Consider the following 139,020-nt stretch of genomic DNA (forward strand, 5'->3'; position numbering starts at 1 on the left):
TTTATAAGACACACACTATATATACACACAAACCAAATGCAAGAAACACCCCCATTGTTTAGCCATATAGATAATAGCGGCCAATGCGTAGAGAGCACTTATTAAGGTCCAGGGCCACATCACACGAGGGGGTGGTGTGGCCAGGGAAGACAAAAGACAAAGGTCCCCCGTATAGCCTGTAACAGACTGTTGGTGCAAGTGCTGTTAAGCGAGCACCGACGAAGGCCAACATGGCACATGGGGGGGTGGGTGGTCAACACCGAGTGGTGATGTTTACACACCAGGTACTCATTTGAAGCTGAGTTAACCTAGGGGAGGCCCAGGACTGGTTCAGATAATCTTCACTGATGTTGGTGGCCGTCAGCGGGAACCGAACCTGGGTCTCGAGGTTCGTAGCGCAGCGCAATAACCGCTACACTACCGCTCCCCACACACACACACACTCGTAACCTCAAAGGAACGAGTACACATACACACACACGGTCTGTTGTGTCTCTTATAATCACCTGCATCTCACTAAGTGAGAGTTGTGACCTGGACAATCTGAGGGATGACATCCCCTGCACTCAGTGCATTGGAACCTTGATGAGCCACCATCCATTACACCGGCATTGACACTTTGACTGCTTTGACACACACACGAGCGCACGCGTGCGTGCGTGTGCGTGCGCTCGTGTAAGTGCGCACCTACAAACATAAAGATTCTGCCAAGTACCACCCACCGCACCGCGTAGAGCACTAACAGATTGCTGAGGCAGCTGCCATTAGCGAGCACCTATGAAGGCCATGCACAGCAAATAACGTTTAAATGTGATTCGGTTCACGGCACTCGGCAAAATGTGTTCGAGGGTTGCCAGTGGCCCCGTGGGTGCAGAGGCCGGAAACCTCGTCTAGCCAACAACCTCCAAGCAGCCTGCACCACTCTCCGAAACCTTGTGTCTCCCCAGTGCACGGATTCTTTCACACCGCACCAGGTGCGCATTTCAAATTTGAGACTGAGTCGACCTATGAGAAGCCCCAGGACTGGTTCAGATATTTTGTAACTGATGTTGACCCGTCAGCAGAAACAGAACGAGTGCACTAACCCCTGCACCGTTCATCCACACCGTTCATCTACACCACACACACACTCACATATATACATACATAGACCGCCCCCCCCCCCCCCCCGTATAGCCTTAACAGACTGTTGGGGCAAGTGCTGTTAGTGAGCAACTACGAAGGCCGAGGCGGTGGGTGGCCAGCACCATGCCCAGCCGCCTTTGTCTCCCCAGTGGCAATGTTTTTACGCACCGCACCAGGTACTCATTTGAGGCGGAATCGACCTAGAGGAGGCCCAGGACCGATTCAGATAATCATTACTGGTGTTGACCGTGAGCGAGAATCGTACTTGGGCCGCCGGATTTATAGCGTGGTGTGCTAAACGTTGCACGAACGCGTCCCATAAAATATATACACATACAAAGACCCCCCTCCGTATAGCCTTAACAGACTGTAGGGGCAAGTGCTATTAGCGAGCAGCACCTATGAAGGCCGACACGGCACACGAGGGGCTGGGTGCCCAGCACCACGCGCGGCCGCCTTTGTCTCCCCAGTGGCGATGTTTACACACCGTACCAGGTACTCATTTGAGGTTGAGCCGACACACGTACACACACACAAACTCGCACACGCATATCCACTCGGACACCTGCACACGAATATGACGGTAGTTTCACTGTTGTTTTTGTTGTTGTTGCAATGTTATTTGGTTCACGGCGTTCCGCAAAATGTGCGCGAGGGATGTCTGTAGCCCGCAGGTTGCAGAGAAGCCGGGAACCCCTTCCCCTCTCGCCTACACCCCTCCAAGCTAGCAAAGGGACACGGCCACACACGGCCACATCATTCACACTGAGCAACCAGTCGAACCCGGCTCGGTTGTAACCCAGAGATCACAGTTCGTCTCGGCTGCCCACTCCCCCCCCTCGCCCCCCCACAACCCCCCCCCCGTCCCCCCCTCCGTCCCCTCAACCCACCCGGCGCCGTGTGATTTATTCGGTAATCTCCGAGACGTATCGGTGCCTCTGCAGCCAGTTTTTCCATCTCGTTACTGCCCGAGCGTCACCATCGGTTCTCAATTCTCGATTAGTTTTTTTTTGTTTTCGTCCGAGACGACGGACAGCGAGCCTGAGACTAAGATGATGGGAAGTAGGGAAGATGGATCTTGAACAGAGAACTTCTAGAATGAAGAGGTGTGGGGGGGAGGAAGAATATAGGGAGCAATTGGGACAAAATTAGGAAAGACAGATGGATATGGTGTCGCCAAAACATATCCCGGAACGGCGTTCAGGATTGTTCTGACTGAAATTAACGACTGATTATCATAACACATCCTCTCCCTCCTGTCTCTGCCCGCGTGCCGCCCCGTGTCTCATCTCCCACATGGCCACCGCACGGCCGTGTAAAACTTCCATCAATAAAGCCGCCGCCGCTGCCACGGGCACCGTGAATGATTCAGCGGAGCAAGGCGAAGCGCTTCAGACAATGACTGCAGTCACAACCTCCACACGTCACAGTGATTTTACTCGCTCGCGCCATTGCTCGCTCGTTCACTCATTCAACGGAACACAGTCTGTGTCGCACACTTTTGGACACCTATTGTCTCTTTACATTATTAGTACACTAGCCACCCTATATCTAGTCGATGTTTCTGTAGCTTAATTTTGCAATTGTGCTGCGATCAGTCGAATATATTCTGTAATTTTTGCCAAAAATAACGATAGTTATATAAAAGTAAACATCAAATAAATACAGCAATGAAAAGGACAACAATGCTTCATGGCTATACGGTTATTTGAATATTCTTAGGTTTTTTCGGTAAAGTCACGTAGGTAAAAACATTAAAAAGTAAAATAAAATAAAAATCACGACGTTTCGGAGGCAACACAAGCTTCCGTCTTCAGGTGGTACCGTCACAGCCACGACAGCTGTATCAAGTAAATGAGAGATTGCAGGAGTTACCACTGCGTGTGTGATACAGCTGTCGTGGCTGTGACGGTACCACCTGAAGACGGATGCTTGTGTTGCCTCCGAAACGTCGTGATTTTTTTATTTTTTTATTTTACTTTTTAATGTTTTTACCTACGTGACTTTACCGAAAAAACCTAAGAATATGAATCATTGCAGTCACGAAAGCTTCAAATCTAGGTTATTTGAATAATTATTTTAGTGACCCGGGTCACTCTCACACACGAGTCTCATCCTGGCCTCGCGAAATCTCACCCGATTAGACAAACTTCACTTTCCTGTCGGTTTGCCTGCCCATCTGTCTGTAACATGGGGTCTAGATAACTTTGGGAAAGATGATTAAAGACAAACTAACCTCGAGTATAAAGTTACGTTACTCTCAAACGTTGTACCTGTGCCACAATGCAAGAAGGGGAGTAGAGTAACGGACGGTATCAAGAGAAAGAATGGGAAGGGGATGCCGGGATGGAAGTCCTCAGGATGGACAAAGGGGAGGGCACGGCTCAAGATATGAACCAGAGAAAAAGGAGCGCTGGGCAGGAAGGGGAGGAGGTTGAGGTAATGACCAGACCAAGATGCGAGACCGAAGTGAGCTGCACGGAGCAGTGTCCGTTGTCGTAATGGGCGGGGAAAGGGGAAAGATTCAAAGTGGGATGGGCACACACAAATCATATGATTTGTGAGAGGCTTGAGGCGATTGAGATATATACGGTATAGATGATTGAAAACAGGACACACATATCCTTGGTTCTTTCGGTAAAGTCACGTAGAAGGGAAATAATAATATATATATAATCATCATCAGGTGTGAAATCCACAGCAAGAAAATTTTCTTGCTGTGGATTTTACACCTGCGGATGATTGCTTGTGTTGCAATCGAAACGTCGTGATAATTTTATTGTTTTATATTTTTATTATTTCCCTTCTATGTGACTTTACCGAAAGAACCAAGAATATGAATCCCTGCAGTCACGAAAGCTTTAAATCAAAACAGGACACACGTTCATCAAATGCGAGCCCAAACCCCAGAGACACAACGTGCCAGGGGTTTGCATCACCCATAGGCTGTGCTGCTCCCAGATAAAGGGGCAAGCACGCTTCTCCTTCAGTGCTGCATTCAAGGGGGGAGATTTAAGTGCCTTGTATACCGGGCCACAGATCTCCCCATGGGCTCTCACCTGGCGAAGTAAAGGTATGTCTGTTAAACTTCTCTTGCACCACAAGTAGTCAACTGCGCTAATCGAAGGTGATGTGCTGAGGAGGCAGGTTGTACCCAGGTCTCCCCATGGGCTCTCACCTGGCGAAGTAAAGGTGGTGTGTGCTCGCTAGGCATGTTGTGACACATCGATCCACCATCCAAAATAGACTCTGACCGTTCACAACACACGATTACAACTACGACGAATTGGCACGTTCTGTTCACGTGACAACCCTTACTAGATAGCTGTGTCGGGTGGTGGCGGGTTTTAACGACACATTCATACATTTACGCGATCTAACCCAAAAACCTCTATTATGGCCACACATCTTGGAAGAGCTGGGAGTTACCTACACTTCACCCTACCACACGCGACCTGCTGATCGAACGCCTGCCGTGGACTCATCTACACACTGCTGGGTGGACAGAGCGTGGAGGGATTTGATCAACTAGGCCCCCAGTTGTTTCAACTGCCGCGCTCGAACCTGCAAAGCACCGGATTATTATGCTAACCATTACACCACCGCCGCGGTAGGTTTCCCTGTAACTGTGTAGGTATTAAACCGGGGTGGTAAACCTGGCCCAGCGGTAACACGTTTTCCGCTTGTCGCCGAGGTTTGCGGTTCGAGTGCGGCAGGCCGCCCTGGTTAACACCGTGTGGGGTATTATAGGCGTAGAAATAAAACTGCGTGCCGGCCGCTTCCCAGTGGACATCTAGAGGTCCCGCGGCGTCATTGGGAATGGGTGGGGCCACTTGTGTGCCGGCATCGCGGTCCCAAGCTTGCCGAATTTGGAAGATTACACCGCAGATTACTCCGCTGGGATCGCACGTGCGCACACACATCCACATGAGCAGCTGAAGCAACATCGCACCCCCCCTACCCTCGCGAAACTACGGCAGGCCGTGTCCACGAAACATAGCGATGGCGCCTTCCTCCGCGACAACCGCCCTGCGCTATTAAGAAAGACAGCGCCAATGCCAAAAATGAACCAAATATATTAAATTGTCAACAAGACCAAATCAAATAAAAAACGGTAATTTCCCGAACGGAAGCACGACCTGGAGTCGTGAGCTGTGATCGGACACCGCGTCTCGATCGTCACCACATGCCCAGCCACCTCCCTCCCGCACGCGCACGGCAATTGTCTTGAGTGCATTCCGGGGGCTCCTGGGTTTTCAAATAAAATTCAATCAAACGTAATAAATAAATAAATATTCCCTTCACCCACACTGGCGATCATCAGTACCACGTGGCGCAGCTACCCTACTCCGGCACACTATTGCTGAGGTTTTTTTAAACTCCCACAGATGCTGTGCAGCCTAAATATATATTTGTATGTATTTATATGTTATAATATTTCGGTTTTTCCCTGCCTCAGATGGCATGGCGTACGGAGAGGCGCATTCATCCGACACACGGGGGACACGGAGAAATTGGGACACGTGGACGATGTGAGACATGGGGACATGTGACAATGTGGGACACGGGGACATGTGACAATGTGACACATGGGGACATGTGACAATGTGGGACACGCGAACACGTGACCATCCTGGAACACACGACCTGAGACACGGGGGATACCGGGTCACGTGACGTGGGCACACAAGACATCTGACCACAAGGACACACACAGAGTTCGGTGGGACACGGGACGACACATGGGAAGAAACAGCAATCGGGACATTGCAGTGGGGAAGAAACACACTGGAAGCACACACGGTGAAGACACGGTTCATACAGAACACTCAGTGAAGGCACTGAACACACTGGCAATGCAGACACTGAGCACACAGCACCACCTTTTCACCAGCACAACTGAGCCGGGGCCGTCGCGTGCCGAGACGAGCCAGCCTGGCAACGGCTCAGGAAGCACCGGGTTTGTTTTTTTCCACTGCAGGAGCCGAGCCGTGCTGCTGAGGTCACGCGAAATGAACGCGCAACGCTCGAGCGTAATGACTGACGCAAAGTTATGACGACAAATAAAAACCTCGCTCCTTGGCCCTGCTGAGCCCCCCCGAGTCAGATTCAGAGGTCTTGCAAAGCCAGAGTTTCACGGTCGGGCTTTGCGGCAGGGCAAATGGCCAGTGGGAAACCACCCAGTACTGAGGGCCCTGGGCTGGCTTGGATCAGATGTTCCGGTAGAAAAGGTGTATTGGTGAATACACTTTACATAGGACACTTAGTGACAAAGTCACTGTCATGTACACAGGAGACTCATTGAAGACACTTACAGTGAAGACACTGTCATAGTCACAAGGGGACTCTGTAAACACAACACTTACATGTACAGAACACTCCGTGAAGAAACTCCTTACACACACTTCACACACCGCACACTCACACATTTCACACCACACCAAACCACACGTGCACGCCTCCACACCCATTACCACCTCCCCCCACCTCCTCACACGTACATGTGAATGCGCTTTTGTATGACCTGCCGGCACAGCGGGCACTGTGCCAGGCCCGGTGCGCAGGCCCCGCACGCACCGTGCCCGCACAGGAAGACGATGTCGCGGATCTGGTCCATGCACACGGGGCACGTGAGCCGGCTCTCCATGTCGCGACACCGCCGCACCAGCTCCGCCACCTCCTCCGCGCCTGCGCCGCTGCCGGCGCCGGGGTCGCCCACCACCGGCAATGCCGCCGACGGGGTGGGGGTGGAAGTGCCATCCCCGCCCCCCACCATCAGCGGTAGCCCCGACGAGGACGGCGAGAGCGACGATGACGGCGTCGGCGTCGTCTGAAGAGACGCGATGTCGAGCTCCGTGCCGTCTGCTTGGAACAGAGGACAAACGGACGGATGGACAGACGGATGGATTGGACAGTCAGACAAACGGATGGATGGGCAGATGGACGATGGGATGGATGAACCGACAAGTTACATGGACAAATGGATGGATGGGTGGATAGTCGGAAAAATGGAAACATGGACAGACAAATGGACGGATGGATAAATGGATAAACGTACGGATGGATGACCGGACGGACAGACAGTTGCATGGACAAATGGATAGAGGGACAGTGAAACAAACGAACAGATGTTCAAGATAGGCCATACCCATTCGAAAAAAAAGCTTTCCAGGACAAATGAATGCTGGATAGCATTACATAAGGTTTAGGTGTTTAAAAAACAAGTTGTATATGGCGTCGTTCGTGCCACCTGCATCTCACAAGGAACTACATTCGAGCAGGAAGGCAGCAGCCAGGCGGTGAGCCGACTATAGCAGCGGTTGCCCAAGCTCTGCAGTCCCCTATGCATCAAGATGTTCTCAAGCAATTAAGGCACATTCATACATGTGGGAGGAAACTGTAGCCATGTGAGCAAGGGGGCAACACTCTATCCCACACAGAAGGGTCACATGATGATAAGTCCGCACTTTGCCACACTGCCTTCTACTGGTATGGATACTCCTCGACGCCCACCCACGGGAAGGGAGTTGTTGTGACATTGAGCGATCCGCCAACCCTCGCTGCTTCCATAATGCCGGGTTACACGTGCACACCAGCGCGTGCGCCAATGCCGCCAACGCATACGCACGACTTTTTCCTTGCTCGTTTGAAACAAATAAACCAAACATTCTCTTTCTCGCACATTCTATTCCATTCGTGCTGCTGTCGGGCGTCGTGATCAGAGAGACGCGATGGGGAAGCTCCCACTGGGATCTCGAGCAGCGAGCAGTGCACCACCCTAAGCGGTGGAGGAGGAGCGTAGAGATGTCACCACTGACCTGATCGCAACTTCTTGACGATGGTCACTTGGCACGAAATGCATTTCTTCATCTTCACTGTGCACTCTGTAAGGGTGAGTGCGGTGGGGGGGGGAGAGCGGGAGTCAGGTTAATGTGGTAAGAACAAAGATCCCCCGTGTAGCCTTAACAGACTGGTGGAGCAAGTGCTGTTAGCGAGCACACACCCACACACAGGTGAACGAATGAGTGAGCGAGTGAGTAAACAAACAAGTGAACGAGCGAGCAAGTGAGTGAACAAATGAGAGAACACTTAATAGAGCGAGTGAATGACCGAGCGAATATGTGACTGATAACGAAGTGAGCAACCTAATTAATTCATGAAGGAGCAAGCAAGCGAGCAGGGAAGTGAAGCAGCAGGCAACAGGGAAACATCGTGAACAGACGAGTGAACAAATAAGCGAGCATATGAACAAACGAGCGGGCAAGCGAGCCAGGGGAGCAGCACGGCCTCAACCGCGATGTTGCTGCTGCCGCACCTTCGCACGCGACGCTGTGCTCGCACGGCAAGAAGCGCACCAGCGGCGCCACCTCGTTGCACACCAGGCACTCGGCGTGCTCCACCACCGCCATCGCCGCCATCGCCGCCGCCACCACAACCGTCGCCGGGGGCTGCTGGGGCGACGGCGCCACCATGGCCAGGTTGGTGACGGTGTTGATCGGGTTGGGAGGGGGCGCGCGGCGTGGGCTGGGCGCGTGGGTCCCGGCGAGACACTGCAGCGGCGGCCCCGCCGACGGCCCCGCCGAGGGCCCCACCGACGGCCCCGCACCGCCACCGGCGAGCGTGGCCTCTCGCCGAGCCTGCTGGGCCCTGTGGGAGAGAGACGAGCCGCGTAACCGTGCCAGTCGTGGTCTTTGTGTGTCTGTGTGTGTCTGTGTCTGTGTGTGCGTGTATCTGTGTGTGCGTGTGTCTGTGTGTGTGTGTGTGTCTGTGTGTGTGTGTGTCTGTGTGTGCGTGTGTCTGTGAGTCTGTGTGTGCGTGTGTATCTGTGTGTCTGTGTGTGCACGTGTGTGCGTGTGTGTCTGTGTGTCTGGGTGTGCGTGTGTCTGTATGTCTGTGTGTCTGTGTGTGTCTGTGTGTCTGTGTGTGCCTGTGTCTGTATGTCTGTGTGTCTGTGTGTGCGTGTGTCTGTATGTCTGTGTGTCTGTGTGTGCGTGTGTCTGTATGTCTGTGTGTCTGTGTCTGTGTGTGTCTGTGTGTGTCTGTGTGTGCGTGTGTCTGTGTGTCTGTGTGTGTCTGTGTGTGCGTGTGTCTGTGTGTGCGTGTGTCTGTGGGTCTGTGTGTCTGTGGGTCTGTGTGTGCGTGTGTCTGTGTGTGCGTGTGTCTGTATGTCTGTGTGTCTGTGTGCGTGTGTGCGTGTGTCTGTGTGTGCATGTGTGCGTGTGTCTGTGTGTGCGTGTATCTGTGTGTGCGTGTGTCTGTGTGTGCGTGTGTCTGTGTGTGCGTGTGTCTGTGTGTCTTTTGTGTGTGTGCCTTTTTCTTTGTGCTTAAGGCGGCCGGGCGTGGCGCTGGCCACCCACCCCCTTTGTGTGCCACAGTGCCGATCTTCATCGGTGCTGCTCGCTAACAGCACTTGCCCCTACAGCCTGTTGTCTTTGTGTGTTTCCGTGTGTCTTTGTGCTTAAAGCATCTGGGCGTGGTGCTGGCCGCCTACTTGCCCCAAAAGTATGTAAAGGCTATCTTCTTGGTTGTTTCGGTAAAGTCACGTAGAAGGGAAGTAATAAAATAATAAAAATAAAACATAATAAAATTAAACAATTCTCACGACGTTTCGGCCACAACGCAAGCAGCCGTCCTCAGGTGAAGAATGAGACACTTCAAGCTAGGAACTTACATATAAGCTGGGTTGGGGGTGGTAGAAGAGCGCCTTAACAAAAAGAATGTGCATATCAAGATGAGTTTAGCATATACATGGGAAATGCGCAGGGGGCGGGGGGGCTTCAAAGTCATACCATGCCCACGCACTATGCAGGATCAAGAGCACCAAGGGGGGGTGCAGGGATTAGCATTAACAAAGGAAAGGAATGCCAATGATATGTAGCTGCAGTAACTAAACAACACCGTAGAAAACTAAGGTATAAACTACATACAAAGACTAAAATATAAACTGCATAGCACCATCAGTATACTTACTATACTCTACAATAAGCTGAGTTACTAACAGCAAGTAATACATTACAATACTACGTCGTAAAAGTTATATAATATGCTTCCATCTAAACTTTATTCTCTTACATCAACCGAGCATATACCGTACTATATACTGCCATAGATAAACCCAACATTAAATTATATACTGTATTGCAATAAACCACATTTCAACATAACACTATGTATTATTCTACCTACCCTAATGTGTATCAAAATGGTTTATTACGTCCATCCAATGATTGCTAAGCCAGAATCCATCTTCTCGATTAAAATTGTCTCTGTGTTTGTATATGTGGATCGCCTCATGAACGAATCTCTCATGATAGCCAGGTGGCTTGCAGAGAACCTCTGTCTTGGAGAAGTCAATGTCATGTGAGCCCACTGAGTTGTAACAGTGATCTGCCACGGCTGAGGTGTTTGTCCTACCGTGTTTCAGGTCAGCTTTATGTTCACGGATGCGGTCCGAGACATGTCGTTTGGTTTGTCCAATGTAACTGCTACCACAGAGGCAACTTAGTTTGTAGACACCAGGGTGCTGTATGTCTGGAACCACATCTTTTACAGACGGTACCAGATCACGGATTTTATGTACTGTGTTGAATCGGACCTGGATCTTGTGTTTAATCAGGATTTTGGAGATCTTTTTTGTGACCCCAGCAATGTAAGGTAAGGTGATGGTCTTGAAAGGCTCCTCAACAGGATCCTTCTTGATGGTTGGAGAGATGGCTTTGCGGATTGTGTAGTCGGAGTAACCATTAGCCTTAAGAGCTTGGCGTATGTGTTTGAGTTCACTGGAAATGTGTTCATGGTCGGATATGCATTGGGCTCTATGATATAGAGTCTTGATGAGGGAATTCTTCTGGGATGGATGGTGGTGGGAATCCGGTTTTAGATAAGCGTCCGTATGGGTGGATTTCCTGTAGACAGAGTGGCTCATTGAACCATCAGGTCTCCTTTTGATTAGGACATCCAAAAATGGTAGCTTGCCATCTTTTTCGACTTCCATGGTGAATCTGATGGCTGGGTGTATGGAATTGATGTGGTCAAGAAATTGGTCTAGAGCAGGCCGGCCATGTGGCCAGATGACAAAAGTGTCGTCTACGTACCTCTTCCATAAGGTCGGGCGTAGAGTGGCAGTCTGGATGGCGTCCGTCTCAAATTTCTCCATGAAGATGTTAGCTACAACCGGAGATAGGGGGGAGCCCATTGGGGTGCCTTCAATTTGCTTGTAGAAAGTTTTATTCCAGGTGAAGTATGTATTGGTTAAGCAGTGTCTCACCAGGGGGGGTACCCCAGCATTCAGTCCCTGATGAACCAAGTCTTCAATGATTGCGATGGTGTCAGGTACAGGAACCTTGGTGAATAAGGAAACCACATCAAAACTGACAAGCAGATCGTCTGGGGACAGGGCAATCCCCTTGATTGTCGATACCAGGTCAGTAGAGTTTAGTACCGCAGAGGTGGTTTTTCCAGTGAAAGGCCGTAGGATTTCAGACAGAAAACGAGCCAATTTATAGGTGGGGGAGTTGATAGTAGAGACAATGGGACGAAGAGGTGTATCTTCTTTATGTATCTTTGGTAAGCCGTATAATCTTGGTGGCCTGGCTGCAGAAGGTTTCAACGAGAACTGTTTGGTCTGATCAAATAAAGCGGTTGAATCAGAAATGATATTGTTGGTTTTAGTGACAAGGCTGTTGGTGGGGTCTCTTTTTATTTTTGTATAGCTACCATCGTTGAGTAGTTCTTGAATTTTGTTGTTGTATTCTATTTTGTCCATGATGACAGTGGCATTGCCTTTGTCAGCTGAGAGGATGACAATGTCATCCCTCTTTTTTAATTGAGCTAATTCAAAACGCTCATCTTTGCTGATGTTGCTAGCTGGCATCTTGGCGTTTTTGAGGGTTGCAGAGATTTCGGATCTAGCTACGTCTGCAGCGATGTGACTCAAGCCCTTGAGAGCTACATCTACTCGAGCAATTATATCATTAACTCGTATGTGTCTAGGTGTGACTGCAAAGTTTAGTCCTTTAGCTAAAACGGATTTCAAACCTTCAGAAATAGGTTGCTCGAGTAGATGTAGCTCTCAAGGGCTTGAGTCACATCGCTGCAGACGTAGCTAGATCCGAAATCTCTGCAACCCTCAAAAACGCCAAGATGCCAGTTAGCAACATCAGCAAAGATGAGCGTTTTGAATTAGCTCAATTAAAAAAGAGGGATGACATTGTCATCCTCTCAGCTGACAAAGTCAATGCCACTGTCATCATGGACAAAATAGAATACAACAACAAAATTCAAGAACTACTCAACGATGGTAGCTATACAAAAATAAAAAGAGACCCCACCAACAGCCTTGTCACTAAAACCAACAATATCATTTCTGATTCAACCGCTTTATTTGATCAGACCAAACAGTTCTCGTTGAAACCTTCTGCAGCCAGGCCACCAAGATTATACGGCTTACCAAAGATACATAAAGAAGATACACCTCTTCGTCCCATTGTCTCTACTATCAACTCCCCCACCTATAAATTGGCTCGTTTTCTGTCTGAAATCCTACGACCTTTCACTGGAAAAACCACCTCTGCGGTACTAAACTCTACTGACCTGGTATCGACAATCAAGGGGATTGCCCTGTCCCCAGACGATCTGCTTGTCAGTTTTGATGTGGTTTCCTTATTCACCAAGGTTCCTGTACCTGACACCATCGCAATCATTGAAGACTTGGTTCATCAGGGACTGAATGCTGGGGTACCCCCCCTGGTGAGACACTGCTTAACCAATACATACTTCACCTGGAATAAAACTTTCTACAAGCAAATTGAAGGCACCCCAATGGGCTCCCCCCTATCTCCGGTTGTAGCTAACATCTTCATGGAGAAATTTGAGACGGACGCCATCCAGACTGCCACTCTACGCCCGACCTTATGGAAGAGGTACGTAGACGACACTTTTGTCATCTGGCCACATGGCCGGCCTGCTCTAGACCAATTTCTTGACCACATCAATTCCATACACCCAGCCATCAGATTCACCATGGAAGTCGAAAAAGATGGCAAGCTACCCTTTTTGGATGTCCTAATCAAAAGGAGACCTGATGGTTCAATGAGCCACTCTGTCTATAGGAAATCCACCCATACGGACGCTTATCTAAAACCGGATTCCCACCACCATCCATCCCAGAAGAATTCCCTCATCAAGACTCTATATCATAGAGCCCAATGCATATCCGACCATGAACACATTTCCAGTGAACTCAAACACATACGCCAAGCTCTTAAGGCTAATGGTTACTCCGACTACACAATCCGCAAAGCCATCTCTCCAACCATCAAGAAGGATCCTGTTGAGGAGCCTTTCAAGACCATCACCTTACCTTACATTGCTGGGGTCACAAAAAAGATCTCCAAAATCCTGATTAAACACAAGATCCAGGTCCGATTCAACACAGTACATAAAATCCGTGATCTGGTACCGTCTGTAAAAGATGTGGTTCCAGACATACAGCACCCTGGTGTCTACAAACTAAGTTGCCTCTGTGGTAGCAGTTACATTGGACAAACCAAACGACATGTCTCGGACCGCATCCGTGAACATAAAGCTGACCTGAAACACGGTAGGACAAACACCTCAGCCGTGGCAGATCACTGTTACAACTCAGTGGGCTCACATGACATTGACTTCTCCAAGACAGAGGTTCTCTGCAAGCCACCTGGCTATCATGAGAGATTCGTTCATGAGGCGATCCACATATACAAACACAGAGACAATTTTAATCGAGAAGATGGATTCTGGCTTAGCAATCATTGGATGGACGTAATAAACCATTTTGATACACATTAGGGTAGGTAGAATAATACATAGTGTTATGTTGAAATGTGGTTTATTGCAATACAGTATATAATTTAATGTTGGGTTTATCTATGGCAGTATATAGTACGGTATATGCTCGGTTGATGTAAGAGAATAAAGTTTAGATGGAAGCATATTATATAACTTTTACGACGTAGTATTGTAATGTATTACTTGCTGTTAGTAACTCAGCTTATTGTAGAGTATAGTAAGTATACTGATGGTGCTATGCAGTTTATATTTTAGTCTTTGTATGTAGTTTATACCTTAGTTTTCTACGGTGTTGTTTAGTTACTGCAGCTACATATCATTGGCATTCCTTTCCTTTGTTAATGCTAATCCCTGCACCCCCCCTTGGTGCTCTTGATCCTGCATAGTGCGTGGGCATGGTATGACTTTGAAGCCCCCCCGCCCCCTGCGCATTTCCCATGTATATGCTAAACTCATCTTGATATGCACATTCTTTTTGTTAAGGCGCTCTTCTACCACCCCCAACCCAGCTTATATGTAAGTTCCTAGCTTGAAGTGTCTCATTCTTCACCTGAGGACGGCTGCTTGCGTTGTGGCCTAAACGTCGTGAGAATTGTTTAATTTTATTATGTTTTATTTTTATTATTTTATTACTTCCCTTCTACGTGACTTTACCGAAAAAACCAAGAAGATGAATCCCTGCAGTCACGAAAGCTTTAAATCGAAAAATATGTAAAGGCTACACACGGGGATATTTGTTTTTGTGTGTGTCTGTGTGTGTCTGTGTATCTTTGTATTTAAAGGCTACACGGGGGGGGGGCGGGGGGGGGGGACACCTTCTCCCATCGCACCAGTCAGCGAAGTCCTTGAGCAGCTGCGCCAGGCGGGGGTCGTGCACGAGGTCGAGCGGCGCCTTCCCGCGCACGTTGGGCAGCGCGATGTCGGCGCCCTCCTGCGCCAGGAAGCAGGCGATGGCAGCGCCCGTCGTCGGGTCCGTGGGGCCCAGCAGCCCTGTGCTCTTCAGCTGCACACAGGGACGGGAGATCCCCCACAACGCTGTAGCCGGGCATTTTTAGCGAACGCCTGTTAAGGCTGGCGCTGCGCACGGACGTGGCGATGCGGTTGAACGCCACGCTCGGCCACCTTTGTCTTCCCACTGCTGGAGGTTACACACGGCACCGAGCACTCATTTGTTGAACTGCTTTCCCTCCGTATGTAGCCAAGCGGGCGAATCGGAGGTGCGGGCTAGGGGAGAGGGTGGCCCCAGGACCGGTCCAGACATTCGTCACTGATGTTGGCCGAGAGCAAGACTCGAACTCGGGCCGCGCCGGGTTCGCAGCGTGGTGCGCTATCCCTGCCCATGCCCCGCACCTCCACCGAACACGGCTGGGCTACGTACGGTGCGATAGAGGTTCAACGTACAACAACAAAAACAAAGATTCCCCGTATCGCCTCAACAGACTGTTGGGGCAAGTGCTGTTAGCGAGCACCTATGAAGGCCGGCATGGCACACGAGGGAGGGGGTGGCGATGTTTACATACCAAACTAGGTACTTATTTGAGGCTGAGTCTACCTAGGGGAAGCTCAGGACCGGTTTAGTTATTCGTCACTGATGTTGGCCATGAGCGGGAATTGAACTTGGGTCGCCAGGTTTGTAGCGCAGCACGCTAACTGCTACGCTACCGCTCCCGACAACAACAAACACGTGCGCACACACGCACACGTACATTGCACAAGCACTAGCGTATGCGCGAGGAAACTCCACGGATCCCCGCAAGTCACCGTCTCCCCAGCGGCTCACCCGGTTGACGAGCGAGTCGTTGGCGGCGCGAGTCGAAGACTGGGCGCACTGCCCAGCGCCGGCCGCACCGGCGGCACCGCCGCTGCCCGACCCTCCAGCGACTCCGACGACCCCTGCGGGCACCACGGCCACATGCGTGCGGCCCAGCGCGAGGTGCAGCGCCGTGTCGCCGTCCTCGTCACGCGCGTTCACGTCGCAGCGCTCCGCCACCAGCAGCTGCACCAGCTCGACGTGGCCCTGCAGCACGGCGAGCAGCAGCGGCGTCTGCGCCCGGTTCGTCCGCACGTCCACGTCGCACTGGCCCTGGGCGCGCCGCGGCGGGGGAGGGAACGGGGTGGGGATCGAGACGGTGTGGGCGCGGGCGGAGCCGTTGGTGCCACCGCCGCCACCACCGTGGAACCTCGTCGCAACATAACGCGTTCTACGCACCCCCCCCACCCCCGCCAGATCCCCCAGCTCCTGTGCAGGAGACAAGCGGCGACCTCCAAGATCTGCCCTGACCGTATCCATCCTGACCTTAGATAGACTCAGAGACCCACAGACTCGCACAGAGACCCACAGACTCACACAAAGACCCATAGACTCACGTGAAGACCCACATAGAGACCCACAGACTCACACAAAGACCCACAGACACACACAAAGAAACCCACAGACTCACATAGAGACCCACAAACGTACATTGAGCCCCACAGACTTATATAGAGATCACAGACTCACATAGAGAACCACAAACTCACATATAGAGCCACAGACTCACAGACACCCACAGACTTACAGAGACCCACATACTCACACAGAGGCCCACAGACTCACATAGAGACTCACCGACTCATATAGAGACCCACAGGCTCACAGAGACCTACAAACTCACATATAGACACACAAACTTACACAGAGACCCACAGACTCACACAGAAACCCACAGACTTACAAAGAGGCCCACAGACTCACATAGAGACCCACAGACTCACACAGAGACCCACTGACTCACAGAGACCCAATAGGTCTGTCCTAACAGCATCCCCACAATCTGGTCTTCGGTATTTTCTTTCCCTCGGTCGCCAGACTCGTGGAGGCCGATTGAATGTCCAATCTCGGTAAATCGGCTCTCACCCATCCTGCACGCACGTCTCACGCAGCGCTGCCGCGATTGTGCACACGCACGTAAGGACGTTGAACTTCTTTCGCACCGTACGTAGCCAACCGTGCTAAATGCAAGTGAGGTTGCCAAGCCTTATCTCCAACACTTACCACCCCTGCCCCATTCTCTGCTGCACGTCTGCACTGCTCATCCTATCTTGCCAAGATATTCTTCACATCTGTCTCAGACACCTGCGGTCAAAGGCTTGCTCTTCTTTTTTCTACAGTAATAATAATTTAAAGTTATAAAGCGCCCTTAAACAATCGTTCTCAGACCGCTAATCCAGAGTCGTACAGATGGAGGAAGTGGAAGGTTCACAGTGGCCGTGTCGGAGACACCAAGCCGGCACAAACTGCCACTAGAGTCCTGCATCACGGCCAGGAATCGAACCCGCATGACACTTTGGCAATAGGCCACGCCAAGGGATCGTGGGGGTTGTCCACCCACCCCATGATGCCTGGGGCTGGGTGTCTCTCTTTCTCGCCGAATGATTCACAATGGCCGTGTCGGCTGACACTCGGCCGGCACCAAGCCCACACCCGTCGAGGTCGTGTGACGGCCAGAATATCGAGGCTGCGTCATTGAGGAGGCACGCGGAGGGGCAGCCCACCTCTGCAACGAGGATGCGGGCGACCTCTTGATGGTTGTTGAGGGCGGCGAGGTGTATGGGGGCGAAGCCGTCATCCTTCTTGACGTCCACCAGCTGCCGCGCGCGACCCAGGATCTTGTGCGTGGCTCTGTGGTGCGCGGAGGGTCGGAAGGTCTCAAGTTGATTTTGTTTAACCAGGGGAGAACTCAAGAGACCAGGTTGTACGAGTGGCATGGCTCGAACGTCAGGGTCAGCAGTCAGGGTCACAAGACGTGCATGCCACCTACGTGCAGACGCTCACCCAATCACACCCGCTAACACACAAAGACCAAGATCCCCCGTATAACCTGTTGGGGCAAGCGGAGTTAGGGTGCACCTATGAAGGCCGGAAAGGCACATGAGGGGGTGGGTGGCCAGCACCGCATCCAGCCACCTTTGTCTCCCCAGTGCTGGTGTTGACACACCGCACCAAGTGCTCATTTAAGGCTTAGTCGACCTAGGAGAGACCCAGAACTGGTTCAGATATTCGTCAATTGTGTTGACCGTGAGCGGGGATCGAATCGGGTTGCCGGGTTCGTAGCACAGCATGCTAACCGCTGCACTACCGCTCCCTACAAAGACAAAGATCCCTGTAAAGCCTTAAAATACTGTTGGAGCAGATGCTGTGAGCAAGCAGCTATGAAGGCCGGAACGGCACAAGAGGGGATGGGTGGCCAGCACCACGCCCGGCCGCCTTTGTTTCCCTAGTGGCGATGTTTACTATACACCGCACCAGGTCCTCATTTGAGGTTGAGTCGACCGAGGGAAAGCCCAGGACCGGTTAAAATGATCTTCACTGGTGTTGGCCGCGAGCGGGAATTGAACTCGGTTCGCTGGGTTCACAGCGCAGCGCGCTTATCGCTACACTACTGCTCCCCACACACACACTCACACACGCATGCACGCACACAACCGCCATTCGCCACTCAGTGCCAGTGACGTCACATCACTTGTGCCAGAATACGTGCACGTTAAGGCCTGCTGGTAGGAGGTCACGGGACAGACCCAGATGCCATGGGTTGACTGACTGAAATGACTGGCCGATGTACCACCTGTGCCCCCGACTGTGTCAATTTGCTGCGTTGTAGCCGCCTGGCGCTCGTTGTGAGCGCCGTTCCTATGCTCTCCGTTGTTGCTGGAGGGCGACTACCCAAACTGCCCAGTAGCGTCATTCATGGGAATGCGGGCTACATGACCCAGCCAACGCAGCCCTGCCTGCCGGAAGAACTCACTTCTTGTGGAGCGACAGACCACGTAGCGTCCACACAGCAGCGTTACATAGGCAATGAAAAGGTAATGCTGCTTGACTGATTCGGAATGAGACCTTTGCTGCCCAGGTATGGACAGTGTGCTCATAACATTCGCACGCACAAATACACGCACGCACACAAACGCACTCATGTTCACACACGCACTCCCTCACTCGTCAACTCACATGGCACTGCCCTTAAGTGCCGCCTGGTGGAGCAAATTGAAGCCGCGGCGGTTGCGCAGAGAGAAGTCAGCGATGGGCACGGCGCTCAGCTGCTCCACCACGTCACGGTGGTCGCGCGAGATCGCCTCGTGCAGCGGTGTGTCGCCGTCCACGTCCTGGCCGCACCACCGCCGGCGGGTGACAGAGGGGGGGGGGGGGGCGCATGGGATCACGAAAGCAGTGAGGGGAAGGGGCGTGGGTGGCACAGTGTAGGGACATAAGGGGCACGGGTGAGAATTTGGACAAGGGGCCAAACCCATAGCTCCATTCACGTTTGCGTCCGTTTGTCTTTCCATTCGCTCGTGTTTCCTGTTCATCTCTCCACCTGTCTGTCTCCATTCATCCACCTGTGTATCTGTCCATCTTTATTCATTCGTCTGTTCACTAACCGGTCCGTCCGTGTGCGTCTGTCTGTCAGGTCTGGGGGTCCTTGCCGCTCACCTGCGCGTTGACGTCGGCTCGGTGAGCCAGCAGGGCCATCACCACGTCCGTGTGCCCGATGCTCGCCGCCACGTGCAGCGCGGTGGTGCTCGCTTTGTTGGCCGCATCCACGTTCGCACCGGCGCCCAGCAGCGCCGTCGCCGCCGCCGCGCGGTTGCTGCGTGGGGGTGAAGGGGAAGGTCATTAACAAGCGCCCACTGAGGCCGGCACCACATGACATGTCACGACACGAGTGTTGTCCTGGCAAGGCCAAACCCAAGCCACGTCGCCACTGCGTGGCGGTCGGCATAGTATCGGACTCAACTGGGACATGCAGTGAACCGTCAGCTCCTTCCCTGATCTGTCCTGCCCACTTTAACGTAGCCCTGCCCACGCGGTCGCCAGAACCGCCCACTTTGACGTAGCCCTGCCCACTCGGTCGCCAGCACCGCCCACTTTGATGTAGCCCTGCCCACTCGATTGCCAGCACCACCCACTTTGACGTAGCCCTGCCCACTCGGTCGCCAGCACCACCCACTTTGACGTAGCCATGCCCACTCGGTCGCCAGCACCGCCCACTTTGACGTAGCCCTGCCCACTCGGTCGCCAGCACCGCCCACTTTAATGTAGCCCTGCCCACTCGGTCACCAGCACCGCCCACTTTGACGTAGCCCTGCCCACTCGGTCGCCAGCACCGCCCACTTTGACGTAGCCCTGCCCACTCGGTCGCCAGCACCGCCCACTTTGACGTAGCCCTGCCCACTCGGTCGCCAGCACCGCCTACTTTGACGTAGTCCTGCCCACTCGATCGCCAGCACCGCCCACTTTGACGTATCCCTGCCCACTCGATTGCCAGCACCGCCCACTTTAACGTAGCCCTGCCCACTCGGTCGCCAGCACCGCCCACTTTGACGTAGCCCTGCCCACTCGGTCACCATTACCGCCCACTTTAACGTAGCCCTGCCCACTCGGTCGCCAGCACCGCCCACTTTGACGTAGCCCTGCCCACTCGGTCGCCAGCACCGCCCACTTTGACGTAGCCCTGCCCACTCGGTCGCCAGCACCACCCACTGCTCAGGTAGCCCTGCCCACCGCTCAGTCAGCTCCGCCCTTTTCCCAAGTCGTCACGAGTTGAGCATGAGGCCAGAACATTTTAAACCGCCAATGAAGGCAGATTTTCACAGGAGCTTCAGGACACCGGAAGAGGTTTACTGAATCCACTGGGACTGTCTCAGCCAAAACGGGCCATTTGGTAATTTTCAATTAACCAGGCCCCATCAATCCTAACTTTCCTAATCAGACAGAGTCAGTGGCCCATGTATTACTAGTTATCTTAACTTGGTCTAGTTGAAACCCAAGACAGTCCAAATTTAGAGTATTTGGCTGCTATAAATGTCCACGTGAGGATAAGCCACTTTGATGAGTTATCATTTCTGATAAACAAGGTCGCTTCTGAAAAAGAGCTACATTGCTCAGTGGTCCTTATCTGGATAAAAAAATTGTTTAAGTTTAGTTTATTCTCAGTAAAGTCAGGTTTCTTTTTCAAATCAGCCCCTGTCAGTCTCCAGGTGTTCCTAAGCAACTGCGAAGCAGTTCTAGTCTCGGCCTCTAACACTCTGGCTCAGCTATGGTTCAGCCTCTATCACTCAGGCTCAGCTCTGGCTCGGCCTCTAACACTCAGGCTCAGCTTTGACTCGCCCTCTAATACTCAGGGCTCAACTGTGGCTCAGCTTCGGCTCAGCTTCTAATACTCAGGGCTCAACTGTGGCTCAGATTCTCACACTCAGGCTCAGCTATGGTTCAGCCTCTAATACTCAGCTCTGGCGTGAACTGCTCGGTGGTTCCCAAAGACTGCGTGAGTGAGCGCCTCAGCTGTGGCTCGGGGCTCATGCTCGTAAGAATCCTGAGCACGGCTGGGACCGTGCTCAAAGCTATCTCAAGTGAAGCGTGGTGGCTCTGAGCCGACTCACTGCAGCCAGAGCCAATCCTGAGCCGAGCCGCGACTAATAATATCGGGGCCGTCCTTCGTCTTCCCGGCGGTGCCCCCATTGCCATCTCCCCCGCCTGCCGGCCCGCCCACACGTGCCAGTGGGGGTCAGAGCTGGCGGAGCGGCACTCACCCGAAGGCAGCGTAGTGCAGCGCAGCATCACCCTCGTCGTCGCGCACGTCTGTGCGGGCCCCCGCGCGGAGCAGGGCATCCAGCAGGGCCCCGTGGCCCGCGAAGGACGCCACCTGCAGTGCAGTCTTACCCTGGCTCCGTCCGTCCACCTGCAGGAAGACAAAGACCCCCCGAGTAGCCTTAACAGACTGCTGAGGCAAGTGCTGTTAGCGAATAGCATCCGTGAAGGCCGGCGCTATGGCAGACGAGGGGGTAGGTGGCGATGTTTAGGCCCAGGACCAGTTTAAATAATGTTGTATTTGGTTTACTCTCTAACACACGACCGGTGTGCTGAACTAGTAACGGCATTGGCACACTTTGTTTACGTGACAAACTCCTTACTGAATAGCTGTGGCAGGTGGTGGTGGGTTTAACAACAATAATATTTACACAATCTTCAAACACCTATTGGAATAGTGAGTGGGAGAAGAGGGAGGAAAGAGAGGAGAGAGAGTAGTAGGAGGGTTCGTAGCGCAGTGCGCTAACCGCTGCACTCCCGTTCCTAACATACACACATAAAAGACAAAGATCCCCTGTATAGCCTTAACAGACTGTAGGGGCAAGTGCTGTTAGTGATCACCGTTGAAGGCCGGAAGGGTACACGAGGGGGTGGGTCGCCAGCACACATATACACACACGCACACACATACGTACACACAAACAGACACACGTGTACTAATTCTAGATTTGAAGCTTTCGTGACTGCAAGGATTCATATTCTTAGGTTTTTTCGGTAAAGTCACGTAGGTAAAACATTAAAATTAATGAAAGTAAAATAAAATAAAAATCACGACGTTTCGGAGGCAACACAAGTCTCCGTCATCAGGTGGGACCGTCACAGCCAGATTTGCTGCATCAAGTGAGGCAATGATTCAAGATGTAATCCCTTAAAAGCAAGTTGAGGGGGGAGGAGAGGGGGGCGGAGCTCATCAGAATGTGGTAGCCAATGAATGGAACGCATCGGGAGGGAGGGGGGCGCGGCTCAAAGACGGCACGACGTGGATTGAATTCTGATGTACCTGCGCTGGTTAGGCATTGCCTCACCAACACCTATTTTACCTGGAATGGCACCTTCTACAAACAGAATGAGGGTACCCCTATGGGTTCCCCCTTGTCATCAGTTATAGCCAACATGTTCATGGAAAAGTTTGAATCAGACGCCATCCAGACATCCACCCTGCGTCCTTCCCTGTGGAAGAGGTATGTGGATGACACTTTCGTCATCTGGCCACATGGCCTCCCAGCATTGAACCACTTCTTGAACCACATCAATTCTAAACACCCATCCATCAGATTCACCATGGAAGTGGAGAAAGACGGTAAACTACCATTCTTGGATATTCTGTTTGAGAGGAGGACTGACGGATCCTTGGGACATTCTGTCTACAGGAAAGCCACCCACACAGATTCCTACTTGAAACCGGATTCCCACCACCACCCATCTCAAAATAATTATCTCATCAAAACGCTATACCACAGAGCCCATGGCATTTCTGACAAACACCACCTGACCGGTGAATTAAGACATGTACATCGGGCCCTCAGGATGAACGGATACTCTGACCGTACTATCCGCCAAGCTGTCTCTCCCACCACACAGAAACAGCCACATGAAACTCCGACCAAAACCATCACGTTACCATACATAGCAGGCGTGACCAAAAAGATCTCCAAAATTCTAAACAAACATAAGATCCAAGTCCGATTCAGTACAGTGCATAAAATCCGTGATCTGATTCCATCTGTGAAGGATGTCGTTCCTGACTTACAGTATCCTGGAGTCTACAAATTGAGTTGCATTTGTGGTGATTGCTACATTGGAGAAACGAAACGTCATGTTTCTGATCGTGTCCGCGAGCACAAGTCAGATCTGAAACACGGCAGAACTGATTCTTCTGCCGTTGCCGATCATTGCTACAACTCGGTGGGCTCTCATGAAATTGTCTTTTCCGAGACCAAGGTTCTCTGCAAACCTCCCGGCTACCATCAAAGGTTTGTACACGAAGCCATACAAATATACAAACACAGACATAATTTCAACCGTGATGATGGGTACAAACTTAGTAATCATTGGAAAGATGTTATGAACCACGCAAAAAAGACTTAATTACACATTTTTGGACCATCTTATCTGACAGGCACTATTTTACTTTACTTTACCGAGTGTTAACATCTCCAGTGTTCAACAGTACTCTCTTCATTGTTCAGCCAGCACTGGTATAAACATGGGCATTTTCGTTCTTTTCTATCATGTGTATCAACAGGTGCTTGTACACACACGTCCACGTACACTTGCACCACACTCTCGTTTGGCCTCCCCTCCCCCTCTCTGTCCAATGCGTTGGCGTGTGCAGCAGTAGTTGCTTGCGCACAACCACGTCCACGCCGTCGACGTGTACCACGTCGTGCATTCTTTTGGCCCCGCCCCCCCTCCCCCTCCCGAGGCGTTCTACGTGGCACGTCGTGCCGTCTTTGAGCCCCGCCCCCCTCCCTCCCGATACGTTCCATTCATTGGCTACCACATTCTGATGAGCTCCGCCCCCCTCTCCTCCCCCCTCAACTTGCTTTTAAAGGATTACATCTTGAATCATTGCCTCACTTGATGCAGCAAATCTGGCTGTGACGGTCCCACCTGATGACGGAGACTTGTGTTGCCTCCGAAACGTCGTGATTTTTATTTTATTTTACTTTCATTAATTTTAATGTTTTACCTACGTGACTTTACCGAAAAAACCTAAGAACACGTGTACTACTAAAACAACAACAGCCACCGTTCGTTACCGAGTGGCGGCAATGTCGCCACGGTGCTTGTGCCAGGCTAGGTACACTCTCAGGCCGTTGCGTGATGTGCAGAAGCCTCGTTGGCAGGATGTCACGGGGATGTGACCGAGTGAGATGGCTGGCAAATGCATCACCTCTGCCCTCCACTGTACAAGCTTGCTGTGTTATGGCCGCATGGCGCTCCGCTAAAATGGCGCGGCATGGGCTAGAGAATAGATGGAGTGATGTGGTACAGGAAGATGTGGAGCTGAGTGAACTTGCCGTTTACTGGTACCAGCGGTGTCAAGATTAGCCTCTGTTGAGGAGGCTTGTGAAGGACGCTACTGGGCAGTTGGAGGCAGTCGCCCTCCAACAGCAACGGAGGCCGGAGAAGCAACGCTCACAACAATGAGTGGAGCACCGGGTGGCTAAAGCACAGCCAGTCATCTCAGTTAGTCGAGCCGTGGCACCTGGGTCTGCCCCGTGACCTCCTGCCAGCGGGCATTCGACACTTCACGTGGCCTCAACGTGCACATAGCCTGGCACAGGCGTCATGGTGACGTCACTGCCACTTAGTGGTGAATGGTGGTTGTTGTGTTTACTTGTGCATTTATTTGTGTGTGTATATGTGAGCGTGTGTGTGCGTGTGTATGTTTGTGTGGCTCACCTTGTCTGGAAATCGCTGCAGAATCTCCACGACCCTGCCCAAGTTGCCGAGCGACGCCTCGCTCACCAGCTCCGACACGCCGCTGCTGTCCTCTGTGGCCACTCCGTGCACCGCCATGCCGTCCTTCTGGCACACCATGGCTGCCCCTGCGCCACCACCACCACGGCGCACATGCACGCCGCTCCTGGTTCGACTCCTTGCCGTGGCTCAAAGCTAGACGGTCAAACGATTGACCGATTCCTCTACACTGAATGTCAGTGCGGGTGTAGGCATGCGTGTAGGCATACTTGTGTGTCTGTTTATATGTATGTGTAATAAACGACTTCCACGACGATCTTTGCCAGAGTGCTTCTTTATTAACTGTGGTACTGTACAGCTCCGCTCCCCCGGTCTCGCCGTTGGCTGGCGGCACGCCGGAGAGAAGAGACGAGCTCCGCTGGGGAACCCGCCATGTCGTCGGTGGCGCAGAGAGGAGTTGACGAGCAGCGACACAGTCCGGACCCAAGGCTCCCCACACCGACCACGAGTCCTCCCCTGCCTCTGCTTATATTCACCCCGGCAGAGCTAGGCTCCGCCTCTAGCCACGCCCCCTCAAGGAACCTTGCCGATGGTTCCTGAAGCATCCTTCCCGACTCCGCCCGTCACCTTTGGCCCAGATGTTATTCCCTCTTAGGATTGGATGCCGATTACATAATAGTGCCTGTACCCAGTTACCCTCTGGCACCCCACCCTCTCATTACATCACCCCCCCCCCCCCTTAATAAAAAGACTAGCCATCCCGGCTAGAGATAAAACCCATATAAGTGTAGTGGCTAATAAAACTGGAGGAAGCTTTCTCTGAGGCAAAACGTTTATTACTACACCAACAGACTACAATACAAAGGGGTAATGGTCCCTTCCACCTGATACTCTATGTAGGGCGTCCCCCGGACTAGCTCGCCTCTTACTGGCAATCACTACACCTACACTGCTGTGGCTTGAGTCTTCTCTTGAGTCTTCACTGGTTATAAGCTGGAGCTCTCACTGGTACGAGCTCGAGCCGACCCTAGCCAGGGGTTCGGCTCTGCCCATTGGGCTCTTCTCTTCAGGGCTCCAGGTGAGGCTCTTCAGTCTTCGGCCGGACGATGACGGAGCTGGACACTCGGGGACCTGGCTTTTATACAGGATCCCGGGTCACTCCACCCCTGGCCACGCCTCTCTTCCAAAACCTTCTCCAAGGGCCTGGAGAATGACCTCATCCCCCAGCCCCCTGCCTGGGGTCTGGGGTCCCGACCGTTGGTCACGATGCTCCCCCCTAGGGATTGCCTAGGGCCAATAGCCCATCATCACTATTAAGCCGGTCCGGCCTCTCTGCTGCTCCCTACTGGCACGAGCTAGTACTGCCCGCATCGGCCGGCAAAACAGATTCCTTCGGGCGTTAATTCCGTAACCGCATCTCCCCCGGTCCGTCGGACACGTCAGACCCAGGCAGTCCAATTTTTCGAGGTGAAGGCACAATACGCGGAGGGATAAACGGTTTCAACCAAGAGGGGTGGACGAACCAATGCCGGTGGCCTGCCCGGATACGCACACACTGCGGACGTTTGATCTCGACCACCTCCACTGGGCCATGCCAGGGCTTATGTAACTTAGGGGAGGTGCCAACAGGCACCTGAGGGCAATGTAGCCAAGCCTTGTCACCAATGGACCATGACATGTCACGGTCAGACCTGCGTGCATAACGTTCATTGTGCACCTGCGTCTTGGCGGTGTTCATCCTAGCCGCCTCCCGGACCTCGGAAACACGACGCAAGGAATCGCGAACATGTTCTGGCAGTTTAGATTTAACGTTATCAATCAGTGCTCCCAATTGGGTATTGAGAGGGGGAACTTTTTCCCACCCATACATAAGGAAGAATGGCGAGAATCCCATTGAAGCGTGCAGGGCCACCTATACGCAGCAAGCACGCTCGACACATGTAAATCCCAATCAGCTTGCTTGGCATCCACCGTCTGACAAAGCATGGCGGACAAAGTCCTGTTCAGACGTTTGACCATCCCATCTATCTGAGGGTGGTACGGCAACGTCCTGATTTTCTTAGTGCCCAATGCGTCGCAGACCTCGCGCAACAACTTAGAGGAGAAGTTCCGACCTTGGTCCGTAAGCAGCTGTTCGGGAGCACCTTTGTCCATTACATACCCGTAGAAAAACATGTCGGCTATGGAAGCCGCTGACTGATCCGGCAGCGGCCAAACCATCGGCCATCGAGAAAAATATTCCACACCCACCAAAAGGAATGTGTTACCCCTGGAAGTGACCGGAAAGGGCCCAAGGAAATCGAGTGCCACCAGTTCGTTAATACGCGAAACCCGAAATAGATTGCAGCGGCGGATGACATTCTGCTGCGGCGGTTTCCTCTGAGCACATTCCGTACAAAATTTAATCAATTTGGAAACATCGGCTGTCATCCCCGGCCAATAATAATCACGCTGAAACATAAACAAGGATTTATGGACCCCAAGGTGCTACAACTTCTCCTCGTACAAAGCCGTTACGGAGGGCAACGGGAACAACTCGCCAGCGATCCAGCATTTCCTCCCTCCACATCAAAAGGCCGTCGTGAAGAATCAACCAGCCCCCTTCACTCGAAGCGGGTCCGGCCTAACGCCGCAAACTCCCTAAGTAGTCATCCAGGAGCTGCTAGAGCACCCACACGGAGCGCGGAAGCTGCAACATGCTGTCAACCGACGCATCTGCATCCAGAGGTGTCGAACCGGCTACGGCAGACATGACAGTACGCGGTCGTGACACAACGGGTCCACGACGGCTCGTCCCAGACAAACACGGGCAATGAGGCGACTGCGGCAATCGCGACAAGGCATCCGCGTTGCAATGTCGAGAACCCTTACGATACACCACGCTGAAAGAGAACTCCTGTAAAATCTCGAGCTAACGAGAGAGTTGGCCAGCTGGCTGCTCGACTTTCAAGGAATATTGGAGGGCCGCATGATCAGTGCAGACCACAAATTCCCTGCCATAGAGGTAAGGCCTGTATTGCCGGACAAAATAAACAACGGCCAAAAGTTTTCTCCGGGTGACACAATAACGACGTTTCGCCGGGGAAAGGACACGGCTGCCGTACGCGACCACCTTCTCAACACCGTTTTAACTTGAAATAGAACGGCGCCGATACCCGTGTCGCTAGCGTCGGTGTCTAGGATAAATGGCAGAGAAAAATCTGGATACTCGAGCGTGGACGCGTCCGACAATCGTTCGCGGAGGGCCAAAAACACCCCATTTAAATCTCAGATTTTTAGCAGTTAACGCATGCAAGAGTTTAGCGACCGTAGCAAAATGTGGCACAAACCTATGGTAATAACGCAAATCCGACGAAACTGCGCACATCACCCACACACGTGGGGGTCGGCCAAGCGCGAACACAGGCCGTTTTTTCCAGGTCCGTGGCGATGCCCTCAGAGCTGACAATGTGACCCAAATAACACAAGGAATTTTGCAGCAAGTGACATTTAGCCGGTTAAAATTTCAAGTTAGCAGAGCGCATTCTATCGAAAACGGAGTGCAACCGGCGAAGATGTTCATCAAAAGTGCGGCTAAAAACAATAACATCGTCTAAGTAAATGAGATCAGTGTCCCACTGTAGGCCGGTCAAGACGAGCTCCATCAGCCGCTGAAAGGTAGCCAGAGCCGAATTCAAGCCCATCGGAAGGCAATTGAATTGAAAGAGTCCCCAAGGCATGCGAACGCGGTTTTCGGCTTCGACGAGTCGTCCAGGGGCAGTTGCCAAAACCCCAAAGACAAATCGAGAGTGGAGAAATATCGCGCCCTGGACAAGGAGTCTAGACAGTCGTCCATGCACGGGAGCGGATATGCGTCGGCTAGCGAAACTTTGTTCAACTTGCGGAAATCAACGCTGAGGTTACCAACCTTCTTCATGACAACCACAATGGGCGCACCCCAAGGGCTGTTAGACGGGAAAATAATATCGGTGGTCAGCATGTCGTTGACCGCTCGTTGCACACATTCCTTCTCCACCGGGCTCAACCGGTGACGAATAGGACTGGCCTCACCCATATCAATGTGGTGAGACGACAGGGATGTACGACCTAGATCGAATTCATTCTTACTAAATACGTCTGAAAACTCGCATAGAAGTGAACGCAATCTGTTCCGTTGCTCGGAAGACAAGGAGTTTTCCCCGCACAACGCAGCAGCCCATCGATCATCCGCAATGTGACAAGGGTGAGCCGCTCCCACCAATTGCCGCGGCTCAACCTCGTCGTGGTCCGAAAACGCAGTGGTGGCGTAAGTCAATACTGTACCAGCGGGAACTACAACAGCGTCTGGGCCCCCGTTAAGAACCTGCAAGAACGGGGCTTGCCCGGAGCGAAGGATGGTCTGTGCACCGACTAGAGCCAGACCCCGGGTCGCAGTATTAGATGGGGTCAGAAGGACCCCAGCCGTCGAATCAACACATCGGATTCCCTTACGATAACGCAACGGCACAAGCATTTGGTATCCCGGCGGAATCTCGACCCTGACATTAACGAGGGCTTGTACAGCTGCGCTCGGTGAAGAACTCAACAACGGCAATGGCAAAAAAAAACAACTTGCGACCCGAGGGCATTTCCAAGCAACCCTGATCTACCAGGATCTTAACAGGCATCCTTCTAAGTAAAGCAGTACCAAGAAAGCAGGGCACAGCCAACGACCTAGAAATCAGAACCGGTCCCGATACGGCCACATCACCGATGACAACGCGGGCTTCCACCTGCCCAATGATGAATTAGGCCAACCCCAAGTAACCGAACCCGATTGCATAGTGTCAGCAAACGAATCGTGCTGTGAACGAACGAACCCCGTGTCATGAGATGCATTAGGTTGCGAAATGGGCCGGGTGTCCAACGTGTACCGACTCGCCTGTGGAGGTTGAGCCGTCGGAGGAACAGCAGGAGCTGAAGCAGCAGCCAAAGTCGGAGATCGAGGGTGACTCCGGCATTCCCTCGCGAAGTGTCCCAGCCGGCCGCATCGGTAGCAGGCTACGGACGGCCTTTGAGCCCCCCAGACCTCACGCTGACGTGGTCCCTCGAACCATTGACGACGTGCAGTGTCGCCCCATCTTCGATTCCAGCGCTGCCAGCTCTCGTGAGCGTGAAGACATCTGGCTGCCCAACGGGATGATTGTACATCGTGGCCACACGCAGGCAAAACCACCCCCATGACCCTCGCCAGAGCCAGCAAACGGTCCATAACAAGCGGCATACGCCCCTTGTAAAGTTGCCTTCTTCTCCTGAGGGATCGACCTGAACACCGCCAGGGCGTCGTCATCTAACACAGTCGGTAGAGCGACGAGCGCCTCCTCCTCCGACCAGCGCACCGAACGGAATGCCGCCTCAAACCTCCAAGTGAAGGCGCTCCAGTCGCCGCCGGCCGCGACGAATTCTTTAACACCAGGGAGTCGTCGTGTGCGATCGGCACCGCCTCGTCCCACCTCGCACCTCGCACACCACGCGGCCCATCCAAAATGGCAGGCTCCGACCGCGTCTTCGCGGCTCCGTCCAAAATGGCGGCGTCTTGCACGTGGCGTCCTCGGCGCGTGTAATTGCGGACGTCTCTTCAGCGCCAGTAATGGTGGACGTCGCCTCTGCAGGAGAACCTGCCGAGACTCCAGCCTCGGACCTCCGATTGCCATCCCCTGGCGATGCTTCAGGTGGACGCCCCACCACCGTAGATGTCGCAACGAGCGACACCAACTGAAGGAGAACCGTCCGCAGCGACTCTAGCTGCTCCTCCACCCTCCTCCAGCCGTCTTCGGCTCGCTGGGGCGGAGATGCCGCGGCCGTGCCGACCGCCTCCGGTGCAGCGATCTCACCAGCCGTGGTTTCTGTGACCGGGACCACAGATCCCCGCCTCATTGTCGTCGGAAGACGCTACAAGTGGGTTCTTCTTCTATTGAAGGACCACTTCTGACTCCAATGTAATAAACGACTCCCACGAAGATCTTTGTCAGAGTGCTTCTTTATTAACTGTGGTACTGTATAGCTCCGCTCCCCCGGTTTCGCCGTTGGCTGGCGGCACGCCGGAGAGAAGAGACGAGCTTCGCTGGGGAACCCGCCACGTGGTCGGTGGCGCAGAGAGGAGTTGACGAGCAGCGACGCAGTCCGGACCCAAGGCTCCCCACACCGACCACGAGTTCTCCCCTGCCTCTGCTTATATTCACCCCGGCTGAGCTAGGTTCCGCCTCTAGCCACGCCCCCTCGAGGAACCTTCCCGATGGTTCCTGAAGCATCCTTCCCGACTCTGCCCGTCACTTTTGGCCCAGATGTTATTCCCTCTTAGGATGGGATGCCGATTACATAATAGTGCCTGTACCCAGTTACCCTCTAGCACCCACTGGATGGCGCTCTCTCATTACATATGAATGCGGAGTGGTAGTGTAGCAGTTAGCACCGAGTTCGATTCACGCTCATGGCCAACACCAGTAACGATTATCTGCACTGGTCCTGCACCTCCCCATGGTCGACTCAGCCTCAGATGAGCACCTGGTGCGCTGTGTAAACATCGCCACTAGGGAGACAAAGGTGGCCAGGCATGGTGCTGGCTGGCCACCCACCGCCTTGTGTGCCGTTCTGGCGTTTATAAGTGCTCAGTAACAGCACTTGCCCCAACAGTCTGTTCAGGCCATATGAGGAATCTTTGTGTTTGTTGTTGTGCGTGCGCATGCGTGCGTGTACGTGTATGCGTGTGCGTATGTGGGCGTGTGTGTGCGCGCGTGCGAGTGTGCCCGTGCCACCCACCCTCCCTATGCTCCGTGGACATGAGGTTGTTGGCGTCGACGTCTCCGAGTCTCACAGCGCTCGCGCACAGCGCATTGAACGTCCACACCTTGTCCCGCACACACACACGCAGGTCCCCATCCGTGTACACCTTCACCACCTGTCCCACCTGCCCCACCGCCTGTCGACACACACACACCAACAAAATAACTAACCCCAAATAGCTTTCAATAGCTGTGGCGGGTGGTGGTGGTGGGTTTAACGACAAATATATTTACACAATCTTCAAACACCTATTGGAATAGCTAGTGGGAGAAGAGGGAGGAAAGAGAGGAGAGGGAGTAGTAGGAGGGTTCGTAGCGCAGTGCGCTAACCGCTGCACTCCCGTTCCCAACATACACACATAAAAGACAAAGATCCCCCGTATAACCTTAACTGTTGAGGCAAGTGCTGTTAGCGAGCACCTATGAAGGATGGAACGGCACACGAGGGGGTGGGTGCCGAGCACCACGGTCGGCCGCCTTCGTCTCCACCGTGGCGATGTTCACACATTGCACCAGGTACTCATTTGAGGCACGCACACACTAGTCACACACACACGTACAGATCCCCCCTGTCGCCTTTAGTACACTACAGAGTTACTGAGTTGTTACGGTGATACTACTACGGTGATAGGATGTATCGTAATATCGCTTTGTTACGGTGATATTACGATACATTGTACAACATAAAAATCCACAATGGTACTGTCCATTTAGCAAAGCAATCATGCTTACACAATTCTGACAAAATACAAACAGGCGATAACTCCTGGAGCGATGAACGGGGTTCGCGATGGCGATTACAACGTCCTAACCTCACAACCGCCCGCCAAGTGTGGGGCGGCACTCATTTCCAAAGCCCGTTGGTGGAAATTCCACGTTGCCATGACAGGGGCTGTTGGGAGGAACTGACCGTTCGCATGGCCTCGTTCCACTCGCCGTGGCCGACCTGGAGCTGCTTCACGCGATCCTCGTCGTCCAGCACGCGCACAAGGTCACCAACGCTGAACGTGTCCACCTGACGGCACGCACGGTGAGGAGACATTGTGCACACACGTATGTGTGTGTGTCTGTGCAAGTGTGTGCACGTGTGTGTGCACGTGTGTGTGCAAGTGTGTGTACGTGTGTGTGTACGTGTTGACACAGTAGGGGGCACAGGTGGTGCACCAGCCAGTCATCTAAGTCGACCCGTGGCACCTGGGTCTGCCCCGTAACCTCCTGCCAGCGGGCGTTCGACACTTCACGTGGCCTCAAGGTGCACATAGCCTGGCACAAGCGTCGTGGTGACGGAACCGCCACTTAGTGGCAAATGGCGGTTGTTGTTGTTGTGAACTTGTGGATGCGCAAGTGTGTGTTTGCACGTGTGGGGAGCGGTAGTGTAAGCGGATAGCGCGCTTTGCTACGAACCCGATGACCCAGGTTTGATTCCCGCTCACGACCAACACCAGTGACGATTATCTGAACCGGTCTTGGGTCTTCCCTCGGTCGACTCACCATTCGGGAGACCAATGTGGTTGGGCGTGGTGCTGGCCACTCACCCTCCTGTGTGCCATGCCGGTCTTCATCACGTGAACTCTGGTCATCAATGCAGCGGTTTTTAGCTAGCCATTGAACAAAGACGGTCACTGCATCGTGCAATTTCAGATGCGCTTCTGCAACCATCTCAAACGCCAATTTAGCTACGCGCTTTTAAATTTTGATTGAAAACTCCGATTAGCATGTTTGGTTATGTACGGTGAGAAAGAAGTTCAACATACATACATATGTAGTGACATAGAATGGGTTACTAGGGTGCGTAGCGCTGGTTACTGATAGAGAGCGGGATTGTGGGTGTATTAGCCCGGTCCACCAGCAGGGCAGGTGAAATGTGCCACTGGAGCGCGTAGCGCCGGTTGCTGGCAGAGATGGGGGATCTGAAGACACAGCAGCCGGTCTGCCAGCAGGGCACGTGATAAGCCGGGGTTAGGGATGTAGGGTAAAGGTGACAGAGGGGACACGTGGGGCGAAGCCCAGAGCCTTCTGGTAGGTTTCAGAAGGGGGCGTGGCCGTGGGCGGAGCCAGGCCACGCTCGGGAGGATAAAAGGGAGGTCCCGACGCTGGGTTGGAGCTGTCGTTTGGAATGGAACCCGTCGCCTATGCAAGTCTTCGTCCCCGACTTCACCTCCTCGGCGTTGTGGGTCAGGTAGTGTGCCGGCTGTCCTGACCCGTGTGTAGTTATCCCCTGTACTGTGGAAGTGTAGAATGAACGTGTGTGCCTCCTACTATTAGTGTCTCTGAAGTGACTACTACACATACATAGGTGGTCGCTAACAGCAATCGCCCCAACAGTCTGTTAAAGCTAAACGGGGGATCTTTGTCTTTGTGTTGAGCGGTAGTGTAGCGGGTTAGCGTGCTGAGCTAACGAACCCGTCAACCCGAGTTCAACAGCAGTTACTAATATCAGAACCGTTCCCGGTACGATGTGTAAATATATAAATATCGCCATTCATGGTGTTGGCCAACCCACCATCAGTGTGGGGAGTGGTAGTGTAGCGGTTAGCATGCTGTGCTCCCAACCCGGTGACCCGAGTTTGATTCCCGCTCACGGTCAACATGAGTGACAAATATCTGAACTAGTCCTGGGCCTCCCCTAGGTCTACTCAGCCTCAAATGAGTACCTAGGGCGGTGTGTACACATCGCCACTGGGGAGACAAAGGTGACCGAGTGTGGTGCTGACCACCCACCCCCTAGTGCGCAGTGGAGGCCAGAATAGGTGCTCGCTAACAGTCTGTTAAAGGCGACACGGGGGATCTTTGTCGTTTGTGTGCACCCGCTGGCTCTCACCTTGGTGAGCGCCCCCGAGTGGTAGGTCCACCTCATCTTGGTTCCCCCGTACTCTACCCGCACGTCTCCTCGCTCCGTGATGCGGTGCACCGTGCCGACCTTCCCGATGAACTAGCGCGGAGATGCAGGGACACGCGGGGACACGGGGTAACGGGGCAGGGGGCGACAGTCAACGGGACATATGCGGACAACTTGGAAACACCCAGGGGGACACAGCAGGAGACACACGGGGGCAGGGGGACAAGTCGTACGGCACGGGGATATACGCAGGGACAGTTGGAGACACACACGAACAAAGACAAAGATCCCCGTATAGCCTTAACAGATTGTTGGGGCAGGTGCTGTCAACGAGACACACACACACAGGATGGCAGTCACACCATGAGAAACACAGAGGCGTCCAAAATCACATCGCACACAGTGGAGACAGAATATTTATTATTAAGTCCGTGCAGTGGACCAGACCATCAGAGACACACATACAAACAAACCATCAGTGACACACGGAGAGATACGAAGATCCACGAAGACATCCAGACCATCAGGGACACACAGAGACACACGAAAATACGCAGAGACACAGAAAAGAGATGCGGGAGCCAACCACTGGCCTCACGGCTTTGTCCACATGAATCACCCACCTCAGCCATCTTGGGGTTCCAGCCACCGTGTCCGTCCTGCATCTGTCTCAGAATGTCCTCCTCCAGGAGGCACTTCACCTTGTCGCCCACCTGGAAGGCGCGCTCCTCCTGCATCTCCTGGCCCCTCACCTCGGCCGGCTCCCCTGGGCACCGCCACACGCGACAATATGCGTGACAATACACGCGCGACAATATGCGTGACGTGCGCGGCACTTGTGTCAGTCATGCTGTCCCCCCGTGCGTCTCCATGCTGCTGTCCCCACTTCACGCACCATACGCAGCAAGTGTCACCTAAGAAGGCGACGTACTGTAAGCTGCAGGAGATTTGTGGTGGGAGGGGTGGTGGTGGTGAGGCGATGCTGCTGCTGTGCATAATCACAGCGATTTGTGGTGTCGTTTTTCAAAGTTGCCAAGTGTGGACCATGATGCCGGCACACGATGACCCCGTTTCGAACGACGCTGACGCAGGCGGCGTGTCGTAGTGCCGTCATCACGGTTAACATGCAGCCGTAGTGTTAACCAGGGCGGCCCGCCGGATTCGAACCGCGAACCTCTGCAACAAGTGCCGACCACGCCACCGCCTGGCCATGTAAACCGCCCCTATTTAATACTGATATTGTTCATGTAACAATTATTATTAATCGATATATTAATGCAGGAGAGCCCCACAGAGTGGGTTGCACTCTATGTAACTTGCTGACCCGTCCCTGCTGGACATCTGTGACCCCCTACTGGACATCTCTGAAAAAGAGCTTCACAGCACATCGGCACTCCAGGCTAAATAAAGATTCTGATCTTGATTTCAGGAGTTTCCTGCTGCTACATTGGGGATTTTCAGCCAATGAACGATGTTGATTATTACTGTAGTATTATTACTGTACCTGCGAGGAGGAACCCGAATAAAACCCTTACGTAGTAAAACAATACGAATATATAAAATTTGTATTATTATTTTGAACCCAACGTGCCGAAGGCACGACCACTGGGCCGCATCACTGGGCCCAGGGCCCCCCATCTCCGCCTCATCGGTGGCGAGATGTCAACTACCTCACCTGGTACACAGGAAGTCGTGGGTTCGATCCTGACCCTGACGCCTGCTGCTGTATATTTGGAGTTTGCGGCGTCTCTCTCCCAATGGTCGCGTGGATTTTTCTCCGGGCCCTCCGGTTTTTCCCCTCCACATTTAGAATCAATGTCACACGTGCAGAGCGTCTGGCTGCTTCTATCCATTTCCACGTGATGACGACGAGCCAACTTCGTTGACCTATACACTTGTGACAGGCAGGTCTCTTCTGAAAAAGAGCTACGTGGCTCAGTGGCGCGCCTTACCCTGGGGTCAAATAAATAGCAGCAAATAAATGGTGAGGTGTCGCCATACCCAGCAGGGGCAGGTGCTCGGCGAAGTAGTATCCCCCGTGGGAGTCGGCGATGCACTTGAGGTCGACCTTGCCCTTGTGCCCGACGCGGTACACGTTGGTGGAGCCGTTGGCCCAGGTGACACAGGCAACGCTGCGCCACGACTCGGCGTCCCAGCCCCGGATTTCGTTCACCTTGCCGTGCTTCCCATCGCCGCCTACAGACAAACACAAAGGTCCCGTGCCACCATCACCCCACCCCCCAAATGGCATAGAGCGTGAATAGACAGCTGGTGCAATTGTTGTCAAACGAGTAGCAGCACCTACGAAGGCCGACATGGCACACGAAGGGGTGGGTGGCCAGCACCATGCCCGATTGCCTTTGTTTCCCCAAGTGCTGATGTTTACACACCATACCAAGTACTAATTTGACGGCTGAATCGCCCCAGGGAAGGCCCAGGACAGGTTCAGATAATCGTCACTGGTGTTGGCCGTGAGCGGGAATCGAACTCGGGTGGCCGGGATTATAGTGCAATCCGCATACCTACACTAAACCTCCCGATGATGACAACAGCCGCCATTCACCACGAAGTGGCAGTGACATCACCGCTTGAGAAAAACATAAGTGCCCTTTGAGGCGAAGTGAAGCGTCGAAGACTCGCTGACAGGTTATGGGACAGGCTGAGGTGCCTTGGGTTGACAGACCTGGATGACTGGCAGATGCACCACCTGTCCTCCCTACCATGCCACCTCACTGCGTTTCAGCCGCCTGGAGCTTCGCTCGTTGTTGTGAGCGTCATTCCTCTGCCCTCTGTTGTTGCTAGAGGGCGACTGCCTCCAACTGCCCAGTAGCGTCCTTCATGAGCCTCCTCCATGACAGACAAAGTTAAAAGACTTGGGGTAAGTGCTGTTAGAGAATAGCACCTATGAAGGACAGCATGGCACACGAGGCGGTGGGTCACCAGCACCACACACGGCAGCCTTTGTCTCCCCAGTGGTAATGTTTACACACCACGTACTCACTTTGAGGCTAAGTCTACCTAGGGAAGGGCCCATCACCATACTCTTTGGTTCTTTCGGTAAAGTCACGTAGGTATATTATTTATTTTCTATCTACGTGACTTTACCGAAAGAACCAAAGAGCATGGATTCCTGCAGTCACGAAAGCTTAAAATCTAGATTGGCCCATCACCAGTTCAGATAATCGTCACTGGTGTTGGCCGTGGAATCGAACCCGGCTCGCCAGGTTCATAGCGCAGCGCGCTAACCGGTACACTACCGCTCCCAACACATGTGTGTACACGTGTCCGCAACACGGATAGCTTGCATCGTGTAACTTGTCGAGGTGGTAAAGGTGTAGATCCCCCTTGGGGGAGCGGATGAGGGGGGGTGCGGAAGCAGTGACTTCAAAGTCCTCTTTCTCATCAAGCATGCTTTAGACTGGCGTCAGACAGCCCGGGGACGCACGGGCCTGGGCGTGTACATGCACGCACACACGGACACACACGCACACACGGACACACACGCACGCACACACGGACACACACGCACGTCTGTTCCTCTAACATGCCTCTTTCTTTCACATTAATTTACGGGGCAGCAGGGAGGGAGCGGGAGGAGATGGTTGCCAACATAAATTAGCTCTCAATCTCATTGCGCAGTGACGCACGGTGGGGGGGGGGGGCGGCAGGCAGCCAAGCGTCGTTATCGTTGCCCGCTCGGCTGCAATTTACTAAATTGGCGAGCAGAGTGGGCAAGAGGGGGAGTGGGGGACAGGTAGGGGAGGGGAGGGGAGGGGTTGTGAGGGGGAGTACGTGTGACTTTCCTTGCGCCTGTGCCACTAATTAATTGGCACGGGGAAACGGGAGCCAGCGGAGGGGGTGATGTTCACTGGCGGGCTGACCGAGTGGGTGGTGGGCGAGCGCGCCAGTGAGTGAGTGGGTGAGTAAATGGGTGGGTGAGTGAGTGGGTGAGCATATGGATTGGTGAGAGATCAGCCAAGTAATTGAGTGGTCGAGCGGACGAGAAAGTGAGTGAGAATGTGGGTGAATGCGTGGGTGAATAAGTGGTTCAGTGATAGACAGTGGGGGCGAGAGTAGGATAGTGCACGAGAGAGGAGTGAGTGTAAGAGTGTGGAGCGAGCGAGTGGGCAAGTGAACAAGTGTAAGAGTAAGGGAGGTGGATGCTTTCGGTGAGCAAGCGGGTGGGGCGAGTGAGCAGGGGAGTGGGAAAGGGTTGCGGTGCGTAGAGCAGAGAAAGTTTGGGGAATCAAGAGGGCAGAAAAGGCATCAAAGTAGCGCAAGGGGCAAATGGCAATGAGCAGTAGGCAGCGCAACAGTGGGCAGCGCGGCAGTGGGCAGCGCAACAGTGGGCAGCGCGGCAGTGGGCAGCGCAACAGTGGGCAGCGCAACAGTGGGCAGCGCAACAGTGGACAGCGCAACAGTGGGCAGCGCAACAGTGGGCAGCGCGGCAGTGGGCAGCGCGGCAGTGGGCAGCGCAACAGTGGGCAGCGCGGCAGTGGGCAGCGCAACAGTGGGCAGCGCGGCAGTGGGCAGCGCAACAGTGGGCAGCGCAACAGTGGGCAGCCCGGCAGTGGGCAGCGCAACAGTGGGCAGCGCGGCAGTGGGCAGCGGAACAGTGGGCAGCGCGGCAGTGGGCAGGCCGGGCCGTCCGTACCGTCCTGGTTGCCCCAGTCCCAGTCGGGTCCCCGCACGACCTTCGCCCCCTGGAAGAGGCCCCGCAGCTGCACCCGCTCCAGCCCGGCACGGGAGCTCACGGGGACCCTGCATTACACCGCACCGCGTCATACCACGGTGTACTCTACAGCACCACGTTTATCCACAGTGTTCTCTACAGCACGAAGTGATACCACAGTGTACTCTACAGCACCGCACCACATTATACCATACCACAATCCACTGTAACACACCGCACTACACTACACCTGTTGTAACAGTGGCCCACACTACACCACACCCCTTGAAACACACCGCACCACACGACACCTGCTGTCACACACCGCACCACACTACACCACACACCATGTAACACAGTGCCCCACGAACGCGGGGCGCCCCGGGTCCCCGAATCATCGCTGAGCATGGCCAATGGCGCAGCCGCCGACGCCACACAAACTCTGCATTCACAGTGCTCACACCGACGGCGCACTCCCGCGACTTCCTGCCAAGGGCAAATCGAACATTCATCTTCATCCGCTTCCCTCCCCAATTACATTTCTATTGTTCCGCTCGCGTTCATTGTTGTCATCTAAAGGAGGACATTTTCATTCAGAACCTGTGCGGTGACATCGCCCCCCCCCTGACCCCGCCGTCCTCCACCCCCTGAAGAAGACGACCTCCGGAAGTGGATATCACAGAACTCATTTCGGAAGTCCCTGTCATTGGCCTCTTCATCCACACGGAGGGAGAAGGGGGTGGAACACGCTGCAAGGCGCTGCTCGCCGTATGACAACTGCAGTGGAAGCTGACCGGAATTTAGAAGCCAGCCGGCTTTGGCTATGTTGACGATGTTGCAACATGGACGTGACCGTCCTATCGCTAAACCCGAGAAGTCGGTTTTAATTACAGTTCTTGTTCGGTTGGTTGGGCGGCTGAATCCCAGATTGCAACCCAGGATAGGAGCCACGGTGGCGAGATGTTAACTACCTTGCCTGGTCTGCAGGAGCTCATGGGTTCGGTACCGACCCTGACGCCAGTATTGTTGGCGTTTACGTGTATCTCTCTCCCCGTGGATTTTTCTCCGGGTCCTCCGGTTTGTCCCTTCACATTTCGAAGCATGCATTTAGAGTATTGGGCTGCTATAAATGTCTGCGTGATGATAAGCCACTTTGTTGAGCTATCATTGGTGGCCAGGTCGCTTCTGAAAAAGAGCGACACAGCTCAGTGTGGGCCTGACCTGGTAAAGTAAAATAAAAAAAATCTTCACGGCACCGGCTCGGCAACGTCTCCACGTAAATGAAGCGTACCAGCCAAGTTGGCATGTGCCCTCATGCTAGCAATGAAACGGGGGGTGGGAAGGGGTGGGCGGCAGGCGGGGGGGCTACCTACTCTGTCTCCACTTGGTGTCCCTCCCAGCCCCCCCCCCCAATAACCGGGCCACGGCCCCCCTCCGGACGGTATTCCCCCCCCACCCCACGTCTCCCACCTCCGCCCCCTCGCCCGTCATTCCGCTGACGAGGCGCGAGCGATGGAGACGGGGGGGGGGAATGTGCGCATCTCCTTCTCCGTAAAGCGAATTGAAACGTGATTGATGGGCACACGGGCACGGCCCATGTCCACCCCCTCGCTGCCTTCTTATCCGCCCTCTCCTCCTCCTCTTCCGCCCCCTCCTCCTCCTCCTGCTCGTCGTCTGTCTCTGGCACTGACGGTGATGCCCGTGTGCGCCCCCTCCCCCTCGCGGGGGGTGTGTGATGGAGTGAGTCTGAACTTGCAGGCGTGTGCGCCGAGCGTCTGAATTTATCGGGATGATGGAGCAGTTGCCAGGCCCCCCCCCCCAACCCCTCTCCCCCACAGATGGGGACAACAGGGATGAGTGGCGGCAGGAAAGACAAAGGGGGATGAACGGACGGGCATGACGATGTGGACGTGGAAGCACGCTCACTCGGGATAAACGGACGCAGAATTACTCATGCACACAAATACTCTCACAAATTTAGCTGCAGACACACACTCAAACACACGCTTGGATACCCAGAAATGCTCACACAAACTCAGATGGGCTAACACAAAGATCCCCCGTATAGCCTTTAACAGACTGCTGGGGCAAGTGCTTTTAGCGAGCACCTTTGAAGGCTGGTATGGTTCACGAGGGGGTGGGTGGCCAGCACCACGCCCGGCCGCCTTTGTGTCCCTAGTGATGATGTTTACAGATCGCACCAGGTCCTTATTTCAGGCTGAGTCGACCTAGCGGAGGCCCAGAATTGGTTCAGATAATGGTCACCGATGTTAGCCGTGAGCAGGAATCAAACTCAGGTGGCCGGGCTCGTAGCGCAGTGCGCTAACTGTGATGCTACAACTCCCCACACAGGCTAACATACGTACAAAGATCCCCATGTTGGTCGTGAATGGGAATCGACCCCAGGTCACCGGGTACTCACTCACATATGTACCCACTCAAACAGACCTATTCCAATACACACAACTCACACTCACAGACTCACACATGCAAAGCCATCTACTAAAGAAAAGGCTTTCCCCATCTAGCAAATGCACACACACAATGTTCTAACAAAAAAGGTCTCTGTCACACTCACACACACCGATCTCTGTGCAATCCACCAACCCCCCCCACCCCACGGCATCCCAAGTTCCACACCGCAGGGGCGCAATTCATGAACACCGGGGCGTCACCAAGACCGGCAGGGTGAGCATCACCAGGGTCTCACCGCGTCCGAACGCTCCGCAGACACCACGTCGGCAGTGACGGCCGTTTCGTCAAATCAATTACGGGCGGGGAAATCGCGCCGCACCAAGGCGTGGCGTGATTTAAAATTGTCGGCATTCGAAAACCGCTTTCGCGTACGGGGGAGGCGAGTGACACGGGCGCTGGAGCAGAGACACAAACGAAATTCCACTGCTGGATGATGTCCTCCCTCCACAAGCCGTGTTGGGTCATTGGGGTCGCTGTAACGACTCACTTCACCACCCCGGGCCACACGGGTTGGTCCAGGATCAGGTAATCACCGATGGGGCGCCATGGTGGCGAGATGTTAACTACCTCGCCTGGTACACAGGAGGTCGTTGGGTTCGATCCCGACGTTGACGCCTGCTGTATATTTGGAGTTTGCGGTGTTTCTCTCCCCGTGGTAGCGTGGATTTTTCTCCGGGTCAACGTCACGCGTTTTTAGAGTATTAGGCTGCTATAAATGTCCATGTGATGATGTCAGCCACTTCGTTGGGCTACCTGTGGCCAAGTCGCTGAAAGAGAAGCTAATAGCTCAGTGGGGCTTTACCTGGCAAAAAATTATTTTTCTTCGTAATTTACTTTCCTTACTTAAACTTTGCACTCCTATCGTATATAGCTCAGTGGGACTGAGTTGGTAAAATGAACATAGTTAAAAAATAGGATTTAGATGCGTGCCGTGGCCACGAACCAACCTGCATAGACCACGGGGGCCATTTGACCATACTTCACCGTGCCGGCTCAGTGCGGGTTGGTGAAGCGGAGGGAGCGGGGGATGGGGGGGAAGCCCGACGATCGAGTCGCATATCGATATTGCTCGCGACCGGTGCGGTGGCGGCCGTGGCTGGGAATGGAACTCGGGTCAACGGTCTCGGAGCGCGACGCGCTGACCACCGCGCCACAAGACGTCCCTGACCACGACACCTGGGTAAGAGTGATACCAAATAGAAATGGGTTCTAACACGTCGAGGGATGGCCACACTGTGCTTTCACCTGAGTGCCAGTGTCTGACCGGGTCAGGTTTGATCCCCCCTCCTCTCATTCCCCCCCCCCCCTTCAACCCTAACTGAACAAACAAAGAAAAATTACCGAGTCTGGCCCAACGAGAAAAACAAAAGAAGGCGAGTGGCCGCTTTGGCCGCGATTTGCCATCGATCTGAGTCCTGCCAAGCCAGTGGGTGATGTTTGAGTGAATGACCGCCGTGGTGTGCGTGAGTGTGTGCGTGAGTGTGTGCGGATGAGTGCGTGCGGGTTAGTGCGTGCGGGTGAGTAGGTGCGGGTGAGTATGTGCCGGTGAACGCGTGTGGGCGAGTAGGTGTGCGTGAGTGTGTGCGGATGAGTGCGTGCAGGTGAACGCGTGTGGATGAGTGAGTGCGGGTGAGTGCGGGCAGGTGAATGCATGCGGGTGAGTAGGTGGGGGTGAGTAGGTGCGGGTGAGTAGGTGCGGGCGAGTGCGTGCGGGCGAGTACGTGCGGGCAAGGGAGTGCTGGTGAGTATATGTTGTGCAGCGGTAACGTAGCGGTTATCCGCGCTGCGCTGCGAACCCGGCCACCTGAGTTCGATTCCCGCCTATGGCTATCAACACCGTTGACGATTATCTGAACTGGTGCTGGGCTTCCCCTAGGTCGACTCAGAGCTCAACTGAGTACCTGGAGTGGTGTGTTAACATTGCCACTGGGGAGACAAAGGTGGCCAAGCGTGGTGCTGGCCACCCACCCCTCATGTCGGCCTTCATAGATGCTCGCTAACAACACTTGCCCCAAGTCTGTTCAAGGCTACACATTGGGAACTTTGTTGTTAGTGTGAGTAAACGAGTGAGCACGAGAGCGAGTGTGTCAATGAGTGAGAGAGGCCAATGAGGGAGCGAGCGAGGATGCGATGGGAGCGGGTGCCACCCACCGCTGGGGTGACTCACAAAGAACCCCCTGGCCCACTCAGCCACCCACTCACTCAGGCGCCCACTCACTCAGCCGCCCACCCACTCAGCCGCCCACTCAGCCACTCACTCACTCAGCCACCCAGTCTGCTTCATCCCTCGCACCGCTCAACTTCGGAAATTCCCTCCCGTCATCTCTTTTCTCTCCCAAGATCTTACAATAACAACATCACTCAACTCAAAAAACATCGCACGCTCTCACCGTCATCTACCTACGGATGTTGAACTTCCTTCGCGCCGTACGTACACAGCCAACCGTGCTAATCGGAGGTGCGGTACAATGGTGCTGGTCGTTGCTGGCCATTCATCACTAACTTTGCGATGCACGCATCGAACATGCACCACAAACATATATTATCAGAGCATGTTTGTTTGCATGTTCACCACAAGGACGTGTGGTTAATGCAGACTTGATGCCTTGCAAAATGTACCTATTTGGTATTTGAACATCTTAACACCTGTTTTATTATTGACTGTTTTATTGCCAGAAAGCGTAAAATAGAATTGAAAATATTGTGGTTTTAATCTTCAACACACCGGTTTGCTGAAGTAGTAACTAATTGGCACGTGTACAAACAGGCTACGTTGGGTGGTGGCAGATTGAAGACACATTTATATTTACGTGACCTAACCCAAATAAATATCTACTGTCGAAATTGGTCGCGAAAGCGTGCTGCGCATTAAACTGAGGTGCCACACGCTGGCTCGCCAGAAGACAGTGCTGCATAATAATGTAGACCAACAACATCTGCCCCTTCTGTATAGGGAATGTAAACACTCATTCATTGGCTGAAAACATTAATATTTTAGAGGACCGCAGAGCTTTGGCAACTGTTGACAGCACCGGCTCACCACCGCTCGTCTGTGGTTCCTCCCAGCTCCCCGTGAGTCGTTCTCTCTCTACGGGAGCGAGCGAGCGAGCACAGTTTGGCTGTGCTTTGCAAGACGACGTTGTTATCATTATTACATTTGGGCCTAACCCAAAAATATATTTACAAATCATAATCACTGGCTTGCGAAAAACCCTACGTGTTAAGTAATCCCTTCCTCTTCCTCCGACAATCCTCGTCCTCCTCCTCCGACAATCTTTGGAGTTTCAAGGACAGGAGCTGCCATGGGAGAGCACGCTGGCTAAGGGGGGGGGGGGGGGGGTCACCGAAGCACCCCGCCGGAGCCGTTACGTCCATCCCAAATGCATCACCACGAACAACAACTATGATCCATCACAAACCCCATTACAGCACGCGCACCCCTCTCTCGCCACAATCCCCCGGCCACACAAATTAATGTTCCCGGCGTGTGCCGGCCGAGATTTGCCGGGATGATCGATGGTGAATGAAGAGGAATAAGCTTTGATCCGTCAGACTTCCGTTGCTGCCACTGCTGATGCTGCCGGTGATGGTGATACCCTCCGAGTTTTTTTGTTTTTTTAAAGATGCCCTCCGAATTGGGTGCACCGGTGGCGAGACGTTAACTACCTCACCTGGTGTGCAGGAGGTCGGGGGTTTGATCCCGATCCTAACGCCTGATATGGAGTTTGCGGTTTCTCTCTCCCTCCCCGTGGTCACGTGGATGTTTCACCGGGTCCTCCGGCTTTTCCCTCCACATTTAGAATCGTTTAGAGTATTTGTCTGCAATACATTTCCACGTGATAAGCCACTTTGTTGTACTATCATGTGGCAAGGTCGCTTCTGAAAAAGAGCTACACAGCTCAGTGGGCCTTACTGGGTAAAATAGAAATAGTTGTTTTTTTTAATCACGGTTTTCCAAGTCATTAATTTAAAGGCCCAAAACGTCCTGTGGCCAGCAAACAAAAAGCACTATTGGAGGAGTGATGCATTGCGTGCATTCAGATGCGCTTTCTGCAGCCGTCTGGAATGCTCTTCCTTCCGATATTATTTATTTAGAATTGCTTTTGTGTTTAGTGTGTTGTCCTTCCCCCTCCGTACCTCCGATTAGCACGGTTGGCTACGTACGGTGCGAAAGACGTTCAACATACTTACGTACACAACAGAAAAGAGGTGATACGGTTTGTAATACGTGGGTTTCAATGCTCCCCCCCTCCCCTGGGGGACTGCGACCCACGGGTTGAGAACCACCGCTCTATGCCGAAGTGTCTCTAGGACGTCAGCTCGTACGCTGTGCCATGCACTCTGTGCTGTGAATGCCGTGGCAGGGAAAGTTTTTGTTTAATCTGCATGAGGCAGCGCGAGCGTCACTTTGCGGCGATGCACAACGTGAACACAAAACACGCTCATACACAATACCAACACAAATGCCTTCCGAACACAAAACTTGCTCATATACAGCACGAACACAAATGCCTTACTAAAAGTGTGTTGACTAGAGACGTGGACTCTCTGTGGACTGTGGCCTCAAAAGTCACCTGATGGGCGTGGGGACCCAGTTGCCTTGATTGGGGGGGTTGCCGGGGTACAAAGAGGCTTTGAATGGTCATGTTGCTTTCTCTCGGGAGAGAGTCATTCCTTCCTGAGGGATGGTGGCCGCAGCAGTGTACGGACGGATTAGCAGCTGCACTCGACCTGCAACGCTGAACGCCACCAGTTCGACCCCATGCACCTGGTGTGGTGCAGCAGTTGAAACAACGGGAGCCGAGTTTCTTTAATCACACCCCACCCACCCCCCCTGCCACCGCCCTCGCCAACCGCCTGTGTCCACCCAGCAGTGTGAATGGGTACAACCGCAGTGAGTCGATTGGCAGGTCGCGTGCGGTGGGGAAAGGTGTGGGTACTTTCGCCGCTTCAAAAAACATCTGGCCAATGCAAAAGAGTAGGCCAAAGTCTTGACGGGACTCTCTTTCGAGCGCCCTCTCTCACGGAGGGTGCTTCCGCCAGCAGGACTGTGAGCAAGCAAATCCTGCGCTGCGCCTTTAGCTATAATGTTACAGGGTTAGGCTGAGCTATAAATGGATCGCTTCGTATATATAATTTTTTGTGTGCGTGTCTGTGAGATGGGAAAAAAGCGAAATGCAATTACGCGGGATGAATTGCCCCTGCGTGTGCGCGAGCGTGCGTGTGTGCGCGTGGGTGTGTGCGTGTGTGTGACCCCTGCGCACTCACAAAGACACAGAGACGGTCTCAGGTCGCCAAATCCCAAGGGTGGGGTACAGCGGGGAGCTATCCACGGGGAGGAGCGGTGGGGGGGGGGAGGCCACCGAGAGAGTGGGGCAGTGAGCGTGGAGACAAAGGTAGAGGGGGAAGCCAGAAATCCTACCGACCCCACATGACCTACCGCACAGGAAACCACATGGCAACGCACAGCCACCGAGGAGCAGAATCTAGGTTAGGATCCGGGGTCAGGGTGAGAGTCAGGGTAAGGGAAATGATTTAGACTCAGCGTTAGAATTAAGACTATGGGTTAGAATCAAGATTAGGGTCAGGGCTATGGTTCTGACAAGGGTTACAGTCAGTTGGCTTCAGTATGAAGAATACGGACACCGCACCTCCTGTATAGGGTGTGGCGATACAGACAGCTACGTAGCCTCATGCAACTGTCGTGTTAAGCAATGGTCGCAGGGGCCTGGGTTCAATTTCGGACTCGGGCGCATCCCTGCGTGGAGTGCGCACGTTCTCCTAGCCCGGTGCTGTACCGGCGTCCTCCGGTTTCTCCGGTTTCCTCCCATAGCAAAATAATAATAATTAAATAATCATTCTACGTAACTGGTGTCGGCCAAAACAATCCCAATGCTGAATAGAAAAAAAATCACCTGCAAATCACTCAATTTGGACTTCACACATCAGCAGCGTCATTGACGCCCAGTGGAAGCAGTGCGGGGCAGTTACAGAAATTACGGTTGGGCAACCAGGGGGGCAGAGGGGTGGGCGGAGGGGCGGGGGGTTACTCACGGGCGGGAGAGCGCCGTCTCGTGCCTCTCGAAGGCGTGGCCCAGATCGTGCTTGTTGCCCATGTAGCACTGCGTGCACAGGTCGAAGTCGTAGCACACGCTGCAGCGCCAGCGCATGCCCACGATGCCGTGCTTCTTGCACGAGTCGCAGATGATGTTGGGGTGACGCACGCCTGCACGCGCGGGCAGCGGGAGGGGGCACGTGCAAGGAGTCGAGCACGGAGACGCGTTGAGCTCCACGCGTGGCGGGGTACGAGGATGAGCGCGTTTGCGAGTCACCCCCTGCGGTGGGAGTATTCAGCTCAGTTGCCACATGCGAGCGAAGATGCGAGCGAGCACGTAAGCAGTAGCACACAGGCATTCGTGGAAACATGCAAGTGGACATGCGGAGACACACGGAGACACACGGAGACACAGGTGAACGGTGATGATAAGGCAGACACACACCCCGCACTTTGATGATGATAATAAAAATGCAAACACCCCGCCCCCATCATTGTCCATGGCCTATGCACTGCTGGCTGAAGGCCCTCCATCTCCGTGGCGGGTGTGCCATCTTGAGTGTATTCCTTCTTTTAGCCGCTACTCCGGCATTCATCTCTACCACAGGTCATCATCCCTCCTGGTGACGTGTCTTGCCCAAACCCCATGTAAATACAGGAGAACCCCTCTTGACGACCACCCCTGTTAACGACGAATCGCCTAACGAGGGACCTCCAGGGAGCCAAATGTGTAGTGCATAGTGTAGTGTATAATAGTCTATAGTAGTGTAGTGGATAGTAGTGTAGTGTGTCGCATGCAATACCTTGGAGTCTACAAACTGAGTTGTACCTGCGGTAGCAGTTACTTTGGGGAAACGAAACGACATGTCTCGGACCGTGTTCGCGAACACAAGGCAGATCTGAAACACGGCAGAACCAATACCTCTGCCGTAGCTGACCATTGTTATAACGCTATGGGCTCGCATGATATTGTTTTTTTCTGAGACCAAGGTACTCTGCAAACCTTTGGGCAACTTTCAAAAGTTTGTTCATGAAGCCATCCAGATATATAAACATAACTTCAACCGAGAAAATTGAGCAATCATTGAAAGGATGTTATTAACCAGGTAAAGCCTTAACTGGTTGTGGTTGTTTCCACCCTACGTGCCGTTTACTAGTACATTTTTCCTATTTACTCCCCCCCCCGTATCCCACACTCAGCTTCCCACTTCTAGCCCCGCCCACTTCCCCCCCCCCCAGCCTCACTTCCTCTCCCCCGAACGCTCACCCCCCCTTCCCCACCCCCCTCTCTCTCCCCCCTTACCGCCCCCCTTTCTTACCTATATAACCTCTTGCCACGGCAGCTCTCTCGCCTACTTCAGCATTTTCTTGCTGTGGTTGTTCCACCTGGTGAAGATTGCTTGTGTTGCGATCCAAACGTCGTGATTTGTTTTATTTCTACCTACGTGACTTTACCGAAAGAACCAGAGTGTGTAGTGTATAGTAGTGTAGTGCCTCCATAGAGCCCAATGTGTTCCCTTACCAACCATTCCCCTGTTAATGACGGGCTGTTGTAGGTACAGTAAATATGAATTAATGCCTTGATTATCCACGTTATTTTTAATATTATGTATTTATAATGGTGTTAGTATCTTTACGTATTATATCCATTGTTTAAATACTATAAAGTACAATTTTTGGGTGAAAAATAGTAACTTTCGAAGCTATCGGAATGAATTATGTCTTTGACATGTATTTTTGATACTCGTTTAATGACCAAATCACTTAACGACCGGTTTTGCAGAACCAATTACCTTCGTTCTAAAAATATATATATATCCACGTGATAAGCCACTTCGTTAAGCTATCATTTGTGGCCAGGTTACTTCTTAAAAATAACTCTATAGCTCAGTGGGCCTTACCTGGTAAAATAAAAAATAGTTTTTAAGTGATTTGTTTACCTTTCCTATACTTTGCACTCCTATCATGTGTTTGCATTCTTTGTTTCTAAATGTCTGACCAGCCCTTACTGGACATCTGTGACAAAGAGCTTTGTAGCTCATAACATTCCTCCTGCAGTCTAAATAAATATTTACATATTTTTATTCAATGATTATGATGATAGTAACGACGACGCTTATGATGCGCTGAGTAAACCCTCGACCCGAATGATGGGAGGTCGACAACTTTGACCACAGCGCCACTGTGGTCACGAGAGGCAAAGAAAACACGACTGAGGAATGACAAAAACATACAAGACAACAATTTGTCATGCGCTCAGCAGTTTTCGTTCACTCTCAAAGAGTGATTCAGAGGCACGGGAACTAGAACTGCCGCCACCAACAATTTCCCCAAGCTCCGCAGCCCAATCATTGAGACGTTTGTCAAACTCCATTGATGAGCGTTTAGACATAATACACAATGTGACGTAGGCCACCGCGTGAACGAAACGACAGAGAGAATATTCAACTGCTACCTAACAAAGACAAAGACTACGCCCCCCCAAAAAGCCTTAACAGACTATAGGGACAAGTGCTGTTAGCAAGCACCTATGAAGGCCGGCACGGCACACGAGGGGGTTGGTGGCCAGGACCACGCCCGGCCGCCTTCGTCTCCCCAGTGGCGGTTTACTCCACACGGCACCAGGTACTCATTTGAGGCTGAGTCGACATAGGGGAGGCCCAGGACCGCTTCAGATCATCATAACATTCTACTGCAGCCAAATGGACAAACGCAACAACACATTACTACTGTGCACGTACGGCTACGCACGCGTGCGTGTGTAGTGACGTGGGGAGCGGTAGTGTAGCGGTTAGCGCGCTGCGCTAAGAACCAGGCGATTCGAGTTCGATTCCCGCTCACGGCCAACACCAGTGACAATTATCTGAACTGGTCCTGGGCCTCTTTCCCTAGGTCGACTCAGCCTCAAATTATTACCCGGTGTGGTGTATAAAAATCGCCACTGGGGAGATAAAGGCAGACCGGGCGTGGTGCTGGCCACCCACCTCCTCGTGAACCGTGCCGGCCTTCATAGGTGCTCGCTAACAGCACTTGCCCCAACAGTCTGGTAAGGCTATACGGGGGATCGTTGTTTAAAGTGACGTCACCGCAGCGTTGCCACCCTGGTTTATACTCTGTGACCCTCGACACTCCAAGTCACTTATTTTGTCATTCGCCAAGCTCGGGAATTCACGCAGGACAGCACAGGGCATACGGAACACCGCGTGACGAGGCTACGAGAGACGAGGCTACGAGAGACGAGGCTGTGCGCTGGGGATCTTTCGGCACACGATGTCTGATGTTTCGCTCCAGGAGCTTACTCAAGAAACTGAACTCCGGAACAACATTCAGCAAGCGAGCTGCTGCATTCTGATGCAGCAGCATAGGATGACTGAGAGAACGAGGCCGTCTGAGGCAGAGCGTGCTGCAGTCGTCCAGTCTGGATGAATTTATGGATTGATGAATCTCGCAAGGTCCTTGCGGACTGGCCTTGGCTCAGGAAATGATTAAGTTTCCTGCGTGACGCGGGTCGTGCCGCACGTCCTTCGGCACGATGTCAGACGTTTCGCAAAACGCAGTGGGAGATTCCTCTTCAGAAACTGATCCGAGATTTGACGAGATCAGAAACAGTTCCAGAAGAAGCTCCCAGGGCGTGTAGGTATGTATAATGTTGAACTTCTTTCGCAGCATACGTAGCTGACCGTGGTCATCGGAGGTGCGGGGGAAGGACGTGGAGTGAAACGTCGGACACTGTGCCGAAGCACATGTGGTACAACATGAGAAAGCTACGCAGTAGTACAACACATTATTCTACTGCCACCTAACAGTCAACGCAATCAAACGACATGCAGAGCGCAGGAATGGACATCGGAGACACACGCCAAACACGCGGTGCTGGTGCTGGCATTGTATATCATGGCCGCAAATTGAACCCCGACAGCTGGGATTGTGGCACAGAAATTCACACGCACACATCCACATATTGTTCATGCCCATCCGTACACTCGGCGTGTAGATGTTCGCTCCCTGCACAACGTCAATGCGTTTGAAACCGGTGCTCATGAAACTGGAACCGAAAGTCGGGGAGTTAATTTCTACACGTACAACCCGATTGTCAATCCACTGCTACATGGAGAGGGGGGGGGGTCTCCCCATGTGTGGATAATGGGGGTTATTTGATACTTCACCACACTCGTCACTGCAGGGTGGTGAAGGGGGGCGGCATAGGAGAGGGAGTAAAGAAGTACAAAACAGCGGATGTTGCTGCACTGCCCTCTGCTGCCCACGACATGGCCCGGCAAGCCACGTAGCTTGCTTTGCGTGGTGGGCACCCACGTACAGCAACTATCCACACTCGACGCGGCTCATCTCCCGAGATCCGACGAGGTCGAGCGCCTTGCCAGTGAATTGGGTCACCAAGGAAGTGCTTAATTTGTAAGGACTAAAATGACTCGGGAACTCCCCGAGCAAAGGTCGCCTGGTACCCCGTTGTTCCTGTGTGGGAATGCAGGACCCTCTGAATCGGCATCAGTAATGAGACACAGTCTCAAAAGAACTGGGGGGTTCCAGAGTTGAAAGTCTTGGAAGAGTCAAGACTCCGTAACTCACTACTGGATGAGACGTCTCTTAATGATTTAGGATTGTTAGCATGCACAGCTTTCATTCACTCTGAGACAGAGGATGATTCAGCAGTGTGGGGAAACAACAGACAAGCAGACATAACTGGTGCCAGATATTTAATTGAGGTCTGTGGTCCTATACTGGAATGTTTTGGCCAATTACATTCAGAAGTGTTTATTACATGTGGGAGAAAACCGGAATACCCAGGGAAAAGCTGTGCGTGCAAGGAGAGTAACACTCTATCCCCATATAGATGGAATGCAGATGGAAATGAATCCTCTTACTGGAATGCCATCATACCCTGGCATGACAGAAGATGTCGACTCCACGAATGTGTACGATCTACCAACCCAGGCCACATGAAGCATTGTCATCAGCGCCTGTCTTGCTTCAATGCGAAGCATCACGTGCTTCGTGGTTAACCACATTTCTGATTAAGGTCGTGTGCTTTGGGAATCAAAGGTGTGTTGCGAGTATTAAACAACTTGTGTAAAATGGTGTCTGGCCCATGAGGGTGAAGGTTGAATGTAAAAACAATAGTAATAAAAATACACACATCAAACACACACACACTACACACGTATACAAACACAAAGACCCCTCTTGTAGTCTCAACAGACTATTGGGGCAAGTGCTGTTAGCGAGTAGCACCGATGAAGGCCGGCACGGCACACGAGGGGATAGATGGCCAGCACAACGCCAGGTGTCCTTTGTCTCCCCCAGTGGCGATGTTTACACACCGCTACACTACCGCTCCCCATACACACTCACCTACACATTCACACAGACATGTTACACAAACGCATAATCGTGAGTCATATAAAAACTAAAGTTTCTCACGGTAGGTTCTCCTAACCCCTAAACCTAAACACACGCACACCTACGCACACTTGTGTGTGTCTCTCTCTGCATGTTTGTCTGCCTATGCTGTTCCCGTTGTCTCTGTTTTATCATTCATTCTTATCTGATGATGGTGCTTGTGTTGCAACCGAAACGTCATACTCTATTATTATTTGATTTTATTTTCTACGTGACTTTACCGAAAGAACCAAAGAGTAATTCCTGCAGTCACGAAAGCTTCGAATCTAGTTTGAAGGTCCTTAATGATTGTGAGCAGAGAGTCAGGGACTCCGAAAGCATGAAGATCAACCTAGAGCCCAGGTCTACTGATGGTATCACAGGCCTTCACCAGGTCTTGTTGGAATTTCCTACACCTCTGGTGCAGCAGCCGGACAGAAAATATGGCATCTGTGCAGGACCGCCCATTCCTGAAACCATATTGGGGCTCCGCAAGCCTTTCCTCAGCGTGCCTGGCAAGGTGATGTTGAATACGTTGCCAGGACCTTTCCCGGCACATTGAGAAGGGAGATGTCCCTATAATTGTCACAGCCTGTACGGTCCCCCTTCTTAAATAGGCAGACCACTTGGGCACCACACGCACACAACAACAACAACCACCATTCGCCACTAAGTGGCGGACCCAGGTGCCATGGGTCAACTGAGATGAGTGGCTGATGCACCACCTGTGCCCCCTACTGTGCAAACTTGCTGTGCTTTAGCCACCTGACGCTCCGCTCGTTGTTGTGAGCGTCGCTCCTCTGCCCTCCGTTGTTGTTGGAGGGCGACTGCCTCCAACTGCCCAGTAGCGTCCTTCACGAGCCTCCTCCACAGAGGCCGATCTTGACAGCGCTGGTACCAGTCATCGGCAAGTCCACTCAGCTCCACATCCTCCTGTACCACATCACTCAATCTCTTCTCAAGCCCGTGCCACGCCCGTTTAGCCCCCTAAATCCGGCCGAACAAAAGCTACATGGCCCAGCCAACGCAGCCTTGCCTGCCGGAGAAGCTCACCGATGAGACTTTGTCCAGATCTTTCAAGGATTTGGGAGCTCCTCACACAATCCAGCCTGGTTAAACCCAGGATGGATCGTACACAGGCCAGCCTAAATGTTTCTAACCGGCAAAGATGTTCCATTAGGGGGGTTCACATTTCGCAAGCGTAGAGAAGGGAGGGAATGACCATAGCCGAGAAGACCTGAAGCTTCGTATGGAGCGACAGACCAGGTAGCTTCCACACAGCGTTACGCAATCGATGAAAAGATAATACCGCTCGACTGATTCGTAGCGAGACTTCTGCTGTTAAACCAGAGCCGGTCATAAGCACACTGCCCAGATATGGGAAACTCTCCACTCTCTCCACAACTGCCCCATCACCAATTGGGAGTTGTGGAGGAGGAGTGTCCGATGGTACAAAATACCCTGGCAGGTGCCTAGTTTTGGTGGGGCTGATGGTAAGGCCCCACCTCTAAGCTCCAGGTTTAGCAGCAGCGCCTCCAACTCTTCCTCTGAGTGAGCAGCGATTACCAGATCACCGGCATACGTAACATGGTTGAGCAATAAGGAGCCATCCCTTGACCGCACCCGGGCATCGATCAGCCTCCCATTATATCTGTACCAGATGGAAATTCCTCCAGTACAGCTATTGAAGGCCTTACAAACTACGTGGTCAAAATAAATGTTAAATGTGGGAGCCAGAGGACATCCCTGTCGCACCCCAAGGTGTACAGCGAATGGCTCCGACTCCCGGCCACGTAGTTTTACCCGGGCCCGCTCACCATCATGAAGGTCCTTAATGATCGTGAGCAGAGGGTCAGGGACTCCGAAAGCACGAAGAACAACCCAGAGCTCAGGCCTACTGATGGTATCACAGGCCTTCACCAGGTCAATAAAGCAGAGATGTAGGTCTTGTAGGAATTCCTTATACCTCTGCTGTAGCAGACAGACAGAAAATATGGCATCCGTGCAGGACCGCCCTTTCCTGAAACCACATTAAGGCTCCGCAAGCCTCTCCTCAGCGTGCCTAGCAAGGCAATGTTCAATAATCCTTGCCAGGACCTTTCCCAGCACACTGAGGAGTGAGATGCCCCTGTAGTTGTTACAGTCTGTGCGGTACCCCTTCTTAAAAAGGGGGACCACACGCACACACACGTATTCACACATACGTACGCACAAGCACGCACACACGTACGCACACGTACACACACGCACCGATCTGTGCGTTGTCATAGAGCCGCAGGTCGTACGCGCCCTGGTAGCCGGCGCGGTAGTTGGTACGCACGCCGCCGTCCCACTGCACGACGGCGGTCCGGTCGGGCGTGCAGGCGCTGCCCTGGCGGCCGACCTCCACCACGGTGCCCGCGTGGCCCTCACCCTCGTCCTGCGCGGCCCACTTCCAGTCGGGCCCGCGCACCACGCGCATGCCCACCTCCATGGCCGCCGCCACCGCCACCGCTTCGACCGGCGAGGGGGGGTGCCGAGACGGTGCACGTCGTGCGTGGAGGGCACAGGCGGGCAGGGGGATGCTCGCGTCCTAAGGCACAGGTAAAGACGCAGCACAAACGGGAGGGGGGAGGCGTCGGGGTGGTAGGTGATCGGTTGTTGGAATGGTCACACGTTATGAAGGTTAGGTAGGTCAACTGTTAGAGTGTGCAGTTTGGGTCATTTTATGCAATGGCTTCTCTCTTGAACATGGCGTATGGGAAAGTTCGTAATTCTATGGGTCTCTGTACAAGTGTCTGGGTCAGTCTATATGGGTCTTCATAGGAAGTCTGTGTGCGGGTCCATGGGCCTCCATGTGAGTCTCTACGGGTCTCTGTGTGAGTGTATGCGTCTAACTTGGATTCATGTAGAGTCTTAATGTGCCAGCATCTCAAGATGCTGTACAGAAAGTGAGTACACAGGATTTATTTTATTGAGGCAGTTAGTCACAGGCAGAAGAGAAGGGGAAAGGAAGACCTTGATCGTGGACTTGAACCGTAGCAGGGAGTCAACTGCACGGATTGCTGGGGGAAGGAAGTTTCAGACAATGGGGGCAGCAGAGGAGCATGAGCAGCCTCCCACTGAGAAAACATTACCTTGAAGCTAATGGAACAAATTAGAAATTAACTTGAAAGATGTAACGATATTATACAATAACACGATTTGTATAATGCAAAATACCACTAATAGCTGTTGAATTAGAATTATCCAGAAAAGTGTCAGTTAACTACCACGACCCCTACGAGTGTAAAAAAGAAGTTGTCTGTGAATTATAATTAAATTTTGTTAACAAGAGTGGGTGGTGTTTGGGCAGGACGCATCATGGCTATAGACAGGATGATGGCCTGTGGTCTTAATCCAGCAGTGGAGTGATCATGGCTGATGAGGATTACAATTCATTTTCTTCACCTATTATGGATATCAAAAACAACATCATTGAACAGAGTGCTTGAAATACTTGGGTTTACTGACGGATTCAACCTCCAGTGACCCGGTTGCTGCTGCGGGGTCTACTTTCTGCCCCCCCCTTCCCTCACCCCCCCCTACTGCCGAGGCCTACTATATAACCTCGTTCCACGGCAGATCTCTCGCCTACTTCAGCAGTTTTTTCTTGCTGTGGTTGTCCCACCTGATGACGATTGCTTGTGTTGCGATCGAAACGTCGTGATCTATTATTTTTCTATCTACGTGACTTTAACCAAATAACCAAAGAGTAAGAATGCATGTATTAAACTTGATATGGAGCTTTCGTGACTGCAGGAATTACTCTTTGGTTATTTCACGTAGAAAGAAAATAAATTAAATAATAGCATACGACGTTTCATTTGCAACACAAGCAATCATCATCAGGTACAAATGAAAGAGAAAACAAACCTCGTAAACTTAGAAATATAATGCAACACAACACAGAGAGTCGGCTAACATAAGTCAACACCCCACCTGGTTGATTACGTTCTTCCAAAGATTGCTACATTTTAGACAGACAAACACAGACACGGAGACACATACGAAGAAAGAGATAACAGAGACACACAGAGACACACACACACATAGGCACACAGAGAAACATTTCTTAACTTCTAATTTAGCAATCTTTGGAAGAACGTAATCAACCAGGCTATGCGTTGTGTGTTGACCGACTTTCTGTGTTGCATTGCATTACATTTCCAAATTTTGCTAAGTTTGTTTAAGTGTGTTTTCTCTCTCTCTCTGTGTCCTCGTGTTGTAGTATTTCCTGCAGTCACGAAAGCTCCAAATCTCTCATTGACATGCTGATTTCTCTACCCCCCCTCTCTCTGCCCCCCTCTCTATTTCAGGCCTCGACACCTGAGCATTGTTTCTCTGTGTGCCTATGTGTGTGTCCCTCTCTGTGTCTCTGTGTGAGTCTCTCACTGCTTGTGTGTCTGCCTATGTGCCTCCGTGTCTGTGTTTTGTCTCTCTCTCAAATTTAGCAATCTTTGGAAGAACGTAATCAACCAGGTAGGGTGTTGACTGTTATGTTAGCCGACTCTCTGTGTTGTATTGCATTATATTTCTAAGTTTACTAGGTTTGTTTCCTTTCATTTGTACCTGATGATTGATTGTGTTGCAATTGAAACGTCGTATGCTATTATTTAATTTATTTTCTTTCTACGTGACTTTACCGAAAGAACAAAAGAGTAATGCATATATTACCAGAGTATGTTTTTTGTTTGCATTCTGACCACAGGTATTGTGGTTAATGCAGACATGATTCCTTGTAAAAGGTTTCAGTTTGGTGTTTTAACAACTTATCACCTGTTTTGTTGCCAGAAAAAAGGTGAAAACCTATTATCATATATTATTGTGTTTCTCCCTTGTGATGGGCCTTTATAGGATGAACGTTGAGAATTATGAGGGCACGGGGTGACCAATAAGGTCTGACTTGGTCTGTAGTAAGGTGGGCACTAATACAGGGTTGACAGGTAAGAAACACCATTAATAATTAGTATAATTTAATTAACACCACGGTTATTATATAGTAAAATTGAGTTTAAAACACGAATAGGACCACGATGGGCTGCACCTGGACTCGGTTCTTTAAATGAAATCGTGAATTGTCACGCGAGGCGACGAGGCTGTGTAGAAAAGTTAAACTTCGTTAAGCCTTGAAGATTCAAAGACATTAAGCCTCAAATATTCCAAAGAATATAAACAAGACAACACGGCAAGTTCATTGAAAGTGTGTAGTAATATTAATAAAAGTGTATCATAAGAAGTGGCAAAGCCTTTGTCGTTGCAGCACCGACGTTTTGGAACAAGCTTGTTTCCTCCCTTAACATCATAAATCTTCCTTTGAAAATATATTTTGAAGTAGATGACTAGTGCTGGATACAGCCACATTTGCAAGTGTGATTTGTAGATTTGATTCTTAGAAATGTATCGTGCAATTTGTATGAACAATTTGTGTTGTCTTGGTGGTCTGGGACTGTTCTTACTGCTGTTCCACTGCCTTTCCCAAGCTTGGGAATTGATGTACTCACGCAAATTTAACTTTGTATGGTTGAGATGTTAGCTACCTCGCCTGGTGTGCAGGAGGTCGTGGGTTCGACCCCAACCCTGACGCCTGCTGCTGCTGTAAATTTGGAGTTTGCAGTGTCTCCCCGTGGTCGAGTGGATTTTGCTGAGATTATTTTGCTGCAATACATTTCCACATAAGCCACTTTGATGATCTATGTGGCCAGATCGCTTCTGTGGGACTTACCTGGTAAGAAGAGATTTGTTTACCTTTCCTATGCAGTATTTTGCACTATTGTGTTTCTGTAGTTTGTTGTTGTAAACGCCTGACCCGCCACTACTGGACATCTGTGAAAAAGAGCTGTATAGCTCATTGGGTTTCTCCTGCAGTATAAATAGATTCTGAGTGTTGTTTATTTAAATCAAAACAGCAGCACCGCGGCCTAGCAGCACGAGGCCTGCGGCAAGCACGCCCTCGCCTGGAAGCGCTGCCGCCTCCCACACCTATAGCTCCGGCCGCGCTCATTAGGCCCCCCCCCCACTCCCGCCCCTCTCAAACACATCAAAATAAATCACAGTAACACATATAACAGGAACAAAACTGCGCAACTTTGCACTTCTCATTAGCTCCGGGTAACGGTTGTTATATATATACACTTCAGTATATGACTGTACTGTCAATAGACTGGAGCGCTTTCGAGAGGACGACCACATGGGGTGAGCGGGGAGGAGATGGAGTGACATCGCGGGAACCGGGAGGGCTTCAATCCAGCAGTGGAACGACCGTGGCTGTGGCACCGAACCCCAGGAGGAGGAGGAGGCGGCGGTGGCCGTGATGATAAACACGAGAATTGCGCGTCACTCACCACACAAGACGGAACGGCAACCCGGCCTCTGCAGCAGCAGCTGCTACGGCTATCGCTGTTTATTAAACCCTCCTCCTCTCGCGCCCTCTCTCTCTTGGCTGTCGCTGACGAAATTAAGTTGTAGTTTATTAATTTGCAGGAATCCCGAACGCGATTTGCAGATCCGTAAATTAAAACGCGCGAGGCACGCGCGGCCCCAACGGACGCCGCGGCCTCCGTAGCGACGTCACGCGGGAGTGGAGTCACTTCCGGGATGCGCGGTGACGTCACCCGTAGACGCCACGTGCGAATTGGTCCAAGCATAATGATGATCTATCATTCATATTATCGATCGTTATGAAAATGAAGCATATTTGGTATTCACACACTATTCTTGAAGCGCAAGGCTATCATCACGAAAGGAGGCGCTTGCTGTGTGTTCACTGACGCTGTCATCCCTGAAACATTAATTGGCGCTGTGATTTTCTAATTTGACGCCGGCACACAATGGCCTACTCCTCTGTGACGACCTCGCTAGATCTTTAGCATCCACCGTGAAGCACGCGGCGCGTGTGTGCATGGTATGTGGTTTTGTAAGCAAGAACAGTGTTAACTCGGGCGGCCGGTCGGAATCGAGCCGCGCACGTCTGCAACAAGCGGCGAACTTCCCTAACTCGACCGGGCAAAGCCAGCTGACCATAAAAAAAAACATTTGCAAATAATATGGGAGTAACTGACGTAACACCAAGCACTGCAATATAATTGCATTAAAATAACTCCATGTAAAGATGTAACAATAAAAAAAATCAATAAATCACCGTGCTGATCACACTTCAGACCGAATTTGACTCGAGGCCCACGGCTTCATATCAGTCGCAACTGATAACTAACCACGCAATGATTCCCCAATCGAACGGCTCAAGTAAAACAAAAGCCCGTTGCTTCAAATTAAGATTGAATCCCTTTGCATTCAACGATGCCTGTCTTTGGTTTTATAAATGCGGCCCGTCAGAGACAGACCTACTCGACAAATAATAAAAAGCTTATAACCAGTAATGAGTGCGTGCCGCGCAGAGCTTATATAGGAAACCCAACGACCTTTACGCCATGGGGCCTGCTTAAAGTAATATTTTTATATATTATTAATTAAATGGCAAATCAATAAAAAATGTTAAACAATATTAAACAAAACAATTCAGGGTTTTATTATATGAACAAAAAACGTGGACTTGCTTTCATTTTAAATCGTAACGTTTCTAAGCTCGTCTTTCAGCATATGATAATGTAACTCGAAAGCGCAATTCCCATTGGTCGAAACTGTAAAGGGGCGGGGTTTCTCACGTCACGTGCTTGATATTGTAATGAGAGACGAGAGAGATTTAAACTCTCGAGTCGAGAATCGGCGCTGAGTCTTTGGAAGTCTCCGCGTCGTTTGCAATGCAGAGTTACTACAAGTTGGCAATTCACGACGTCTAACCAACAAAAAAACAATCTGGTAATCGGAAATGCTCCCTACGGGGGAACCAATCAACGAGCGTACGTTCAACAATTCGATTCAGAATGATAATCTGTATTTATACTGCAGGAGGAATCCGATGAGCTATAAAGCTCTATTTTCACAGATGTCCGGTAGGGGCACGGGGTAAGAACGTTACAATAACAAACAGTTACAACAAAAAACACGACAGGATTGCAAAGTACAAGAAAGGTAAACAAATCACCAAAAACACATACAAATGATAATAACCATCGGGGCCATCCATAAATGACATCACGCACCTGGGGGGGGGGTCAGACATTTGTGACGATGTGACGAGGGGAGGGGGTTGAGAAACGTGACGTCACATCAAAATGCGCAACTTTAAATAAATATAGACAACACATTCTAGTTCTAGTTAATGAAATATACTTTTTAATAAATGTTTCTCCTACAACATCAGAGTGCAGCGGCACATTGAATACGCACTACAATGACAATAGTTCAAAACGATTTGAAGCATGTTTTATTTTAGGGGGGGGGCAGAGCTTTGTGACGTCATATTTGAGGGGGGGTCTGACTTTTTGTGACGCCGTGTAACGACGGAGGGGGGGGGGTCAAAAAACGTCCAAAATCGCGTGACGTAATTTATGGACGGCCCCATACGTGTGACCAAACAAAAGTGAATAAATAACACAAATGCATAACACATTATAGAGACGTTGATCCAAAAATGAAAAATTATTGCTGAGCAGTTGAGATGGCGCGGTTAGTAATTCGCGTGCCGTGTACTTATGTAATAAAGGACTCTTCCACACTGTCTGTCTCCGTTGTCCTTTATTTGGGTTCTTACAACTTGTCCCACACGGCCCTCGCTCAGAGCCTCCCCGCTTGGCAGCTCGACAGCTGCCGTCGCTCCCGTAGCCTTTCTCCACTCCGATGCAGCTCCGCTGCAGGCTTTCTTGTGCAGTCTTTCAGCTGCCCTCGCGGCAGCTCCACCGCTGCTCTCCGTTCCACCGGTGCCCAGTCACCGCTGGCCGACGGTGCCGAGTCTCACCGCGTGGCGATCTCGCCACTCTCCACCCTCTGCCCTGCGTGGCCTCACCCTGTCTTTATTCCCACACTCTCTTCCTGTCTCTTCCGGTTCTCTCCCTTAAGAGCTTACCCCTCTCTCTCCCACGTAACCTAACCCCTCCCCCCGTGACGTCATATCCGCGAGGCTGTTTACGCCCGCATTACACCACCCTCCCCCGTAGAGAAAATTCCAGCCGTCCTCGGCTGAACAACAACAACAACAAGTAATGCGAGCGAACACAACCATCATACATGCGAGGACAACGAAGCATACAATAAATATAACAATAACAACAAGAACACGAAAAGTATAAATCAACAAAACGTAAGGGACTTAGACCGCGTGCGGGTCGCCGGCCCGTCCCGGACGGGCGGCGGCCCCCCTGCAGACCGGGAACGCGACGGGGTTTTAAGAGCGACAGGATCAAGTCTTCCTGTCGCTATTGGAGGCCCGCCAACGTCCCGGTGCCGTATCCCTGAAGGCCCAGAGTCCGGGGTGTCCCGCAATCATGTCTGCGGCGGGGTCGGAAGGGCGGCAGGGCTCGGTGTCCCCGCAGCCGTGGTGGGCACACCCCGAGCAGAGTCCCCTGTCTCCTGCAGTGTCACGGCCGGCTTGTCTGTAAAAGGCAAGACAGGCGCTCTTGCAGGGTCAATAGGCACAGGCAAGGGTGCGTCGGCAGCAACAGACCCCGGCAAGGCAAAATCAGGAGATGATGCATCCGTTCGAGGGGCCACATATGGTTTCAAGCAAGACGTGTGTAAACGTAACAACGCCGAGATCCAAACCGAACGCGTGCAGACTGTGGGTTGGGAACCTCGATGAGGCGAACAGGCCCTTGCCATGGTTTATGTAATTTAGGAGAAGTCCCTGGCCGCACCTGTGGGCAATGCAGCCAGGCCATGTCCCCCACCTTCCAGGGGCACTCCCCCTTACAGCGTCGAGCGCACCGTTCGTTCCGGGCCTGGGCTTTGGCCGTAGCCATGCGGGCCCCTTCCCGCGCCTCAGTGACACGGCGAACGGTGTCCTGAATGTAATCAGGAAGAGGCTTAGTAGGTCCCCTCACTCCTGTTCCCAACTGCACATCCATCGGCGGCACGTTTTCGCGACCGTACATAAGGAAAAACGGTGAATATCCTGTAGCCGCATGCGGCGTCATCCGGTATGCCGAGAGTACCCCAGGGATATGCAAATCCCAATCTGATTGTTTTTCACTCACCGTGTGACACAGCTTGGCGGACAAAGTCCGATTTAGCCGTTCGACCATACCATCCGTCTGTGGGTGGTAGGGAGATGTCCGTATCTTTTTAGTTCCTAGAGCCGCGCACACTTCCCCCAACAATTTAGAAGAAAAATTTCGGCCTTGATCTGTGAGGAGCCTCTCCGGCGCCCCCTTGTCCATAACGTACCCAAATAGAAAGGCGTCTGTAATGGACGCCGCCGACTGGTCGGGCAAGGGCCAGGCCATCGGCCAGCGGGAGAGGTACTCCACCCCAACTAGCAAGTATTTATTACCTTTAGCGGATGGCGGGAAGGGTCCCAAAATATCTAACGCCACCAGTTCATTAACTCGAGACACCTGAATAGACTGTATCGGTGGCACATATGGGTGTTTAGGCGGCTTCCGCCGGGCACAATCGGGACACGCGCGAACGTTTTCGACGACATCTGTTGTCATGCCGTGCCAAAAGTAATCTCGCTGCAACGTCAATAGGGTCTTCTGCACCCCCAGATGTAAGAGCGTGTCGCAATGCAGAGTCCTAATCAATTCGTACCGCAAGGATGCCGGTACAACAAGACGCCAGCGTTCCTGTAACCTTCCCTCCACATCAGCAGACCATTGCGGAGAGCGGTTTCCGGCGTACCCCCCGAACCCGGTCCCCCACTCTCCTTCGCAGCCCGATTCCGTAAGGTCACCAATGAATCGTCCAGCATTTGTTCCCGAATCCACACAGCCCTTGGAAGATTCAAAACCCCATCAGCCGGTCCCGGCCCCATTGGAGCCTCAGGCACCTCGACCGCCAACGCAACAGGCTGAGGGGGATGCTGGATCGGCGCACACCTATGCGTCCCGGACGCGCACGCGCAAGGGGATCGCTGCGGCAACCTAGAGAGTGCGTCCGCATTCGCGTGACGCACCCCCTTCCGATGGTGAATTTGAAAGGAAAATTATTGCAGCGTGTCCAACCACCGCGCCAGCTGGCCGGATGGTTGGTCCACCTTGAGAGCATACTGCAAGGCCGCATGATCCGTGCACACAATAAACGAACGGCCGTAGAGATACGGTCGAAATTGGCGGAGAAAGTAAACAATAGCCAAAAGTTCTCGGCGAGTGACGCAGTAGCGGGTTTCTGCGGGAGACAAAACCCGGCTACCGTACGCCACCACGCGCTCCACACCGCCTTTGGACTGAGACAACACGGCCCCAATGCCCGTGTCACTCGCGTCCGTATCCAGAATGAAGGGGTGATCAAAATCTGGATAATCCAACGTCGGCGCCGTAGCCAACCAATCGCGCAGGCCTTGAAACGCCGCCTCTTCTGGCGGTCCCCAAGCAAATTTCCGTCCTTTACCCGTAAGGAGGTGCAAAGGCCTCGCGATCGTCGCAAAATTCGGAACAAACCTACGATAATATGAGGCAAACCCCAAAAACTGACGCACATCCACCACTGTGGCCGGGGTTGGCCAGTCACGGACGCACGCTGTCTTGTCCGGATCCGTGGCAACCCCATCCGCACTAACGATATGTCCCAAATAGCGCACGGACCGTTGCTGTAGGTGACATTTCTTAGGTTTAAATTTCAAATTAGCGGAACGCATCCTGGCGAACACCGCCTCCAACCTCAGTAAATGTTCGTCAAATGTGCGGCTGAAGACGATAATATCGTCTAAATATATCAGACATGTCTCCCACTGCAACCCCGTTAATACCAGTTCCATCAACCTCTGAAATGTGGTGGGGGCAGTATTCAACCCCATCGGAAGACAATTAAATTTAAATAACCCCTGCGGCGTATGGAAAGCAGTCTTTTCCCACGAGGACTCGTCGAGGGGAAGCTGCCAGAATCCCGAAGAGAGATCCAGCGTCGAAAAGAACTTCGCCCCCGACAAGGCATCAACGGAGTCGTCCATACGCGGCAGGGGGTACGCATCTGCCATGGACACTTTATTCAATTTCCGAAAATCCACACAAAATCGCAATTTCCCGTCTTTCTTTTTAACCAAGACAACAGGCGCGCCCCATGGGCTGTTAGATGGAGATATTATGTCCGCAGCCAACATGTCATCCACTGCCCCTCGAACATGATCTCGCTCCGCCGGACTCATCCGATGCGAGTTCAACCGAATAGGGGCAGCGTCCCCTATGTCAATATGATGGGAAAGCAATGAGGTGCGTCCCAAGTCCAAATCGTCTGAGCTAAACACGTCAGAATAACTCAACAATAACTTACGAAGCGCGCAACGTTGGTCCCCGGAAAGGGAAGGATTTTCCCCGCACAATTCGGCGATCCAGCGATTATCTGCGGCCCCAGGGCCCGAAACACCGGCAACCATGACCTGGCTGCCCAGATAATCCTGGGCCGTAAACGCCGTAGTGGCATGTGCCACAACCGTACCAGCTGGCACACACACGTTTTCGGTACTCCCATTAACCACATGCAAAAATAGCTGCTGGTCCGGCCGGACAATAGTTTGCGCCCCGACGAGCGCTGATCTGCCCGTTATGGTGGCGGACGGCGACAACAAAACCCCAAATGCTCCTTCACGACCAGGCACAGGTTTCTGATATCGCAACGGGATAAGCATCTGTGAGCCAGGTGGAATGTCAACAGATACCTCGGACAGCGCCTGCACCTGGCCGACCGGAGCAGGTCGCCCCCAGGGCGACGGCAGAAATGTAATTTTACGACCCCCCAGTAATTCAATACAGTTTTCATTAATTCTAATTAGAATGGGCATTTTGGCCAGAAAATAATTTCCCAACAAACAAGGAACCGCAAGGGACCTCGAAATTAACACAATTCCCGAGGCCGACACTCCCCCGATAGATATATTGGCGTCCACCTGGCCCACAATGCCCATACTACCCCCGTTCGCCGTGACGCAGGAATCGTAAACCGGACGCACGGCCTCTGGTGGGATGCCCAACAGATGGAAAATTACATCCGATATAATGGTCGCGGACGCCCCGGAGTCCACTAAAATACACACGTCAACACCCTGTATAGAACCAGGTACAGTGGACGAACCAGTAGCGGCCGCGACGACCCGCCGTGCCAATTTACGCCACTGCGTTACCGAGCGACATGGCCCAGTCGATGGTCTCCCGTTATTAACAACACCCGGATCGCGCGACAATGGTGATGAATGAGGTGTAAAGCCTTGCCGGGTGTCTGGTGCGCACCGACTTGCCTGTCCTGGAGGATCCTTCCTCGGCGCGTCCGCTGTTGAGGCCTCCTGCTGGGGCGGACCTGGGATACGGGCCCAGCAGTCCCTGGCGTAATGGCCCTTACGACCACAGCGGAAGCAGTCGATGTCATTGCGCCGCGCCGCAGGCCCCCCGTCCCGACGCTCCCGCGTCGGCGGCGCAGATCGTGGCCCAGGTCTATTGCGTGCCGACCACTGAGCAGAGGCGGCTGTCAGCTCCTGCGGACCCCCCCCGTCAGGAACGTACACCGCCTTCTTGGGATCCCAACCCACGGCACCTCCCTCGATGATGGGCCCACCCATCCACGCCGTGACTTGCTTCCAGCGGCGTAGATTGAACTGGGCATCCAGACATTTAGCGGCCGCCCGGGATGTCAGCTTTTCATGGCCACACACCGGCATAGGGATCCCCAAATCCCGGGACAGCTCGAGCATTTTTCCCAAAATGAGGGGCTCGAGTAGGTCAGGCTCCGTCTCCGGGTATGCGGCCATGGCTAACTCCAAGACAGCACCCCTGTATGCCACAGGCGACTCCTCGGGTGCTCGCTGGCGTTGAACAAACCGGCGATGAGCATCATCCGGTGGCTCGTATGCATCTGCCATCTCGTCGAAAACTCCTCTCAACGTTTTCTTCTTCTCGGCCTTTATAGAACGGAAGAATCGCACCGACTCGTCGTCGAGAAGAGTTGGTAGAACCTCCAATGCCTAAGCGTCAGTCCACCTGGCGGAGCGCACCGCCGCCAAAAATCTGCAGGCGAAAGCACTCCAATCGCCACCGATGGGGAATTCTTTAACGGTTGTCAGATGACGACTGCGACTCCTTGTTGCGCCGTCCTCAGCAGATGACTCATCACGCGGCATATTCAAAATGGCGTCGCATCGCAACGTGTCCAAGATGGCGGCTCCCCGCCGCGGAGAGCGCAAGATGGCGGCTTCCCGCCGTTCTTCCCCTGCCACGCCTAAGATGGCGTCTTCGTGCCGCGTGGCAGATGTCGCTGACAGCGTGGCAAGGCGGCGGCCTGCAGATCACCATCGGCCCTCCCCGACGCCGTCCTCGGCGTGACGAGCTAGCACAATTGCGCCAGCACGATTTTCAAGGTCTCCAGCTGCGCCGCCATCTGTCTCCATCGTAAGTCCGCGTCCTCCGGCGCGGACGGGTCCACCGACGCGGCGACATCTTGTACTCCCGGACCCGTACTCGTTCCCGCACGGATCTCCTCCTCCATCGCAGGCAGGTCCACCGCCTGAGGAAGGTCGTCATCGTCGGATGATGTAGCAGATGATGGCGCAGGAATATTCTTTCTTCTGAGCTGTTTTGACATGCCGTTTCACTTCTGACACCAGTGTAATAAAGGACTCTTCCACTGTGTCTGTCTCCGTTGTCCTTTATTTGGGCGTCCCACACGGCCCTCGCTCAGAGCCTCCCCGCTTGGCAGCTCGACAGCTGCCGTCGCTCCCGTAGCCTTTCTCCACTCCGATGCAGCTCCGCTGCAGGCTTTCTTGTGCAGTCTTTCAGCTGCCCTCGCGGCAGCTCCACCGCTGCTCTCTGTTCCACCCGTGCCCGGTCACCGCTGGCCGACGGTGCCGAGTCTCACCGCGTGGTGATCTCGCCACTCTCCACCCTCTGCCCTGCGTGGCCTCACCCTGTCTTTATTCCCACACTCTCTTCCCGTCTCTTCCGGTTCTCTCCCTTAAGAGCTTACCCCTCTCTCTCCCACGTGACCTAACCCCTCCCCCCGTGACGTCATATCCGCGAGGCTGTTTACGCCCGCATTACACTTATACAAACCTGAGGACCCGAGTTCGACATCATTGACAACTGCATTCAAGGAGGTGTAATAAAAGACTTGACCACGATGTCTGGCTCAGTGTCCTTTATTTGGTTCGTACTGTATTCCCACACGGCTGTCTCTACTCGTTCAGTTTCCACGGTGCTGACTCCGCTGTCGCTCCAGTCCACAACAGCAGCCCCGCTGCTGTTACTCTCACACAGCCCCTTTTGGCTGTACTCGCTGCAGCTCCTCTCTCCTTCGTCCACTCCGCAGCTCTGACAGCCTCGTGCTGTCTCTCTCTCTTCGTCGCTCCTGCCACTCCTGGCAGCCACACCGCTGCCTCTAACACACAGCCCTTCTGGCTGTCTTCTCTGTAGCTCCACACCATCCTGTAGCTTCCTCCTGTCCTCGGGGTTGGCTCCCGCTGGCCGACGGTGCCCCCTCTTCTCACTCACCCGCGTGGCCTTACTCTTTTCCATTCACACCCCGACTGACTTCCCCTTCCGGTTTACCCGCTTAAGGAGCCGAACCTTCCACCCACGTCACGTGACTCCACCCCCCGTGACGTCACATCCGGAAGGTCGCTTACGCCCGCATTACAGAGGTAAAAAAACTTCTGCCTTTGGGTTAAGTGAATGCAGTCCACAAATAATAATAAAAAGTTATAACCAGTAATAAGTGAGTTCTGCACAGAGCTTAGATAGTACTCGCTACTACCTCTACGCCCGGGGTGTCCAAACTTTTTGCAAAGAGGGCCAAATTTCATAAAGTGAAGATGCCCGGGGGCCAATAGTTCCTTCTGACATTTTTTTCACCACAAAAGTTACATGAAAATACACACTGTTATAAAACAATTTTCATTGTCACAATTACCTTTATTTTTCAAATGACAATGTAACCAAATGTAAGCCACTCAGGCAGACGTGAACAACTCTAAAAACGCAATTCTGCCTTTCATTCAGTCAGATAACATTGAACAAACTGTATAGAATACCTTAAATTTCCATGAGTTAAATATCTTTGCCTCATGAACATTTTAAACAGGAGTTATAAGTAATGCAAAGTGGTCTGTTTACATTAAACTTTAAAACAAGTGAATTTTGCCCTTGTTTTTTACAAGATCTTTCAGAAAGCAATAGTTTGTGTCACATCTACAGGTACATGACATCACCAGTTATAACCAAATATTATTCAAGAGTTTAATAAAACAAGTGCCATAAGTCCAAGTGCATTATTGTGCTTTAGGCTTTTCACTGTTAATAGTGACAGATGTTACCGTTCAAAACACAATTTCAGATTGATCAAGGAACAGCCACCTCACATTACGTCACCGTAGAAATGATTCGAGAGGGGTTCGCGGCACGGATGCAGAGCCAGATAGCATTAGAATGGTGCTGCAACCGTGTGGTGAAAGGAGGAATTACATCTTTAAAGTGTTATGATGTATTTATTCTGACAGAGCTAGCGAGCCATAAATAATACATTATAAGACCGGAGCTGCGGGCCGTATGAAATCTAGAGCAGGCATGTCGAAAGTCCAGCCCGCGGGCCAATTACGGCCCGCGGGCCGGAATTTGAACATGCCTGCTCAACGCTAAGGGGCCGGGTTATCTTCTTTGATTGAGGGCAAAATCACTTTAAATGTCAACATTTCACATTGTCCCTATGGAACGATTAAAAAATAAAAGGAAATGTTCGATCATTTATTTCATACACATTACGAAATAAAAGTGGTGGAAAATATCAATTATACATGAAATAGCATTACTATATATACATATTGCTAAGCTGTTGACATGGCACTGTGATTTGCCTCTCGTACTTATGTAGTGTCTTCTTGGTTCTTTCGGTAAAGTCAAGTAGAAGGAAAATAATAAAATAATAAAAATAAAACATAATAAAATAATTGTCACAACGTTTCGGCCACAACGCAAGCAGCCGTCTTCAGGTGGAGAACAGGTCTGTCGAGAAGGCAGAGTCTGAATGGCACGCCCCAGGCTTGGAGCGACTATTTATGCTGGGATGGAGGGGCGAATAGCGTCTTGACAAAATAATTTGCATATCAAGAGGAATTTAGCATATTTATGGGAAATGCAGATATGTGATTAGTACTACTTGTGAAATGCGTAGGAGGTTTGGCGAGGGGTTTAAAGTCATTATGCCCATGCATTATGCAGGATTAGCAGTATCAAAGGGAGGGAGTAAGGTTAGAATTAATAAAGGGAAGGAATGTTAATAATATGGCGCCGCAGCAACTAATATGCTTATAAACTATACATTGTAATATAACAATATGTATTATTCTACCCACCCAACTGTATACCACACTGCGATATATTCACTATAAAATTACGATACTATATATTACCTTATACATTGTATTAAACATTACACTTTAATACTATTTATTATTATACAATATGCTATACACTATACCATTGACCGTCGCGTGAAAGGTACTAAGAGGAAGCAACGAAATATGTCAATGGGAGAGTGGTGGTAGGAAGCTTGCAGCGGAGCAAAGAATCCATTCCCTGCGGAGTGGTTATCAAGAGGAATTTAGCATATTTATGGGAAATGCAGATATGCGATTAGTACTACTTGTGAAATGCGTAGAAGGTTTGGCGAGGGGGTTAAAGTCATTATGCCCATGCATTATGCAGGATTAGCAGTATCAAAGGGAGGGAGTAAGGTTAAAATTAATAAAGGGAAGGAATATTAATAATATGGCGCCGCAGCAACTAATATGCTTATAGACTATACATTGTAATATTACACTATGTATTATTCTACCCACCCAACTGTATACCACACTGCTGTATATTCACTATACAATTACGATACTATATATTACCTTATACATTGTATTAACCATTACATTTTAATACTATTTATTATTATACAATATGCTATACACTATACCATTGACCGTCGCGTGAAAGGTACTAAGAGGAAGCAACGAAATATGTCCTCTTAGTACCTTTCACGCGACGGTCAATGGTATAGTGTATAGCATATTGTATAATAATAAATAGTATTAAAATGTAATGGTTAATACAATGTATAAGGTGTGGTGTCTTGGTGTGGTCTGGAACTGTTTTTGCTGCCTTGCTCAAGCGTCGGAATTTGTGTAATTATGCAATTTGAAATTAAATACTGTTTATCTATTTTATGTATTCATGTTTAATGATGTTGTTACTTTTCCTGTACTTTGCACTCCTATCGGTGTTTTTCTATTGTTTGTTGTAGCTTTCTGACCCGCCCCCACTGGACATCTGTGGGAAAGACAATCTCATCGGATTTCTCCAGGATAAATACATATTCTGATTCGGAAGTGGTATCTGGGCCTGTCAATAACCTCCCTACGTGCTTGGTAATTAAAAAATAAATTGCATTACAACTTGCCATTTACTTACATTGGTTTTGTTTTTACGATTGTGTCAAACATTGACCAAGTAAAATAAAATTGGGCGGAGCCAAGCCGCGCCTTCCTTCTCGAACCCACCAGCGTGTTCCAGGGGCCTCCCTATGAGGTCTCCCGTGATCCTTGCCCCAGTTCCTCCGCCCTGCCGGCAAACCCGTGTATATGCGTTAAGTGTCCACTTGCAGTTGCAGCTGCTGTACAGCAGGTAGTGCTGTGTCACTACAGAAGTATTAAAATCTTCTGAAACTATGGTGACTAAGACAAATGTAATGAGCGCCTTCCGCGACACGTCGTGGAGAGGGTACTCTTCTTTATTCCACGTACGGGCACAGCACAGGCCAACGTTATCGGCTTCCTCTCCAAGTACACACTTAGATATTGGATATTAACGTTCTACAGACTACACACACGGTTGATCACACGGCGGGATCCGCCCGTCTGCTCCCGTCCTCTCCCGGTCTCGCCGCTGGCTGACGGTGAAACTCCACAGGAGATCTGCCACGTGGCCAAACGACGGAGAGAGATGACGGCAAGCAGCAACGCAGTCTGGACCCAAGACTACACACCGACCCTGAGTCCTCCTCCGCTTATATTGCCGCAGGCGCGGCTAAGCTCCACCTCCAGCCATGCCCTGTCGTGGAACTTTCCAGTTGGTTCTCAGAGTTTCTCAGCCGGCCCTGCCCTTCACCTTTGGCCTAGATACCTCTACCTTTGGGCGATTGGATAATGTTTATAATGGTGCCTGTACCCATGCTTCCCTTTTGCAACCAGTAGATGTCACTATCCCATTACAAAAGTAAATGTTCGATCATTAATTTCATACACATTACAAAATGAAAGTGGTGGACTCTAACAATTACAGTGAGTGAAAAAAGTATTTAATCCCCTGCTGATTTTGTACGTTTGCCCACTGACGAAGAAATGATCAGTCTGTTCAAATAAACCAGGGGTGTCCAAACTTTTTGCAAAGAGGGCCACATTTGATAAAGTGAAAATGCCCGGGGGCCAATAGTTCCTTTTGCGATTGTTTTAACCACAAAAGTTACGTGGAAATACACACCGTTGTAAAACAATTTTCATTGTCACAATTACCTTTATTTTTCAAATGACAATGTAACCAAATATAAGCCACTCAGGCAGACGGGAACAACTCTAAAAACGCAATTCTGCCTTTCATTCAGTCAGATAACATTGAACAAACTGTATAGAATACCTTAAATTTCCATGAGTTTTATGATATATTTATTCTGACAGAGCTAGCGAGCCATAAATAACACGTTATAAGACCAAAGCTGCGGGCCGAATGAAATCTGCCGCGGGCCGTGATTGGCCCGCGGGCCGGACTTTGGACATGCCTGAAATAAACCTACCATTAAAATTATAGACTGATCATTTCTTTGTCAGTGGGCAAACGTACAAAATCAACAGGGGATCAAATACTGTTTTCCCTCACTCTGTACATGAAATAAGAGTACTATATATAATTATTGGTAAGCTGTTGATATGGCACAGTGATTCGCATCCCGTACTTATATACACGTGGCAAACAGGTAAGAGTACTTTACATAGGGCAGAAGGAGCAGAATATTAGCGCTGGACACAACTGCATTTGCAAATGTGATTTGTAAATGTCATCCTCACCCACGTCGTATCGAAAATGTTAATGTGCAATTTTATTGAGGGGCTGTGTGGTGTCTTGGTATGGTCTGGAACTGTTTTTGCTGCCTTGCTCAAGCTTAGGAATTTGTGTAATTATGCAATTTGAACTTGAATACTGTTTATTTATTTTATGTATTCATATTTAATTATTTTGTTACTTTTCCTATACTTTTCACTCCTATCCGTGTTTTATATTGTTTGTTGTAGCTTTCTGACCCGCCCTTTTTGGACATCTGTGAGAAAGAAATTAATAGCTCATCGGATTTCTCCAGGATAAATAACTATTCTGATTCTATCTTGACTTGACGCTTTCGTGACTGCAGGAATCCATACTCTTTGGTTCTTTCGGTAAAGTCACGTAGGTATAAAATAAAATAAATCACAACGTTTTGGGCGCAACACAAGCGTCCGTCATCAGGTGGGTAAGCATGGTCTGTTGCTGAGGCAGACTGTTTTAAAGGGTTTGAAATGGGTGTAGCCCAAGGGTTATAAAGAAGTGGCCGGGGATTTAGTGATGTTAATGTGAGAAATTAGCATGTAACTGGAAGATAGGAGAACGTGTGTTGCGCCCGAAACGTCGTGATTTAATACCTACGTGACTTTTCCGAAAGAACCAAAGAGTACAGTAGAACCTCGGAGATCGAACGCACCAGAACTCGAACAAATTGGTGTTCGAACGATATTTCCGAACATTTTTTGCCCCGGAAACCGACGAAATTCGGAGGTCGAATGGGCAATCCCGACTTGAAAGAACCTGTACGGCTGAGACGCGTATGGCCAGCGTGTGCATGACGCTTGTCCAGACACAGGTTTTACCGTTTGATAACCTCTTTAGATATGTTTTTAGTCAGAAAGAGCTCAAGTGACTCACAGTTAGTGGCAGAAGAGAGGCACAAAAGAGAAAGAACCCCAGAAGGGCAGTTAACCGACGTTATTATGAAAGGGGACTCCCCTTCCAAACAATAACACCACCACCTCCTCCTTACCACCACCTTCCACTCAAGCTATCAACTCTCCTTACTACAAGTAAAGTGAAGTTCAATGTTCATTTATTTCATTTATTCCATATATTTATTCATTTATTCCATATATTTATTGTGTTTTTTTGTTTGATTTTATGCATGTAATTACTTTAAAATTCGTGTAAAAATGCATTATAATGAGATATTTATTGTGTCTGGAACCAACTAATGTAATTTACATTAATTCTTATGCGGAAAATTAATTCGTTGTTCGAACAAATCGGTGTTCGAATGGCCTTCTGTAACGAATTAAGTTCGATCTCCGGGGTACCACTGTATTCTGATTCTGAAGTGGTGTCTGGACCTGTCAATACCCTCCCTATTGTGCTGGTTAAGCTGGGTCGAACATCTCCACATCCATTAAATTAAAAGAATGCTTTACAAATTGGCATTTACTTACATTGGTTTTGTTTTTACAATTGTGTCAAACATTAAATAAAAAGCCAGAGCACTTCCGTGGAGAACGTATCCATAATCATATATATGTAGTGACATAAGAAGGGAGGGGCTGCTGGGGGCTCTGGGACCCTGGGAGAGCCAGGCGCTTAAGCCTATTGGCACCAGGCGCTGGGTTCCCAGGCGGGTCCAGACGCTTAAGCCTCTTGGCGCCAGGCGTTGGGTTCCCAGGCGCTTAAGCCTCTTGGCGCCGCCAACGGGGGGGGGGGGGGGGGGGTTGTGTGTGCTCTGTGGGATGTCTGGTGGCGCACACGGCCCCACCCCTCGTTGGACTAGGCATGAAAGGGGAGCTCCCTGGACGATCAGGGCGAGTTGTAACTCAAGACCCAAGACCCACGACCAGCCATCTGAAGACCCTGGGATGTTGTGAGAAAGAGTGGTGGGACTCTGGAACTCCCGACTCTACGATCTTGTGAGGGCGAGTTCCAGAGCGTAGCCAGAGTAGAGTATCTAGGCTGTGTACCTAGGCTGTGTACCTAGGCTGTAACAGAGTATCAGGAGTGTTGGAGAGTTGGAGAGTTGGAGAGTTGGAGTGTTGGATTGTAATAAAGAAGTTACCTCTACAAGTGTCTCCGGAACCCGTTACACATATGACATTCACGGTATGGGTATGCGTTGAAGTCGTTACATATATTCAATTATCATATCAAAATAAAAAAAATGGTATCAGTGAGACCATCACCTATATTAACACTAATAACAAGCAATGTTTTGTAAGCATAAAATCGTGCAATTTGTTGACTTTTAACAATGTAAATGTGTATATTTGTAGTGGTGATACGCGCTGGGTGTATATGTCGTGTGCCAGCGCGTATGTACGGGTGTGTGTGTGGTGACGCGCGCTGACGGGGAGGAGCAGGCGTCAGTGCGCGGGTGGGGGTAGTGCTGCTGATTGGCTGTGTGCCGGTGACGCGCCCAGAGGGAGTGATCGGGTAGCAGCGCGGTGTGATTGGTCGGGGAGTGGAAACACGCGCTGAGCGGAACCGGATCGTAGGGATAGCGCGTGGGGATTGGGTAACTGAGGAGCGGTGCCGACGTTGAGGTCCGCATCCGCTCCGTCTCCCGGGAAGAAGGGGTATATAAGGTGATGCACAGAGGAGCAGGGGAGAAGTGGAACCATCTAAGAATGAAGACAAAGGTGCAGAGATAGAGCCCGGAGAGGAGAGTAATGGAGAGTAGAGGAGAGTAAGGTATAAGTGTGTAGCCAGCGAGAGAGAACGGTCTACACGAGCTGAGTAATGTATAGTGTGTAGCCAGCGAGAGAGAACGGTCTACACGAGCTGAGTAATGTATAGTGTGTAGCCAGCGAGAGAGAACGGTCTACACGAGCTGAGTAATGTATAGTGTGTAGCCAGCGAGAGAGAACGGTCTACACGAGCTGAGTAATGTATAGTGTGTAGCCAGCGAGAGAGAACGGTCTACACGAGCTGAGTAATGTATAGTGTGTAGCCAGCGAGAGAGAACGGTCTACACGAGCCGAGTATGCATACGGTGTAGCCAGCGAGAGAGGAAGGTCTACACGAGCCGAGTATGCATACGGTGTAGCCAGAGAGAGAGATGCAAAGTCTACACGAGGCGAGTGGAGAGTGTAGCAGAGGCGCAGAGTCTACACGAGGCGAGAGAGGAGTGTAGCCGAGGCGCGGAGTCTACACGAGGCACAGAGAGCCGGCAGCACAGAATCCAGAGTCAAGAGAAGCGCATTGTGAAGAAGAGAGGCCACGCGTTGTATTGTTACAAGTCAAGATTTAATAAAAGAAGTGTGTTCCCGTCAAGGAGTTTCCTGCCGTCATTTTCCAATACTTCATCTGGCGTCAGAAGTGAAACGGGCTTCCAAGTATGGAGACGAGGAAGACCCGTAGGACCCACGGGATTGACCGCGAGGAAGACCTGGACGACTCGGGGCCGCTGGTGGCGGGGGGTGAGGAAGAGGACTTGCCCACGCTGCAGGGTCCGTCGACGGCGCCGGCCGAGCGACCGGGGACAGACGCCGGGCTTCGTGAGGCGCACTCCCGACTGGCGGAGCTGCTGCTCGCCGCCGCGTCCATCTTGGCGGAGATCAGCTCGTCGGGAGGAGCGGGGACGGTGGGGGACATTTTACAAGGTCGCCCCGCAGTTTCCCGCCAAAACGAATGGGGGATTCCCGCCATTGCGCCTGGGCCTACTTTTGGCGGGAACGGCGAGCGCCACGTGGTGGTGGGTTCCCAAGCGCGCGCATCGACGTCATCAGCGCGCGAGGGGGTCCGCCATCTTACGTCTGCTGCTGGAGCCGCCATCTTAGACACCGACGGACAGGCGGAGAGGAACCACGAGGCGGATGACTTCATTTTTCAGCAGCGCCTGCCCACGTTGTCAGCCTTCAAGGTGGAAGGCGGAGACTGGGGCCAATTTCAGCGAAGGTTTTTGGCGCATCAAGAGATGTCAGCGTGGTCCGATGCTACGGCGCTGCGGGCATTGCCCGCCATGCTGGACGACGATGCGCTCGCGGCCTTCAGGGCTGCACGGAAGTCGGACCGCTCCACGCTGAAGGATGCGCTGGGTTTGTTGGCCAGGGTCTACGGGCCTCCCTCTACGTGCCGCCATCAGTTCTACGCAAGACGGAAAGCGGCCACGGAGACCGCGCTGGCCTATCGCACGGCGTTGCTGGCTCTTGCTGATGCTGCGTTCCCTCGGATGGACGAGGAGGGCCAAGACGCGATGGTTTTGGAGCAGCTGCTCAAGTTGGCGCAGGACCTGGGGGTCCCTATCAACACAGCTGACGAGATTGATATTTCTTCTTTGAGAGTCGCCACGAGTATTCAAGCGCACGAGGCCCTGCAACGGAAGCAAGGCGTTGGTTGCAACGCTGCTGTCGTCGCAGCCCCGGGTTTGGTGGTCGCCGAACCCCAAGTCGTCAGCCCACGAGAGGAGGCGTTCGCCACGGGACGACCAGGGGACTGGAGGCCGGGGGCCCGGTCGCCTCTGCGATCGGGCCGAAAGTCGGAGCAACCAAGATCTACTCCGACCCTCGTCACGTGCTATATCTGCGGCCTCCAGGGCCACGTGGCGTCCGGGTGCCGCGCTCCGCGGCAGCGCGCCATGGGAGCTCGGCTGGACGACGACCGAGAGCCCAAGTCATCTCTACAATCCCCGGCAAGTCGCGGCACCTCACACGCTCGGCCTGTTTATTCGGCACACATGGGACGCCGCGTTGCGGCGGAGGAGGGCCGGTTAAGGTTCGGGGATTCGGTTCGGCGAGGGGGGTTCGGCCGGGACCAGGGAGACATTGAATGGGCGGAATTGGGGCATAGAATTGTGGCTGCTTCGGCGGGTTCGTCCGTTGTTACGGGATCTATTGATGCGGTTGAGATTAGGGTGTTAGTGGACACGGGGGCATCGGCAACTATTATATCGGACCTCATTTATAATATTCTTCCGGTCCAATGTCGTCCGCTGCTTCCAGTGGATGTGCCATTTTACGCCGCTAATGGGGGATCGTTGGGCATTATCGGTCAGGTTAGGGCGTCCATTTGCATTGGAGATATCAAATTGTCGGGACCCGTTTTCGTTTCGTCTTCTTTGGCAGTTCCGTGTCTTTTGGGCACTGACTTTTTGGCTAAAATGCCCATTAAAATTCTTATCGATCAACGATGCATTGAACTGCCATCGGGTCGCCGGATTTCATTTTGACGGGCCCTACTGACATTCGGACGGCGTGCGCTACGATACAAGCGGTGGCGACGCAGACAGTGCAAGTGCCCCCGGGTTCACAGATGTTGATTCCCCTCCGGTTGCGGAAACCATGGGTGAAGGAGGCTTCGGGACAGAGTATGCTTTTGGGTCCTTCTAACAAGGCTGTCGGGGGTCTTGATTTATCGGTGGCTCACACTTTGGTGCGGGCTGACAGGGATCCGTTTGTGATGGTTTTGAACGCGGGGACGCGACCAGCTGTCATTCCGCAGGGCACCGTGCTGGCTCACGCGGCGCAGGTCCCTGGGGATGATGGGTTGGTTGCGCAGGTGGGCTCGAGCCCCGCGCGGAACGTTGAGCCAAGGGAAGACCTTGAGTGGGTCCATTCGTTATGTGCCGCCTCGGACGATTTGTCGGCGGCGCAGTTGGGTGCGCTGCGCGAGTTGCTCATTGAATTCTCTGATGTATTCAGTAAACATAAGTATGACATTGGGTGCACGGATTTGTTGCACCATCACATTGAAACGGGCGATGCGGCGCCGGTCAGGCTAAATCCCTTCCGACTGAGTCCCGTGGAGAAGGAACATGTTCAGTCGGCTGTTAACGATATGCTAGAAGCCGATATTATTTCGCCCTCCTCTAGCCCGTGGGGAGCGCCTATTGTGCTGGTTAAGAAGCAGGACGGGTCCCTGCGATTCTGCGTTGATTTCCGTCGCCTGAATAAGATCTCTGTGGCTGACGCGTATCCGCTCCCCAGGATGGATGAGTCCCTCGATGCATTGTCTGGTGCGCGATATTTTTCGACTCTTGATTTGTTATCGGGGTTTTGGCAGTTGCCGCTCGACGAAGAGTCGAAACCTAAGACAGCATTTCGGACTCCAGGGGGGCTGTTCCAGTTTAACCGGTTACCCATGGGACTTCACTCCTCTCCAGCGACGTTTCAGCGACTTATGGAGCTGGTTTTGTCGGGCTTGCAGTGGGATACATGCTTGATTTATATGGACGATGTCATTGTTTTCAGTAAAACGTTTGAGGAACACCTCCGGCGATTGAGAGGGGTGTTCTTGCGAATGCGATCGGCTAAGTTGAAATTTAAACCGGCCAAATGTCACCTCCTTCGTAGGTCCGTTAGATACTTGGGTCACATTGTCGATTCTTCGGGGATCTCCACCGATCCCGCGAAGACGGATTGTGTCGGTTCGTGGCCGACACCTACGTCCGTTTCCGACGTGCGTAGTTTCATCGGGTTTGCTTCTTATTATCGGCGGTTCGTTGAGCACTCCGCCACTATTGCAAAACCCTTGCACGCTCTAACGGCGAAGGGAGTGAAGTTCAAATGGGGACCGGAGGAGGAGGCCGCATTTCGCTCCCTCCGGGACGCCTTGGTGGGTGCCCCACCCTTGTGTTATCCCGATTTTGCCAGTCCCTTTTTGCTGGACACGGATGCTAGCAACACGGGCATTGGGGGGGTGCTATCCCAAGTCGTTGGGGGTGTCGAAAGAGTTGTCGCCTACGGTAGTAGGGTGTTGTCTCCGGCGGAGCAGCGCTACTGTGTCACCCGTCGCGAGCTGCTTGCCATTGTTTTTTTTGTGCAGCAGTTTAGGCCATATCTTTATGGTCGTCACTTTACAGTCAGAACGGACCACGCGGCGCTACAGTATTCATTGAGGGTCGCCCAGCCCTCGGGCCAGTTGTCGCGTTGGTTGGAAGTCCTCCAGGACTATCAGTTTACGACTACGTACCGTAAGGGGTTGCGACACACGAATGCCGATTGCTTGTCGCGGTTGTTGCCTTGTGATGAATGCGCGTGTTTGTCGGGATCGGCGCGCTGTAAACCGACGCTTGCGGGGGAGATGGGGGCACTGGCTGCGACAGCGGGCGCACCGATCGGGGATGATTCCACTGCCTCTCAGGGTCGGGACTCGCTGCTCTCGCTGTCGCTCAGCGAATGGGGCCGCCTCCAGATGGCGGACAGCTCGCTGCTAGCATTGCGCCGCAAGGTTGGGGGTCCCGAGGGGGACCAGGAGCGTACCGGCTCCTATGTACTTGAGCGGGGCGTGTTATTGAAATGGGACAGTTTGTCCCGGCGGAACGCACTCGTGGTGCCTTCCGCTGTGAGGGGGAGGGTTGTCTTGGCGGCACACGAACGCCTCTTGCACTTGGGAGTTAACAAGACGCTTGCCCTGCTTCAGCGTGACTATTACTGGCCGGGAATGGGAAGTGATGTGGTGCATATTCTGAAGGGGTGCGTTGAGTGCGCCAGGCGTAAACCACCGGCCGTGGCAGCTAATCCACCGCTGCAATCTATTCAGGTCTCGCGTACCAACGAGCTCGTTGCACTCGATATTTTGGGGCCCTTCCCAGTCACGCCGAGAGGGAATAAATATTTGTTAGTGGGGGTCGAATACTTTACCCGATGGCCTATGGCGTGGCCTCTCGCTAACCAGTCGGCAGCGGCTGTGACGGATGCCTTCGTCCAGGGCTATGTCCTGGACAAGGGGGCTCCCGAACGCCTGCTGACCGACCAAGGTAAAAATTTTTCGAGTAAATTGTTGCAAGAGGTGTGCGATCTGTTGGGTACCAAGAAGGTGCGTACCTCCCCGTACCACCCGCAGACTGACGGGATGGTGGAGAGACTCCACAAAACCTTGACTTCCATGCTGTGCCAGCAGGTGTGCGAGGCACATGTAGATTGGGACCTGCAGGTCCCGGGAGTCCTTGCCGCGTATAGAATGGCCCCCCATGCAGCTACGGGGTTTTCCCCATTCTATTTGATGTACGGTCGGGAAGCTGACCCGCCAATAGAAACGCAACTTGGCCTGTCCGCTCCACGAACTAATTCTAATTTGGCAGAACATATTAAGTTTAATATTCACAAGCTGACAGAGGCGAGGGAGGCCGCGCGGCTTAATTCGCGGGCTCGCCAAATTGCTAATGAACGGTTGCGGGCACGGAAGGTGTCCATGCACGAATGGAAACCAGGTGACAGGGCCTGGCTGCATTGCCCTCAGGCACCCTTGGCTACGTCGCCTAAATTGTTGAGACCGTGGAGGGGACCCGTGGAGGTCGTGCGCGTTGCACGGCCCCAGTGCGTTCAGATAAAGTGGGGAAAGCGCCGGTGGTACGTTCACCCCTCCCGACTGAAACCGTTCTCGCCTCCATATGGCCTCCCCTTGTGTCGTGATGGCCGGGCGTGTGACGTGACCGGCGACCCAGAGGGGGAAATGTCTCTGCCTGATCCACACGTATTTTCGCCTGATCTGCTCCCAGGTGTCTCGGAACTGACAGCTGCCGATCACCGGCGGCCGGATCTCCGCGGCGGGGCCGGCCCTTTCAGGCCCGTTCCGCGCCGTCTGGAGCAGCCGGAACCGCCGGACGGTCGTCAGTGTCCCGCCCCATACGATGGACCAGCCAGACGGACTCGCGCCAGGTCGTGCTACTTTGCATGACCTGCCTCGTGAGGAGTCGGGGCAGTTGGAGCGCCTCGTCACTGCGTGTAGTCGCAGGGACGTGGGGCGCGTTCGTTTCGAATTTGCTCGTATCGTGTTATTGTTGACTTTTCGGGTTCATTGTCAATCTGTACATAGTTATTCTTGTTGTTGTTGTTGTTGTGTTATGTTACGGGGCACACTCGGGGGGTTACGGGGTTTTTTTTTGTTGGTTGTCGTTTTATCGTCGCGGTTGGTTGTTGTTAGCAGCCGGGCCGGCTGCGAGCTATGTGGGAGGGGGTGATGTAGTGGTGATACGCGCTGGGTGTATATGTCGTGTGCCAGCGCGTATGTACGGGTGTGTGTGTGGTGACGCGCGCTGACGGGGAGGAGCAGGCGTCAGTGCGCGGGTGGGGGTAGTGCTGCTGATTGGCTGTGTGCCGGTGACGCGCCCAGAGGGAGTGATCGGGTAGCAGCGCGGTGTGATTGGTCGGGGAGTGGAAACACGCGCTGAGCGGAACCGGATCGTAGGGATAGCGCGTGGGGATTGGGTAACTGAGGAGCGGTGCCGACGTTGAGGTCCGCATCCGCTCCGTCTCCCGGGAAGAAGGGGTATATAAGGTGATGCACAGAGGAGCAGGGGAGAAGTGGAACCATCTAAGAATGAAGACGAAGGTGCAGAGATAGAGCCCGGAGAGGAGAGTAATGGAGAGTAGAGGAGAGTAAGGTATAAGTGTGTAGCCAGCGAGAGAGAACGGTCTACACGAGCTGAGTAATGTATAGTGTGTAGCCAGCGAGAGAGAACGGTCTACACGAGCTGAGTAATGTATAGTGTGTAGCCAGCGAGAGAGAACGGTCTACACGAGCTGAGTAATGTATAGTGTGTAGCCAGCGAGAGAGAACGGTCTACACGAGCTGAGTAATGTATAGTGTGTAGCCAGCGAGAGAGAACGGTCTACACGAGCTGAGTAATGTATAGTGTGTAGCCAGCGAGAGAGAACGGTCTACACGAGCCGAGTATGCATACGGTGTAGCCAGCGAGAGAGGAAGGTCTACACGAGCCGAGTATGCATACGGTGTAGCCAGAGAGAGAGATGCAAAGTCTACACGAGGCGAGTGGAGAGTGTAGCAGAGGCGCAGAGTCTACACGAGGCGAGAGAGGAGTGTAGCCGAGGCGCGGAGTCTACACGAGGCACAGAGAGCCGGCAGCACAGAATCCAGAGTCAAGAGAAGCGCATTGTGAAGAAGAGAGGCCACGCGTTGTATTGTTACAAGTCAAGATTTAATAAAAGAAGTGTGTTCCCGTCAAGGAGTTTCCTGCCGTCATTTTCCAATACTTCATATTTACTGTTCTCTTCGCAGCTCGCAGTGTAACCTCTACTGTATAACAAATGCTGGCACGAAAACACAAAAACTTAGTTTGATTTAAACTTGGTCGACCATTTAATTATGTTATCCATTTCTGTCTTTGGTTTAATGGATGCGGTCCTCAGAGACAGACCTACTAGACAAATAATAAAAAGCTTATAACTAGTAGCGAGTGAGTGCCGCGCAGATCTTATGTAGGACTCGCTACTACCTCTAAGCTATGGGCCCGGGTTAAAGTCGTTCTTGATATCTTCTTGGTTGAAGGCCAAATCACTTTAAAGGTAATTATTTCACATTGTCCCCACGGAAGTGTAATTAACGACTCTGTCAGGCGCTCTTGGTCTCCGTTGTCGTTTATTTAGGTTCTTCGTATCGCACCCCGCTGGTCCTGGGCCGGACCCGAGCTGCCTCCGCCGCGCGCCCCGTGCACGCTCCGTGTGGCCCGCACTCGCTGGTGGCCGCTCTGCTCTATCCGTGTGCCCCGCACACGCCGCCAGCCACACCGCTCGCTCCGTGTGCCCCGCACACTCCGCTAGTTACTCACTAGCCACGTGTGCCCCGCACACTCTGCTAGCCCCTCACACACCGCTAGCCCCGTTTACCCGACGCACACCGCTGGGCGACGGTGTGCGTCGGTCTTCGACCACGTGGCAGATGGCGCAGCTCCTCCTGCATTGCCCAGCGTGGCTTCCCCTATTCTCGCTCCGTTCCGACTCCCCGATCTCTTCCGGCTCTCTCCCTATATCCTTCCCATCACGTGACCCTGACTCCTCCTTCCCGTACTGCCCCCGTCTCTGCCCCCCATTCACCTCATCTCCCATTGGAGCCGAGGTGAGCAGTGCGTATAGATTGGCGCGGAGGCCAGCAACCACCCCATTTATGCTCGCATTACAATTATATAAATAATACTAAAAATGGTATCAGTGAGCCCATTAACCATATTAACACGACTGAAATCTTCTTACGAGGATTCATGTCTGCATTAACCACAATACTTGCAGTCTAAATGCAAACAAAAAACACACTCTGCTAATATATGCATTTTCTTAGGTTTTTTCGGTAAAGTCACGTTGGTAAAACATCAAAATTAATGAAAATAAAATAAAATAAAACAAAAAATCACGACGTTTCGGAGGCAACACAAGTCTCCGTCATCAGGTGGGACCGTCACAGCCGAATTAGCTGCATCAAGTGAGGCAATGATTCAAGATGTAATCCCTTATAAGCAAGTTGAAGGGGGGAGGAGAGGGGGGGGGGGAGCTCATCAGAATGTTAGTACAACTCATCGGGAGGGGGAGGGGGGGGGCGGGGCCAAAAAATTGAAAGACGGCTTGGACGCGGTTGCTGCTGCACACGCCAACACAATGGACAGAGAGGGGGAGGGGAGGTCTGATACACATGATAGACAAAATAACGAAAATGCCCATGTTTATACCAATGCTGGCTGAACAATGAAGAGGGTACTGTTAAAAAACAACTGGGGATGTTAACACTCGGTAAAGTAAAGTAAAATAGTGCCTGTCAGATAAGATGGTCCAAAAAAGTGTAATTAAGTCTTTTTTGCGTGGTTGATAACATCTTTCCAATGATTACTAAGTTTGTACCCATCATCACGGTTGAAATTATGTCTGTGTTTGTATATTTGTATGGCTTCGTGTACAAACCTTTGATGGTAGCCGGGAGGTTTGCAGAGAACCTTGGTCTCGGAAAAGACAATTTCATGAGAGCCCACCGAGTTGTAGCAATGATCGGCAACGGCAGAAGAATCAGTTCTGCCGTGTTTCAGATCTGACTTGTGCTCGCGGACACGATCAGAAACATGACGTTTCGTTTCTCCAATGTAGCAATCACCACAAATGCAACTCAATTTGTAGACTCCAGGATACTGTAAGTCAGGAACGACATCCTTCACAGATGGAATCAGATCACGGATTTTATGCACTGTACTGAATCGGACTTGGATCTTATGTTTGTTTAGAATTTTGGAGATCTTTTTGGTCACGCCTGCTATGTATGGTAACGTGATGGTTTTGGTCGGAGTTTCATGTGGCTGTTTCTGTGTGGTGGGAGAGACAGCTTGGCGGATAGTACGGTCAGAGTATCCGTTCATCCTGAGGGCCCGATGTACATGTCTTAATTCACCGGTCAGGTGGTGTTTGTCAGAAATGCCATGGGCTCTGTGGTATAGCGTTTTGATGAGATAATTATTTTGAGATGGGTGGTGGTGGGAATCCGGTTTCAAGTAGGAATCTGTGTGGGTGGCTTTCCTGTAGACAGAATGTCCCAAGGATCCGTCAGGCCTCCTCTCAAACAAAATATCCAAGAATGGTAGTTTACCGTCTTTCTCCACTTCCATGGTGAATCTGATGGATGGGTGTCTAGAATTGATGTGGTCCAAGAAGTGGTTCAATGCTGGGAGGCCATGTGGCCAGATGACGAAAGTGTCATCCACATACCTCTTCCACAGGGAAGGACGCAGGGTGGATGTCTGGATGGCGTCTGATTCAAACTTTTCCATGAACATGTTGGCTATAACTGGTGACAAAGGGGAGCCCATAGGGGTACCCTCATTCTGTTTGTAGAAGGTGCCATTCCAGGTAAAATAGGTGTTGGTGAGGCAATGCCTAACCAGCGCAGGTGCATCAGAATTCAATCCATGTTGGACTAAGTCCTCAATTATTGTTAGGGTGTCCGGTACTGGGACTTTGGTAAACAAAGATACTATATCAAAGCTGACGAGGATGTCATCAGGAGATAGTACCATGTCCTTAACCATAGAAACTAATTGGGTTGAGTTGAGTACTGCCAAAGAGGTCTTGCCTGTGAAAGGGAGCAGAGTATCTGATAGAAAACGGGCTAGTTTGTACGTAGGAGAGTTTATCGTCGACACAATGGGTCGTAGCGGGGTGCCTTCCTTATGGATTTTGGGAAGACCATAGAGTCTGGGAGGTCTTGCCGCCGATGGTTTTAGAGAGGGACGTTTGCTTTGTTCGATTAGGGAAGTCGAACTCGTGATGATACTGTTGGTTTTCGTCGTTAGGCTTTTAGTGGGATCGTTTTTAATTTTGGAGTAACTCCCATCATTAAGAAGGTCCAGGATTTTGTTGTTGTATGTATCTTTATCCATGATGACCGTGGCATTGCCCTTGTCTGCCGAGAGGATGACTATATCATCTCTCTTTTTTAGGTCCGCGAGTTCAGAGCGTTCGTTTTTGCTGATGTTACTAGTGGGTTTCTTAGCATTCTTAAGAATAGTAGCTATTTCAGCTCTTGCTACATCCGCATGGATGTGTCCTATGCCTCTGAGGGCTACATCAATCTGAGAAATCATATCCTCTACTGGTATATATTTAGGGGGGGGGGGGTGACTTCTCAGATTGATGTAGCCCTCAGAGGCATAGGACACATCCATGCGGATGTAGCAAGAGCTGAAATAGCTACTATTCTTAAGAATGCTAAGAAACCCACTAGTAACATCAGCAAAAACGAACGCTCTGAACTCGCGGACCTAAAAAAGAGAGATGATATAGCCATCCTCTCGGCAGACAAGGGCAATGCCACGGTCATCATGGATAAAGATTCATACAACAACAAAATCCTGGACCTTCTTAATGATGGGAGTTACTCCAAAATTAAAAACGATCCCACTAAAAGCCTAACGACGAAAACCAACAGTATCATCACGAGTTCGACTTCCCTAATCGAACAAAGCAAACGTCCCTCTCTAAAACCATCGGCGGCAAGACCTCCCAGACTCTATGGTCTTCCCAAAATCCATAAGGAAGGCACCCCGCTACGACCCATTGTGTCGACGATAAACTCTCCTACGTACAAACTAGCCCGTTTTCTATCAGATACTCTGCTCCCTTTCACAGGCAAGACCTCTTCGGCAGTACTCAACTCAACCCAATTACTCTCTATGGTTAATGACATGGTACTATCTCCTGATGACATCCTCATCAGCTTTGATATAGTATCTTTGTTTACAAAAGTCCCAGTACCGGACACCCTAACAATAATTGAGGACTTAGTCCAACATGGATTGAATTCTGATGCACCTGCGCTGGTTAGGCATTGCCTCACCAACACCTATTTTACCTGGAATGGCACCTTCTACAAACAGAATGAGGGTACCCCTATGGGCTCCCCTTTGTCACCAGTTATAGCCAACATGTTCATGGAAAAGTTTGAATCAGACGCCATCCAGACATCCACCCTGCGTCCTTCCCTGTGGAAGAGGTATGTGGATGACACTTTCGTCATCTGGCCACATGGCCTCCCAGCATTGAACCACTTCTTGGACCACATCAATTCTAGACACCCATCCATCAGATTCACCATGGAAGTGGAGAAAGACGGTAAACTACCATTCTTGGATATTTTGTTTGAGAGGAGGCCTGACGGATCCTTGGGACATTCTGTCTACAGGAAAGCCACCCACACAGATTCCTACTTGAAACCGGATTCCCACCACCACCCATCTCAAAAGAATTCTCTCATCAAAACGCTATACCACAGAGCCCATGGCATTTCTGACAAACACCACCTGACCGGTGAATTAAGACATGTACATCGGGCCCTCAGGATGAACGGATACTCTGACCGTACTATCCGCCAAGCTGTCTCTCCCACCACACAGAAACAGCCACATGAAACTCCGACCAAAACCATCACGTTACCATACATAGCAGGCGTGACCAAAAAGATCTCCAAAATTCTAAACAAACATAAGATCCAAGTCCGATTCAGTACAGTGCATAAAATCCGTGATCTGATTCAATCTGTGAAGGATGTCGTTCCTGACTTACAGTATCCTGGAGTCTACAAATTGAGTTGCATTTGTGGCGATTGCTACATTGGAGAAACGAAACGTCATGTTTCTGATCGTGTCCGCGAGCACAAGTCAGATCTGAAACACGGCAGAACTGATTCTTCTGCCGTTGCCGATCATTGCTACAACTCGGTGGGCTCTCATGAAATTGTCTTTTCCGAGACCAAGGTTCTCTGCAAACCTCCCGGCTACCATCAAAGGTTTGTACACGAAGCCATACAAATATACAAACACAGACATAATTTCAACCGTGATGATGGGTACAAACTTAGTAATCATTGGAAAGATGTTATCAACCACGCAAAAAAGACTTAATTACACTTTTTTGGACCATCTTATCTGACAGGCACTATTTTACTTTACTTTACCGAGTGTTAACATCCCCAGTTGTTTATTAACAGTACCCTCTTCATTGTTCAGCCAGCATTGGTATAAACATGGGCATTTTCGTTCTTTTGTCTATCATGTGTATCAGACCTCCCCTCCCCCTCTCTGTCCATTGTGTTGGCGTGTGCAGCAGCAACCGCGTACAAGCCGTCTTTCAATTTTTTGGCCCTCCCCCTCCCGATGAGTTGTACTAACATTCTGATGAGCTCCCCCCCCCTCTCCTCCCCCCTTCAACTTGCTTATAAGGGATTACATCTTGAATCATTGCCTCACTTGATGCAGCTAATTCGGCTGTGACGGTCCCACCTGATGACGGAGACTTGTGTTGCCTCTGAAACGTCGTGATTTTTTGTTTTATTTTATTTTATTTTCATTAATTTTGATGTTTTACCTACGTGACTTTACCGAAAAAACCTAAGAATATGATTCCTTGCAGTCACGAATATATGCATTGTCCTTGAATATGATTGGTCCACACCAGAGACAGCTTTCTTTTGAGCCTCGTCTCAATTGGTACTCGACCAGATGATGCCAAAAGGCGTACAGTTCAAAGACAATACACTATCAAAGTACTGAGGGCTCGGGGTAAGCATCTACATTATTAGACGTCCTTTGCCAGTGTAGGGTTGTTACGGGAGGGCTGTAGGTGCATGGGATCCAACGGGGAATAAACACAGTGGGCGGAGCTCCGGGAGTACACGGGGTGGGGGTGCCCGCAGCGACGTCCGCATCAGGCAGCCTGGGGGGTTGTGATCCTGACGGGGGGTATAAAGGGGGAGGACAGAGAGAGCTCGTGGCTGAGTCTGGGAACGAAGGAGGAAGAAGGAAGATCTGCTAGTTAGAAGCCCTGGACTCCCCTCGACGCCGCCCTTGTAAGGGCTGCGGAGGATCGAGCCAGAGGCGTGGTTCCGTGAACCAGGGTCAGTACCCTGGGACTCCGGAGACCGTAGCCCGACTCACCAGTGTCGGGCCAGTTAGCCTCCCCTAGCCCGTTAGTGGAGGACTTGGGGTTAGGTCAGGATTAGCTAGGGTGTATCCCCAGTTATCCGGGTGAGGGGGCCGCTACCCCCTCTAGTGCTGTCCTGTACCGACAACTTGTAATAAAGATACGTGTGCCTCAACCTGGGTGTCCAGCGTACTTACCGGTACTTCATCTGGTGTCAGAAGTATTACGAACATGGAAACACGTCAGACAGCTCGAGCCAGAGTGCCGGACGAGGACACTGCTGAAATCGTTGAGCCCGAGACGGCTCACCAAGACATGGTACAGCCGGGGCCTGACGCGTTCCTGCCGGGGCATCGGCATGAAGAGGGGCCGCAGCCAGACGCGCTACGGCTGGCTCACGAGAGGCTGGCGGAGCTGCTGTATGCCGCTGCCGCCACGCTGGAAAACATCACGCGCCTGGGGGCTGGTGGTCCACCACGGGGCGAGGGGAGTCGACGACCGGAGCGCCTTCCCGCCATTTCGGAAGACTCCAACTTTGAATTTCCCGCCATCGCCACGGCAGCTGCAGAGGGCGTGGCCGGGCTAAACCTTGGGTCCGACACCGCTCTCGCTGGGACAGCCGCATCATCGCCAGCGGCGGGAACGTCATCACGGCTGCGACAGGCGATTCCATCTGCCATTCGCGCCGACGCACAACCGAGTCCTGGGGATAGCAGCCTGCAGACTTCCAAGGCGAACGCTGCGCTGCAACAACGGCTACCTCCGCTGAAGGAATTTGTTGGCGCGGAGGGCGACTGGGGCGGCTTCCAGCGTCGCTTCATCGCCCACCAAGAAATGGCTAGGTGGTCGGACGACGAAGCCCTCTGCGCGCTGCCGGCGCTCCTCGACGCCGACGCGCTCGCCGCCCTCACATCGGCGCCAAGAGAGAAGCGTTCTACTCTGCCGAGGGCGCTACAACTGCTGGCTGGGGTCTATGGACCATCTGCAGAATGCAGACAGCAGTTCTACGACCGCAAGCGGGGTGAAAAAGAGTCGCCCCTGGCATACAGGACGAGCCTCCTGGCGCTGGCCAAAACGGCTTTTCCCCGTATGGACGACGACGGCGTGGACGCGATGGTCACGGAGAAAATCCTCCTCCTGGCAGACGACCTGGACATCGCTGTCGTCGCACAGGAGGACGCCGAGATGACCTCTCTTCAGGCGGCGCGCCTCCTTCACGCCAACCTTCTGTCCCTGCGGCGGAAAGCCAGCAGGGCATCGGCCGGGCGTGCGGTGGCTGCAGCCACCCTTCAGACGGAGGAGCTCTACGCCGTCGACCACCGACGGCAACAGGCGCAAGGAGCACGGGCGGGCCGGGACGGCTCAAGCCGGTTCGACCGTCCATCGTCTCCACCGGGGGGTCCGCGGTGTTTCAACTGCGGCGTTCGGGGCCACGTCGCCTTGGGGTGCCGCTCGCCTCGACAGCGCGGGACGACGCCTCGACGGGACGCCGGGCCTCCTCCTCCCAAGCTCCAGCAACATGATCCGGCGAGTCGCGGCACCACACATGTTTGGCCAAAGCACCCACCCGTTGCACACTCTCGCACCACAACGAACGGGGGGCCGATGTTGCGTTGCGACGGCCCAACGCGGATCACTGCGGGGACTCGAATCGAGCCCAAACAGTGGTCCGTGTTGGCCCATCGCGTGGTAGCCGCGTCGTCAGGGTCGTCTGCCGTGGTCGGACACATTGACGGGGTAGAGGTACGCCTCCTGGTCGATACGGGGGCATCGGCGACAATCATTTCGGACTTAATTTACAATATTCTGCCTGTACAAAGCCGGCCCTTACTGCCGGTTAACGTCCCATTCTATGCCGCTAACGGGGGCTCTCTGGGCATCATGGGACAGATTCGCGCGCAAATTTGTATCGGGGACATCAAATTGTCGGGGCCGATTTTCGTTTCCTCCTCGCTGGCGGTTCCGTGCCTGCTGGGGACGGATTTCTTAGGCAAAATGCCAATTCGTATTTTGATCGACCAAGGATGCATTGAGCTTCCGTCAGGGCGGCGCATGGCCTTCCTGCCTTCCCCTGCGGCGGCTCGGACGGCGTTCGCGACGGTACCGGCGTTCGTCGTCAGAACAGTTAGTGTGCCGCCGGGAGCTCAAATGCTAGTGCCTCTGAAACTTCGTAAGCCCTTGGCTAAGGGCGTAGGGGATCAGGGTGTTTTGCTGGGACCGTCTAGGGCCGGGGTTAATGCACCTCATTTGATTCCGGCCCAGACCGTCGTAAGAGGGGACGAGGACCCTTTCATCGCGGTCCTCAATGTGGGGTCGCAGACAGTGGTGGTTCCTCAAGGGACGGTGCTCGCTCACGCGACGCCGGTACCCTGCGAGGAACCTGTCGCGAACCATGTTGGCACTGCTTCCCGAATGCTCCCACATTCGGACAGCGATGAAGGGTGGCTCGACGCGCTTTGTGCGGGATCGACGGACCTGACAAATTCAGAGCGCCAACAGCTTAGAACGCTACTGAGGGAATTTTCCGACGTTTTCAGTCGGGATAAATATGATTTGGGTTGCACTCACCTGCTGCGTCACCATATTGACACGGGTGACAGCGCGCCAATTCGCCAAAATCCGTTTCGGTTAAGTCCCGCCGAAAAGGACCATGTCAAATCGGCTGTTGATGACATGTTAGCCGCCGACATCATTTCTCCCTCCACCAGCCCTTGGGGAGCGCCGATCGTCCTGGTTAAAAAGCAGGACGGCTCGTTGCGGTTTTGCGTGGATTTTCGGCGCCTTAATAAAATTTCGGTTGCCGACGCGTACCCGCTCCCACGGATGGACGAATCGCTGGACGCCTTGGCGGGAGCGCGATTCTTCTCCACACTAGATTTACTTTCGGGATTCTGGCAGCTTCCTCTGGACGATGATTCTAAGCCTAAAACTGCTTTCCGTACACCGCACGGCCTGTTCCAATTCAACCGGTTGCCGATGGGCTTACACTCAGCGCCGGCAACTTTCCAGCGATTGATGGAATTGGTTTTGGCTGGATTGCAATGGAAATCGTGCCTGATTTATTTGGATGACGTTATTGTCTCTGGTAAAACTTTTGATGAACATCTCCAGAGGTTGCGGGCGGTTTTCCTAAAGATGCGGGCTGCTAATTTGAAATTTAAGCCCCAGAAATGCCATTTGTTACGCGAGTCGGTGCGTTATTTGGGGCACATCGTAGGGCGCTCGGGTATTGCTACCGATCCCGCCAAAACGCAGTGTGTCAGCTCCTGGCCGACTCCCACCTCGGTGGGAGAGGTCAGGAGTTTTATTGGCTTCGCATCATATTACCGACGCTTCGTCGCTAATTTTGCAACGATTGCCAAACCCCTACACGCGTTAACATCTAAAGGGGTTCGGTTCCACTGGGGTCAGGAGGAGGAAGCTGCTTTCTGCTCCCTTCGGGACGCCCTGGTAAAGGCTCCTCCCCTGATTTACCCAGATTTTTCTAGGCCGTTTTTGCTCGACACCGACGCGAGCAACACGGGTATTGGAGGTGTGCTTTCCCAGGTGGTTGACGGCGTGGAACGGGTGGTTGCGTACGGCAGTCGGGTGTTGTCTCCAGCGGAGCAAAGATATTGTGTCACCCGTAGGGAACTGTTGGCAATTGTCTATTTCATCCAACAGTATCGCCCATATCTGTACGGTCGGCATTTCACCGTCCGCACAGATCATGCGGCACTGCAGTACGCCCTGAAGGTTCAACAGCCATCGGGACAATTGTCCCGATGGTTGGAGGTCCTCCAGGATTTCGATTTCGAAACCACCTACCGTAAGGGCGTTCGCCACACCAACGCTGACGCTCTGTCACGGATGCCAACCGCCTCCGAATGCGCATGCCTCCTGGGGTCTGGGCGTTGCAAGCCGGCAGGGGACATGATGGTTCCGGTCCTGGCGGCCGCCGCCAATGACGAAACATTGGTCACCAATGATATCGCGGAACAGGGGAAAGATTCCCTGCTTGGGTTGCCCGTTAATGAATGGGGGCGCCTCCAAATGGAGGATACCTCCCTCCTCGCGTTGCGTCGTCGCGCCGGGGAGAGGGGGCGGGGGACGGGTGAGGCCGACGCTTGGGGCATGCACGCAGGGTTGCTCATGCATTGGGACAGCAAATCCCACCGTCACCGGCTGGTGGTCCCTTCGGGATTACGGGGTAAGGTGGTGTGGGCTGCGCATGAGCGCCTCCTCCACCTGGGGACCCAGAAAACTCTCGCCTTGCTCCAGCTGAATTTTTTTTGGCCAGGCATGACAAGGGATGTCACAGATCTGTTGGCAGCATGCCCTCGGTGTGCGCAGCGCAAACCACCGGCACGGGAGTCGAACCCGCCCTTGCAGTCCATCCAGGTCTCCCGAGTAAATGAACTGGTCGCACTCGACATTCTGGGGCCATTCCCCGCCACCCCCAGGGGTAACAGATATTTGCTTACTGGGGTCGAATATTTTACGCGCTGGCCTATGGCCTGGCCCCTGCCAAATCAGTCGGCAGCAGCCATCGTCGACGCCTTTGTCTAGGGTTATGTCATGGACAAAGGTGCTCTGGAGCAGTTGCTGACCGACCAGGGTAGAAATTTTTCCGGGAAACTCCTAAAACAAGTCTGTGATCTCATAGGAACGAAAAAAATTCGAACCTCTCCTTATCACCCGCAAACGGACGGGATGGTCGAGCGTCTGCATCGCACCATCTCGTCTATGTTGTCGCAGCAAGTCTCGGACTCACAGACTGATTGGGACTTACAAATTTAAGGGGTTCTAGCGGCATACAGATTGGCTCCCCATGCTGCGACGGGATTTTCACCATTCTTTCTTATGTATGGCCGCGAACCCGACCCACCTGTTCCGGCACAGCTGCAGATCCCCGCGCCGCTGGGTAAAATTAAATTGGATGAACACGTTAAATTTAACCTTGACAAACTGACTGAGGCGCGGGATGCTGCGAGGCTAAATTCTGACAGGCGTCAAAAGGCGAACGAGCGCCTCAGGCTGGCTCGCGCGCACGTGCTGCAGTGGAAGCCGGGGGACAGGGCATGGCTGCACTGTCCCCAGGTACCACTCGCGACCTCCTCTAAACTCGTGCGCCCGTGGCGGGGCCCCGTCGAGGTTGTCGAGGTTTTGAGGCCTCAGTGCGTTCGAATCAAATGGGGCAGGCGCCGGTGGTTTGTACACCCCTCTAGGCTAAAACCGTTTGTTGCGGTGCGAGGGCCCACTCCACACGCGCGGGGCCAAGCATGTGGGGGGTCGACCGACTCGGAGGGTCCGTCGCTGCTCTCGCCTGATGTGTTGCCGGCTGTCCCACCCACAGGTGCACCGGGAATGACGGGCTCATGCCCTACAACCCACACGGGTGATGCCGACGGTCGCGCCACTTCAATCGCGACCTCATCTCGAAAGGGACAGCTGCCACCGGATGGTCTGCCGTCCGGGGTTGCCCCGTGTGACGGGCCTGCGGCAAGAACGCGCGCTAAGATGCGCAGACTCTTATAATATACAAAAAGAAGAAATTTTTTTTATTTTATTTTACGGGTCATGGTTACTGTATGCTGCGTCGGTGGTGCGCTCCTGCCACATTGTGTGTGTTGTGTTGTGTGTGTGGGCGGGGTGTGTGTGTTGTGGGTGCGTTGTGTGTCGTGGGTGTGCTGTGTGTGCTGGGGGAGTTCCTGGCTAGTTGTATATACGCGCTTTTACGGATTTCGTATTTATACGGGGGGGGGGGGGGTGCGTCGGACATTCCCTTCGGGGGTGTGCTTGTTCTTCTTGTTGTTCTTGTTGTTGTTGTTCAATTTGCATTTGTTGAAAAAATGAGGCACACACGGGGTTGATGGGTAAATGTTCCTTTATTGGAATTGTTGCAGCCGGGACGGCTGCGAGCTGTAATGGGGGGAGTGATGTAGGGTTGTTACGGGAGGGCTGTAGGTGCATGGGATCCAACGGGGAATAAACACAGTGGGCGGAGCTCCGGGAGTACACGGGGGGGTGCCCGCAGCGACGTCCGCATCAGGCAGCCTGGGGGGTTGTGATCCTGACGGGGGGTATAAAGGGGGAGGACAGAGAGAGCTCGTGGCTGAGTCTGGGAACGAAGGAGGAAGAAGGAAGATCTGCTAGTTAGAAGCCCTGGACTCCCCTCGACGCCGCCCTTGTAAGGGCTGCGGAGGATCGAGCCAGAGGCGTGGTTCCGTGAACCAGGGTCAGTACCCTGGGACTCCGGAGACCGTAGCCCGACTCACCAGTGTCGGGCCAGTTAGCCTCCCCTAGCCCGTTAGTGGAGGACTTGGGGTTAGGTCAGGATTAGCTAGGGTGTATCCCCAGTTATCCGGGTGAGGGGGCCGCTACCCCCTCTAGTGCTGTCCTGTACCGACAACTTGTAATAAAGATACGTGTGCCTCAACCTGGGTGTCCAGCGTACTTACCGGTACTTCACCAGTACTAAAATATAATAATAGGGTTTTCCCCTTTTTTCTGGCGACAAAACTGAAACCTTTTTACGAGGATTCATGCCTGCATTAACCACAATACTTGCAGTCAAAATGCAAACAAAAACACACTCTGAACACGTTCCTTCGGAGTGGGCAGGTAGGAACTTGGTTGGACAGCGTATTCGTTTGATCCGTGTCACGCGGCGCAAGCTGCCTGGGGCGGCGCGTCACGTGGTGCTGAGCCCAGCCGAAGCGCTCTATGAAATACAAATCGAGGGCGTGGCTATGCACGACAGACATACAAATAATCCCTGGTGGGCAGTGTGGAACTGTTGTTCCTACCTGTATAAAACATGGTATCAGTGAGACCATCACCTATATTAACACTCATAGTAAGCAATGATTTGTAAGCAGAATATCATGCAATTTGTTTACTTTTACCAATGTAAATGTGTAAAATTACTGTTCTCTTCGCAGCACGTAGTGTAACCTCTACTGTATAATAAATGCTGGCGATAAAACGCAAAAACTGAGTTTTATTTAAACTTAGTCGACCATTTAATGATGTTAAACATTTCTGTCTTTGGTTTAATGACTGCGGTCCGCCAAAGACAGACCTACTAGACCAGCAGTCGGGAACCTATGGCTCGCGAGCCATATATGGCTCTTCCGGTGACGGCATATGGCTCCCAGACAATTTTGAGTTGAAAAATTAATAAATAAATAGAAATCAGTTTGGAACTGATTTTAAAATACTTGTGATATTGCTTAATAATACTGTGTCATTTTAAAGTAAACAGAAATTAGTTTTGAAGATAAATTTCACGGGTCACGGGTCCTGTGACCCGTGGGCCGGGTCGGGAACCAATGGCTCGCGAGCATGTCATGGGTCATTGTAAAGGTGAAGAAATTCATTTGATCAGATAGCCAACTAGTTTATCCGCTTCAACCCTTGTAACGGAAAAGATGGCGAAAAGAAAAAAAGACGATGATTACCGTGCATTCCAGGCTGCGTGGACAGAGGAATTTGCATTTGTGGAGAGAGCAGGATCTACGGTATGTCTAATATGCAATGATAAAATTGCATCGATGAAACGGTCAAATATAAAGCGGCACTTTGATACGCACCATGCTTCATTTGCATCGAAATATCCAGCGGGGGACAGCAGGAAAAAGGCATGCGAAGAGCTACAGCGGAGAGTGCAGACGAGTCAGCAGCAACTACGTGTGTGGACCAAGCAAAGTGACGGGAATTCCGCTAGCTTTGTGGGTGCTTTGGCAATAATAAGGAATGGAAAGCCATTCACAGATGGCGAGTATGCCAAAACATTCATGCTTGATGTGGCCAATGAACTGTTTGATGACTTCCCAAATAAAGACAAGATAAACGAATAAAAGACATGCCTCTGCCAGCAAGAACTGTTCACGATCGTAGTATCATGATGGCAAATCAAGTCGAGGAAACACAAATTAAGGACATAAACGCCGGGACATACTTTTCTCTCGCGTTAGATGAGTCAACAGACGTTAGCCATCTATCTCAGTTCAGTGTTATTGCCAGGTATGCTGCAGGTGACACACTGCGTGAGGAAAGCTTGGCTGTTTTGCCAATGAAAGGGACAACAAGAGGAGAGGATTTATTCACGTCTTTCATGGAGTTTGCTAAAGAAAAAAAACTACCGATGGATAAACTTATTTCTGTCTGTACTGATGGTGCACCCTGTATGTTGGGGAGGAACAAAGGATTTGTAGCGCTTCTCCGTGAACATGAAAAGAGAGCCATCCTAAGTTTTCATTGCATCCTGCACCAGAAGGCGCTTTGCGCTCAGACGTGTGGCCAGGAGCTTGGTGAGGTGATGTCGCTGGTCATTCGAGTGGTCAACTTTATTCTTGCCCGAGCTTTAAATGATCGCCAGTTTAAAGCTCTGTTAGAAGAAGTTGGGAATCATTATCCTGGTCTGCTTTTACACAGCAACGTGCGTTGGTTGTCAAGGGGGAAGATGCTCAGCCGTTTTGCAGCTTGCTTGAGTGAAATCCGGACTTTTCTTGAAATGAAAGGCGTCAAGCATCCTGAACTAGACAACACTGACTGGCTCCTGCAATTTCACTATCTCGTGGACATAACTGGCCATCTGAACCAGCTCAATGTGAAAATGCAAGGTATTGGAAATACAATCTCATCCCTTCAACAAGCAGTGTTTGCATTTGAAAGCAAGCTGGAAGTCTTTCTCAGGGACATTGAAACAGGTCGTCTTCTGCACTTTGAAAGACTGCGACAATTTAGAGATGCATGCTTAGCAAGTGACTCCACTCAACATCTGGATCTCCAGCAGCTAGCTGGCTTTACGTCCAATCTCCTGCAGTCATTCAAAGCACGTTTTGGAGAATTTCGTGCGCGCACTGGTCTTTTCAAGTTCATCACTCATCCACATGAGTGTGCAGTGGACAAAGTCGACCTGACATGCATCCCCGGGGTCTCTATCGGAGACTTTGAGCTGGAAGTTGCTGACCTGAAGGCATCAGACATGTGGATGATTAAGTTCAAGTCACTTAATCGAGAGTTGGAAAGTCTTGCACGACAGCGAGCAGAGCTGGCGAGGGAACACAAGTGGACAGAAATGAAAAATCTTCAACCTGAAGACCAGCTGATTCTTAAAACTTGGAACGAGCTTCCTGTGACATACCACACAATGCAGCGTGTGAGTATTGCCGTATTGACCATGTTTGGCTCTACATATGCATGTGGGCAGTCATTCTCGCATATGAGGAACATTAAGACTACGCTCACGTTTAACTGATGGAAGCCTCAACGCCTGCATGAAGCTCAACCTCACCACGTATGAACCAGACTACAAGGCCATCATCAAACCAATGCAGCACCAGAAGTCGCATTAAAAGTAAGACATATTTAATTTATTATACGTTAAAAATACTATATGGCTCTCAATGAAATATATTTAGAAATATTTGGCTTTTATGGCTCTCCCAGTCAAAAAGGTTCCCGACCCCTGTACTAGACAAATAATAAAAAGCTTATAACCAGTAGCGAGTGAGTTCCGCGCAGATCTTATGTAGGACTCGCCACGACCTCTAAGCTATGGGGCCGGGTTAAAGTCGTTCCTGATATCTTCTTGGTTGAAGGCCAAATCACTTTAAATGTAATTATTTCACATTATCCCCACGGAAGTATTAAAGTCTTCTAAAATTTTAACTATGGGGACCAATAAAAGTAAATGTTAGATCATTTATTTCATACAATCTAGATTTTAAGCTTTCGTGACTGCAGGAATCCATACTCTTTGGTTCTTTCGGTAAAGTCACGTAGGTATAAAATTAAATAAATCACGACGTTTTGGGCGCAACACAAGCGTCTGTCATCAGGTGGGAAAGCATGGTCTGCTGCTGAGGCAGACTGTTTAAAGGGTTTGAAATGGGTGTAGCCCAAGGGTCATAAAGAAGTGGCCGGGGATTTAGTGATGTTAATGGGAGAAATTAGCATGTAACTGGAAGATAGGAGAGCGTGTGTTGCGCCCGAAACGTCGTTATTTAATACCTACGTGACTTTACCGAAATAATCAAAGAGTACAGTAGAACCTCAGAGATCGAACGCACCAGAACTCGAACAAATCGGTGTTCGAACGATATTTCCGAACATTTTTTGCCCCGGAAACCGACGAAATTCGGAGGTCGAACGGGCAATCGCGACTTGAAAGAACCTGTACGGCTGAGATGCGTATGGCCAGCGTGCATGATGCTTGCTCAGACACAGGTTTTACCGTATGATAACCTCTTTAGATACGTTTTTAGTCAAAAATAGCTCAAGTGACTCACAGTTAGTGGCAGAAAAGAGGCACAAAAGAGAAAGAACACCAGAAGGGCAGTTACCCGACGTTATTATGGAAGGGGACTCCCCTTCCAAACAATAACACCACCACCTCCTCCTCCTCACCACCTTCCACTTACTATAGGTAAAGTGAAGTTCAATGTTCATTTATTTCATTTATTCCATTTATTTATTGTGTTTCTTGTTTTATTTAATGCATGTAATTACTGTAAACTTCGTGTAAAAATGATTTATAATGAGATATTTTTTTGTGTCTGGAACCAATTAATGTAATTTACATTAAATTCTTATAGAGAAAATGTATTCGGTGTTCGATCAAATCGGTGTTCGAATGGCCTTCTGTAACGAATTAAGTTCGATCTCCGGGGTACCACTGTATTCTGATTCTGAAGTGGTATCTGTACCTGTCAATACCCTCCCTATGGGCTGGTTCAGCTGGGTCGAACATCTCCTCATCCATTAAATAACAAATGCTTTACAACTTGGCATTTACTTACATTGGTTTTGTTTTCACGATTGTGTCAAACATTAACCAAGTAAAATAAAAAAAAACACAGCCAGAGCACTTCCGTGGAGAACGTATGCATAATCATGCACATGCCATTTACGCTATGGGTATGCGTTGAAGTCGTTCCGTATATTCAATTATCATATAAAATAATACAAAATGGTATCAGTGAGCCCATTAACCATATTAACACGGCTGAAACCTTCTTACAAGTGTAATAAAAGACTTGACCACGATATCTGGCTCAGTGTCCTTTATTCGGTCCGTACTGCGTCCCCACACGGCTGTCTCTCTTATTCTCTCTGTGCTGGTTCCGATGTCACTCCAGTCCACATCAGCAGCCCCGCTGCTGTTCTTGTCGCTCTTGCAGCCCCACAGCAGCTCCGCTGCTGTACTCTCACACAGCTCCCTTGGCTGTTCCTGCTGCAGCTCCGACGGCCTCGTGCTGTCTCGCCTTCTCGTCGCTCCTGCGACTCCTGGCAGCCACCCCGCTGCTCCTCACACACAGCCTTACTGCCTATCTCTATCTGCAGCTTTACACCTCCCAGTAGCTCCCTACTGTTCCCAGGGTTGGCTCCCGCTTCTGACGGTGCCCCCTCGGCTCGTACGCCCGCGTGGCCCCACACCTTTCCATTCACACCCCGACTGCCTTCTCCTTCCGGTTTACCCGCTTAAGGATCCCCTACCTTTCACCCACGTCACCTGGCTCCGCCTCCTCGTGACGTCACATCCGGAAGGTCGCTTTCGCCCGCATTACACCACCCTCCCCCATAGAAAAAACCCAGCCGACCTCGGCTGAACAACACCAAAGCGTAATGCGGTGAACCGACCTTCCCCCTTAAAGGACACTAAGCATGCAATATAACAACAAGAACAACACACAAGTAACATCGACGAACGTACGAAAGCATGCGATAAATACGACGGCAAGAACAAGAACAATAACAACATACAATCAACGAAACGTAAGTGATTTGGAACGAGTGCGGGTCGCCGGCCCGTCCCGGACGGTCGGCGGCCCACTTGTAGAACGGGGACGCGATGGAACACGAGAAATGACAGGGGGTAGTTCCCCTGCTGCGATTGGAAGTCCACCGACATCTCGTGTCCCTGACGAATCAGTCTTGGTCATATTCGGCGAATGCGCCTGCAGCGGGGTCGGAAGGGTCGCCGGGCTTGAAGGTCCCGCAGCCTTGGCAGGCGCCCTCCGAGCAGGCCCACTCCTCCCCCGCGGTGTCACGGTCGGCCTGTCTGGAACAGGTACGACAGGCGCTCTAGCAAGATCAATGGACGCAGGCGGGGAAGAGTCAGAGTCAGCAGCAACAGACCCCGGCAAGGCAACATTGGGAGATGACGCATCACGTAGGGGAGCAACATATGGTTTCAACCGCGACGTATGAACAAACCAACGGCGAGAACCAAACTGAACGCGCGCCGACTGTGGATTGGGAACCTCAATGAGGCGCACAGGACCATGCCAAGGTTTGTGCAATTTAGGAGAGGTCCCCGGCCGCACCTGCGGGCAATGGAGCCAGGCCAGGTCTCCCACCTTCCAGGGGCACTCCCCCTCAGACCGCCGAGCATACCGCTCGTTCCGGGCCTGGGCTTTGGCCGTAGCCACGCGGGCGTTTTCCCGCGCCTCCGTAACCCAGCGAACCGTGTCCTGAATGTATTCAGGGAGTGGTTTACGAGGTCCCTTCACCCCAGTACCCAATTGCACATCCACCGGAGGCACGTTTTCCCGACCATACATAAGGTAAAACGGCGAATACCCTGTAGCCGCATGGGGCGTCATCCTGTACGCCGAAAGCACTCCGGGGATGTGCAGATCCCAATCCGATTGCTGTTCACTCACAGTATGGCAAAGCATGGCAGACAATGTCCTGTTCAGCCGCTCAACCATACCATCCGTCTGCGGATGGTATGGAGATGTCCGTATCTTCTTAGTCCCAAGGCCTGCGCACACTTCAGCCAATAATTTAGAAGAGAAATTTCGGCCCTGGTCCGTGAGGAGTCTCTCCGGCGCCCCCTTGTCCATAATGTACCCAAACAAAAAGGCGTCGGTGATGGCCGCGGCCGACTGATCGGGCAACGGCCAGGCCATCGGCCAACGGGAGAGATACTCGACCCCTACCAGCAAATATTTATTTCCCCTCGCCGATGGTGGGAAGGGTCCCAATATGTCCAGTGCCACCAATTCATTGACTCGAGACACCTGAATCGACTGGAGAGGCGGCACGTAAGGATGTTTAGGCGGCTTACGCCGGGCGCATTCAGGGCACGCGCGCACGTGCCCTACGACATCTGTCGCCATGCCGTGCCAAAAATAATGACGTTGTAACGTCAACAAGGTCTTCTGCACCCCTAAATGCAATAGTGTGTCACAATGGAGAGTTTTAATCAACTCAAATCGCAAGGACGTTGGTACCACCACACGCCAGCTTTCCTGGAACCTTTCTTGCCACATAAGCAGACCATCTCGGAGAGCGGTTCGCGGCCCCACAGCCGAACTCGGACTCCCCTTGTCCCTCATAGACCGCTTCCGCATGGACAACAACGACTCGTCCATCATCTGTTCCCGAATCCAGACAGACCGCGGCAGATTCAAAACCCCATCAGTCGGTCCCGGTTCCATCGGAGTATCCGACTTCCCGACGGCCAACGTGAGCGGCTGAGGGGGGTTGAGAATCGGCGAACACCTATGCGTCCCCGACGCACATTTATAAGGGGCGCGCCCTGGTAATCTGGAAAGTGCGTCAGCGTTCGCATGGCGCACTCCCTTCCGATGTTGAATTTGGAAGGAAAACTCCTGCAGCGTGTCCAACCAACGTGCCCACTGTCCCGATGGCTGGTCCATTTTAAGTGCATATTGCAAGGCCGCATGATCCGTACGCACAATAAAAGAACGACCGTAAAGGTACGGTCGAAATTGCCGTAGGAAAAAAACAACCGCCAAAAGTTCTCTACGAGTGACACAGTAGCGTGTTTCCGCAGGCGACAAGACTCGGCTACCATACGCCACGACGCGCTCTACGCCCCCTTTAGACTGTGATAATACCGCCCCAATACCTGTGTCACTCGCGTCCGTATCGAGAATGAAAGGGCGATCAAAATCGGGATAATCCAATGTCGGGGCCGTAGCCAATAGATCGCGCAGACTCCGAAAGGCCGCCTCTTCCGGCTCTCCCCAAACAAATTTCCGTCCTTTACCCGTAAGGAGATGCAAGGGCCTCGCAATCGTCACAAACCCCGGCACAAATCTTCGGTAATACGAGGCAAATCCCAAAAACCGTCGAACATCCCCCACATAGGCCGGAGTCGGCCAATCCCGGACACACGCCGTCTTTTCCGGATCCGTGGACACCCCCTCGGCACTCACAATGTGCCCCAAATAACGGACGGACCGTTGCAGTAGGTGGCATTTCTTTGGTTTGAATTTCAAATTGGCAGAGCGCATCCTCGTGAACACTGTCTCCAGCCGCGTTAAATGTTCCTCAAATGTGCGGCTGAACACAATAATATCGTCCAAATATATAAGACACGTCTCCCACTGCAACCCCGTCAAAACGAGCTCCATCAATCTTTGAAACGTAGCAGGGGCCGCATTCAATCCCATCGGGAGGCAGTTGAATTGAAATAACCCCTGCGGCGTACGGAATGCGGTTTTCTCCCGTGAGGACTCGTCAAGGGGAAGCTGCCAAAATCCCGAAGAGAGGTCCAGTGTAGAAAAGAACTTAGCCCCCGACAATGCGTCAAGGGAGTCGTCCATACGCGGCAGGGGGTACGCATCTGCCACCGATATCTTATTCAATTTCCGGAAATCGACACAAAATCTCAAGTTGCCATCCTTTTTCTTAACCAAGACCACAGGAGCGCCCCATGGGCTGTTAGATGGCGATATAATGTCCGCAGCCAACATGGCTTCCACCGCCCCCCGAACGTGTTCTCGCTCCGCTGGACTCATCCGATGCGAATTTAACCGAATAGGGGCAGCGTCGCCCGTCTCAATGTGATGGGAAAGCAACGATGTGCGTCCCAAATCCAAATCGTCGGAGCTGAATACATCCGAATACGTCAGCAACAATTTACGCAGCGCATCACGTTGCCCCACGGACAGGGAAGAATTTTCGTCACATAAGGTAGCGATCCAACGATTATCCGAACCCCTTGGCTCGGAAACACCAGCGACTACTCCTCGGCGATGCGGACAATCGTGCGTCGCAAACGCCGTAGTGGCATGTGCCACAACCGTACCGGCCGGAACACGGATGTTTTCCACCCCCGCATTAAGCACCTGTAAAACCGGTAATTGATCCGGCCGGACGATGGTCTGTGCCCCAACTAACGCCAATCCCGTTGTTATCGTGGCGGATGGTGACAACAAGACCCCTAATGCTCCTAGCCGATTGGGCAGGGGCTTCCGATACCGCAAGGGTATAAGCATCTGTGAACCAGGTGGGATGTCCACAGATGCGACGGACAGCGCCTGCACCTGTACGGCCGAAGCAGGTCGCCCCCAGGGCGACGGCAGAAACGAGATTCGACGGCCCCCCGGCAATTCAATACAATTCTCATTGATTTTAATCAAAATGGGCATCTTAGCCAAAAAATCCGTGCCTAGTAAGCAAGGAACCGCCAAAGATCTCGATATTAACACAACGCCCGAAGCCGACACATCCCCTATAGATATCTTAGCATCCACCTGGCCCACAATCCCCATACTACCCCCGTTTGCAGCGACGCAAGACCCATAAACCGGACGCACAGCCCCCGGCGGAATGCCCAACAGATGGAAAATGACATCCGATATAATAGTCGCAGACGCTCCCGAGTCGACCAAAATGCGCACGTCCACACCTTGTATGGACCCCGGTACAGTGGACGAACCCGTAGCGGCCGCGACAACTCTCCGTGCCAATTTGCGCCACTGCGTAACTGAATGACAAGGCCCCGTCGATGGCCTTTCTTTAACAACAACAATAGGATCGCGCAACACAGGTGGTGGGTGAGGTGTAAAGCCTTGCCGAGTGTCTGGTGCGTGCCGACATGCCTGTTTCGGAGGTTCCTTGGTCGGCTTGTCCGGTGTTGTGGGCTCCTGCTGCGGCGGACCCGGGAAGCGGGCCCAGCAATCTTTGGCGTAATGGCCCCTACGGCCGCAGCGGAAGCAATCGGCCTCGTTGCGCCGAAGCGCAGGTCCTGCGTCCCGGCGGCCCCGTCCCGATGGCGTAGCGCGCGGCCCCGGCCTTCCGCGTCCCGGCCATGGAGAGGAGGCAGCCGTCAGCTCCTGTGGACCCCGCTCATCCGGCACATAGATCGCCCTTGTGGGGTCCCACCCCATCGCGCCTCCTTCCTTGACGGGCCCACCCGTCCATGCCGCCACTTGCTTCCAGCGACGGAGATTAAACTGCGCGTCCAGACACTTTGCTGCCGCCCGGGACGTGAGCTTCTCATGCCCACACACAGGCATGGGGATCCCCAGATCCCGAGACAGCTCCAGCATTTTTCCCAATATGAGGGGCTCGAGCAGATCCTGTGGCGTGTCAGGATATGCTGCCATGGCCAGCTCTAACACCGCACCCCTGAACGCCACGGGCGATTCTTCGGGTGCTCGTTGTCGTTGAGCGAATCGCCGATGCGCGTCGTCAGGTGGCTCATAGGCGTCGGCCATTTCCTCAAAAACTCCACATAACGTCTTCTTCTTATCGGCCGTTATGGAACGGAAAAATCGCACAGATTCGTCGTCCAGTAGAGTCGGCAACACTTCCAAGGCCTCCGCATCGGTCCATCTTGCTGAACGAACCGCCGCCAAAAATCGGCAGGCGAAAGCGCTCCAATCGCCCCCGATAGAGAATTCCTTAACCGTAGTAAGGTGGCGACTCCGACTCCTCTTCATGCCGTCCTCCAATGATGGTTGTTGTGGAGGTAAATTCAAAATGGCGTCGGCCCGCGGCGTGGCCAAGATGGCGGTTTGGCGCCGCGGAGCGCGCAAGATGGCGTCTTCTTGCCGCGTGGCCAATGGCGGCGGCAGGGCAGGCAACGTGGCGGCCCGTGGAGCACCTTCTCGTTCCATCGTCGTCCTTGGCGTAACGAGGTGACACAGATGCGCCAGGACGTCCTTGAGTGTCTCCAGTTGTTCTGCCACCTGTTGCCATCTTTGCTCAGCGTCCGATGTTGTTGACGGACCCGCCATCGCGCCGACATCTTCCACGCCCGTCCCCGTGCTCGCCTCAGCAGGGCTCTCCTCCACCACCCCAGCAAAATCCGTGGTCGGAGGGAATTCGTCGTCGTCGGACGAAGAAGCCGATGCTGGCGCCGGGGGAATTTTCTTCCTTACTTGCTTAGACATGCCGTTTCACTTCTGACCCCAGTGTAATAAAAGACTTGACCACGATATCTGGCTCAGTGTCCTTTATTCGGTCCGTACTGCGTCCCCACACGGCTGTCTCTCTTATTCTCTCTGTGCTGGTTCCGATGTCACTCCAGTCCACATCAGCAGCCCCGCTGCTGTTCTTGTCGCTCTTGCAGCCCCACAGCAGCTCCGCTGCTGTACTCTCACACAGCTCCCTTGGCTGTTCCTGCTGCAGCTCCGACGGCCTCGTGCTGTCTCGCCTTCTCGTCGCTCCTGCGACTCCTGGCAGCCACCCCGCTGCTCCTCACACACAGCCTTACTGCCTATCTCTATCTGCAGCTTTACACCTCCCAGTAGCTCCCTACTGTTCCCAGGGTTGGCTCCCGCTTCTGACGGTGCCCCCTCGGCTCGTACGCCCGCGTGGCCCCACACCTTTCCATTCACACCCCGACTGCCTTCTCCTTCCGGTTTACCCACTTAAGGACCCCCTACCTTTCACCCACGTCACCTGGCTCCGCCTCCTCGTGACGTCACATCCGGAAGGTCGCTTTCGCCCGCATTACACAAGGATTCATGTCTGCATTAACCACAATACTTGCAGTCAAAATGCAAACAAAAAACACACTCTGCTAATATATGCATTGTCCTTGAAACTGATTGGTCCACACCAGAGACAGCTTTCTTTTGAGCCTCGTCTCAATTGGCACTCGACCAGATGATGCCAAAAGGCGTACAGTTCAAAGACAATGCACTATTAAGATACTGAGGGCTCGGGGTAAGCATCTACATCATTAGACCTCCTTTGCCAGTACTGAAATATAATAATAGGGTTTGCCCCTTTTTTCTGGCAACAAAATTGAAACCTTTTTACGAGGATTCATGTCTGCATTAACCACAGTACTTGCAGTCAAAATGCAAACAAAAAACACACTCTGAACACGTTCCTTCGGAGTGGGCAGGTAGGAACTTGGTTGGACAGCGTATTCGTGCGATCCGTGTCACGCGGCGCAAGCTGCCTGGGGCGGCGCATCACGTGGTGCTGGGCCCAACCGAAGCACTCTATGAAATACAAATCGAGGGCGTGGCTATGCACGACAAACAGACAAATAATCCCTGGTGGGCAGTGTGGAACTGTTGTTCCTACCTGTAAAGTATTGGAAATGACGGCAGGAAACTCCTTGACGGGTAACACACTTTTTATTAAATCTTGACTTGTCACGATACAACATGTGGTCTCTATTCTTCTGACTGCACACTTCACTTAGCTCGTGTAGACTCTCTGCCTCTGGCTACACTCTTCACTTAGCTCGTGTAGACTCTATGCCCCTGGCTACACTTTTCACTTAGCTCGTGTAGACTCTGTGCCTCTGGCTACACACTCATCACTCGTCTCGTGTAGACCCTATGCCTCTGGCTACACACACATCACTCGTCTCGTGTAGACCCTATGCCTCTGGCTACACACACATCACTCGTCTCGTGTAGACCCTATGCCTCTGGCTACACACACTGCATGCTCACACTGCATGCTCACCCTACACTCCGCCTCTGGGTTACACAGAGTCCCGGTCCCCACAGGACAGCGGGACTGGGTACCGCAGGGCCCTATCTCTTCCTCTCCGTCTTCAGTCTTCGCTGGTTACACTCTCCCCTTACTCCTGTGTGCATCACCTTATATAGTCCCTCCTCACGGGAGACGGAGCGGATGCGGACCTCGACGTGAGCATCGCTCCATAGTGAACCAATCACGACGCGCTATCTCTACGATCCGTTTTCCCCCAGCGCGTGTTTCCACTCCCCAACCAATCACGCCGCGCTGCCACCCGATCACTCCCTCTCCAGCGCGTCACCGGCACACAGCCAATCAGCACCACATAACCCACGACCCCGCGCTGACCCCTGATCCTTCACCGTCAGCGCGCGTCACCACACACACAGCCAATCACTACGCGCTGGCACCCGATCGCTACCCCAGAGCGTATCACCACTACATCACCCCCTCCCACATAGCTCGCAGCCGACCCGGCTGCTAACCAACAACATCACACAACGTTAACACAACAAAACCCCCACCCCCCAGTGTGCCCCGTAACGCAACAACAACAACACAACAGCAACCTATGTACAATTTGACAACTAACACAAGAAAAGTCAACAATAACACACACAACACCTCGATGAGAAGCTATATACAGCCCGACGAACAACACAATAAAAGCGATTTCCAGAAAATGAACGCGCCCAGCGTCTCTGTGACTAAACGCAGTGACGAGGCGCTCCAGCTTCCTCGACTCCTCACATGGTAGGTCATAAAAAGTAGCGCGACTTGGCGCGAGTCCGTCTGGCCGGTCCGTCATATGGGACGGGACGCTGACGACCGTCCGGTGGTTCCGGCTGCTCTAGACGGCGCGGATCGGGCCTGAAAGGACCGGCCCCGCCGCGAAGATCCGGCCGCCGGTGGTCGGCAGCTGTCAGTTCCGAGACACCTGGGAGGAGATCAGGCGGAAACATGTGAGGATCAGGCAGAGACATTTTCCCCTTTGGGTCGTCGGTCACGTCACATGCTCGGCCCTCACGACACAAGGGGAGGCCATATGGAGGCGAGAACGGTTTCAGTCGGGAGGGGTGGACGTACCACCGTCGCTTTCCCCATTTTATCTGAACGCACTGGGGGCGTGCAACACGCACGACCTCCACGGGTCCCCGCCATGGCTTCAACAATTTAGGCGACGTAGCCAAAGGTGCCTGAGGGCAATGCAGCCAGGCCCTGTCACCTGGTTTCCAGTCGTGCACGGACACCTTTCGTGCACGCAACCGCTCGTTAGCAATTTGGCGAGCCCGCGAATTAAGCCGTGCGGCCTCCCTTGCCTCTGTCAGCTTATGAATATTAAATTTAATATGTTCTGCCAATTTAGAATTAGTTCGTGGTGCGGACAGGCCAAGCTGCGTTTCCATGGGCGGGTCGGCTTCCCGACCGTACATCAGATAGAATGGGGAAAACCCCGTCGCTGCATGGGGGGCCATTCTATACGCGGCGAGGACCCCCGGGACCTGCAGGTCCCAATCAACATGTGCCTCACACACCCGCTGGCACAGCATAGAAGTCAAGGTCTTGTGGAGTCTCTCCACCATCCCGTCCGTCTGTGGGTGGTACGGGGAGGTACGCACCTTCTTAGTACCCAACAGATCGCACACCTCTTGCAGCAATTTACTTGAAAAAATTTTCCCTTGGTCGGTCAGCAAGCGTTCGGGAGCCCCCTTGTCCAGGACGTAGCCCTGGACAAAGGCGTCCGTCACAGCCGCCGCCGACTGGTTGGCGAGTGGCCACGCCATAGGCCACCGGGTAAAATATTCGACCCCCACCAACAGGTACTTATTACCCCTAGGCGTGACTGGAAAGGGCCCCAGAATATCGAGCGCAACGAGCTCGTTAGTGCGCGAGACTTGAATAGATTGCAGCGGTGGATTAGCTGCCACGGGCGGTGGTTTTCGCCTGGCGCACTCAACGCATCCCTTCAGAATATTTACCACGTCGCTCCCCATTCCCGGCCAATAATAGTCACGCTGAAGCAGGGCAAGCGTTTTGTTTACTCCCAAATGCAAGAGGCGTTCGTGTGCGGCCAAAACAACTTTCCCCCTCACAGCGGAAGGCACCACAAGTGCATGCCGCCGGGACAAACTGTCCCATCTCATTAACATGCCTTGTTTAAGTACGTAGGAGCCAGTTCGCTCCTGGTCCTCTTTGGGACCCCCCACCCTGCGGCGCAATGCTCGCAGGGAGCTGTCCGCCATTTGGAGACGGCCCCACTCACTCAGCGACAGTGAGAGCAGCGAGTCCTGACCCTGAGAGGTAGCGGGGACATCCCCGATTGGTGCGCCCGCGGTCGCAGCCAATGCCCCCATCTCTTCCACAACCGGCGGTTTACAGCGCGCCGATCCCGATAGACACGCACATTTCTGACAAGGCAACAATCGCGACAGGGCATCGGCATTTGTGTGTCGCAACCCCTTACGGTATGTAGTCGTGAACTGATAGTCCTGGAGGACTTCCAACCACCGTGACAATTGGCCCGAGGGTTGGGCGACCCTCAATGAATACTGTAGCGCCGCGTGGTCCATCCGGACCGTAAAGTGACGACCATAGAGATACGGTCTGAACTGTTGTACAAAAAAAACAATGGCAAGCAGTTCGCGACGGGTGACGCAGTAGCGCTGCTCCGCCGGAGACAACACCCTGCTACCATAAGCGACCACCCTTTCGACTCCCCCAATGACTTGGGATAGTACCCCCCCAATGCCCGTGTTGCTAGCATCCGTATCTAGCAAGAAGGGACTCGTAAAATCCGGATAGCGCAAGGGTGGGGCACCCACCAAGGCGTCCCGGAGGGAGCAGAACGCGGCTTCCTCCTCCGGTCCCCATCGGAACTTCACTCCTTTCGCCGTTAGAGCATGCAAGGGTTTTGCAATAGTGGCGAAGTGCTCAACGAATCGGCGGTAATACGAAGCAAAACCGATGAAACTGCGCACGTCCGAAACTGACGTGGGTGTCGGCCATGAACTGACACAGTCCGTCTTCGCGGGATCGGTAGAGATCCCCGAAGAGTCGACAATGTGACCCAAGTATCTAACGGACTTACAAAAAATGTGGCATTTGGCCGGTTTAAATTTTAAGTTAGCCGATCGCATTCGTAAGAACACCCCTCTCAATCGCTGGAGGTGTTCCTCAAATGTTTTACTGAAAACAATGACATCGTCAAGGTAAATCAAGCACGTATCCCATTGCAAGCCCGACAAAACCAACTCCATAAGGCGCTGAAACGTCGCTGGAGAGGAGTGAAGTCCCATGGGTAACCGGTTAAACTGGAACAGGCCCCCTGGAGTCCGAAATGCTGTCTTAGGTTTAGACTCTTCGTCGAGTGGCAACTGCCAGAATCCCGATAATAAATAAAGAGTCGAAAAATATCGCGCACCAGACAATGCATCGAGGGACTCGTCCATCCTGGGGAGCGGATACGCGTCAGCCACAGAGATCTTATTCAGGCGACGGAAATCTACGCAAAATCGCAAGGACCCGTCCTGCTTCTTAACCAGAACAATAGGTGCTCCCCAAGGACTGGAGGAAGGCGAAATAATGTCGGCTTCAAGCATATCGTTAACGGCCGACTGAACATGTTCCTTCTCAGCAGGACTCAGTCGGAAGGGATTTAGCCTGACCAGTGCCGCATCGCCCGTGTCAATGTGGTGGCGTAACAAATCCGTGCACCCAATGTCATACTTATGTTTACTGAACACATCAGAAAATTCCATTAGCAACTCGCGCAGCGCACCCAACTGCACCGCTGACAAATCGTCCGAGCCCGCGCACAGCGAATGGACCCATTCAAGGTCCTCCCTCGGTTCAATGTTCTGCGTGGGGCTCGGATCAACGTGCGCAACCAGCCGCTCATCCGCAGGGACCCGTGCCGCGTGAGCCAGCACGGTGCCCTGCTGAATGACGGCTGGCCGCGACCCAGCGTTTAAAACCATCACAAACGGATCCTTGTCAGCCCGAACCAAAGTGTGATCCACCGACAAATCGACCCCCCCGACAGCCCTGTTAGAAGGACCCAAAAGCATGCCTTGTTCCGAAGTCCCCCCCACCCATGGTTTCCACAACCGGAGGGGAATTAACATCTGTGAACCCGGGGGCACGTGCACGGTCTGTGTCGCCAACGCTTGTATCGTAGCGCACGCCGTCCGAATCTCAGTAGGGTTCGTCAAAAATGAAATACGGCGACCCGATGGTAGTTCAATGCAACGCTGATCGATGAGAATTTTAATGGGCATCTTAGCCAAAAAATCAGTGCCCAATAGACAAGGAACCGCCAAAGAAGACGAAACGAAAACGGGTCCCGACAATTTGATATCTCCAATGCAAATGGCAGAGGTGGGACAAAGTCATTGTTATGCAAGTCCAAGTCGAGTCGCAAGTCATCAAATTCATGACTCGAGTCTGACTCGAGTCCAAGTCACATGACTCGAGTCCACATCTCATAGGTGGGACAAAGTCATTGTTATGCAAGTCCAAGTCGAGTCGCAAGTCATCAAATTCATGACTCGAGTCTGACTCGAGTCCAAGTCACATGACTCGAGTCCACACCTCTGGCAAATGGACGCCCTAATCTGACCGATAATGCCCAACGATCCCCCATTAGCAGCGTAAAATGGCACATCCACTGGGAGCAGCGGACGGCATTGGACGGGGAGAATGTTGTAAATGAGGTCCGATATAATAGTCGCCGACGCCCCCGTGTCCACTAATACCCTGACCTCGACCCCATCAATAGATCCCGTAACGACGGATGAAGCCGCTGAAGCAGCCACAATTCTGTGCCCCAACTCCGACCATTCAATGTCTCCCCGGTCCCGGCCGAACCCCCCTCGCCGAACCGAATCCCCGAACCCTAACCGGCCCTCCTCCGCCGCCCCGCGACGGCCCATGCGTGTCGAGTATGTGGGCCGAGTATGTGAGGTGCCGCGACTTGCCGGGGTTTGTAGGGATGACTTGGGGCCTTGGTCGTCGTCCAGCCGAGATCCCATGGCGCGCTGACGTGGAGCGCGGCAACCGGACGCCACGTGGCCCCGGAGGCCGCAGTTATAACACGTGATGAGGGTCGTCGGAGATCTCGGTTGCTCCAGCTTGCGGGCCGATCGCAGAGGCGAACGACCCCCCGACCTCCAGTCCCCTGGTCGTCCCGCGGTGAACGCCTCCTCTCGTGGGCTGCCGACTTGGGGTTCGGTGATCACCGGACCCGGAGCTGAGGCCACGGCAGCGTTGCAGACGACCCCTGTTTGCGTTGAAGGACCTCGTACACTTGTATACTCGTAGCGACCCGCAAGGAAGAAATATCGATCTCGTCGGCCGTGTTGATGGGGACCCCCAGGTCCTGCGCCAACTTAAGCAGCTGCTCCAAAACCATCGCATCCTGGCCCTCCTCGTCCATACGAGAGAATGCGGCATCGGCGAGAGCCAGCAACGCCGTGCGATAGGCGAGCGCGGTCTCCGTGTCCGCCTTCCGCCTTGCATAAAAATGATGGCGACACGCCGAGGGAGGTCCGTAGACCTTGGCCATGAGACCCAGCGCTGCCTTAAGCGTGAAGCGGTCCGACCTCCGTGCTGACATGAAGGCCGCGAGCGCGTTGTCGTCCAACATGGCAGGCAGTGCCCGCAGCGCCGTAGCGTCGGACCAGGCGGACAAACCTGCGCTGAAATTGGCCCCAGTCCCCGCCTTCCGCCTTGAAGGCTGACAATGCGGGAAGGCGCTGTTGAAAAATGAAGTCGTCCTCTGCCTCGTGGTTCCTTTCCGCCGCCCCGTCGGTGTGTAAGATGGCGGCCCCAGTGGCGGGTGTCTGATGGCGGTCCGCAGCGCGCGTTGATGACGTAAGAGGGCGCGCTTGGAGAACCGCCGCCACGTGGCGGTCGCCGTTCCCGCCAAAAGTCGGCGCAGATGAAATGGCGGGAATCGCCAAGTCATTTTGGCGGGAATCTGCAGGGCGACCCTGTAGAATGTCCGCCGCCGTCCCCGCTCCAGCCGATGAGCTGATTTCCGCCAGGATGGACGCTGCGGCGAGCAGTAGCTCCGCCAGACGGGAGTGCGCCTCGCGGAGCACGGCATCGGTCCCCAGTCGCTCATCCGGCGCCGTCGGCGGATCTTGCAGCGTGGGCCATTCTTCGTCCTCGCCCCCCGATGGCAGCTGGCCCAAGTCGTCAAGGTTATCCTCGCGGTCAATCCCGTGGGTCCGACGGGTCTTCCTTGTATCCATGCTTGGAAGACTGTTTCACTTCTGACGCCAGTTGAAGTATTGGAAATGACGGCAGGAAACTCCTTGAGGGGTAAAACACTTTTTTATTAAATCTTGACTTGTCACGATACAACGTGTGGTCTCTATTCTTCTGACTGCACACTTCACTTAGCTCGTGTAGACTCTCTGCCTCTGGCTACACTCTTCACTTAGCTCGTGTAGACTCTATGCCCCTGGCTACACTCTTCACTTAGCTCGTGTAGACTCTGTGCCTCTGGCTACACACTCATCACTCGTCTCGTGTAGACCCTATGCCTCTGGCTACACACACATCACTCGTCTCGTGTAGACCCTATGCCTCTGGCTACACACACATCACTCGTCTCGTGTAGACCCTATGCCTCTGGCTACACACACTGCATGCTCACACTGCATGCTCACCCTACACTCCGCCTCTGGGTTACACAGAGTCCCGGTCCCCACAGGACAGCGGGACTGGGTACCACAGGGCCCTATCTCTTCCTCTCCGTCTTCAGTCTTCGCTGGTTACACTCTCCCCTTACGCCTGTGTGCATCACCTTATATAGTCCCTCCTCACGGGAGACGGAGCGGATGCTGACCTCGACGTGAGCATCGCTCCTTAGTGAACCAATCACGACGCGCTATCTCTACGATCCGTTTTCCCCCAGCGCGTGTTTCCACTCCCCAACCAATCACGCCGCGCTGCCACCCGATCACTCCCTCTCCAGCGCGTCACCGGCACACAGCCAATCAGCACCACATAACCCACGACCCCGCGCTGACCCCTGATCCTTCACCGTCAGCGCGCGTCACCACACACACAGCCAATCACTACGCGCTGGCACCCGATCGCTACCCCAGCGCGTATCACCACTACACCTGTATAAAACATGGTATCAGTGAGACCATCACCTATATTAACACTCATAGTAAGCAATGATTTGTAAGCAGAATATCATGCAATTTGTTTACTTTTAACAATGTAAATGTGTAAAATTACTGTTCTCTTCGCAGCACGTAGTGTAACCTCTACTGTATAATAAATGCTGGCGATAATTAAGTTCGATCTCCGGGGTACCACTGTATTCTGATTCTGAAGTGGTATCTGGACCTGTCAATACCCTCCCTATGTGCTGGTTCAGCTGGGTCGAACATCTGAAATAAAAAATGCTTTACAACTTGGCATTTACTTACATTGGTTTTGTTTTCACGATTGTGTCAAACATTAACCAAGTAAAATGAAAAAACACAGCCAGAGCACTTCCGTGGAGAACGTATGCATAATCATACACATGACATTTAATTTACGCTATGGGTATGTGTTGAAATCGTTCCGTATATTCAATTCTCATATAAAATAATACAAAATGGTATCAGTGAGCCCATTAACCATATTAACACGACTGAAACCTTCTTACAAGGATTCATGTCTGCATTAACCACAATACTTGCAGTCAAAATGCAAACAAAAAACACATTCTGCTAATATATGTGTAGTGGTGGTGTTGACGTGCGCCGACAGTGATGGGTCACGGGGCGGCACGGGGCGCGGGGTTGGGCACGCGATGTGGGCGTGGTGTGGACGCGCGCGCCGGGAGTGAGGGATTACGGGGCGGCGCGGCGTGGGTGGTGAGGCGCGCTGACACGAGGTGGGAAAAGGGGATCGTAGCCAGCGCCCAGTGATTGGTCAAATGGAAGGGGTGCTCTCAGCGACGTCCGCAGGAGGTGTATAAAGGGGGACGCGCGAGAGCACTCGGGGTTGTTAACCAGTTGAAGATCGAAGACGGAGTTGAAGAGGTAGTGCCCTGAGACCCCTAGTCCCGCTGTCCTTGTCGGGACCGGGGCCCTGTGTGGCTCGGAGGCGAGACTGTGGGACCCGTGGTCCGACGCCCATGTGGGTCGGGACTGTGGGACCCAGAGTCGAGAGGGACACCCCGGCTGGGTGTGTTCCGAGAGGCTATGGGGCGTAAGAGCCCGTGTTGGTGTAGCCAGGAGAACCGTGTGGGGTAGGCTGGTGTTAGCCACCCGTGTAACTAAGTGGGTGTTAGTCACCCGAGTAACTAAGTGGGTGTTAGTCACCCGAGTAACCAAGTGGGTGTTAGTCACCCGAGTAACCAAGTGGGTGTTAGTCACCCGAGTAACTACAGTGGGTGTTAGTCACCTGTGTAACGAAGTTGGTGAATAAAAGAGTGTGCTACCCGTGAAGTCGTCTCCCGCCGAGTTACTACATTACAACTGGCGTCAGAAGTAAACCTGTCTTCAAGAAGAATGGATACTAGGAAGACTACCCGTACCCACGAGCGAGATCGGGAAGACGACGGCGTACCGGAGACACCAACCTCGGGAGGAGAGGACGAGGAGTTGCCGCCGATGCAGCACTTCGCGGCGATGGCCGACGCTCCGCTCGCCTCCGACACCAGCCTACGGGACGCACACTCCCGCCTGGCGGAGTTGCTGCTCGCCGCCGCTGCAATTTTGGCGGAAATCTCCGTTCCAGCGGGCGGAGGGACGGCTGCGGGGTTGGAGGAGGCAGCGCGGCGGGAGGGATCCCGCCAGAAGGCGCTTCGCGCCAAAAGTTTTGAAGTTGGCGCCGTTTTTGAGGGTCAGCCATCAATTGGCGGGAAGCGCGGACACCACGTGGGTGGAGATCTCCACTCAGCGCAGCCCGCGTCATCGGCGCGCGCCGGAGCTCTCCATTATGCGCCTGCAGACGGAGCCGACATTTTCCACAACCACAGCGGCGCGCGGAAAAATCGGTTCGACGACGACAACGACCGGGTCCTCCAGCAACGATTGCCGGCGCTGTCGGCGTTCAAGGCAGACGGGGGCGACTGGGGAGCCTTCCAACGAAGGTTCCTCGCACATCAAGAAATGTCGGGGTGGTCCGACACCACTGCCCTGCGCGCGCTGCCAGCGATGCTCGACGACGACGCGCTTGCAGCCTTCACATCTGCCCCAAGGTCGTCCCGCTCAACGCTCCAGGCCGCGCTACACCTAATGGCTAAGGTGTTCGGGCCGCCCTCGACCTGTCGCCACCATTTCTACGATCGGCGAAAGGTGGTTGGAGAAACAACGCTCGCCTATCGCACGGCGCTGCTCGCCCTGCGGACGCAGCTTTTTCCCGCATGGACAAGGAGGGGAAGGACGCCATGGTGACGGAGCAGCTGCTGGCGTTGGCTCACGACTTGGGAGTCCCCATTAATATGGCGGACGAAATGGACATATGCTCCCTGGGGATTGCCACGAGTATTCACGCTTACGAAGTCCTCAAGCGCAAGCCGACGGTCATCTGCGCATCGGCGGGGAACGCGGCACCGGCCGCCACGGTCGCCGAGCCTCAGCCTGCTGCGGCTCGGGAGGAGGCCTTCACCGTATCGAGACCGGGGGAGTGGAGAACGGGAGGTCGTTCGCCCACACGTTCTTCCCGCAAGCTGGAGCAACCGAAACCTACGACGTCCCTCGTCGTCTGCTACAACTGCAGCCTTCGGGGTCACGTCGCGTCCGGGTGCCGGGCTCCGCGTCAGCGCGCCACGGGACCACGTCCGGACGACGACCAGGACCACAAGTCATCCCAGCAAAACCCGGCAAGTCGCGGCACCTCACACGCTCGGTCCACATACACGGCACGTTCGGGTCGCCGCTTGGCGGTGGGGGGACCGCGTATGGGCACCGGGGGTTCGGTTCGGCGAGGGGGGTTCGTACACGGCCCGAAGGCAGTCGAATGGTCCGAATTGGCCCACAGGATAGTGGCTGCGTCGGCCGGGTCGTCCGTGGTAACGGGGTTTATTGACGGGGTTGAGGTCCGGGTGCTTGTGGACACGGGTGCGACAGGCCACTATCATTTCGGACCTTATTTATAACATTCTTCCCGTCCAATGTCGACCCCTTCTGCCGGTGGACGTACCATTTTACGCGGCGAACGGGGGATCCTTGGGAATCATCGGCCAGATTCGGGCGACTATTTGTATTGGCGATATCATATTGGCGGGTCCTATTTTTGTATCATCATCGCTGGCCGTTCCTTGTTTACTAGGTACGGACTTTCTGTCTAAGATGCCCATCAAAATTCTCATAGATCAGGCCTGCATTGAGCTTCCATCGAGACGGGGGGTTGCGTTTTTGACGAGTCCTACTAAAATACGCACGGTTTGTGCGACGGTGCAGGCGCTGGCAACTCAGACTGTACGGGTGCCCCCGGGATCGCAAATGTTGGTACCCCTTCGGTTGAGAAAACCCCTCGGGGTGGATGCGGGGGCACAGGGAGTTCTGTTAGGGCCGTCTAACAGAGCCAAAGGGGGCCTCGACTTAGCGGTAGCTCAAACCATGGTGAGGGGGGACAGTGAGCCGTTCGTTATGGTCCTGAATACGGGGTCGCGGCCGGCCGTAATTACACAGGGAACGGTGCTGGCTCACGCCGCGCCGCTACCCGTCGAGGAACAGCTCGTTGCTCACGCGGATTCGAGTGTCGATACGCATCCCCAAAGTGAGGAGGGGACAGAGTGGTTGGACTCGTTGTGTGCCGGGTCTAGTAACTTGTCCAGTGTGCAGTTGGGAGCATTGAGGGGCTTGCTACTCGAGTTCGCTGACGTGTTTAGCAGACACAAGTACGATATTGGCTGCACAGACCTGTTGCGCCACCACATAGCTATGGGGGACGCGGCCCCTATTCGACAGAATCCCTTCCGGCTCAGCCCAGCCGAGAAGGAGCATGTGCAGTCGGCGGTTAATGACATGTTGGCGGCCGACATCATTTCGCCCTCTTCCAGTCCGTGGGGTGCTCCTATCGTCCTGGTTAAAAAACAGGACGGGTCCTTGCGGTTCTGTGTCGATTTCCGCCGCCTAAACAAAATCTCAATGGCCGATGCGTATCCGCTCCCCAGGATGGATGAGTCACTGGATGCCTTGGCGGGAGCACAGTTTTTTTCGACGCTCGATCTGCTTTCGGGATTTTGGCAATTGCCCCTCGATGACGAATCGAAACCAAAAACCGCTTTCCGGACACCGGGAGGCCTATTTGAATTCAACCGATTGCCCATGGGCTTACATTCCGCTCCCGCCACGTTCCAGAGGCTCATGGAATTGGTCTTGTCAGGCCTCCAATGGGACACCTGTTTGATTTACCTCGATGATATCATCGTTTTCAGCCGGACTTTTGAGGAGCACCTCCAGCGACTGAGAGCGGTGTTCCTCAGGATGCATTCCGCTAAGCTTAAATTTAAACCGGCTAAATGTTATCTGCTTCGGGAATCGGTCAGGTACTTGGGCCATATCGTTAGTCGTTCAGGGATCTCGACAGACCCTGCTAAGACGCACTGCGTCAGCTCATGGCCAACGCCAACCTCGGTCACTGAAGTCCGCAGCTTCATAGGATTCGCCTCCTATTACCGTCGTTTTGTCAAGCAGTTTGCCACCATAGCCAGGCCCCTGCACGCTTTGATGGCTAAAGGTGTGGGGTTTCACTGGGGGCCGGAAGAGGAGGCTGCGTTCTGCTCCCTTCGTGACGCCTTGGTGCAGGCTCCCCCCTTGTGTTACCCCGATTTCACGCAACCGTTTTTGCTCGACACGGGTGCCAGTAACATGGGTATCGGGGGAGTGCTCTCACAGGTGGTCGGGGGGGTCGAACGGGTGGTCGCCTACGGTAGCAGAGTTCTGTCCCCTGCGGAACAACGCTACTGCGTGACACGTCGTGAATTGCTGGCGATTGTTTTTTTCATACAGCAATTCAGGCCGTATCTTTACGGACGTCATTTTACGGTTCGTACGGACCATGCGGCTCTCCAATACGCTATGCGGGTGGCGCAGCCATCCGGCCAATTGTCCCGATGGTTGGAGGTCCTTCAGGACTTCCAATTCACGACAATTTACCGCAAGGGATTGCGCCACTCGAATGCGGATGCCTTGTCGCGGTTGCCGCCGCGCATGGAATGCGCATGTTTGCTGGGATCGGCGCGGTGTAAACCCCCTGTCGCCGTCCCCGCGGAAGTTGTGCTCGCCGCCACTGATACTACGGGGGTCGACGCTCCCACGGGGAGGGACTCGCTGTTAGCGTTGCCTCTCATCGAGTGGGGCCGTCTCCAAATGGCCGACAGCTCCCTACTCACGCTACGTCGGAAGGTTGATGCTCCCGAGGGGGGAGAAACGCGGGTCGGTTCCTGGGTGTGCAGACAGGGCCTCTTGATGAAGTGGGACAACATGTCCCGGCGTCACGCGCTCGTTGTGCCATTTGCTATGCGGGGTAGGGTCGTTCTGGCTGCTCATGAACGACTCATGCATCTGGGTTTTCACAAAACGCTCGCCCTAATCCAGCGAGACTATTATTGGCCGGGGATGGGCAACGACGTGGCGAACATTCTTAAGGGATGTGTAGGGTGCGCCGAAAGGAAACCGCCACCAATAGCGGCTAATCCACCGCTGCAATCCATTCAGGTTTCGCGCACAAACGAATTGGTTGCGTTAGACATCTTGGGGCCCTTTCCCGCTACACCTAGGGGAAATAAGTTCCTGCTGGTTGGCGTAGAGTACTTCACCCGCTGGCCCATGGCATGGCCACTCGCCAACCAGTCGGCTGCGGCAGTGGTGGACGCCTTTGTCCAAGGTTATGTTTTGGACAAGGGCGCCCCTGAACGCTTGCTGACGGACCAAGGGAAGAATTTTTCGAGCGTTTTGTTGCACGAGGTGTGCGACCTGTTGGGTACAAAGAAAGTGCGTACCTCCCCGTACCACCCGCAGACTGACGGAATGGTTGAACGTCTGAACAGGACGATTACGTCTATGCTGTGCCAACAGGTCTGCGACGATCAAGTTGATTGGGACTGACAGGTACCGGGGGTACTCGCGGCCTATCGAATGGCCCCTCATGCGGCGACGGGGTTTTCCCCATTTTTTCTTATGTATGGGCGGGAGGCCGATCCGGCCATGGACGTCCAACTGGGGATTTCCCAGCCACGTGCAAAATCTAAATTGGCAGACCACATCAAGTTTAATATCGCCAAATTGGCTGAAGCGCGGGAGGCTGCGAGATTGAATTCGCAGTCTCGGCAGATCGCGAACGAGAGATTGCATGGACGGAGGGTGCATACGCACGATTGGAAACCAGGCGATAAGGCCTGGCTGCATTGTCCACATGCACCGTTGGCTACGTCCCCCAAATTGTTGAGACCATGGAGGGGACCGGTGGAAATTGTGCGGGTTGCACGACCCCAGAGTATACAGATTAAATGGGAAAAACGCCGTTGGTACGTGCACCCCTCCCGACTGAAACCCTACGCGGCACCGCGTGACCCCGTTTTGTGCCGTAACGACCGAGCGTGTGATGTGACCGTCGACTCGGGGAGGGATGTGTCGCAGGCTGATCCTCACGTGTCTCCACCTGACCCACCCCCACGTGTCTCGGGCCTGACGGCGGTTGACCGTCGGGAACCGGAACCCCGCGGCACGCGCGGATCCCCGATGCCTGGCCCGTGCCTTCCTGAACTGCCGGCACCACCGGACGGTCAACCGCGTCTGGTGCCGTACGACGGACCGGCAAGGCGGACTCGGGCTAGGACACAACACTTTTGATGAGAAGAAGAAAAAAAAAATGTTTTAATACAATTTTTAAACCCGGGCTCACCGCCGTGTTCCCCCTCTGCCGGGGTAATGTCCCGTTCAAGGGACGCTCGGGAAGAATGGGACGCTGCACGAGTCAGAAGAAGAAAAAAAATAATACTTTTTTTTGCATACACATTTATTGTTGTCACTCGCCGGATTGTACATATTGTTCTTGTTGTTGTAGTGGCATTTGCTGATTTTTGCGGATGGCGGTGTTCGTGTTGTGTTATGTTGTTATGTTTGTTGTTGTGTTACGGGGCACACATGGGGGGGAAGGGGGTGTTGTATATTTTTATAGCAGCCGGGTCGGCTGCGAGCTATGTGGTAGGGGGTGATGTAGTGGTGGTGTTGACGTGCGCCGACAGTGATGGGTCACGGGGCGGCACGGGGCGCGGGGTTGGGCACGCGATGTGGGCGTGGTGTGGACGCGCGCGCCGGGAGTGAGGGATTACGGGGCGGCGTGGCGTGGGTGGTGAGGCGCGCTGACACGAGGTGGGAAAAGGGGATCGAAGCCAGCGCCCAGTGATTGGTCAAATGGAAGGGGTGCTCTCAGCGACGTCCGCAGGAGGTGTATAAAGGGGGACGCGCGAGAGTACTCGGGGTTGTTAACCAGTTGAAGATCGAAGACGGAGTTGAAGAGGTAGTGCCCTGAGACCCCTAGTCCCGCTGTCCTTGTCGGGACCGGGGCCCTGTGTGGCTCGGAGGCGAGACTGTGGGACCCGTGGTCCGACGCCCATGTGGGTCGGGACTGTGGGACCCAGAGTCGAGAGGGACACCCCGGCTGGGTGTGTTCCGAGAGGCTACGGGGCGTAAGAGCCCGTGTTGGTGTAGCCAGGAGAACCGTGTGGGGTAGGCTGGTGTTAGCCACCCGTGTAACTAAGTGGGTGTTAGTCACCCGAGTAACTAAGTGGGTGTTAGTCACCCGAGTAACCAAGTGGGTGTTAGTCACCCGAATAACCAAGTGGGTGTTAGTCACCCGAGTAACTACAGTGGGTGTTAGTCACCTGTGTAACGAAGTTGGTGAATAAAAGAGTGTGCTACCCGTGAAGTCGTCTCCCGCCGAGTTACTACATTACATATGCATTGTCCTTGAAACTGATTGGCCCACACCAGAGACAGCCTCCTTTTGAGCCTCGTCTCAATTGGTACTCGACCAGATGATGCCAAAAGGCGTACAGTTCAAAGACAATGCACTATCAAAGTACTGAGGGCTCGGGGTAAGCATCTACATCATTGGACCTCCTTTGCCAGTACTGAAATATAATAATAGGGTTTGCCCTTTTTTTTCTGGTGGGCAGTGTGGAACTGTTGTTCCTTCTTGTATAATATATTCATTGTCCTTGAAACTGATTGGTTCACACCAGAGACAGCTTTCTTTTGAGCCTCATTACTTTGATAGTGTATTGTCTTTGAATTGTACGCCTTTTGGCGTCATCTGGTCGAGCACCAATTGAGACGAGGCTTAGAAGAAAGCTGTCTCTGGTGTGGACCAATCAGTTTCAAGGACAATGCATATAGTATCAGAGTGTGTTTTGTTTGCATTTTGACTGCAAGTATTGTGCTTAATGCAGACATGAATGTTCGTAAAAAGGTTTCAGTATTGATGCCAGAAAAAAAGGGGAAAACCCCTATTATTATATTTTGGTACTGGCAAAGGAGGTCTAATGACATATTAACACGAATAGTAGGCAATGTTTTGTTAGCAGAAAATCATGCAATTAGTTTACTTTTAACAATGTAAATGTGTTAAATCACTGTATAAATGCTGGCGATAAAACGCAAAAACTGAGTTTGATTCAAACTTAGTCGACCATTTAATGATGTTAAACATTTCTGTATTTGGTTTAATGACTGCGGTCCGCCAGAGACAGACCTACTAGACAAATAATAAAAAGCTTATAACCAGTAGCGAGTGAGTTCCGCACAGATCTTATGTAGGACTCGCCACTACCTCTAAGCTATGGGGCCGGGTTAAAGTCGTTCCTGATATCTTCTTGGTTGAAGGCCAAATCATTTTAAATGTAATTATTTCACATTATCCCCACGGAAGTATTACAGTCTTCTGAAATGTTAACTATGGGGACCAATAAAAGTAAATGTTAGATGATTTATTTCATACAATCTAGATTTGAAGCTTTCGTGACTGCAGGAATCTATACTCTTTGGTTCTTTCGGTAAAGTCACGTAGGTATAAAATTAAATAAATCACGACGTTTCGGGCGCAACACAAGCTTTCTTTTGAGCCTCGTCTCAATTGGTACTCGACCAGATGATGCCAAAAGGCGTACAGTTCAAAGACAATGCACTATCAAAGTACTGAGGGCTCGGGGTAAGCATCTACATCATTAGACCTCCTTTGCCAGTTCTAAAATATAATAATAGGGTTTTCCCCTTTTTCTGGTGGGCAGTGTGGAACTGTTGTTCCTACCCGTATAATATATTCATTGTCCTTGAAACTGATTGGTTCACACCAGAGACAGCTTTCTTTTGAGCCTCATTACTTTGATAGTGTATTGTCTTTGAATTGTACGCCTTTTGGCGTCATCTGGTCGAGCACCAATTGAGACGAGGCTTAAAAGAAAGCTGTCTCTGGTGTGGACCAATCAGTTTCAAGGACAATGCATATAGTATCAGAGTGTGTTTTTTCGATTTAAAGCTTTCGTGACTGCAGGGATTCATCTTCTTGGTTCTTTCGGTAAAGTCACGTAGAAGGGAAGTAATAAAATAATAAAAATAAAACATAATAAAACAATTCTCACGACGTTTCGGCCACAACGCAAGCAGCCATCCTCAGGCGAAGAATGAAACACCCCAAGCTTGGAGCGTATATTTAAGCTGGGTTAGAGGGGGGGGAGGTGGGAAGAAGAGCGCCTAAACAAAATAATTTGCATATCAAGAGGAATTCAGCATATGGAAAATGCGTAGGAGGTGGGCGGGGGGGGTTCCAAATCAATACTATGCCCGTGCATTATGCAGGATTAGCAGCATCAAAGGGGGGGGGGGAAGGGGGGGGAGCATTAACAAAGGAAAGGAATGTTAATAGTATGTAGCTGTAGTTACTAAACAACCACGTAAAAAACTACAGTATAAACTGCATGACAAACTAAAGTATAAACTACATAGCATCATCAGTAAACTTACTATACTCTACAATAAGCTGAGTTACTAACAGTAAGTAATACATGAAAAATTCTACGTTGTAAAAAATTATATAATATGCTTCCATCTAAACTTTATTCTCTTACATCACACGCGTCTATACCGTACTATATACTTCCATAGGCAAAACCAACATTAAATTACATACTGTATTGCTATAAACCACCCTATACCTTATACATTTTTAATATAACACTATGTATTATTCTACCCACCCTAATGTGTATCAAAATGGTTTATTACGTCCTTCCAGTGATTGCTAAGCCAGAATCCATCTTCTCGGTTAAAATTGTCTCTGTGTTTGTAAATGTGGATCGCCTCATGTACGAATCTCTCATGATAGCCAGATGGCTTGCAGAGAACCTCTGTCTTGGAGAAGTCAATGTCATGTGAGCCCACTGAGTTGTAACAGTGATCTGCCACGGCTGAGGTGTTTGTCCTACAGTGTTTCAGGTCAGCTTTATGTTCACGGATGCGGTCCGAGACATGTCGTTTGGTTTCCCCAATGTAACTGCTACCACAGAGGCAACTTAGTTTGTAGACACCAGGGTACTGTATGTCTGGAACCACATCTTTTACAGACGGTACCAGATCACGGATTTTATGTACTGTGTTGAATCGGACCTGGATCTTGTGTTTAATCAGGATTTTGGAGATCTTTTTTGTGACCCCAGCAATGTAGGGTAAGGTGATGGTCTTGAAAGGCTCCTCAACAGGATCTTTCTTGGTGGTTGGAGTGATGGCTTTGCGGATTGTGTAGTCGGAGTAACCATTAGCCTTAAGAGCTTGGCGTACGTGTTTGAGTTCACTGGAAATGTGTTCATGGTCGGAGATGCATTGGGCTCTATGATATAGAGTCTTGATGAGAGAATTCTTCTGGGATGGATGGTGGTGGGAATCCGGTTTTAGATAAGCATCCGTGTGGGTGGCTTTCCTGTAGACAGAGTGGCTCATTGAACCATCAGGTCTCCTTTTGATTAGGACATCCAAAAAGGGTAGCTTGCCATCATTTTCGACTTCCATGGTGAATCTGATGGCTGGGTGTATGGAATTGATATGGTCGAGAAATTGGTCTAGAGCAGGCCGGCCATGTGGCCAGATGACAAAAGTGTCGTCTACGTACCTCTTCCATAAGGTCGGGCGTAGAGTGGCAGTCTGGATGGCGTCCGTCTGGAATGGAACCTTCTACAAGCAAATTGAGGGCACCCCAATGGGCTCCCCCTTATCTCCGGTTGTAGCCAACATCTTCATGGAGAAATTTGAGACGGACGCCATCCAGACTGCCACTCTACGCCCGACCTTATGGAAGAGGTACGTAGACGACACTTTTGTCATCTGGCCACATGGCCGGCCTGCTCTAGACCAATTTCTCGACCATATCAATTCCATACACCCAGCCATCAGATTCACCATGGAAGTCGAAAATGATGGCAAGCTACCCTTTTTGGATGTCCTAATCAAAAGGAGACCTGATGGTTCAATGAGCCACTCTGTCTACAGGAAAGCCACCCACACGGATGCTTATCTAAAACCGGATTCCCACCACCATCCATCCCAGAAGAATTCTCTCATCAAGACTCTATATCATAGAGCCCAATGCATCTCCGACCATGAACACATTTCCAGTGAACTCAAACACGTACGCCAAGCTCTTAAGGCTAATGGTTACTCCGACTACACAATCCGCAAAGCCATCACTCCAACCACCAAGAAAGATCCTGTTGAGGAGCCTTTCAAGACCATCACCTTACCCTACATTGCTGGGGTCACAAAAAAGATCTCCAAAATCCTGATTAAACACAAGATCCAGGTCCGATTCAACACAGTACATAAAATCCGTGATCTGGTACCGTCTGTAAAAGATGTGGTTCCAGACATACAGTACCCTGGTGTCTACAAACTAAGTTGCCTCTGTGGTAGCAGTTACATTGGGGAAACCAAACGACATGTCTCGGACCGCATCCGTGAACATAAAGCTGACCTGAAACACTGTAGGACAAACACCTCAGCCGTGGCAGATCACTGTTACAACTCAGTGGGCTCACATGACATTGACTTCTCCAAGACAGAGGTTCTCTGCAAGCCATCTGGCTATCATGAGAGATTCGTACATGAGGCGATCCACATTTACAAACACAGAGACAATTTTAACCGAGAAGATGGATTCTGGCTTAGCAATCACTGGAAGGACGTAATAAACCATTTTGATACACATTAGGGTGGGTAGAATAATACATAGTGTTATATTAAAAATGTATAAGGTATAGGGTGGTTTATAGCAATACAGTATGTAATTTAATGTTGGTTTTGCCTATGGAAGTATATAGTACGGTATAGACGCGTGTGATGTAAGAGAATAAAGTTTAGATGGAAGCATATTATATAATTTTTTACAACGTAGAATTTTTCATGTATTACTTACTGTTAGTAACTCAGCTTATTGTAGAGTATAGTAAGTTTACTGATGATGCTATGTAGTTTATACTTTAGTTTGTCATGCAGTTTATACTGTAGTTTTTTACGTGGTTGTTTAGTAACTACAGCTACATACTATTAACATTCCTTTCCTTTGTTAATGCTCCCCCCCCCTTCCCCCCCCCCCCTTTGATGCTGCTAATCCTGCATAATGCACGGGCATAGTATTGATTTGGAACCCCCCCCGCCCACCTCCTACGCATTTTCCATATGCTGAATTCCTCTTGATATGCAAATTATTTTGTTTAGGCGCTCTTCTTCCCACCTCCCCCCCCTCTAACCCAGCTTAAATATACGCTCCAAGCTTGGGGTGTTTCATTCTTCGCCTGAGGATGGCTGCTTGCGTTGTGGCCGAAACGTCGTGAGAATTGTTTTATTATGTTTTATTTTTATTATTTTATTACTTCCCTTCTACGTGACTTTACCGAAAGAACCAAGAAGAGTGTGTTTTGTTTGCATTTTGACTGCAAGTATTGTGCTTAATGCAGACATGAATGTTCGTAAAAAGGTTTCAGTATTGATGCCAGAAAAAAAGGGGAAAACCCCTATTATTATATTTTGGTACTGGCAAAGGAGGTCTAATGACATATTAACACGAATAGTAGGCAATGTTTTTTTAGCAAAAAATCATGCAATTAGTTTACTTTTAACAATGTCAAATGTGTAACATCACTGTATAAATGCTGGCGATAAAACGCAAAAACTGAGTTTGATTCAAACTTGGTCGACCATTTATTGATGTTATACATTTGTGTCTTTGTTTTAATGGATGCGGTCCGTCAGAGACAGACCTACTAGACAAATAATAAAAAGCTTATAACCAGTAGCAAATGAGTGCCGCGCAGATCTTATGTATGACTCGCCACTACCTCTAAGCTATGGGGCCGGGTTAAAGTCGTTCCTGATATCTTCTTGGTTGAAGGCCAAATCACTTTAAATGTAATTATTTCACATTATCCCCACGGAAGTATTACAGTCTTCTGAAATGTTAACTATGGGGACCAATAAAAGTAAATGTTAGATCATTTATTTCATACAATCTAGATTTGAAGCTTTCGTGACTGCAGGAATCTATACTCTTTGGTTCTTTCGGTAAAGTCACGTAGGTAGAAAATTAAATAAATCACGACGTTTCGGGAGCAACACAAGCGCCCGTCATCAGGTGGGAAAACATGGTCTGCTGCTGAGGCAGACTGTTTTAAAGGGTTTGAAATGGGTGTAGCCCAAGGGTCATAAAGAAGTGGCCGGGGATTTAGTGATGTTAATGGGAGAAATTAGCATGTAACTGGAAGATAAGAGAGCGTGTGTTGCGCCCGAAATGTCGTTATTTAATACTTACGTGACTTTACCGAAAGAATCAAAGAGTACAGTAGAACCTCGGAGATCGAACGCACCAGAACTCGAACAAATCGGTGTTCGAACGATATTTCCGAACATTTTTTGCCCCGGAAACCGAACGAAATTCGGAGGTCGAACGGGCAATCGCGACTTGAAAGAACCTGTACGGCTGAGGCGCGTATGGCCAGCGTGCATGATGCTTGCTCAGACACAAGTTTTACCGTATGATAACCTCTTTAGATACGTTTTTAGTCAGAAAGAGCTCAAGTGACTCAGTTAGTGGCAGAAAAGAGGCACAAAGAGAAAGAACCCCAGAAGGGCAGTTACCCGACGTTATTATGGAAGGGGACTCCCCTTCCATATGTGCTGGTTCAGCTGGGTCGAACATCTCCTCATCCATTAAATAAAAAAATGCTTTACAACTTGGCATTTACACTATGGGAACCTCATTTGCCAGTAAAAATATGATAATTGGTTCTTTACCCTTCTATCTGGCAACAAAACTGACACCTTTTTACAAGGAGTCATGTTTGCATAGACCGCAATACCTGCAGTCATAATACAAACAAAAGAACATAACTCTGATAATGTGCACTGTCCTTAAAGTTGATTGATCCACACCCGAGACAGCTTTCCTTAGAGCCTAGTCTCATATGGGTTGGACCAGATGACGCCAAAAGGCGCACAACTCAAAGACAATGCACCATCAGAGTATGAGAGCTCGGGGCAAGCATCTACACTATGGGAACCTCATTTGCCAGTAAAAATATGATAATTGGTTCTTTACCCTTCTATCTGGCAACAAAACTGACACCTTTTTACAAGGAGTCATGTTTGCATAGACCGCAATACCTGCAGTCATAATACAAACAAAAGAACATAACTCTGATAATGTGCACTGTCCTTAAAGTTGATTGATCCACACCCGAGACAGCTTTCCTTAGAGCCTAGTCTCATATGGGTTGGACCAGATGACGCCAAAAGGCGCACAACTCAAAGACAATGCACCATCAGAGTATGAGAGCTCGGGGCAAGCATCTACACTATGGGAACCTCATTTGCCAGTAAAAATATGATAACCCATATGAGACTAGGCTCTAAGGAAAGCTGTCTCGGGTGTGGATCAATCAACTTCAAGGACAGAGCACATTATCAGAGTTATGTTCTTTTGTTTGTATTATGACTGCAGGTATTGCGGTCTATGCAAACATGACTCCTTGTAAAAAGGTGTCAGTTTTGTTGCCAGATAGAAGGGTAAAGAACCAATTATCATATTTTTACTGGCAAATGAGGTTCCCATAGTGTAGATGCTTGCCCCGAGCTCTCATACTCTGATGGTGCATTGTCTTTGAGTTGTGCGCCTTTTGGCGTCATCTGGTCCAACCCATATGAGACTAGGCTCTAAGGAAAGCTGTCTCAGGTGTGGATCAATCAACTTTAAGGACAGTGCACATTATCAGAGTTATGTTCTTTTGTTTGTATTATGACTGCAGGTATTGCGGTCTATGCAAACATGACTCATTGTAAAAAGGTGTCAGTTTTGTTGCCAGATAGAAGGGTAAAGAACCAATTATCAACTTGGCATTTACTTACATTGGTTTTGTTTTCACGATTGTGTCAAACATTAACCAAGTAAAATAAAACACAGTCAGAGCACTTCCGTGGAGAACGTATGCATAATCATACACATGACATTTACGCTATGGGTATGCGTTGAAGTCGTTCCGTATATTCAATTATCATATAAAATAATACAAAATGGTATCAGTGAGCCCATTAACCATATTAACACGGCTGAAACCTTCTTACAAGGATTCATGTCTGCATTAACCACAATACTTGCAGTCAAATGCAAACAAAAAACACACTCTGCTAATATATGCATTGTCCTTGAAACGGATTGGTCCACACCAAAGACAGCTTTCTTTTGAGCCTCGTCTCAATTGGTACTCGACCAGATGATGCCAAAAGGCGTACAGTTCAAAGACAATACACTATCAAAGTACTGAGGGCTCGGGGTAAGCATCTACATCATTAGACCTCCTTTGCCAGTACTGAAATATAATAATAGGGGTTGCCCCTTTTTGCTGGCGACAAAACTGAAACCTTTTTACGAGGATTCATGTCTGCATTAACCACATTACTTGCAGTCAAAATGCAAACAAAAAACACACTCTGAACACGTTCCTTCGAAGTGGGCAGGTAGGAACTTGGTTGGACAGCGTATTCGTGCGATCCGTGTCACGCGGCGCAAGCTGCCTGGGTCGGCGCGTCACGTGGTGCTGAGCCCAACCGAAGCACTCTATGAAATACAAATCGAGGGCGTGGCTATGCACGACAGACATACAAATAATCCCTGGTGGGCAGTGTGGAACTGTTGTTCCTACCTGTATAAAACATGGTATCAGTGAGATCATCACCTATATTAACACTCATAGTAAGCAATGATTTGTAAGCAGAATATCATGCAATTTGTTTACTTTTACCAATTACTGTTCTCTTCGCAGCACGTAGTGTAACCTCTACTGTATAATAAATGCTGGCGATAAAACGCAAAAACCGAGTTTGATTTAAACTTAGTCGACCATTTAATGATGTTAAACATTTCTGTATTTGGTTTAATGACTGCGGTCCGCCAGAGACAGACCTACTAGACAAATAATAAAAAGCTTATAACCAGTAGCCAATGAGTGCCGCGCAGATCTTATGTATGACTCGCCACTACCTCTAAGCTATGGGGCCGGGTTAAAGTCGTTCCTGATATATTTTTGGTTGAAGGCCAAATCACTTTAAATGTAATTATTTCACATTATCCCCACGGAAGTATTACAGTCTTCTGAAATGTTAACTATGGGGACCAATAAAAGTAAATGTTAGATCATTTATTTCATACAATCTAGATTTGAAGCTTTCGTGACTGCAGGAACCCATACTCTTTAGTTCTTTTGGTAAAGTCACGTAGGTATAAAATTAAATAAATCACGACGTTTCGGGCGCAACACAAGCGTCCGTCATCAGGTGGGAAAACATGGTCTGCTGCTGAGGCAGACTGTTTTAAAGGGTTTGAAATGGGTGTAGCCCAAGGGTCATAAAGAAGTGGCCGGGGATTTAGTGATGTTAATGGGAGAAATTAGCATGTAACTGGAAGATAGGAGAGCGTGTGTTGCGCCCGAAACGTCGTGATTTAATACCTACGTAACTTTACCGAAAGAACCAAAGAGTACAGTAGAATCTCAGAGATCGAACGCACCAGAACTCGAACAAATCGTTGTTCGAACCATATTTCCGAACATTTTTTGCCCCGGAAACCGACGAAATTCGGAGGTCCAACGGGCAATCGCGACTTGAAAGAACCTTTACGGCTGAGACGCGTATGGCCAGGGTGCATGACGCTTGTTCAGACACAGGTTTTACCGTATGATAACCTCTTTAGATACGTTTTTAGTCAGTAAGAGCTCAAGTGACTCACAGTTAGTGGCAGAAAAGAGGCACAAAGAGAAAGAACCCCAGAAGTGCAGTTACCCGACGTTATTATGAAAGGGGACTCCCCTTCCAAACAATAACACCACCACCTCCTCCTCCTCACCACCTTCCACTCAAGCCATCAACTCTCCTTACTACAGGTAAAGTGAAGTTCAATGTTCATTTATTACATTTATTTCATATATTTATTCATTTATTTATTGTGGTTCTTGTTTATTTGTTTTATTTAATTTATGTAATTACTGTAAACTTCGTGTAAAAAATGCTTTATAATGAGACATTTCTTGTGTCTGGAACCAATTAATGTCATTTACATTAATTCGTATGGGGAAAATTAATTCGGTGTTCGAACAAATCGGTGTTCGAATAGCCTTCTGTAACGAATTAAGTTCGATATCCGGGGTACCACTGTATTCTGATTCTGAAGTGGTATCTGGACCTGTCAATGCCCCTCTATGTGCTGGTTAAGCTGGGTCGAACATCTCCACATTCATTAAATATAAAAAATGCTTTACAAGTTGGCATTTACTTACATTGGTTTTGTTTTTACAATTGTGTCAAACATTAACCAGATAAAATAAAAGCCAGAGCACTTCCGTGGAGAACGTATCCATAATCATACATATGACATTTACGCTCTGGGTATGCGTTGAAGTCGTTCCGTATATTCAATTATCATATCAAAATAATAAAAAATTGTATCAATGAGACCATAACCTATATTAACACTAATAGTTAGCAATGATTTGTAAGCAGAAAATCGTGCAATTTGTTTACTTTTAACAATGTAAATGTGTAAAATTATTGTTCTTTTCGCAGCACGCAGTGTAACCTCTACTGTTTAATAAATGCTGGCGCTAAAGCGCAAAAACTGAGTTTGATTTAAACTTGGTCGACCATTTAATGATGTTATACATTTCTGTCTTGGGTTTAATGGATGCGGTCCGTCAGAGACAGACCTACTAGACAAATAATAAAAAGCTTATAACCAGTAGCGAGTGAGTGCCGCGCAGATCTTATGTAGGACTCACCACTACCTCTAAGCTATGGGACCGGGTTAAAGTCGTTCCTGATATCTTCTTGGTTGAAGGCCAAATCACTTTAAATGTAATTATTTCACATTGTCCCCACGGAAGTATTAAAGTCTTCTGAAATGTGAACTATGGGGACCAATAAAAGTAAATGTCCGATCATTTATTTAATACAATCTAGATTTTAATCTTTCGTGACTGCAGGAATCCATACTCTTTGGTTCTTTCGGTAAAGTCACGTAGGTAGAAATTATTATTTCATACACATTACAAAATTAAAGTGGTGGAATATAACAATTATACTTGAAAAAACAGTATTAAATATAATTAATGCTAAGCTGTTGATATGGCACAGTGATTCGCATCCTGTACTTATATACACGTGGCATACAGGCACAGTACTTTACATACAGCAGAAGAAGCAGAAGTTAAGAGCTGTACACAACTGCATTTGCAAATGTGATTTGTAAATCCATAATCAACGATTTTGGGTTTAAATCGCGTTATTTATAAATGTGTCGTAACCCTCCACCACCCGACACGCCAATCAGTAAAAAAGTGTCACGTTGACAAAAGACAAATAGTTCACTGCTTTAGCCCACCGGTGTGTTGAAGCGTGAAACCACAACATTTATAAATAACGCGATCTAAACCCAAAAACGTTGATTATGAATAATATTGGTCGCGAAAGCCTACGTGTTAAAGTGATTTGTAAATGTCATCCTCACCTACGTAGAATCGATGTTAACGTGCAATTTTATTGAGGGGCTGTGTGGTGTCTTGGTATGGTCTGGAACTGTTTTTGCTGCCTTGCTCAAGCTTAGAAATTGGTGTAATTATGCAATTTGAACTTAAATACTGTTTATCTATTTTATGTATTCATGTTTCATGATTTTGTTACTTTTCCTGCACTTTGCGCTCCTGTCGGTGTTTTTCTATTGTTTGTTGTAGCTTTCTGGCGCGCCCCCACTGGACATCTGTGGGAAAGACAATCTCATCGGATTTCTCCAGGATAAATAAATATTCTGATTCTGAAGTGGTATCTGGACCTGTCAACAACCTCCCTACGTGCTTGGTAATTTAAACAAATAGCATTACAACTTGCCATTTACGTACATTGGTGTTGTGTTTACGATTATTTCAAAAATTGACCAAGTAAAATAAAATAGGGCGGAGCCAAGCCGCACCTCCCTTCTCGAACCCACCAGTGTTCCAGGAGCCTCCCTATGAGGTCTACCGTGATCCTTGCCCCAGTTCCTCTGCCCTGCCGGCACACACGTGTATATGCTCAACGGCATTTGCGCAACGTGTCCACCTGCAGTTGCAGCTGCTGTACAGCAGGTAGCGTTGTGTCACTACAGAAGTATTAAAATCTTATGAAACTATGATGACCAATAAAAATGCAATGAGCGCTTCCGCGACACGTCGTGTAGAGGGTACTCTTCTTTATTTTACGTACGGGCAAAGCACAGGCCAATGTTATCAGCTTCCTCTCCAAGTTCACACTTAGACATTACGTTCTACAGACTACACACACGGTTGATCACATGGCGGGTTCCGCCCGTCCGCTCCCGGTCTCGCCGCTGGCTGACGGTGGAACTCCGCAGGAGATCCGCCATGTGGCCGAACGACGGAGAAAGATGACGGCAAGCAGCAACACAGTCCGGACCCAAGACTCCACACACCGACCCCGAGTCCGCCTCCGCTTATATTGCCGCAGGCGCGGCTAGACTCCGCCTCCGGCCACGCCCTCTCGTGGAACTTTCCAGCCGGTTCTCAGAGTTTCTCAGCCGGCCCTGCCCTTCACCTTTGGCCTAGATACCTCTCCCTTTGGGGATTGGATAATGTTTATAATGGTGCCTGTGCCCGTGCTCCCCTTTTACAACCAGTAGATGTCACTATCTCATTACAAAAGTAAATGTTCGATCATTCATTTCATACACATTACAAAATGGAAGTGGTGGAATATAACAATTGTACATGAAATAACATTACTATATATAATTATTGCTAAGCTGTTGATATGGCACAGTGATTCGCATCCCGCACTTATATACACGTGGCATACAGGTACAGTATTTTACATACAGCAGAAGAAGCAGAAGTTTAGAGCTGTACACAACTGCATTTGCAAATTTGATTTGTAAATGTCATCCTCGTAAATACTGTTTATCTATTTAATGTATTCATGTTTAATGATTTTGTTACTTTTCCTGTACTTTGCGCTCCTATCGGTGTTTTTCTGTTATTTGTTGTAGCTTTCTGACCCCCCCCCCCCTACTGGACATCTGTGGGAAAGACAATCTCATCGGATTTCTCCAGGATAAATAAATATTCTGATTCTGAAGTGGTATCTTGGCCTGTCAATAACCTCCCGAGGTGCTTGGTTAATTGTCAAAAAATAGCTTCACTTACCATTTGCCATTTACTTACATTGGTTTTGTTTTTACGATTGTGTCAAACATTGACCAAGTAAAATAACAACGGGGGGTACTTCCGTGGAGAAGGTATCCATAGTCATCTGGGTGACATTTTCGCTATGGGTATGCGTTGAAGTTCCGTATATTCAATTATCATTTCCAAATAATTTAAAATGGTATCAGTGAAATCAAAAACTATATTAACACTAACAGTAACCAATATTTTGTATGCATAAAACTGTGCAATTTATTTACTTTTGTTGCCGCAATCAGGACGTGAGTTAAAGACGAAGATTCTCGTGGACAAGAGGGGCATGTAGGGACGTTTATAATCATTTGGCTGCGATCAAAGTCAAACGTGATCAGCCACTTTGTTGAGCTTAACATTTGTGGCCAGGTCGCTTCTGAATAAGAGCGATACGGACAGTGGACCTTACTTGATAAAATAAAACTAGATGTCTTTAGAATAAAGAATGAGAGTGAATGGGGGCTGACAGGGGACGAACGAGGATGCAGTGGATGGTGGGGGGGGAGCCAAGGTGGCGAGATGTTAACTCCCTCGCCTGGTACACAGGAGCTCGTGGGTTCGAACCCGACTCTGACGCCTGCTCTGTATTTGGAGTTTGCGGTGTCTCTCCCCGTGGACGCGTGGTTCCTTCTCCGGGTCCTCCCGGTTTTCCTCCTCCACATGAGTATTGGCTGCTGTAAATGTCCACGTGACGATTCGCCACTTCGTTCGGTTCTCATTTGTGATGGCCAGGTCGCTTCTGAAAAAGAGCTCAGTAGGGCCTCACCTGGTAAAACAAAATTAGAATACAGAAGTTCTCATGGATTTGGAGTGGATGGGTGGGAGGGTGGGGGGTAAATGGAGCTGTGTGGTGGGGAGGCCACCATAGCGAGCGACACCCTCACAGAACAGAGCGGCGGTCGCGTGGCTTGAGAAGGGGATGGAAAGAGCGTGGGGTGGCGGTGGGGGGGACGAGCGGACACGGGAGGAGGGCTGTGACCCTGGGGGTGAGGGCACCCCTGTGGTCGGGTCTCCCCCCCCCTGCCGTGCACGCAATGAGAAGAGTCACGCGATGCGTGCGCGCGACACGCGAGCTCCTGCGTGACACGTGGTGATGGGTGGGATGGATGGAGAAGTGGTGGTGGGGGAGGGGTTAGCGGTGGCCCAGTGGTGAGCGCACTCTACGCGCCTACAAGCCCGGCTGTTCCAAGTTCTATTCGTATCACGGATACCATCAGTGCCGCGTGATGTTTGATGAACTGGGTCAGAGCCGGCCTGCTCCCGTTCGATCAACCCGCACTGACCGGCCGTGGTGAAGTATGGCCTCGCAATCCCATTTCGTCGTGCGCAGGGAGCTTCATCCACCAAAGGATTGAAAAAGGGGATGTAAATAGTCTGAGTGTGGTGTCTCTGTGTATGTGTACGGTACATATATTGGTGTGTTTATGTGTGTATTGTGTACTTACAAAAACAAAGTTAATGTGATGTAATGTGCAGTGTTCGTGTACACGGCATTTGTGATGTACAGCACGCGTGATGCACTGTACCGTGTTATGTACACCACATACACGTGCCGTGCAGGGTGTGCACACACATAGGGTGCACACACACACATACTGTGTGTGCAGTCAGGGCGTGTGCGACTTTGTTTATGTAAATGTTGCCGTGGTGGAGCGGCGTCACGGGGCTATGAACTCGGCGACCAACAGCAGTGGCGATTATCTGAACCAATCCTAGGTCGGCTCGGCCTTAAATGAGTGCGGTGTGTACACATTGGCACTGGGGAGACAAAGGCGGCTGGGCGAGGTTTTGTTTCCGTGCCACACCACCCCATCGTGTGTCGTACCGACCTTCATCGGTGCTCGCTAACAGCACTTGCCCGGAGTCTGTAAAGGCTACACCGGGGGATTTGTCTTTGTCCGTCACCGTGTCAGCGCGCGTCTGTCAACGTGAGCGCACGTGGCTCTGCCTTTGTCTCTCAGCAGGGAGCGGTGGCGGAATGGTTAGCGCGCCGCGCCGCGACAGCGGCGAATCGACTTCGTTTCCAGCTCACGACCAATAGCAGTGGCGAATATTTGAACCGGTTCTGGGCCTCTCCTAGGTCGACTCGGCCTCAAATGAGTACCCGGTGCGGTGTGTAGTAAACATCGCCACTCGGGAGACAAAGGCGGCCGGGCTTGGTGCTGGTCACCCACTCCCTCGTGTGCCTCAGAGGTGCTCGCTAACAGCACTTGCCCCAGAGTCTATTGAAGGCTACACGGGGGATCCTGGTCTCTGTGCTTCAGCGTGTTTGTTGCGTGCCGGTGTGAACTCGCGTGCGTGTTGTGTGTTGACTGAACCACGCGCTCACGCACGCGACTCGCACGCACCCTCGGTCCCTCACGCACTCGACCCGCTCACGAAAACTCTCTCGCTCTCACGCACTCGCAACCACCACAACGCGCACAATTATCACGCACGCACACACGCACTCGCACGCTATCTCACTCACACACACGCACTCTCTCGCACGCGCTCGCACGCTCACACTCACGCACTCACTCACTCACACGCACTCTCTCGCACTCTCTCGCACGCTCATACTCACGCACTCTCTCGCACACTCACTCACACGCACTCTCTCGCACGCTCACACACACACTCACGCGCACACTCACTCACACGCACTCTCTCGCACGCTCACACACACACACTCACGCTATCTCTCGCACACTCACTCACACGCACTCTCTCGCACGCTCACACTCACGCTATCTCTCGCACACTCACTCACAAGCACGCTCACACACACACTCACGCTATCTCTCGCACACTCACTCACACGCTATCTCTCGCACGCTCACACGCACTCACTCATACGCTCGCAAGCACTCACTCACACGCACTCTCTCGCACGCTATGTCTCGCACACACAGCCCGTTCTCTCACGCACTCAGCCCTCTCATGCACACAGCTGCTCGCGCACTCACACCGATCTCGCACCGTCTCTCACCCTCAGCCCGCTCCTCACGCGCCACTCAGAAGATCTCACAGCCGCCGTTCTCCACCA

The 139,020-nt window shown here is 51.7% G+C and overlaps 1 protein-coding gene across 3 annotated transcripts; it reads right to left on the bottom strand.

Annotated features, from left to right (window-relative positions):
• Nucleotides 1-2,007: 2,007 nt before the first annotated feature.
• Nucleotides 2,008-59,810, bottom strand: MIB2 (MIB E3 ubiquitin protein ligase 2). 3 transcript variants are annotated; one of them, XM_078873397.1, is made up of 19 exons: nt 59,604-59,810; nt 55,492-55,813; nt 47,844-48,015; nt 39,297-39,403; nt 36,644-36,838; nt 35,266-35,408; nt 34,625-34,735; nt 32,714-32,818; nt 31,781-31,940; nt 24,986-25,131; nt 21,520-21,668; nt 19,421-19,577; nt 18,941-19,095; nt 17,488-17,614; nt 15,734-16,036; nt 14,784-14,956; nt 8,441-8,772; nt 7,944-8,009; nt 2,008-6,990 (listed from the first exon to the last, which is right to left on the bottom strand). In XM_078873397.1, exons 2-19 carry the CDS (start codon nt 55,712-55,714, stop codon nt 6,617-6,619), a joined length of 3,198 nt encoding a protein of 1,065 aa, XP_078729523.1. In that variant the 5' UTR covers nt 55,715-55,813; nt 59,604-59,810; the 3' UTR covers nt 2,008-6,616. The 3 variants fall into 3 exon arrangements, with proteins under 3 accessions (XP_078729523.1, XP_078729522.1, XP_078729521.1); XM_078873396.1 differs by lacking the exon at nt 59,604-59,810 and having other exon boundaries at nt 2,008-6,987; XM_078873395.1 differs by lacking the exon at nt 59,604-59,810.
• Between the last annotated feature and the right edge of the window lie 79,210 nt (nt 59,811-139,020).

This window comes from Lampetra fluviatilis, chromosome 36 (assembly GCF_964198595.1).
Source record: "Lampetra fluviatilis chromosome 36, kcLamFluv1.1, whole genome shotgun sequence".
Taxonomy (NCBI): Eukaryota; Metazoa; Chordata; class Hyperoartia; order Petromyzontiformes; family Petromyzontidae; genus Lampetra; species Lampetra fluviatilis.

Bases quoted from the DNA above. Each gene is read 5' to 3' on its own strand.
- MIB2 (XM_078873397.1), bottom strand. From the start codon at position 55,714: ATGGAGGTGGGCATGCGCGTGGTGCGCGGGCCCGACTGGAAGTGGGCC. The intron at 34,736-35,265 runs GTGGGTGATTCA...TCTCCGCGCTAG, and splicing joins GGAACCCCAAGATGGCTGAG to TTCATCGGGAAGGTCGGCAC. The intron at 17,615-18,940 runs GTGAGTTGACGA...CGCGCACCACAG, and splicing joins GCACTTAAGGGCAGTGCCAT to AGCCACGCACAAGATCCTGG.